The 121896-nt window shown below is 65.1% G+C and overlaps 3 protein-coding genes and 1 long non-coding RNA gene across 9 annotated transcripts; 3 read left to right on the forward strand and 1 right to left on the reverse strand.

The window, feature by feature from the left end:
* The first annotated feature begins 856 nt into the window (after nucleotides 1-856).
* Nucleotides 857-7893, forward strand: GPR20 (G protein-coupled receptor 20). 2 transcript variants are annotated; one of them, XM_079795784.1, is made up of 2 exons: nucleotides 857-951; nucleotides 6180-7893. In XM_079795784.1, exon 2 carries the CDS (start codon nucleotides 6208-6210, stop codon nucleotides 7270-7272), a length of 1065 nt encoding a protein of 354 aa, XP_079651910.1. In that variant the 5' UTR covers nucleotides 857-951; nucleotides 6180-6207; the 3' UTR covers nucleotides 7273-7893. The 2 variants fall into 2 exon arrangements, with proteins under 2 accessions (XP_079651910.1, XP_079651911.1); XM_079795785.1 differs by lacking the exon at nucleotides 857-951 and adding an exon at nucleotides 5170-5265.
* Nucleotides 7894-37286: 29393 nt separating this feature from the next.
* On the forward strand, nucleotides 37287-78311 carry SLC45A4 (solute carrier family 45 member 4). 3 transcript variants are annotated; one of them, XM_079796465.1, is made up of 9 exons: nucleotides 37287-37494; nucleotides 61314-61413; nucleotides 62372-62975; nucleotides 72952-73140; nucleotides 74062-74241; nucleotides 74688-75700; nucleotides 76249-76348; nucleotides 77185-77396; nucleotides 77601-78311. In XM_079796465.1, exons 3-9 carry the CDS (start codon nucleotides 62747-62749, stop codon nucleotides 77952-77954), a joined length of 2277 nt encoding a protein of 758 aa, XP_079652591.1. In that variant the 5' UTR covers nucleotides 37287-37494; nucleotides 61314-61413; nucleotides 62372-62746; the 3' UTR covers nucleotides 77955-78311. The 3 variants fall into 3 exon arrangements, with proteins under 3 accessions (XP_079652591.1, XP_079652593.1, XP_079652592.1); XM_079796466.1 differs by lacking the exon at nucleotides 37287-37494 and adding an exon at nucleotides 55398-55418; XM_079796467.1 differs by lacking the exon at nucleotides 61314-61413.
* A 5924-nt stretch (nucleotides 78312-84235) lies between these two features.
* DENND3 (DENN domain containing 3) lies at nucleotides 84236-111218 on the reverse strand. 3 transcript variants are annotated; one of them, XM_079796463.1, is made up of 23 exons: nucleotides 111015-111218; nucleotides 105493-105769; nucleotides 104562-104677; nucleotides 103904-104046; nucleotides 102400-102511; nucleotides 101210-101329; nucleotides 100196-100414; nucleotides 99325-99431; nucleotides 97732-97887; nucleotides 97147-97243; nucleotides 95764-95867; nucleotides 94925-95124; nucleotides 94057-94578; nucleotides 90931-91190; nucleotides 89422-89592; nucleotides 88616-88745; nucleotides 88108-88215; nucleotides 87431-87570; nucleotides 86489-86649; nucleotides 85791-85924; nucleotides 85284-85396; nucleotides 85065-85199; nucleotides 84236-84969 (listed from the first exon to the last, which is right to left on the reverse strand). In XM_079796463.1, the coding sequence occupies exons 1-23, from the start codon at nucleotides 111114-111116 to the stop codon at nucleotides 84769-84771; spliced, it is 3828 nt and encodes a 1275-aa protein (XP_079652589.1). In that variant the 5' UTR covers nucleotides 111117-111218; the 3' UTR covers nucleotides 84236-84768. The 3 variants fall into 3 exon arrangements, with proteins under 3 accessions (XP_079652589.1, XP_079652590.1, XP_079652588.1); XM_079796464.1 differs by having other exon boundaries at nucleotides 85069-85202; XM_079796462.1 differs by having other exon boundaries at nucleotides 85065-85202.
* LOC307114197 lies at nucleotides 98431-99314 on the forward strand. Its single transcript, XR_013814954.1, has 3 exons — nucleotides 98431-98719; nucleotides 98820-98843; nucleotides 98913-99314. It is a non-coding gene; the product is annotated as an uncharacterized lncRNA (long non-coding RNA).
* Nucleotides 111219-121896: the final 10678 nt, after the last annotated feature.

Below are 121896 nucleotides of genomic sequence, written 5' to 3' on the forward strand. Positions count from 1 at the left end.
GCACACACGGGCACACAGGGGCACACAGGCACACACAGGCACACACGGGCACACAGGAGCACACAGGGGCACACAGGAGCACACACAGGCACACACGGGCACACACGGGCACACAGGCACACACAGGCACACACACGGGCACACAGGGGCACACACGGGCACACAGGGGCACACACAGGCACACACGGGCACACAGGGGCACACACAGGCACACATGGGTACACACAGGCACACACGGGCACACAGGGGCACACACAGGCACACACGGGCACACAGGGGCACACACGGGCACACAGGAGCACACACACAGGGGCACACACAGGCACACACGGGCACACAGGGGCACACACAGGCACACAGGGTCACACAGGGGTACACACGGGCACACAAGGGCACACGCAGGGGCACACAGGGGCACACACAGGCCAGATGTACAGAACGCAGACCCCAGGGCAGTGCGGGCAGGCAGACAGACACCTGCCCCTCCCAGCGGAAAGCTGGGTCTGCGGTGCCCCCCTCAGCACCCAGGGCGCAGGCTGCGCTCTCCGGGGCCCTGCGCCCTCCCAGACAGGGCTGGGGTCAGGGAGCCCCGGCTGCAGCCCCAGGCCTCCCCTCTGCCCCTCCCCTCCTGGCCGGTGCCGCTTTGGCCCCACCCCTAGGTGCCTCAGTTTCCTCCTCTGCCCCGCGGGCCGTGGACTCTGCAGCCCCTAAGCTCCTCCCGCCAGGGCCCTGACCCGGCTCCTCCAGGGGCCGTGGGTGGGGGTGGGAGGAGGGTCTGCCCCGCCCCCGCCCGCCCCGCCCCCACCGCGGTTGCCTTTGCCCAAAAGGAGCCCCGGGCGCCAGTGACGTCAGGCCCCAGGAAGGCAGCGGCCCCTGACCGAGTGGCCACAGAGCTGCCCGGGGAGACGGAGCGGGGAGCCGGCGCTGCCTGGCCACCGGCTGTGGAGGGAGGTGAGTCCCGGGCTGGCCCGGCCCCCGCTCAGCCCGTGCTCACCCCAGCACAGCCCGGGCCGGAGGGGCTTCGGTCCGGCCGGAGGAGCCACTGTGCAGACGGGAACACTGAGCCCGGGAGGCGGGAGAGCGGCCAGGCTGGTGCCGAGGAGGGGGAGCTCCCCAGGGCTGGTGGGGCGTCCCTCCCGCCCAGCCTCACGGTGCTGCTGAGCCCCAAAGCCCTCTCCGGATTTCATTCATTCACTCACTGTTCCTCCAGCGGCTCTCGGATCCTCGCCGGATCTCCCACCTGCGGAGGCGCTAGAAGGGGGACCCCAGGGGCCCTTGATGGGCTGTGGGACCTCGGCCCCCACCTTCCTCCAGGCTGGGCAGGGCTGGGGGCTGAGGGGCTCGTGGGGACAGGCTCCGAGCAGGGCGCCCCCGTGGAGGGCCAGCCCAGCCACTCCCCAGCTGAGGCTCTCAGCTCCAGCCCACCCTTTCCAACCCGAATAGGGTGGGGAAACTGAGGCCCAGCGCACCGGCCGTCCGGCATGGGCCTGGGAGCTGGCTCTGCCCCGTCTGGCTCTGGCTGGCGGGGACTGCCCTGTGAGAAGGAGCCGGTCCCGCGGGGGGCGGGCAGGCAGGCTGGGAACTGGCCGGTGGCCAGGGTGGCGGGAGGGCAGACACGGAGCAGCTGTGCGGCTTCGGGATGGAAGGGCAGGCAGGATGGAAGGGAGGCGGCGCTCACAGCCTCCGGGCCGGCCGCCCCGCTGCCCACTGCCCACCATACCCTCCTGCCAGCACGTGGTCCCTCAGCCAGAGGGGCGCTCAGGTCCCCTCCCCTGCAGGGGCTCCGGTCCCCCTGCACAGGCCGTGTCCACTGTCGGAGGCACGGGGCAGAGGGCACACGCCGGCTCCTCGCCCCCGCTGGGTGACTCACGCCTGGGGCTGGTAACCCCCACTTGGGGGTATCTGGGGAGGGCTCCGTGAGCCCCTGGAAGGGGACACCTTGGAGACAACACCTGAATTGTGGGGTCACACTCTGCCCCGGGGAAGGGTGTCCAGGGCACCAGGAGGTCGGGGGCACAGGGACGGCGGTGTGGGGTGGGGACTGTGGGTGCAGGTGACACTGGCAGAGACACACGCCGGGCAGAGGGAACAGCATGTGCAAAGGCCGAGAGTACCAGGCCGGATCTGCTGGCAAAGGATGAGGCAGAGGCCAGACGGGGTGCCTGGAGCCCTGCCCCGCCGCCCCCAGAGAGGCTGCCTCGAGGGGTGAGCCGGGGCGGCAGGAGGCTGTCCGAGCACCCCAGGACCCCAGGAGCAGGGACTTGCATTTCATCGGGTGGGAGTGAGGCAGAGTCCGGCGGGCGGGGCGGGCCCAGGTGGCCTCTGCCATCCCCCCCCATGCCCACGAGTGGCCCCTCTCCCCGAGCCCAGGGGAGGGAGCCCTGGCCGGGAGGAGCCTAGATTCTGGCTGGCACCCCCTAGGACCTGCTGGGGGAGCCAGGGCCAGGGGGTCCCTCCTGGGGCCTCAGTAAGGGCCCAGCCGTCCCGGTAGAACCACAGGCGATATTCTCGAGCTGCTGCCATGAAACCAAGAATAACCGGAAAAACAAACAGGAGGACGGTTCCTCTAATATTGGCTATTTTGGCCCTGGAATGTCATCTCGTGGGGGCGTGGGCACACACGGCTGCTGCGTGCCCGAGAATCTCCTTGTGCCCAACAAACCTCAGGTCCAGAGGTGCCCACCCAGCCCGGCCCCCCCAGCCCGGCCCCCCTGCGTGGCCTGGGAGCAGGTGACCTGGCTGCGAGCCACCAGCTTCACGCTGTGTGGCCTCGGGCGCCTCACCCACCTCTCGGGGCCTCCGCTCCCTCGTCTGTGACGCCCAGGCCGGCTGTGGGGGCGCGTGGCCGCCCAGCACCTGGCCCAGCAGAGGCTCCGAGCACCCTGGCCAGGGAAGAGTGTGCGCCCACGGCGGAGGCGCGGCTTCCCTGCACCCCAGACGTGGCAGGTGGGAGGCACCCACAGAGAACACGCAGGGACAGGAGGGGGCAAGGGGGTTCGGAAGGACACACCCCTCCCTGCCAACGAGGGGAGGTCAGCACGGCCCCGACTCCCCCGTGGGGTCTCGGCCTCGTGTTGCTGGGCACAGAGCCGGGGTCCAGGGAGCTGAGCGGAGACAGCCCCCCATGCGTGGGTGTGGCCATCAGGCTGGACAGAGAGGAGCCCCAGGCGGGGACCGGGTCCGAGGACTCGGGAAGGTGCTCATCCTTCCTCTGTGGGCGGATCCCGGGTTCGAGCCTTCACCCAGGCTCTGAGAAGTCCCGCACTGGCACCTGGGAGGCCCATCAGGGCCCCGCTCAGGGGGAGCCCAGAGCCGCCCCCGCTGCTGTTGTCAGGACCGCGAGCCTGGTGTGGGGCGGCTGGCGTGTCCCACTCCCGCAGGCTCCTCCGGCCGCTGCCAGATTGCATTCATGGGTTTGCTCCCTTATTCATTCAACAAACCCGGTTCCCAGCTTCCCAGGTGAGACACCGGGCTCTGAGACCGGAACCAAACACGGTGAATGCCTGGTGGGGGCACACGCCTCCCCCCTGGCCGGCTGCCCTGGCCCAGCCTCCAGGCCACGCCCAGCTCTGTGCTGGGCACCACAGATACACATGGCCCCGCCCAGCTGGCCCAGCGTCAGGGTCTGCTCCACCTCGGCCAGGCCCCGGGCACCGGCCAGGAAGGGGGAGGGGACAGGCCGTGCCTCCCCTGGGAAACCCTAGTGACCCCACTTCCAGGTGAGGACCAGGCCTGCGGGGGGGGGGGGGGGGGGGGGGACAAGGATGGGGACGGCCACTCAGCAGAGAGGATGGAGAAGAGATGGTGGGAATGCAGAGTCAGAGGTGAGGGCCCAGGCTGAGGCCAGATCAGGGCTGAGTGTGACCAGGGTCAGGGCTGAGTGTGACCAGGGTCAGGGCTGAATATGACCAGGGTCAGGGCTCAGTGTGACCAGGGTCAGGGCTCAGTGTGACCAGGCTAAGTGTGACCAGGCTCAAGGCTCACCATGTGACCAGGGTCAGGGCTGAGTGTGACCTGGGTCAGGGCTCAGTGTGACCAGGGTCAGGGCTGAGTGTGACCTGGGTCAGGGCTCAGTGTGAGCAGGGTCAAGGCTGAGTGTGTCCTGGGTCAGGGCTGAGTGTGACCAGGGTCAGGGCTGAGTGTGACCAGGGTCAGGGCTGAGTGTGACCAGGGTCAGGGCTGAGTGTGACCAGGGTCAGGGCTCAGAATGTGACCAGGGTCAGAGCTGAGTGTGACCAGGGTCAGGGCTCAGAATGTGACCAGGATCAGGGCTGAGTGTGACCAGGGTCAGGGCTCAGTGTGAGCAGGGTCAAGGCTGAGTGTGTCCTGGGTCAGGGCTGAGTGTGACCTGGGTCAGGGCTGAGTGAGACCTGGGTCAGGGCTGAGTGTGACCAGGGTCAGGCTCAGTGTGACCTGGAGGACCCGTGAGCGGAGCCCCTGAGCTGGGGATGACTGGCGGGGCCGGGCACAGGCCTGGGCAGCACCTGACCCCTCGCAGCAGCGCAGGGGCCGAGGCAGGTGCTGACCCTGCGCCCAGGACGGGCAGCGCCTGCTCACCAGCCTCCCTGCAGGCCAGCTTGGAACTGAGCGCCGGCCAGTGAGGGCTCCTCTCCTGGGTGCACCCGCCGGGCGCGGCAGTGGGTTCCCCACCCCGGCAGGCAGGGCCGAGTTCTCGCTCCACAGGGTGGGCGCTGCCCGAGGGAGCCTGGAGCCAGGGACGTGGGCAGCGTCTGGCCCGTTCACGGCGGTCGACTTGCTCCCGGTCACTAGGAGAAAGGGGTCTCCCCTCCCCCTGCAGGGGGGGCCCCCTCGCCCCTGGCAGTCCTCACGCCGCCCCTCCCCCTGCTCTCTCCTTTCCCCTGGAAAAGCCAGAAATGCCCTTATTTGGAGGGCCGGCGGTGGGCAGGGGCCGTTAACCCTTCCTTTATAAATAGAGGGATAAATCCCAGCAAGTCAAACAGCTCGGTGGGAACATAAACAGAGGGGCTGCCCCAGCACAGCCCTCCGCCCCCACCAACGTGTCTGGGCCACCGGGGTTTACGTCACTCACACCACTCGGCCCTCCGCCCGGCTCCGGCTCCGGCTCCGGCTCCGGCCTGGTGAACCCGTGCCTGAGCCTCCACCACAACCAGGTGCCTGCCTCTCGGGGCTGGGAGGGAACAGGGCGCCCGAGGGGCTAGAACGTCCCTGCCCCTTGGGGGGTCCCCTAGGAGGACGCTCACCCAGGGCGTTGCCCTGGCGCCGCGTTGGAGGCGGCGAGAACAGGTGGGTGGGCTGAGGACAGGCCGGGCCTCAGGGCGAGGGTCAGCGGGCGGGTGAGCATGGGGGGGGGGGGGACACTGGTTCCCGGCCCCGACCACGTGCGGGCGCTGCTGTGCTTGGTTGGTTCCTCCTCCGCGGCCCTTCCTCCCCCCTGGGCGGGGCGGGACTCAGGCACAGAGCGGCTAAGTGACGCCCCCAAGTCGCCCAGCGTGAGGAGGAGGCGGGTGGGAGCTGGGTTCAAACACCACACACTGCCCGCCCTCTGAGCCGGGCCACCGGTCACCTTCGTCTCCGAGGGGCCTGGGCCCTGCAGGGAGGAGCAGGCTCCAAGCACCAGCTTCCTCCTTCTTCTTTTTAAATATATTTTTTTAAATATATTTTATTGATTTTTTACAGAGAGGAAGGGAAAGGGATAGAGAGAAACATTGGTCAGCTGCCTCCTGTACACTCCCTTCTGGGGATGTGCCCGCAACCAAGGTACATGCCCTTGACTGGAATCGAACCTGGGACCCTTCAGTCCGCAGGCCGATGCTCCATCCACTGAGCCCAACCGGTGAGGGCTTTAAATATATTTTTATTGATCTCAGAGAGGAAGGGGGAGAGAGAGAGAGCAGCATCAATGATGAGAGAGACTCCTTGATCGGATGCCTCCTGCACGCCCCACACTAGGGATCGAGCCCACAACCCAGGCACGTGCCCTTGACCGGAATTGAACCAGGGACCCTTCCATCCGCAGGCCGACGCTCTATCCACTGAGCCACACCGGCCGGGGCAGAGCACCAGTCTTCTGCCAAAGCTCCACACGGGCAACGGCAGGCCGGGGCGGCCGAGGCCGGAGGCAGAACGGCTGGGTGCTCGGTGAGCAGGCCAGCCGGGGCCCCCATGCCGCCAGGGTAACCCCATCTCTCTCCTCCCAGGCCCGGAGCGAGCGCTGGCGGCCGCGTCATGGCCTCTGAGTCTCCGGCGGGGCCCAATGCCACGGCGCCGGCGGCGGCGTGGGCCAACGTCAGCGCGCCCGAGGGGCCCCTGTTCCACGTGTTCGCGGCGCTGGACGAGGAGCTGCACCGCGCCTTCCCGGGCCTGTGGCTGGCGCTGCTGGCCGTGCACGGCATCGTCTTCCTCGCGGGGCTGGCGCTCAACGGGCTGGCGCTCTACGTGTTCTGCTGCCGCACGCGGGCCTCCACGCCCTCCGTCACCTACACCATCAACCTGGTGGTGACCGACCTGCTGGTGGACCTGTCGCTGCCCACGCGCTTCGCCGTCTTCTACGGCACGCGGGGCTGCCTGCGCTGCGCCTTCCCGCACATCTTCGGCTACTTCCTCAACATGCACTGCTCCATCCTCTTCCTCACCTGCATCTGCGTGGACCGCTACCTGGCCATCGTGCAGCCCGAGGGCTCCCGCCGCTGGCGCCAGCCGGCCTGCGCCCGGGCCGTGTGCGCCCTCGTGTGGCTGGTGGCCGGCGCCGTGACGCTGTCGGTGCTGGGCGTGGCGGCCGGCGGGCCCTGCTGCCGCGTGTTCGCGCTGACGGTGCTGGAGTTCCTGCTGCCGCTGCTGGTCATCAGCGTGTTCACCGGCCGCATCGTGTGCGCGCTGTCCCGGCCGGGCCTCCTGCGCCAGGGCCGCCAGCGCCGCGTGCGCGCCATGCAGCTGCTGCTCACCGTGCTCGTCATCTTCCTGGTCTGCTTCACGCCCTTCCACGCGCGCCAGGTGGCCGTGGCGCTGTGGCCCGGCATCCCCCGCCGCACCAGCCTCGTGGTCTACCACGTGGCCGTGACGCTCAGCAGCCTCAACAGCTGCATGGACCCCATCGTGTACTGCTTCGTCACCAGCGGCTTCCAGGCCACCGTCCGCGGCCTCTTCCGCCGGCACGCCGCCGCCGAGGGCGAGCCCGGAGCCGGCGCCGAGGTCGGCCTGCGCAAGAGCTCCCGGGGCTCGGGCCGCCGCCACATCCTCGGCGCCGGCCCCTGTGCCCTCACCCAGGCCCTGGCTAACGGGCCCGAGGCGTGATGGGCAGGACCCCGCCAGGAGGCCAGAGGTCAGGGCTGGGCAGGGTTTGCCAGGTCAGGACCAGCTCTGCCCGGGCAAGTCGGGTTCACCCTGACCCGTGGGCGACGTCTGGGCGGGGCACCGCCGGGATCCCGGGGCCGCTGCGCCTGCTCGGCTCCAGGCCGGGGGGCGCTGACCTACAGCCGCCCCTGGGGTATGGAGGTGCCCGGGACGCGGGGCGGCAGGAGCGCCTTCTCGCTGGGGGTTCTGTCCCCAGAGGGGTCTCCAGCCAAAGGGACAAAGGCTTTTAGAAGCTGGGGCTCCGAGGAGAGTGAGACACTCAGCCCGAAGCCGGGCCCGCGGCTCAGTGGTTAGACTGTTGGCCACGCACTGAAGGGTCTCGGGTTGGACTCCTGGTTCGGGGCACGGACCTGGGTGGCAGGTTCCATCCCCCCTGCCCCGTCAGGGTGCATTTTGGAGGCAACCAACGGATGTGTCCCTCTCGCATCGATGTTTCTCTCTCCCCGCCCTCCCTCCTTTCCACTCTTTCAATAGAAAAAATACATCCTCTGGTGAGGATTAAAACAATAATAGTCAACCCTCCCCCTCCCCATCCCCCTTCTCCATCCCTCCCCCCTTCTCCATCCCTCCCCCCTTCTCTATCCCTCCCCCTCCCCCTCCCCCCTTCTCCATCCCTCCCCTCCTCTCTATCCCTCCCCCTCCCCCCTCCTCCATCCCTCCACCTCCCCTCCCCATCCCCCTTCTCCATCCCTCCCCCCTTCTCTATCCCTCCCTTTCCCAATCCCCCTTCTCCACCCCTCTCCCTCCCCTTCCCCCTTCTCCATCCCTCCTCCTCCCCCTTCTCTATCCCTTCCCTCCCCTCCCCCTCCCCTTTCTCCATCCCTCCCCCTCCCCTCCCCCATCCCTCTCCCTCCCCCTCCCCTTCCCTCCCCCTCCCCCATGGAGATAGAAGAACAAGCACAGAAAGGAAATGGCCGGGGACACAGATTTGCTTACGGGAGTGATGTCTGTGGGACCCCCACCCCAGGCGCCCGGGGGCGCGAGCTCTGAGCCGGCACTTGGGAGTCCGGGTGGGCCTGAGCCTGCCGCCACCCGGCAGAGCAGGGCTAGCTCTGGCCCCTGTGGTGCGGGAGGGCCACCCAACAAGAGCGGTGCCGCGCTGGGAGAGGCCGGGTCCCACTCAAACCCAGTCCTGCCTCCTCCAACCCCCGTGCCGGGAGGCCGCTCAGGTCTCCCCAAAGCCCCAGCCCAGGAGTGGCTCGGAGGCCTGCCTGCTGTCCCGGGAGGACGTGGGCTCTGGCCCCATCCTGCGGATGAGGAAACCCAGAGCAAAGACACACAGGACCCGGACGCAGGCTCCGGCCGCCTCCCCGCACGGCCTCCTGCACGCCCCAGCCAGCGGGGGCTGACCAGCTGCCCGCCCGGCTCCCCCCGGCACCCCCCCCCCCCGGCTCCCGCTCTTTCTGGGGAGGGAGACTTTCTCGGGCTTGAGCTTTTTTAAAATACCGTATTTTCTGGCATATAAGACGACTGGGCGTATAGATTTTCCTGGGTTAAAAAGTCGTCTTATACTCCGGAAAATACAGTGTTTTTATTGCTTTCAGAGAGGAAGGGAGAGGGAGAGAGAGAGAAACATCCGTGGTGAGAGAGAATCAATCTCTGATCGGCTGCCTCCTGCACACCGCACACTGGGGACCGAGCCCGCCACCCGGGCATGGGTCCTGACCGGAAATCGAACCGTGACCTCCTGGGTCATAGGTTGATGCTGAACCCCTGAGCCACGCTGGCCGGGCTCTGGCTTGAGCTTCTGACCGCCTCCTCCCGCCTGGCCTCCAGGATTGCCTCCATGTGCCTCTGGCCCCCAGGTCTGCAATCCCTCCGTCCAACCTGGTTCCTCGGGGACTGCAAGGACCTTGGGGAACCGCCACCATTCGACCTTGAGAGGTGGCCACCTGCCTCCGGGGGCCAGGGCGGGAGTGGGGCCCGCCTCATGCCTTTGCGAAGCCCGCCCAACAGCCCCGGAGAGCCCTCGCCAGACGGACCAGTCTCCCATCTCCGCTCCTCTTCAGGGCCTGGCCACCAGAGGGGGAGGGGCTGGGGGCCGGGCCCCCACATCCACCGAGGCTCGCTCCCTCCTGAGCCTCGGAGGCCAGCCTGTGGGGGGAGGGATGCGGCGGGGAGGTCTCTGCATCGCCCTGCCCTCCTCGCGGCCTCCCTTCCGGATTTTCCGAGAGCCCGAGTGACGCGGATGGCATGTGTATTTATATCTGATGTAAACAGTCTCCTCGACGAGAAGTCTTCGTCCCAAATTAAACCTGTTTATTCCCTCCGTGCCCGGACTCCCTGGTGGGCAGGGGTCCCGGGGGCTGAGCGGGGCGGCCTACGCACCAGCCCTGCACCCACGGCCCGGGCACAGGCGGCTCCGGGAGAGACCGGGCCGGCCGTGGCTTCTTGGTGCTGCCTCCCTGGCCTCGGTGAGGGGCGGGGGTGGAGGGGCTGCGGGGGCAGACTGGTGGGCAGGGTGCGGGCAGTCATTGGTGTGGGGACACAGATGGGCAGAAGGACGAGTGTCCCGGGAGGAGAGGTGGACATGGACAGGGCGGCCAGAAGGCCCGAGTGCCTTATCACCAAAGGCACGTCCTGCAGGGAGAGGGAGGGGTGGGCCCGCCAGCTGACCCCGGGAGAGGGAGGGGCTTGCACAGTGGCACCCTGTCCCCCCTTCCTCTGAAGCGCCCCATAAGCCTGGGAGGTCAGGACTGTCACCCCCATTTCACAAATGGGGAAACTGAGGCTCCGGGCGTGCGGCTCCCCGTTCCTGCGGCACACAGCGGGTCTGGGTCTGCGTCCTGGGCCAGCGAAGCGCGGGGAGGGGGAGCGTGGAGGGGGCGGGGGGGGGCGTAGGACAGGCCCATCGCTCTGGCTGTCTGGCACCCTCCGCGCCGGAGGCGGCGGGTAAATATTAGGGCCTGTTTGGATTAGGCTCCATTAATAGCAGGAAATGTCACGGTGGCGCCCGCCCGGCTTCCTGCAGGCCGGGGCCTGGGGCAGGAGTCGGCGCCCGTGGAGATGGATGTCCCCGCTGCGTCCTGGTTTAGACCCCACACTTGCAGCACGGCCCCCAACACCCGCCTCCCACACCCCTCCGCACACCCCTCCTCCAGGAGGCACAGGCCAGGGCACCCAGGAGGCGTGTGAGCTGAGAAGACACCCTGGGTCAGTCACGCCACATCCTCACGCCCTCTGGGGGGGGGGGGGTGTCCCCACGCCCCGAGGGGTCTGTGTCCCCAGTTCTCAGAGGGGAACAGCGAGGCTCCAAGGCCATCTAATGTCACCTGCAAAGGAGCTAGGGTTCCCACGCAGACCTGCCCGACCCCGGCCACGGCCAGACCACTCCTTAAAGGAGCCAGGAAGGCTGTGGGCTGGGGGGTTCGGACCAGTGGCTGGTGTGGCAGAGGGGAGGGCCCCAGTGCAGGGAGCAGGGGAGGGAGAGGACAGGCCGGGAGAGGACAGCTGGCGGGCCCACCCCTCCCTCTCCCTGCAGGACGTGCCTTTGGTGATAAGACTCTTGGGCCTTCTGGCCGCCCTGCCCATGTCCACCTCTCCTCCCTGGACACTGAGGAAAGCGGGGGACAGGCCCCCTGCAGCCAGGCCTAGGCCCCTGTTCTTTCTCTGCGTCCCCCCACTTCCACATGACCCCCTCCCTGCCCCTCGGAGCCTCCCCTGCCCCGACCAGCAGTCAGCCCTCTGCTGGCAGCCCCTCCCCGGCCCTGCCCTCAGGGCTCCCACACTTCGGGCGGGGGGGGGGGGGTCCATTCCAGTGTGTGGCTTGGTCTTCGTGGTCCCCCCCCCCGACCCCGCCACCAGGCTGCAGCTGAGCAGCTGACCTGGGGCCTCCCAGCTCCACCATCTGCAAGTGGGAGGGAGCCTTGGGCCCCGAGGGCAGGAGCCCCGCTCGGACCCCCTCTCAGCCACCCTTTGCACGTCTGTAATGAGGGCTGAGAACACATGACCCCCCAGCCTGGGGGGGGGGGCGGGGGGCTGGCCTGCTCCCTCCGCCCACCCAGTGGGGCTGCACGCCCCCTCCCTCCGGGCCCAGCTCGGACTTGCTTCTTTCTTTTTTATTAAATGGGTTGGGGTGACGTTGGTTAATAGGATCACCGGTTTCGGGGGTGGGTTTCTGTGTTGTAGGATCTGTGTGGCACCGCGTGCCCACCACCCACAGTCCCACCTTCTCCCGCGGACCCCCCTCAACCCTCCCCTCTGGCAGCCCCCGCCCGCAGCCAGGACGAAGGGAGGGGCTCTGTGCCCCCACACCAGCCGCCCGCCTCCCCTGCCCGTCACTCCCACGGCTCAGCTGGGGAGGGGGTCCTGGACAGAGAGGTGGCCTCACACAGTGTGGGGTCCCCAGTCACACCCCAAGCCAGGGAGGCCTTCCCGGGGTGCCACCTGACAGAGTGGGGCTCCAGGGGGGTAGGGGCGGGCATGAACTCGGTGGGAGGAGCGGCCAGGGGCACAGCCAGCCATCGGCCCCACTGTGGCCCGGGGAGAGTCCGGGAGATGGCAGCGCTCCCCTCACCTCCCGTGTCTCCCAGGGTCCCGGGACCCCAGACCGTCACACCCAGGCCCCGGATGAGGCACCCTGACCCCTGGGAGCCCCACTGGAGGCTTTGGGACCCGTTCCTGGGGGTCCTGGGCCGCCTATGGGCCTGCGGGGGGAGAATCCAGCTGAAGTGCATGGGGTGCGGCCCAGGGGTCTGAACCCCCCTCTGTCCTGCCCCGGGCGAGGGCTGCGGCAGCGCCTGGGACCCGAACCCCAGAGGCTCACGGAGAGGGCGCCACGGCCCCGCCCGGTGGGCGCCACGGGAACAGCACGCCCCTGGGCCACACCAGCCTCTCCGTCTGGAGGGAGGCACGTGCCATCCGGAGCCTCCGTTTCCCCTTCGGTCAGGGAGGTAATCGGCCCCTTCTACCCCGAGGTGGGGCTGTGCGCATGAAACACGTGTGTGTGTGTTGTGTGTGCGAATGTGTATATGTTGTATTGTGAGTGCATGTTTGTGTGTGTGTGTTTATGTGTGCATGTTTACCTGTGTGTGGGTACACACATGGAGCTCAGCACCTCAGCATCAGTGACTGACCTGAGCTAACGGGGAAACAGGGCTGCCCCGAAGGACCCCGCACATCCTTCATTTCCTCTCACTCCTTCCCAGCCTGGCTCACCTTCCCGTGCAGGAGGCCTCCCCGCAGGCCCTCTGCTCCCAGCGCACATGCACACGCATGCACATATGCACACGCATGCACACATACACACATGCATGCACACGGACACACACACACACACGCACACGGGGACTGAGACGCCCCCTTTCTGGAGCACCCCTCTGGGTTAAGCCCTCTCTCCGAGCTTCCCCTGGAGCCTGCACGCACCTGGCAGGGCAGAGCAAGGGGCGCATTCCAGGCCTGGGCTCGGGCACAGGACCGGGGTTCTCAGAGCAGCCCTGACGAGGGCCAGCCCCGCCCACTGATGGGCTGGACGCGCCCGTTGGACACAGGTGTCTGGAGGCCTGAGGCCACCAGGTGGCGCTGCTGGCCTGGGAGAGGCGGCCAGCGTCCCGGCTGGGAGTGACCTCCTGGTGGCCTCCACCACCGACCCGGGGGTCAGCAGTTGGGTGGCCCGGGGGTCAGCAGTCCCGGGCAGGTGCCTGGGGGGTGAGGAGCAGTTTCCTGGCCTACCCAGGAGAGGTGACACTGAGGAGGGAAAGCCAGGCCCCTCCCACGGGAACCTTCCAGGCCTCTCCTCCCACCGGCCAGAGAGGCGGGGAGAGGCCACAGTGACGGGAGGTCAAATGGTGAGCCGCTCCTCCTGTGGAACGAGACCTGACATCACCTCACTCACCACCTTGGGAGCCCAGAGAGGGTCAGACACCTGCCTTGCGTCACACAGCCTGGCGGCGAGCAGGAGAAACCCGCCTGAGGGCTGGGATGTCTGACCAGCAGCATCGGCACTTGCCCCAAACCCAGGTGGCGAGGAAGCAGGAGGCAGACAGACGGGCGGACAACAGGGGAGAAACTGGCCGGGCCATGAGCCACTCGGTGGTCCCGGGCCTCTCTGGTCCGGCGGAAGGGACAGGCCGTGCTTGTGGGGATGGAGAGAGGGGTAGGGCCTGTCGCCTCCAGAAAGACCCAAGCTGTGGGACTGGGTTCACATCCCAGGTCCGACCCTGAGTTGCTGTGTGGTTTTGGGCGAGGGAGCCCGCCTCTCTGAGCCCCCGGTACGTGGCCTCGCTAACACCAGCTCCTCGTGTTGGGATGAAAATGCGGGGAAGGGACAGGCATGCAACTTGGCGCCGCTCACAGGCTCCACTGATCAGACTCAACAAGCACCTACTGCGCTCCTGGGCATGGAATCGGCGGGGGGCGGGGGGGGGGTGCAGCAAGGGACGCGGCACAATCCCCACCTCGAGGGGCTCCCAGCTCTCGTTCGGTCCCTGTGAGGGGCTGGCAGAGAGCCAGCCTAGGGCTCCCCTGCCTGCCACAGGGTTGGGGAAGGCTTCCCGGAGGACGTGGCTTTTAGTTGGGTTTTGAAGGGTGAGTAGGAGTTTGCCTCTGGGAGAGAAGCAGGCGAGGGCATGCCTACCGCAGGCGTGTGGGTGGAGCTCTCAGGCGTGGGCGCGCAGGCCGTGTCCGGGAAGCACGGGCTGAGGCCGGGCTGACGGGCAGAGGACCGGGCAGCGCACTGCCCGCTCTGGCCTCCGTTCCTCGTGTCTAAGGGATGAAGGCGTCACCTTCGCAATGAGGCGGAGGCGGAGGCCGAGGAAAGGGCCAGCGAATGCTAATGTGCCCATTTCATTTCCCACGCTCCCCTCGGGGGCCGGGCCGTTTCTGTCCACACTTGGCTACTCCCAGGCCCAGCGCGTCCTTTCCCACCGAGCACCCGGCTCCCGGCCGCGGTGGGGGGACAGGGGCTGGGGTGCGCCGCGCAGAATCAGAGTCTGTCTTCCGACCAGAGAGCCCGGGCCCCTGGATGGGGCAGAGCCCGGGCACTGTCACCAGGGGTCCCCCACCTCCCCACCCGAGAACCTCCAGGCCCTCGCGGGAGCGGGAGCGGGAGCGGGAGCCCGGGCTCTGTCACCAGGGGTCCCCCACCTCCCCACCCGAGAACCTCCAGGCCCTCGCGGGATCAGGAGCAGGAGCAGGAGCTGGAGCCCGGGCTCTGTCCCAGCTCCCACAGGCCTTGCCTCCTGTGGGGGTACAGGATGGGGTTGGCAGGAGAGAGCCAGGGCTGATGGGTGGGAGGGGCAGGAAGGGCCTGTGGGTGTGGAGGGGGGAGGAGGGGGGACCAGGAGGGCAGGAGGGGTTGGCTGAGGTGGGCAGCTTGCCCGAGGCGGGCCAGCTAAGTCCTGACGAGCCATGCCTGCCTTGGGGTGTGTGTGGGGGGCGGGGGGCGGGCACACACTGGAAGGTTGGAAGCTTAGTGGTGGAGACTCCTCAGACCCAGGGCCTGAGCCCCCCTCGCAGGCAGGACGTGTGGAACCTGCAGCCTCGTCTCCCCCGCGCTCAGGCAGCGGGAGGGCAGGGCAGCCCCTGGGGCGCAGCAGCCACCAGGTCAAGGCCCAGGCCCGAGGGGTGGGCAGGCTCAGCAGTGAGGGGTGGGGAGAGCACAGGGGTCCCCACCCGGAGGAGTGCAAGCCCCGCCCCCCCATGGTCCTGGGCTGGGGCGGCCCCTCCCCCATCGGCTTGGGTCATTCACAGCAGCCAACAGGAGGACAGCGCGAACCCCATCGGCAGGTGGACGGTTCGACCGCCACTGGAATATTCCTCAGCCATGGAAAGGAGGAGGCACCGAGACACACACACACGCACACACACACACGCACGCACACATACGCACGCACACACACATATACACATACACACACGCACACACGTGCGCACATATGCACACACATGCACGCACGCACACACATGCAGTGAATAGGCCCCCAAAACATCGGCTGTGTGAAAGGAGCCAGCACGAGAGCCGCGAGGATGGCACGTGTCCTGCTAGGCCAGGGCAGGCAGGTCCCCAGGAACCCAGGCCGGGGGGAGAGGGGGCGGTGACTGCCCGGGCCCAGGGCCGGCCTGCGGAGCCGGGAGACTCGGGGACTCGGCAGAGGGGGGCTGGCAGCACCGCCCTCCACCAGAGGCACCGGGCGTCCCGCTCTGACTGTGAATTTCACCTCCAGGAAGACGCCTATGGAAAAGCCCTGTCTGAAGGGCAGGGGTCAGGACAGCGCACAGGGCCGGCGAAGCGACCCCCCAACACGCGACGTGTCTACTGGGCGAGGGGGGGCGCGGGGGGGAGAGGGGCGGCACCGGCTCGTCTCCCGCCAAGCCCAGCTCCCCGAAGGCCGGGCTGGCCGGCTCTGGAAGTTTCCAGGGAGAAGGTATCCTAGAGACTGGCCAGGGGGCCCATCAACTTCCACATCACCCCCCACACCTGCCCCTCCAGGAGGGACCCCAAGGCCACGCGTGGGACTGGGGAGGGGAGGGCCGAGGCAGCCTGCGCCCGCCCATCGCTGTGGGCACGCCTGTGGCCGGAGGGCTCCTAGTGGCACCACTGGGGTCCTGGGACAGGCCCCACCCCCCTGCTCTGTGAAGGATGGCGGCGGACGGGGCTCGGCTGGCCTCTGGGCCCACAAAGCCGTTACACAATCGCCCGACTCAGTGGCTTCCGACCACAGTGACTCTCTGACCTTCCCCACGGCCAGGAGTCCTCAGGTCCAGGGGCAGCCTGCTGGCTCCCTCGGGGCTCCAGGGAGATCCCTCGCCTCCCCTCCCCCAGCTCCTCGCACCCGGGCCATGTTGTGCCTCTGCCCCCCCCCCTCACCCAGCGCCCAGGCAGGCCCCACCAACCCTGCCCACCCGCCAGGCCCCACCGTGCCAGGCACACTCCCTCCCCTGCCACCCGGCCAGAGCAGCATCCCTCGGGCAGTCCACGGAGCTGGCACCCGCCTGGGGCCCAGCAGACGGAGGGACAGCGACCAGGTGGCGGAGCGGCGAACAGGCCTCCCGGGCGCCTTCCCACCCCCACCCGGCGCCCTCGGCCCAACCTTGGCCAAGACTCCTCACCTTCCCAGCCCTGGGCCGCGCCAGCCACTCCGAGAAATGAATGTTCCCGTCCGCTGACTCACAGCTGAGAGCACGCCGAGGCCCTGCCAATGGCCACCCGGCCCGGGAGCAGCCTGCGTCGTGGGGACACTGCCCGGAGCAGCCGCCGCTGTCTCGTGGGGGCGGGGGGAGGGGGGGCTCGGCGCCCTGGGCCCTCTGCAAGCTTGTTCGCGCCCCACGAGGAGGCAGGAACCCCATCTCATCTGACAGGAAACTGAGGCTGCAGGGGGAGGAGCCTGTGGTCCAAGTTCCCTCCCAGGTCAGAGGTGAACTGGCTACTCACCCGGAGCCTGCTTCCGGCAGGGACTGGTGCCTAGGCCTGCCCTCTGCCCCCTCCCCCCAGCCCAGCCCTTCCCCCGCCTCTCCCCCTCCTCGGAGGGAGACTTCAGATCCGACTTCTGAGCCTGGGGCACCTGGGACCAGCTGCGCGTGGCTCCTCCCCGTGAACAGCTCAGAGGTGAGCCGGCCCCAGCCCCCAGCCCAGGGGGCCTCAGGGACCCCATCGCCCGAGACTGACACCACCCCAGGGATGGGAAAGACTCCCCAGCCTGGACACCCCACCCCCGTGGCCCCCTGCCCGGAGGGGCCTTGCTGATGGGCGGGCTGGGTCTGCAGCCCTCCCTGGGCGGGGAGGTGAGCGTGGTGACAGGGTCAGCGTGGTCCCAGGCACAGAGGGACCCAGCTGTGCCCAGAGCGAGGTTTGCTGGGTCTCAGGGGGAGTCTGGGGATGCTGGGAGCCGCACTGCTTTGGGCCTGGGTGGAGAGCACCCTGAGCCTCAGTCTCTCCCTCCATGAAATGGGTGGAATCAGACCTCCACACAGGGCTCAGAGGGGCAGGTAAGAGACAGACTCCACTGCCGAGCTGGGGCCTGACCCCTCCCTCAGCTGGTTAGCTCCCAGCATGTGATGCAGGGACTAGAACCCAGCCTGGCTCACCCCAGAGCCCACCCTGAGGCGGAGGTGGGAGAAAGGTCACTCTGCCCAGGCCACCCACCAGAGCCCAGGCACCGGGGTCTTTCAGGATATTGTGTAGACTGTTAACCAGATTTTTTAAAAAAAATTCATATTCAAATCTGGCTAGTGTAGGTCAGTGACCGAGTGTCGATTCCCGGTCGGGGCACATGCCCGGTTGCCGTCTCGATCCCCAGTGTGGGGCGTGCAGGAGGCAGTCGATCCATGATTCTCTCTCATCATGGATGCTTCTGTCTCTCTCCCTCTCCCTTCCTCTCTGAAATCAATAAAAATATATTTAAAAATTCGTATTCCATGAAAACCTATTAGGGCGCGCTCTCATTTGCAGTAAGTATTTAAGATCGGCACTAGCACTCCGTGTGGGGGTCCTCGACAAGGTTCTTTTCAGCAAACATTCTGTAGCGTCACCTTGGAATGGGGGTCAAGTACATGGGGCGGGGAGGGGCCTGGGCTTCGGGCCCTGAGCACACAGTGGGTGTACAGGTGCCACACTATGAAGCTGTACACCTGGAGCTTATGTAAGGTTACGGCCAACGCTACCTCCATACGTTTCATTTACAGATTTTAAAAAGCTTCTGATCCAGGCGCAGGGAAGGTGGGACTCGGACCAGAGAGGCAGGGAGGGGAATGTTGCTCCTCACCCAGGTGTGGCTGGGGCCACAGCATCATTTACCAGCAGCACGGTGGGCCGGTGGGCTGGGAGACGGAGATGCAGAGATGTTATCGCTGCTGCTGAATGTTAATTACAGGCCTCGCCATTGTTCCCGGGTCCCAGGTGCTGTCTCCAATCCTCACCTCCTGGCCCAGGCAGGCCTCCCGGGGCAGGCCCGGGGCAGGGCGTTTTCCGGTTCCGGAGAGTCAACAGGGGCGAGTACACAGAGGCCTCGGGCAAGCCCGCCGAGGCCCAGGCGGGAAGTCTGGGAGTGCCTACGCTGGGTTAAGCATTGCTCTCTGTTTAAAACTTAGAACAGACCCCCGACACCCTGGGGATGTCCAAGAGGGGTCGGGCTGCGGCCCCGGGCAAAGGACTTCCTTAGCTGCTGCGGCCACAGTGGCGAGGCCAGGCGCTGCCTCTTTGCATCTCTCCCGCCTTCCTCTGCTGTGTGGTGCAGGGTGCCCAGGCACCTCTCTGGGCTCAGCTTGCTCCCTGCAGAACGGGGGTGGGTCTCAGGGGCCACGTGCAGCCGGACTCGGCCCTCCTCCTCTCCCCGGGGTCAGCCCGGGGTAGGGGGAGGCTGCCTGCCCGCACCCAGGCGCCCAGGTGCACATGCCCCTGGTTTCCCGCCTCCAGCTGCTCTGCCCCTTCCCCTCCATCTCAGGGGCGTCCAAGCTCCCCGTGACTCAGTGCCACCTGCGGGCAGGCCCGCCCTTCCCACTGGGCATGCGCAGAGGGCACGCCACCTGTGGGGCTGAGCATGCGCAGAGGGCGCACCGCCTGCGGGTGGGGCTCCTGGGTTGAGCATGCGCACGGCCTCCTCCCAGACCCACCAATCAGAGCCGGGGGAGGGGCGGGCGGCCTCCACGTGCACCAAGTCCCGGGACCGGTGGGAGCGCCTCCACGGACCCACGGCAGCCCCGAGGCCAGCCCGTCGGAGGACCCGGGGGCGCTTGCCTCCTGCACGCAGACACCCCCTCCCTCTCCTACCCCTCTGGCCCCTGGCCCCGTCGAGGTCGGAACCCACCGCCCCAGCTCAGTCCCCTTCCCGACGGCCACTGCCCTGGATTGAGATGAACAGCACCCCGCTCCCCCCCACCCCAGCCCCCAGGCCTGGCCAGGCCCTGCCGGGCCCCCAGCCCCACCCACAGCGGCCGCCCGGCAGCGGAGCACCTGCCACAAGACGTTTGGATCCCGGATCCCACCGCTTCCTACGCTCCGTTCGGTTCTCATAGCTGCTGCCCTGGCCCCGATCCCTCTGCGATTCGCCCTCCAGCCAAGCATCTCTCCACAGGCCACAGTCACAGCGCTCACTCACTGTCCTTTACAAGATTAGCGTCTGCCCAGCTGCGCTCCAGAGGGCAGGCTGTCCCTTTCGCTCCCAGCTAGGTCCCCGGGGCCTAGCGTAGCACCTGCCACACAGTAGGTGGTCAGTACATATGTAGGGGGCAGGAATGCACACCCCGAGGCTGGGCGCCGGGCCCAGGTGGAGGACCCAAGGACTCATTCTGAAGGAAGGTGAATGATGAGCGGGAGGCAGGCTTTCTACCCCGGAGCAGAGCTCAGTCCGGGGAGAGAGGCCACACCCAGAAAGGGCGATCCGGGCGGCCTTCCTGGCAAGGCCCCAGACAGCGCTGGGTGGGGACCCACCACGCACACAGAGCACGTGGAGGCCGCCCCGTGGCCGATGACAGGGGTCACGGAGTAGCAATGTGAGGCCCCCCGCCCAGGCCACCAGCTAGACGCGCTCCCAGCCCAGTTCTCTGTGTGCAGAGTCCTGGGGCGGGGCGGGGAGGGGGTAGGAGGACCCGGCCTGCTAGCCTGCTCCCTCAGGGCTCTGGGGGTCTGTGGGGACACCCCCTGCACCCCAGGAGCCACGGGGAGGCCCTCATGCTGGTGCTGGCCCTTTCTTCCCCCAGGCCCTCGGCTCCGGCCCTGCCGGGGGCCGCCCTGGCCCCGTGCCCACCGGGGTGTGAAGTGCTTCCTGAGGGTGTCCCCGGGGGAGCCCCCGCCGGCCGCCTGCTGTGGAGTCCATCAAGGAGGCCTTCCTTCCGGCCTCCAGCCGCCGGGGCCACAGGGGTCAGGCCTTGGGTCACCCTGCAGCTGGGACAGGAAGCCGCACATTAGTCTGGAGCGGGGGTAGCCTGGGCCCGGGAGGCTGACCCCTGGGCTGGGGACACCAGCTGTCTGGGCTGACACTGACCGGGGCAGGCCTGCTGCTCTGCGGCCGCGCACTGGACGCTGGACAGAGCCCAGACGCCGACTGCTCTCTGTGCCGCCCGGGCCAGGGCCCCGAGTCCGTCGGATGGGCCCCACCTGGGCCGGCATCTGAGCGGGGAGTCCGGGCCCTCCCACCAGCCTCCCTGCCTCCAGCGCCCAGGGCTGCCTGCGGAACGGAGCGACAGCAGCGAGCCTCACCCTCCAAGATGGAACTATTGGCTGACCCCTGCCTGGGGTGGTCTTCGCAGTCCCCTGGATAGGTGCTGTGAGCCAGTGGGGAAACTGAGGCACGGGGGGGCGGAGTAGGCCATTGGGTCCACAGTGGGCCCCACCCGGCCTCAGAGGTGCCCGGCAGCCCGGCGGTTCCCAGCTGCACCATCGGGGCTCAGCGGCTGTTTTTGTTTGTGGAGGGCGTGATGTGCTTCTAAATATTCATGAGTCGCCCACACTGATTGGAGGCCAGACCTTGTACTCAGCACTTAACACAGTCATGGGAACGATCTTAACAACCTCCCTGCGCTCCTCAGCTCGGCTGCCGTGACCCACCCCACGGACGGGGCGGCTGGGACGGGGCGGCTGGGCCTCACGGATCAGGGGCTGGGAGTCCGGGGTCAGGCGGCCGCAGGGTTGGCCCCCGAGGCCCCTGGTCCGGCCCGGACCTTGGTCCCCACGTTCGCTCTCCCTGCGTCCCTGGGCCCAAGCGTCCGCCTCTCCTAAGGACGCCAGTCAGACAGGGTCCGGGCCCACCCTAGGGACCCGCTATGGCGGGGTCACCTCTGTGAGGGCCCCTCAACAAGGAAGTCCCCTCCGGGCCCTGCGGGTCGGGACTCAGACATAGGAAACTGGCCGGGCCCATGTGGCTCAGTGGTTGAGCATCAACCCACGAACCAGGAGGTCACGGTTCGATTCCCAGTCAGGGCACAGGCCCGGGTTGTGGGCTCGATCCCCAGTGGGGGGCGTGCAGGAGGCAGCCGATCCATGATTGTCTCTCATCATGGATATTTCTCTCTCCCTCTCCCTTCCTCTCTCTGAAATCAATATTTTTTGATTCAAGAAAAGAAAAGAGAAATCCAGGTGGCACAAGTCAGCCCGTAACACCCCAGAAGGGAAGACTCACCACCCGGTTTCACGGCAGAGGGAGGCCCGGCGGTGAGAAGAGGACCAGGACCCCGCCCACCCAGAGGGCTGCGGGGTCACCTGGAGCGGAGGCTGGAGAAGGGGGCCCGGCCTGTGGGTGAATGAGGCTCACCAGGGCGCTGTCACGGTCACATTTCAACATCTGGATCCTTGCAACAGCCTCCTCCTCCTCCTCCTCCTCCTCCTCCTCCTCCTCCTCCTCCTCCTCCTCCTGGCTAAGTGGCTGTGGGCGCCGGTGAGCCCTGGTTCTTCTCCAGGGCCCGGTGCGTTCCCACAGATGGGGTGGGTCCTGCCCTGCCCGGGGAGCAGCCCAGCGTGGCACCTTCCCTCCCGGCCACCCCACCCCGGGGCCAGGACGCCGCTGTCCCCCGCTGAGCCTCTGTGTGCACATCTGTAAGGCAGGAGGACTGGGTGCCTGGCCACACCCAGGACAGGAAACCCACAGCAGCACCCACGGAGCTTTGCGGGAGGGCGTCGCTGGGAACCCCACCGAGGACAGTCATGTCTCTAATGCTCAGAAAGCCCTGCAGGGCCCGGCCGGTGTGGCTCAGGGGTTGAGCGTCGACCTAGGAACCAGGAGGTCACGGTTCGATTCCCGGTCAAGGCACATGCCCGGGCTGTGGGCTTGGTCCCCAGTGCGGGGCGTGCAGGAGGCAGCCGATGCATGATTCTCTCCCATCATTGATGTTTCTATCTCCCTTCCTCTCTGAAATCAGTAATAAGATGTATATTTTTAAAAAGAAAGCCCGCAGCGGCCTGACCAGCTCTGGTGGGGATGAGAGGCTTGCGGGGGGGGGGGGGGGGGGGGGCAGAGAAAGGCGGGCTGGACCGCCCCTCGGCTTCTCTCAGGCCCTTGCCTGCTCTGGCGTCAGCGCCCGGAAGGCTCTCGCTGTGCATTTGAGCCGGTCCACGCGGCTGTCTCCCTCCCACGCCTCCGTGGCGACGGGAACGCTTTGGGGGCGACGCTGCATTTGGGGTCAGCTTGGGCGGGTGGGGAGCGTGCGCCGGGCGGGCGGCGTGCTGGCAGAAGGAGCAGCCGGTGGGGCGCGTGGCCGGCCACTGGCAGCAGCCCCTCTGGGCACCTCGTAGTGCAGGTGGGGAGCCTCCCGCAGCCCCCGCCCCCCCTCCGGCCCAGCCCTCCCAGGGGCCGCCTGGCTGTGAGCAGATCTCAGGCCTCGGTCCTTTGCAGGTGCTGTTCCTTCGGCAGGAACAGGTTCCCCACCTTGTTTGTGAGTAGAGACCAGCCCCCCGACCACCTGACTCAACGCCACTCACCCAGGAGGACCCCTGAGCGCACCCGGGAGCCCCGGCTGCAACTTGCCTTCCCTGCGACGCTGGCTCTTTCCGAGAGGAGGAAACTGAGGCACGGGGCCCTGGGTGCAGGTGACAGGACATGGGCTGCCATCGGCCGCTGTGCGGGGTCCATGGGTGGAGAATGCTGGGGGTGACCTCGGCCGTGGGGACCCCGCTGGGGCCCAGGTGGCAGCGGTAAGGAGGGGTCTCGGCCAGTGACTGCTGGTGCCTCGTTTCCTGAAGCTGCCCAAACCCTCGGGCCCAAGGCCGACCCTCAGGGGACAGCAGCTCAGAAGCAGGGGTCCGAGGCACGAGGCAGGCGGCAGACAGCAAAGCCGGGGCCTGAGCCAGCTCTGGGTGTGCCTGGGCGCCCGCCAGGGGGTCCGAGGGCCTGCGGGGCGAGGCAGGGGCGAGCGTGTCTGTGTGCGGTGGGAGGTGTGCGGCGCTCCCCGGGGGCGTGGCTGTGGGCACGTGGAGGTGAGTGTGCAGGCCAGGTGTGGCGTGGCACGTCCGTGCATGCACGTGTGTGAGTGGGTTCACCTGCAGGTCTGCGGGCACAGCGTGTGCGTGCGGGCACAGGTCCCCAGCCCGTGGCAGGGGCCCCCCGTGGGTGGGCCACAAGGCTCTCTCCGGAGGCATCAGAGACTCGCATGCCCCCGGCCACCCCTGCCAGTGCCGGGTGGCACTCGGGGAAACCGAGGCAAGGAGCAGGCTGTGTGACTCACAGCTGGCAGAGGGCCGAGGGACTGGAGCATCTGCCTCTGACTCCAGCCCATGCCCTTTGACCCCGTGGAACGAGGAGGCTGAGCTGGTGGGCCGGGCGCTGGGCGCCACTCGGAGCCGTCACTCCAGAGACCGCTGCCCGGGCTCCTGAAAGGGGTGTTCGTTGCCTCAAGTTGCAGATGGGAAAACTAAGGCCCAACCAGCGACTTGACCTGTCCCTGTCACAGGGGGGCTGTCTGTGTCCGGAGCGGCTTCCCGGCACACCGCCTCTGGGCCCGGGCGGGCCTGGCACCTGAGCTCACCGTGAGGCTGGTGGGCTTGCCAGGGGGTCTGAGGGCCTGCGTGAGCGAGGCAGGGAGGCGAGCGGGCGCGTCCCGGGGGCGTGGCTGTGGGCACGTGGAGGTGAGTGTGCAGGCCAGGTGTGCCCGGCTCCTCAAACCCGAAGCTCTCCAGAGACTCAGGAGGGACCCCGAGGTCCACACCCCCGTGGCCACAGCCGACTCTAAAACTCCCTGCTCAGCCCTGGCCGGTTTGGCTCAGTGGACAGAGCGTCAGCCCGCGGACTGAAGGGTCCTGGGTTTGATTTGGGTCAAGGGCACATGCCCGGGTTGGGGCTCGATCCCCAATAGGGGGCGTGCAGAAGGCAGCCGATCAATGCTTCTCTCATCACTGATGTTTCTCTATCTCTCTCCCTCTCCCTTCCTCTCTGAAATCAATAAAAACATATAAAAATAAATAAATAAATGAAAGTCCCGGCTCGGAGAGAATGCTGGTGGGGAAGGCGGCGCAAGCCGGATCCCCAGGCACGGGGCGCGGGCAGGGCCGAACCAACCCGGCAGGTCGGGCGGGAACTGGGTGGCCTGGTTCCATCCCAGCACCCGCCCTGCAGGACGAGGGTGACCTTACTCCTGGCCCGAGGACAGCCTGGGGTGAAGGACAGAGGGTTCAGAGCCGGCTGTCACTCGGCGGGGCCGGGCCAGCACGCAGCTCTCCACCTTGTCCCGGGTGCAGGGTGAGGCGCCGCCGAGAGGGAGGGGAAGGGCTGGGCTCGCCACGGAGTGAACGCTCCGGCAATGCCAGCCGCCGCCGCGTGAATTCAGGCCCACACCGTGTGCCCGACGTCTGCGACCTCGAGCAGGAGTGGGGGCGGCAGGCAGGGCGCTGGGGGGCCTGGGAGATGCTGGGGCGGGGCCCACCAGCACCCCGAGTGCCCAGTGGCCTCTGCACCCTACAGGGGCACCCCCGCTCGGGCCCTCTGCACGCTCCCGCTTCCTGGCTGCTGCTGGTTTCTCTTGCTGGTTTTTTTGTGGTTCGGGAGCTTTATTTACTCTCAGCAACCAGCCTCCATTCCCGCCGGTGCCGGCAGCTCTGGGGGCCTGTCTGGAGCCCAGCCCGGTTCTGCCCGATGCCTGGTGACTTTGGATGCATCCCTGAGCTGCTCTGGGCCTCAGTTTCCTCATCTGAGCAAAGGGAGTGACGGTGGCACCTGGTCCAATGAAGCAGGCTCGGCACTGGCGCTCTGTAGCCCCAGCCCAGAGTCCCCCCTGCTGTGGGGCCTCAGTTTCCCCTCCCCTCAGCCTGACTGGAGGCAGCCCTGCCCCTCTGACAGCCCTGCAGTCACCCCAGAGCCTGGCCTCAGCCCAGCGGCTGCCCTCAGGTGGGGCGGGGGCAGGGGCAGGGGCGGCTGAGCCAGGCTGTGGCCACGCCTGCAGGAGCCGGTGGCCTGGTCCCGGGCCTGGTGCAGGACAGTGGACCTGCTTCCAGTGTTTGGAAAAGGTAACTATTCGGCTCTGTGAAGGCTGTGGAGAGCGGCCACAGCGTTTGGACAGGTTCAAGCCTGGGACTAATGGGAGGGCACGATCCTCTCGTGGCAAAGCCACGTGCAAGTCCCAGCACAATTACAGCCAAACGCTATGGTGTAAGCTTGACCTTATGGTCCGAACCTGTGGCCCCACGTTGGGCACCATATGTGCCGCGCCGGCACAGCCAGGTTCGGTGAGCCTGAGAGGGGGCGGTGAAGGATTGAGAAAAGACAGACAAGAGAAGAAAGCTGGGTCTGGGTGGGACGCTGTCCTCTCTGATGGAGAGCGAGCGACAGCGCCACAGCCTGCAAGCCGAGTCCTTATTTTCTAGCAGATTCCACAAGGCAAAGTGAGGGCGTGGTCACAACCTTCTCACGGGCTTCGAATCCACTCAATTACAGGCACCTGATCAAGCTTTGTTTACTTGCTGCATCTCCCGCAGCCGTATCACTCAGCCACGTGGGGCCACAGGTTCGGACCATAAGGTCAATCTTACAACCACAGCCTTTGGCTGTAACTGTGCTGGGACTTGCACGTGGCTTTGCCACGAGAGGATCGTGCCCTCCCATTAGTCCCAGGCTTGAACCTGTCCAAACGCTGTAGCCGCTCTCCACAAAGGTGGGTGTGCAGTGGGCCAGGCCCAGGCCAAGGCCAAGGCCACGGTCTGGGGAAGGCAGGAGGCCTGGGCCCAGCAGGCCAGGCCCCGCCCCCCCTCAGGCCTGCACACTCCCGCACAGTCGGGAGAGCAGCAGGCGGGAGGTCCCCTGGGCACAAATGCTTGAGCTGGGAAGGGGAGCCCGCAAGGCTACGAGGACTTGGGCAATTGGACAAGCACGCAGAGACGGCGCCCAGATGTCCCAGCGTGTCCCAGGCCCCCCTGCGTGTCCCAGGCCCCACCCCGTGTGTCCCAGAACCCCACTGCGTGTCCCAGGCCCCCCTGTGTGTCCCAGAACCCCACTGCGTGTCCCAGGCCCCCCTGTGTGTCCCAGAACCCCACTGCGTGTCCCAGGCCCCCCTGTGTGTCCCAGAACCCCCTGCGTGTCCCTGGCTGATAGTGGTCCTCCCGGGGCGGTCCCTGGCCTCCACCCGGCCGCCCCTTCCCACCGCCATGCTTGTCTGCGTCACCCCCTCGCATTCCTTCCCATCGTCTCTCTTCAGACCCACCCGAGCAGGGAGGAAGCCGCCTGAAACCTCCAGGAAGCCCGAGGCCCCGGGTGGGAATGGGCCCTGGTTCCTCCCGGGTCTGGAAGGGTCTTATGCGGTGGAGACTTGACTGAGCCACCGGGGGCGGGGGGGGGGGGGGGGGAGCTGCTTTAGGGCTGGGACCCTGGATTCTGAAACACCGTGCCCGGCAATGAGCAGATGATCCTTAAGAGAGAGAGAGAGGGAGAGAGAGAGGGAGGGAGATGAAGGGGCTGAACCGAGCGGGGAGAGGAGACGCGCGTCCGCCGTGGGCTTGTGACTGCCTCCCGTCTGTGTGAGCGCCAGCCCCTCACGGATTCCCGCTGTCGGAGTCCCGATGCCACTCAGAGACCAGTCCCCATCCTCATCAGAGACGGAGACCTGAGCCACCCTGAACTCCGGGTCCTAGTGACACCCTGAGCGCTGACCCCAGTGAACTCCGACCTTGCTCACGGGCGGGGGCTTGGCACCTGCCACTGTCTGAGCCCTGCCCCTGGTCACACCCGGAGCCCTGCCCCCGGTCACACTGAGCCCTGCTCCCTGTCACACTGAGCCCTGCTCCCGGTCACACTGAGCCCTGGTCTTGTTCACACCCGGAGCGCTGACCTTGCTCAGACACTGAACCCCGACACCGATTATACATTAAGCCCTGATCCTGCGCAACTTATCGCTGGCGCTGCTTTACGGGCTGAACCCTGACCCTGTGCGCTCCCCGCCTGGGCAAGTCCCGACTCCTGGGCACCCGCTCGGCCCCTCCCTAGCAGCAAGGGGTCTCCCCTGGCCCCAGCTCTGAGCCCCAATCAGGGGAGGGTCTGGGTGGCTTCCCGGGACTGCAGAATAAGGAGGGGCCGAGCCTCCCCTTTCCTCTCTGCCCGCTGCGCCCCCTGCCCAGCGCCCCCTCCCGCCTCCTGTGGGGAGGAGGACCCTGGGAGCAGAGGAGCTCGCTGGGCAAACACACTGCACGGTCTCCTGGCACCGCCGTCCGGGAACCGGGTCAGCCCGCCGCACCGGCCCTTCTTGGCTCTGGACCCGTCGCCCCCAGCAACCTCTCCTGAGCGGCCGGGCCTCACGGTCAGACAAGTGGCCCTGCGGCAGGCAGCCAGCTCCGGGCGCCCACCCCTGGCCCATTGGCCTTCAGCCCCATTATCATTGGCCCTTCATTCCACCTCACCGCCTTTCCCCGCCTGTTTTTTTAAAAAACAAGAAACCACTTGCCAGGCGGGGCTCAGTGGTGAGCCTGGACCTATGAACAGGAGGTCACAGTTCAATTCCCGGTCAGGGCACAGGCCCAGGCTGCCGGCTGGATCCCCAGTGGGGGACGTGCAGGAGGCAGCCGATCCGTGATTCTCTCTCATCGTTGATGTTTTTATCACTCTTCCTCTCTGAAATCAATAAAACATATTTTTTAAAAGAAACAAAAACAAGAAACCACTCTGTAAAGCACTTGTCACCGCCCTAGACCAGTGCCCAGCTTCAGCCGCCTCAGCGAGGCTGGCTCCACGCCCACACTTCCCAGAGCCTGGGCGGTGAGGTCCCAGCACCCATTCTACAGGTGAGAACACTGAGGCTGAAAGAGGCTCAGACAAGCCCTCTCCCGCGTCCCTCGGCCCATCCGCAGACCCTCGGGGCCTCAGTGTTGATGCGGAGTCCGCCTCCGCTCCCTCCTGCCGCGCCCCCCGCACCCCCCCCCACCCCCCACCCCGCTGCCCAGCGGTCACGGAGGCGCCAGGTGCCGACTCAGCCTTCAGTCCCTCTCCAGGCCCCTCCCCAAAGACCCTGCAAAACCGGAAGCTCGCGTGTCCCTCCTGGGCCCAGGCCCTCCGGACCCCGCGCCCACGGGAGGCCTCCCGGCACCTGCGTGGACAGCAGCCCTCTCCCAGCCTCCGCCCTCGGTTCTTCTCTTCTCGGGGTGCCTATCACCCGGGGCTCCTATCATTGCTTCGCCGCTCTGTGCCCCCTAGAATGAAGCTCCTGGAGGGCAAGGACTTGGTCCGTCTGTGCCAGGCAGGCTCAGGGAGCCCCCGCACCTCGGAGGTGATCGTAGGACTTCGCGTTCATGAATGAACACGGGGGGGGGGGGGGCGGCGGGGGGAGGGCAGCGGAGCCAGGACGCCCCCGATTCGGCTAGTTTCTAAGCGGGGGCTGTTTCCTCTGTGATCTGGCCAAGGCGAAGGGGGCCACCTCCCCTCACTTACTGGGTTACTTGTCTCCCCACGAGGGTGCGCATTCCCGAGGAGGGGAAGGCACGGGTCTGTTTTCGTGGCTGGTTCCCCAGCACCGGTGACAGCGCCGGCACAGCGTGGGTGCTCTGTCCGCAGTGACGGAGGGGACGCACGAAGGGATGCCTGAGGGGATGCGGGGATGGACGCGGGGATGGATGCAGGAATGGACGCGGGGATGGATGCGGGGATGGAAGTCCCGTAGGCCAGACACGGGTGCCCAGGGAGGCTCAGGAAGGGGTAGCCATGTGCAATCATCCCCCCACATGAGCGCAGGCTCCTTCCTCACCTCTTAGGTCTCCACCTGCAAAATGGGGACAAGAACCATCTGGCCCCTAGGGTTCCCAGGAGGCCCCAGTGAGCCTGGGCAGGAGAAGGGCCTGTGACGTGTGGATGGCTCTGTAAGTGGTGACTCAGGACACAATCACGGCCCAGCTTTCTTATTGCCAGGTACTGGGGAAGCAGAGACTGCCGGGCACTGGGGTGGTCTGGGAGGGCTTCCTGGAGGAGGTGCACAGGGCCCAGCCAGCAGACCTGAGGAGGAGGAGGGAGGGGACTGCTGGCAGGAGAAACCGTGAGCAAAGGCAGGAGAGAGCGTCAACCCCGAGGGCTGAGAGGCTGCGGGGTGGGGTTGGAAGTCTGGGGCTGGGTGACTGGCTGGGGACCATGTCCTGGCCAGAGTACCCCACAGGCCCACCCTGCCTTTGTCGACGTCAGCAGGTGGGGCCTGCACCAGGAGCCCTGGTTGGGGTGTCCCCGCCCATCACCTGCCTTCACCCTTCATGCTGAGAGGCTCTGCCCAATGCCCCACCCTGTCACCTGCCGTGGGCGGCTGGCTCCCACTCCTGTCCCAGTCACCCTGGTCATTGGGTTCCCGGCTGAGCCGAAGGACCCGATCCTCCCTCCCTCACTGTCCCGGAGATGCCCAGGGGACACGGCTGCTTCCCGCTCGGCCAGTCTGGGAGCTTCTTGCAAGCCCCGTGACCTTGGGCAGAGGGCACCAGGACGCGGAGCCAGGCGGCCTGGGTTCCAATCCCAGCCCTCCATGTACCCACTGCAGGACGTGGGCCTGCCCCTTCCCTCCTGAGCCTCCATTTCTCCCGGCCCACAGTCCCTAACCCACCGAGCACAGGCTGCGGGGGACGTGAGGTGACCCTGGTCAGCGGGACCCCGAGCTGGCACTCAGCTCCTCACGGCAACCGTCCCTCATCATCTGTGGGCTCTCCGTCCACCCCCGGCAGCGTGGGCTCTGACCCGTGCACTCATTCTATTTTATTTTTAAATATATTGTTATTGATTTGGGAGAGGAGGAGAGAGATAGAAGCATCCATGATGAGAGAGCATCATGGACCGGTTGGCTCCTGCTTGCCCCCCACTGGGGATGGAGCCCACAACCCGGGCATGTGCCCTGACCGGGAATCGAACCGTAACCTCGGTTCATAGGTCGACGCTCAACCACTGAGCCCCGCCGGCCGGGCCGCCGCTCATTTGATAGCGGAGACTGTGCACAGCCAGGACTGGGCGTGGGGCGGGCGCCCAGGGAGGGAGTCTGGCGCTCAGGGCCCCTGCAGCGACAGCTTCCATGAGGGTTCAGGCAGGAGGAAACCCGGGCACCATCATTCTTGCAGCCCAGGTCAGGAAGGCAGTGAGGGGCGGCGTTCCGCGCAGGGTGTGCCCGCTGTGAGGCTGCTGGGACCCTCAGCAGGGCTCCACCGAGGCGAGTAAGCATCCCTGGGACCAGGCCACTGAGCCCTCATCCGCCACGGATTCCTTGGGGGGTGAGCATTGCCACGCTTTAAGAAGCCATCATCCAGCCGAAAACCGGTTTGGCTCAGTGGATAGAGCGTCCGCCTGCGGACTGTAAGGGTCCCAGGTTCGATTCCGGACAAGGGCATGTACCTTGGTTGTGGGCACATCCCCAGTAGGGGGCGTGCAAGAGGCAGCTGATCGATGTTTCTCTCTCTCCGATGTTTCTAACTCTCTATCCCTTTCCCTTCCTCTCTGTAAAAAATCAATAAAATATATATTTTAAAATAAAATTTAAAAAAAAGAAGCCATCACCTGAGGGAGAAGGGGAGAGGGACAGGCAGACATCTGTTGGGGACGCGGAGAGGGCTGGGGGCAGGGGAGGAGGCAGGACCCACGCAGTCTGTCGGGTTACAGGAGGGCAGCCCCGTCACCTGCACGCAGTGTCAGGCCTGCGGCGTGCAGTCAGTCACGCACCTGCTTCCTGGCCTCCTCCCCCACCACTGCCCCCACCCCCTCACCAGTGCGGGAACCCCCACTGCCTCCCGGGCACCCCCATCGGCCTGTAAAGACCTGAGGGCTCCCTCGCCCTCAGGCATGCGGCGATTCCCTGGCCGGCACCCCAGGCCTCTCCATTCTGGCCGGAGCCAGTGTCGTATTTCACGGTTTTGTTTATTTGTTCTACGTGTTTAATTGTGGGACATAAAACAGCGCCAGAAGGAGGCCGGGCAGGGGACACAGGCATCGCCGCCCGCCCATCCCGGGTGGGGCCTGGTGCCCCCTGCAGGTCACCTCCGCACGCATGGCCCGTCCCCGCCCTGACCCCGCGCGTCTCGCCCCAAACAGGTGTATTCTGGGTTCAGCCTTTGCCCGGGCCGCGCCCAGGCCGGGAGGCCGCCCCTTCCAGGTGAGAAGCCTGCACAGTTCCCCCCGGGAGCCTCTGGGTCTGCCCAGGCCGCGCCCAGGCCGGGAGGCCGCCCCCTCCAGGTGAGAAGCCTGCACAGCTCCCCCCGGGGAGCCTCTGGGTCTGCCCAGGCCCGCGGGCGAGTGCTGTGCCCTCGGCGGCTCTGTGCCCGTGGGCCCTGGGCAGCCTCCCCCAGGTCTCGCCCCCGCTCTAGACACAGCGCTCCGGCCACTCACAGGCCAGGAGCCAAGGCTCAGCAGGACGAGAGGACGTGGAATGGCCCGGAAGGAGCCCCGACTTCCAACGAGACACACACCTGTGACCCCAGGTGTCCATCTGACCCTGTAGCGGTGCCAACCCAAGGGGCCATATGACCCTGGGTCACCCGATGACCAGGTAGCCATGTGACTGCTGGCAATCGTCTGCCTCCAGGGACCACGTGACCCCAAGCAGACATATGAGCCTCCATGTGGCCATATGACCTGGGAGGACTTAGATCCCAGGAAGCTGTATGACCCCCAGGGACTGGTGGCCCCTGGACGCTGCAGGACCTCGGGGGAGCCTGCTGCTCTCTTGGCCACTTGAGCACCCGGCAGTCCCCTGTGGCTCCGTCCCCCAGGCCTTCCGGGCAGGCATTGTCCTCTCAGGCTGCAGGTTCTGCCATGGGCATTGGGGGGCTTGGCTTTGCTTGCCACCTGGAACCTGAGGGCGTGGCCCACTGGAGCTCACAGACGTCAGGTATTTCCCCGAGGGCGCCCAGCGGGAAGTGGCGGAGCTGGAATTCTGCCCGTGCCCTCTGCTCTCTCCACCTGAGATGGGCTCACCGGGGAGTGGGGGAGGGGAGGGAGCACAGCTGTCAGGGAGGCAGCTGGATCCGCACCCTGAGAACGTGTGTGTGTGTGTGTGTGTGTGTGTGTGTGTATGTGTGTGTGTGTGGCCTGCCTGGTTCAGAGCAGGGGCTCAGACCTATCTGGGAATCAGTGAGCATGCTAATGGAGAGGCTGGGGATTTGCCAAAGTTTGTTTTAAAAAGTATTTGTTGCTTCAAAAACAAAGGAGAGCTTTGCAGACGAGCAGAGGAGTGTCCTAAAGGGAGGGTCCAGCTGGGACACTGTCTCAGCCTGGGCTCCCCGTCCCCCTTTCCCGGGCTCCTAGAGGCCAGGCCAGGCACGGAGGGCCCAGGGAGAGGGGTTTATTGGTTTAATCACAGTGAAACCCCAGCTGTCCCAGTTGATCGAGCTCCTGGTACATCAATGGCTTGCAGTTGGGTATACAGTAGCCCCGCCTTATCCACGGGGTACATTCCAAGACCCCCAGTGGCTGCCTGACACAGGGACAGCACCAAGCCCCATATACTGTTTCCCTCTAACACACACCTCCATTGGAGTGTGATTTATGCATCAGCAATAGATTAACAGCAGTCACTAATAATCAAGTGATCAATTATAAGTTCCTTGATAAGGATATAGTGAGGGCGACTTGAACACACTGAGCACCGTCGGCCTGATGACCGAAAAGGCTGCTGGGTGGCTACCGGGCGGGGAGCGGCGACAGGTGGATGCGCTGGTCAAAGGGATGCCTTACGTCCCCCGGGGGCCGGAGGGGGCCGGGCGGGATCTCATCTCGCTCCTCCGAAGGGCCTGCAATCGGAAACCTACGAATTGCTTGTTTCTGGAATTTTCCAGCTCATATTTGCAGACGTTTTTTGACTTCAGGTAACTGAACCCATGAAAGCGAAACCACGGAGCAGGGGGCACGGCTGTACGAACTCACCCGCTCCTCACACCGCCGCCGGGCAGGGACTGTCCCCTTCCCTCGGGGAAGCTCGGGGAACCGGCCGGCCGGGCTAAGCGACCGGACAAGGTCAGAGCGCTGGCCAGTGCAGGGCGGGGCTCAGCCCCAGAAGGCGACTCCGTGTCTGTGCTCCCGAGCCAGGGCCACTCCCTCCGCTCCCTCCGATTCACAGGCAGGTTCATTTACAGTGAGGTCAAAGTTCAAGCCCAGGCCCTATAACCCCAACTCTGTCTGCTGGTTGCCCCTCCACTTCCCAAACCCCTACGAGCCCCGATCCTGCTCCTCCCTCTCCCCTCTCCCAGACCAGCGCGCCCACCTGTCCCTGCCTCCTGGCCCCAGGGTCAGAGGTGCTAAAGGTCGCAGGGGCCCTGAACCCAGTGGGCCACAGGCAAAGATGGAAGCTCTTGACCCCTGCAGGCCCGTGACCGTAGGAAACTCCTAGGGGGCTGGGGCGGGCCCTCAGCGAGTGCCCGTCGAAGTCGGCTCATGTTGTTTGAGGGGTGCGTGGACCCCCAGAGTCTCTCCATGGGCCCTCGATCGGAAAGCCCTTTATTCTCTCTTCCTCTGTCTCTCTCTCCATGCAGACATGCCTGCAGCCCTACAGGGGCAGGTTCTGGGCTGCAGCAGTGACCCGGACCTGGGACCAGCCCCTCGGACAGGGCTCGAGACCACTAGGGAGACAGACAATGCCCCGTTACAGTGCGGACGAGGGGTCTGAGCACTGACCCGTGGAAGGAGGGGTGCCTCAGAGCTCATGGGAGTAAGCCACTGATCCTCTGAGGCAGGACACCCAGGAGGGCTTCTTGGAGGAGGTGATTCCTGGCAGACCTCCAGAAATAGTCACGGTGACAGTCTGACCAGTTCTCAGGCCATGGGAGTCCAAGGGTGAAAGGGACACTGCCCTGCTCCAAGGGTCCACAGGTTTGGAGGGGGGGAAGCAAGGCTGCCCAGCAGTGATTAATTAAGACATTGTCACGTCCAGGCTCCCCACAAGCACTCTGGGAGGTCGACGTACGTACAAAAGAGCATATAGGATCAGCTCCAGAATTTGTGGGGCCCATGTTGAAAATGTGAAGAAATTAAAAATGGTGACAGCAGCCCAGATGTGGAGGTCTTCTGAGCACGGGGCCTTGAGACTGCCCAGGTGGCACACCTGTGACAGGTAAGTGCCCGGCAGGCCCTGCTCTGGGGCCAGGCCAGAATCTAGGTCTTTCTAACTCGGGGCAAGAGGGCTCCCCACAGCTCAAGTACTCTCCGCATAGGACCCGGAGCCTAGCCCTTCAAATATGGATCAAGGAAAAGCTGTGTGTGTGTGTGTGGGGGGGGTCCCTGTGGGCCCCGTTCCCAGGCTGCCCTGGCGGCTGGACAGTGGGGCTATGGGCCACAGATACCGCGCACCCTTTGTGGCCGTGGGCTGAGGCTGCTACGACAGAATACCAGACTGGGCAGCTCAAACAGCCAACACTCATTTCTCCCGGTTCTGGAGGCTGGCAGGCCCGAAACCAGGGTGCCAACACGGTCAGGTTCCGGGGGCCTCCTCCTGGTTATGTTCTCACGGGGCCTTCCGTGGGGCGTGTGCGCAGGGAAGGAAGTTCACTCCCATCTCTTCTTATAAGGGCACTAATCCCATCCCGGGGGCCCCACCTTCCTGACCTGACTACCTTCCAAAGGCCCCACCTTCCAACCATCCCTTGGAGGTTAGGGCTTCCACATGGATTCTGGAGGGGCCCCAGCATGCAGTCCACGACACCCTTCTTGTGGTGGCGGGTGGAGAGAGCGTGGTGGAGTGGCCCTGCCCCGGGTCTTCATGCACACGTGCACGCAGATACGTGTGCACATACAAACACGCAGCGTTCAGGCACATGCACACTGGGGCCATGTTTTCCCTAACTTTGCTCTCTGTCCAATCTCTGCGTCAAACTTCAGGTCACGTAAGGAAATTAATCTGATGTTTCCACATCTCTGGCTTAGAACCCGCCTTCCAGCGTTCATTCACATGGAAGCGTGTGCACACACTTTCACGTACGCATTCAGTTATCCTTCCAGAGGGCTGATGGGGCACCTGCTGTGAGTCCGATCCTATGCTGGCTCCGTGGCCGGGATGGCTCGTGGTCCTCCCCTTCTCTGTATGCATTTCCCCTTCTACCGTGGGATCCTTAAGGAGAGCGCGGACCTTGTTGCCAGCGCTAGTCAAAGCACCTGGCGTGGTACGTGGCACACAGCAGGCACTCCGTAGTTGGTTGCTGACTGAATAAAAATGAAGACGAGGCTATAAATACAAGCATGGACTGTTCTGCAAATAATTAAACAAAACGATGAAGTCTGTACTGTATCAAGTTTCTTCTAAAAACGTGATTCCATCCTCCGGACAACGCGTGAGCTGGGTGTTATTAGAAGCTCCTTGTTTTAAGTCAGGTGCCCAAGGCCCGGCAGCTGGCACACAGCACAGCTGGATTCGCCTCTGGCCTTGGGAGCAAAAACCCAGCAGGGGAGGTGGGTAGGCAGCAAGGAGCCCCGGGGAGGGCCAGGTGCCACTGTGGCCTTTTACGTGTACACCACTGATGTTCTTACTCATCCCTCATGGAAGCATCACACTCACACCCCTGTAACCAGCACCCAGATCAAGACACTGAACCTCACCAGCACCCTAGACCCTTCCTTCCCATCCCCGTCCTGTCCTGGCCCTGGCCCCCTCCCTCCACCGTTCACCACGCTCCTGACGTGCACCACCGTCTAGAGAGTTCTACCACTTTCTACCCATGCCATCCGACATGCCGTGGGGTCTGGCTTCTTTCCTTCCTCAGAATCATTTGTGAGAGTCAGCCGTATTCTCGTGTGTGGGTGCAGATTATTCATGGCCATTGTTGTCATTCTATTGCGTGACTGTAACCCAATTTATGTATGTATCTGTTCTATCATTGATAGGCATTTTGGGTAGTTTCCCGTTTTTGTTTATTACAAATGTGCTGCTATGAACACAAATATGATCAGATAAGAGAGGCACCTGGGACGGAATTGCTGGGTCAAAGGGTTTGCGCACGGTTCCCAGGCGGCTGCATCCTTTGGCATCCCCACCTGCACCGTCTGAGAGTTCCGGTTGCTCCACTTTGGCGTCAGCACTTGCTATTGTCAGGTTTTCCCATTCTAACTGCTTGGAGGTGGTGCCACGCCCTTTATGGCTCAATCAGGTCAGCAACCCGATGGTCCCTGGGGGCCCCACGAGGGCACACAGGCTCCGACAGGGGAGGTCATGTGTCCCGTCAGGGTGTAGGGCTGTCTGACCTCAGCCCATGCTATCACCTGTTTCTCTGTCTGTCAAGCTGCCTCCTCTGACCTTGGCCCCAGGGGTTCCCAGCAGCCCCATCCTGGGAATTATAGACAATCTGCTCGCAGGGTGACACTGGATGGGAGTTCCTGGCATGGGTCAGGCTGCGAGTGGGAGGCTCCATCTGGGGTCCTGCAGCTCTCCAGGGAGTTCTGGGGTGGGAGGAGAGTGGGGAGGGAAGGTGGCCCTTAGGGAGACAGGGGGAGGGAAGGATTTGTCCCGGATGGGGAGGCCAGGAGTGTTTGCCGCTGCACCTGGGGAGAGGTGTGTGCGAGTGCGTGCGTGCGTATGCGTATGCGTGTGCATGTGTGCGAGTGCATGTGCGTGTGTGAGCATGTGTGCGTGTGTGTGTGTGTGTGCGAGTGCGTGTGTGCGTGTGTGTGTGTGCGTGTGTGTGTGTGGTGGTGGTGCTGGTGGTGGTGATGGTGATGGAGGGAAGGTGTCTGCAGAGGGGCCTGGCTGGTGAGGCTCCCTGGGTCCCTCTGGGAGGGGGACGTTTGGGGACAGGCAGGCATCGAGGTGAGCAGGGGAGGGGCGGGGGCTGCGGGTTCTCCCTCCCTCGCTCCCTTCCTCCCGCAGCCACGGAGCGGGATGGGCGGGATTCTAGGCCAGGGCTCGTCGGGAGGGCGGGGCTCAGGCCTTGAGGAGCCCGGGTTGGGGGCGCGCGGGACTCAGCTCCGGGGAGGAGGGAGGTGGGATGCGGCAGGGGCGGGGCCTCGGGGCCGGGGCGGGGCCGCGAGGTGGGCGGGGAGACAGGCGGCCAATGGGCACGCGCAGCTCAGGCCCCGCCCCCGCCTCCCGCGGCGGCTGCTGCATAGTCATGAGCGCAGGCCGCGCTGCGTCAGCGGAAGCGGCGCGCGGCGGCTGTTTCCGACCCGATAAAGCGGCGTTGTCCCGGCGCGCCGGCCGCATTCTCGCAGCGCTCCCTCCGCGCCCGCGTCGCCCGCAGCCAGCCTGCCCGGCCGGCCCGCCCGCCGAGGAGCCGCCGCCGCGGTCCCGCCTCAGCCGCCGCTCCCGAGCGCCCGGGGCCCCGCGCCCCCGCCGCCCCCAGCGCCGCCCGGCCCGGCCGCCCCGCCGCCCCGCGGCCCCGGCCGTAGGAGACAGGTGAGCGGCCGCCGCCGGACCAGGCCCCGCACCTGGGCGCCCTGCACCTGGGCGCCCGGCACCTGCCGCTCCCCCACCCCCACCCCCGCGCGGCTGCGGCCTCGAACTCGCCCGCTCCCGGCATCTCTTCCTCGGGGAGGACACCCCACGCCCCGCCCGGACGTCGCCTCCCGCTCCCGCCGGGACACCCGCCCGCACCCTTGACCCCTCCCTCCTCTCTCCGGGCTGCACCTGCCCCTCCTCGTCCCCGTCCCCGCAGCCTCCGGGGCATTCCGGGCCCCGCTCCGAGGTGTACACCTTCCCGGGACCCTGCCCCGCGTCGCACCCCTCCCCGCAGCATCCCCTCCCGGCTTCTCGGGTTTCTCTACTCCCGGAGAAGCCCGGCTGCTCGCCCCCGTGGCCACGACCTTGCCCTGCCTTCCCGACCCGACACCTCCAACTTCTGAGAGTTGCGCCTCTGCCCCCTCGGCCGGGAGCCCGCCCCGCCCCGCCCCGCACGCGGGCCCCCGCGCCCCCAGCCGGTGCCGCACGCACGCCCCGCGCCGCCCCCTGCGCTGCGGGTCTGTCTCACCTGCGCCGAGGCCGGCAGCACCTCTGTCCTGGGGCCCAGCGCGTCCCTCAGGAGGGGAGCCGGCGCGCCCTGCACCAGTCCCTTCCGCCCGTGGGCTCGCCTGCATCCCAGCACCGGTTCCCCTTTCCCGAGCCGCCGACCGCCTAGAGCTTAACCCGTTCCTCTCCGGGCGGGTGGCTCTGCATTGGGTCCCAGGGAGCACCTCCAGCCGCAGCTGCTCCCGGAGCACATGTGGGGGGGCGGGGGGGGAGAGCACAGCCCCCTGGTTCCCTATTTGCAATGTTTCTAGAAGGTTGCGGGGGGGGGGGGGGGTCCTAGGGAGTGTTTTTTTCCTTTGATGCCTCAGCTGACTCGAGCTAAAGGGGCCTGTAGTTTCTGGTTATCGGGGTGCCTCCCACCCTAGGGCCTGGGGAGCAGGGGAGAGTTTGAGTGACTGAAGCCATCGTGGGGCCAAGTGTTTGTCAGAACTAAGCCCGTTTCTACGGGAAAACCCGACTGGCTCTTCCCCGGGTTCTGGGCGCGTGCCCTCACCTTCCCTCCCTGCAGGGTGGGCAGCCAGGTAGGTGCAGGCCAGGCTTCCTTCTGTTTTGTGCTTGACGGAAAAAAAGCAAGAAAAAGCTGGGGGCATGGTCTGCTGATGAAGAAGTGTGACACGCGGCGGGGGATCCGAGACAGTAGCCCCTCACCTCCTTTCCAAGGTGGGGGTGATTTTCTGCTAAACCTGAAGGAGGTGGTGAAGAGTCCGAGGCTACTGAATGCCTGGGAGGGATGTTGCAGAATCTGCTGGAAGGTGGGAAGGGGCAGGGCTGGGGCAGGGCAGGGCCCAGGCCCCAGCTGGAGTGACCAGGCCAGAGGAGGAGGGGGGTGGGGGCGGGGAGATAGGTTGCCTTCACAGTCAGGAATTTCAGCCTGTCCAGGCTGATTGTTTTTAGGGGCAGCAGCTGGAAAGGAAAGAAGTGGCTCGTTTGCGATGCGTTTGAAATGCATGTTGGCGATTTAGTGGTGGAGGGTGTGGAGGGTGCCCCCTGGGGAGGCCGCCCGCTGCTTCTAGCTCCCCGGGGGGCATTCCTGGCCCCTTGAGGCAGTGCTGCAGCCGCGCCCCCTGTCGTGCCCCCTGTCGCATCGTGAAAGCTGAGCGGAGGTTGGACTGGGTGAGCTCCGGGGTGGTTTTCGGCTTTTACCATCCTGGGCTCCCTCTGCCCTCCAGCTTTGCTTCCTGGAGAGGAGGGGAGGTGGGAAGGGGTGAAGGAGTCTGGGAACGGGTCCCAGGCCCTCCAGGTCTGCCCGCGAGGGGGGCTGCGGCAGCCGTGGCTCCCCGGCTCCCGTGGAGGAAAGCGGCCAGCGTCCCGGCTGCTGGGTGTTGGGTTGGTCTCAGGGCCGCGGGGTTGGCGGGAGGAGCAGTGGGCCGAGCTGGGGTCCGGGCCACGCTGTTATTTTCTAATTGGGGTGCCTGTTGTGCCTGTCACGCCTTGTCCCCAAGCCCGAAGCCCAGCCCCGTGTAGCCGGAGGGGTGGTTTGTGACTCAGCCTCACGGGCTGGCACTGAGTGAGGGCGACTGGCGAGCGCTGTAGGTGGCAGACAACCCCAAATTACTAGTGCCCTCTTCGGAAACACCCCTGGCAGAGCCCAGCCTGTAATTTGTGGGGCTGGAATGTGCTGGAAGCCGTGTTCCTACTGCGGACAGGGAGGATGCTGCCCCACGCCGGCCTGGTCCGGTTCCCGGGTTTCTGTGATCACAACAGCACCTCGCTGCTGAAGGCGCTCTCAGCAGAACCCGTTAGGTGGGCTGCCTGGACGCCAAGCCAGGAAACCAGGCATCTAGCTTTGCCAAGCAGAGATCTGACCAGAGAGAAGGAAGAGCCCCCCCCACCCCCCCCAGGAGAAGAGCAGCCGCAGGGAAAGGGAAGGGGTGGGAGAGGACCCTGGAGCTAGGCTCCTGCTGTGCAGGGGGCTCCAGGCCAGGCCGGCCGCCCCTCCCCCGCCGCGCCCAGACAAGGTCCCCTTGTTTAGATTAGCTTAATTACCCTCCCCAAATCAATGAACAAGGGTCTTTTTAGATGTGGAACTTTCAAAGTGCTTGGCCTTTTTCTTTTTTTTAAGGTATCAAATGCTAAGCCTTTGTGAAATCGGGCACCTTCAGGGACCTGGGAGGTGGTGGGCCTTTTAAATGGGACAGAAGGCGTCCCGGTCCCTGCCTGAAATCGAGGGCCTGCTGCCCTCCGGGTGGGAACTGGGGGATGCTGGTGGGGTGCGGGGGCCTAGCAGTGGGAATGAACCTGCTTTCTTGTAAGTGACTCTTAGAGGAGGCATTTTAAGAAGATTAACACTCCACAGACCTGGAGGGCAACAGCAGAACCCACATTCTGCTTTCCTTTTGAGGTTGCATTCCCCCAGGCCCCCCAGCACAGCGCATCGCAGCATCGCAGACCTGAGCCGATGCCCAGGGCTGGGGCCGGTGCCCGGGCTGGGGCAGCAGACGTGGCGCCTGTTGAGTGTGCTCACCTCGGTTCAGCCATCCCAGGCAGGCCTCGGGGTCCTGGGTTCCCTGGCAGACATCGCTTTAAGGCCGGCCAGCCGGCCTGCAGGGGGAGCGGCTGCGTCCTCGGAGCGCAGTAAGCCGCTCTGCCTGCACTCGCTTTCGGAGGTTGTGGGACATGAACCAGCGCCCGAAGGTACAGGGAAAGGCTGAGGCTGTGTGGCTGGTTTGGAACCTCAGGTGAGACAGGGGTCACGCAGAGTCTGGCCACCCCCCACCCCCAGGGGTACACATGGTGCTGGGCATTTGGCCCCCGGGTCCCCAGCAGGTCCTCCCGCAGCTGACGGGATTTGCAGAGCCTCTCGGTCCCCCGAGCCTGGCCACCTGCCCGCCCACCTCTACCTGGCCTGCAGCCCAGGTGAGGGAGCCTGCTTCAGCCCTAAGTCCTTGGTGTTTCCATCCTCCCAAACCTGTTGGAGGATTTTGCTGGCAGCGCGGGGAGCTGCATTCCTGAGCCGGTGCCCGAGAGGCTGCTGGCTGCGTGCAGGAGGGACCTTCCACTGGGGCGTGCGGGCGCTGCAGGCCCGAGGTTTGCCTGGGAGCCCTGGAGCCAGTTGGCTTGGTCAGCGACCAGATTCTGCCCATTTTGAAGAAAGGACACTCGTGCGTGTAAAATACGCAGCAGCTCTTACAACAGGTGCCGGGGAGGGGGCGCGCGCGCTGGTCTGTCCAGATGCGGCCGCTGCGCTCGCACACAGATGCTGCTGCACACGCCGAGCGGCCCCGGGCGGCGCAAGGCCGGCAAACAGTAAACCGGCTCCTCGCTGCCAGCAGTTGAGTCATCGTCTTAGGAAAATATATTTATCCCGAAGAGGACGGCTTTTGGTTTGGAGTGGGAAAGGAATCGTTTCCCCCGAGTTACTCTGAAGGCGGGGGCTCGGCCGCTCCAGGCAGGAGGCGGCCGGGGGCACCCAGCCAGTGGGGAGCAGCGCTTCCTGGCACGGACGCTGCCTGCGCAGCCGCTTCACCGATAGTCGGAGTCGCTGTGGGGTGACTGGAAAACGGGGGGCTGTTAAGTTGACATCTAAACTCTTCCGTGCTGATCTCAAGCAGCTGTAAGAGGCGGTTTCTAGAATATTGTAAATACAGGCATCTAAATGCATCTCACACGTCTCCGCCGTGAAGGGCTCGGGCGGGGCCCCCAGCACCCTTAGAACCTGCTGGAATGCGGATGTGTTTCCCTCTTCTTCCTGAACTTGCGTGTTTGCTCCGCCTCCTCGTGGAGTTTGTTCTGATGGCACGTGCTTTCCTACTGGAGTTGAATGACCACCCTCCTTCTCCGTGACAGAAGGACTGTGACTGCAGCTCAGAACGCTGCTGGGTGGGGAGGTGTGACCCCCCCCCCCCGGGTCCAGAGAGTCTTCTGCGTAGTTGTTACCAGCACAGACTCGATGGCGGAGGAGGGTGTGAAATAGGCGGACCTCGCGTTGCTGCCCTCAGCCTGTGCTCTTAGGAGGTGAAGGCGGGACCCCAGCGGAGGCCGCGCGCTTCCTGGCCGCTCGCCCGCGGCGGCAGCCGTCGGCCCCTGACCCGCAGCCCCCTGTAGCCGGCAGGGGGTTTGTGACCACAGCCGCTCGGGCAGTAAGGACCTCTGGCCCTCAGGACCTCGCCCAGGTCCGCAGGGAGCTGCCCGCACCTTGGAGGAGGCCGGGCTGCCGAGGCCCCGGGGCTCCCGGAGTTTGTGGCCTCGCTGACCCCGAGACACACCTGTCACTAGTTACCACACCACCGAACAGACAGACCGCGGGTGGGGGCCACTGAAGGGGCCTCAATTACAATGAAAGGGATCGTCGACCTGCCCTGGGTGCCAGCGCCGCCCTGTTGCTGGAACATTCCAGGAGAGGAGTGCCTTCTGCTGGCGGGGAGGAAGGGAGTGTGCAGTGGCCGTGGGTGGGGCCCTCGGGGCAGGACTGTGCGTGGAGGTTCGTGGGGACACGGTCTGAGTTCCCACACCTGAGGCTCGAGGCAGCCCCTGCGTGAAGTGCTTCCACGCGCTGTTTCCCCGAGCCCGGGGGCGGGGCGAGGGCCACGTGCTTAATGGGGACCTCGTGCCGCTCATTTGTCTGATGAACTGCCTGTTCGCCCAGGTGGGCGCTGACGGACAGGGAATGGCCCTTCGTAAACGCAGGTGTTTCCCGTGGTCGGGTTAATGGAAGCCTGAGCAGTGTCTGCAGCTCCAGTTTAATTTGTCAGAAAGGCGTGCTGGAAGCGGGCAAGGTCTGGGGGTGTGGGGGCCGGGTTTGGGCGGGGACAGGTTCTCCCTGCGGGTCCCCCGGGGTGTGGGGGGCCGGGTTTGGGCTGGGACAGGTTCTCCCTGCGGGTCCCCCCGGGGTGTGGGGGGCCGGGTTTGGGCGGGGACAGGTTCTCCCTGCGGGTCCCCCCGGGGTGTGGGGGGCCGGGTTTGGGCTGGGACAGGTTCTCCCTGCGGAGTCCAGGAGCCATGCTGCGGGGGTGTGGGGGGCCGGGTTTGAATTGGGACAGGTTCTCCCTGCGGGTCCCCCCGGGGTGTGGGGGGCCGGGTTTGGGCGGGGACAGGTTCTCCCTGCGGGCCCCCCCGGGGTGTGGGGGGCCGGGTTTGGGCGGGGACAGGTTCTCCCTGCGGAGTCCAGGAGCCTGTGCTGCGGGTCCCCCCTGCGCGGAGCACAGTTCTGGGAGGGGTCTGCTCATCCCGGGGAGAGCCACTGGGGGGTGAGAGGGCCCAGGGGTTCCCCAAGGCGGGGCCTCTCCCGAAACCTCCCTGGGCCCCCTCAGTGCGGCAGGAAGCAGGCTGCCGCCCAGCGCTGAGGCTGCTCGTGGGCGGCTGGAAGTGGGACCGGCCTCCTGTTCGCAGCGGCCGGGAAGAACCTGTCGCCGCGGAAGTGGAGTGCGTTTGGGGACAAGACCTGTCCTCAGACTGAGGAGCCCTTTGCTCCCAGGGGTCAGGGATGCTAGGAGCTGCCCCCGATGGCCGTCAGGGTTTGTGGTTCTGACGGCGCAGGAGACACGGGCAGGCAGCGCGCCCCTCGCCCACTCTGGGCACGTGGGTGGAGGAGCCTAAAGGTGCCGCCTCCATTGTCCTGCTTACACCCTCTTGGCGTCTCGGACCTTGACACTGAGTCAGGTTCTTAACCAGAGGCTTGGGAAGGCCGGGGCTGCTGAAGGGGACCCGGGCCTCGGTGACGGCACAGCACGCCGCTTGTCCTAGACTCTCCCCACCTCCCACCCGGGTGCTGCCTGAAACGGGCCCTGGGAAGGCGGGCTGTGGAAATCCGCCGCACCACACCGTGGGAGTCAGCCCCTCAGGCCTGCCCACTGCTACCCTCTGCTGGATGGAGCCAGACCTTCCGGGCCGGCCAGGGCCAGCGCTGCTTCCCGTCCTCCTGCGCCCCGTCCTCCGCCCCGTCCTGCACCCCTCCTGCCCCCGTGCCCCATGCGAAGGCAGCTCTGATTTGGGAGTGGGTGCTGGGTGGCTGTGGAGCCGAGCTGTCTGCTCTCTGATTTGCCAGCTCAGGCTCACGAGCCCAGGGGGACAGGGAAGGGAAGCGCCCCGGAGTTATTCGGGTGGCTAAGTGCTTCCGCTCCTAAGGGGGTACAGAGGCCGGCGCCCCTGTGCTTCAGCTGCGGCGGTCCGGGCCCGGCCTGTGCAGGGAGCGTGGGCGCCCTGGCGGGGCCATCCCTGGCCTCGTGTCCTTGGCCCAGAAGCCGCCCGCTGATCCAAGCTCCAGCTTCTGGGTTGTAACCAGGGAGCGTGATGAGGATTTGTTCCTGGCACTCAGCGGGCCTGGAGAAATAACGCTGAGGGCCGGCCTCCCTCTCTCTGCGGGACGGGACCCGGCCAGGGCTGAGCTGTGTTACCAGGAGCTCCACTCAGCAGGGAGAACAGGAGGCAGAGAGGTTAAGTAACTTGCCCAAAGCCACACAGTAAGTGGCTGAGCTGGGGGTGAACCTTGGAGTGTTGGGTCTTTGCTAACACCGAGCGGGTGTGGGGGCTGCGGGCTGCCCCCACCCCCCGGAAAAGCTGGGTCCTGCACGTGCACCGAGAACGTGTGTGCGCCGTTTGGGACGTCACGTCTTCTTCCTTCCACACTGAGCGAGCAGCGGTGGTAACTCTCCGTAAAGGAGTGCGGTTAGCACGAGTCCGATGCCCGTGGAACTGGGACCCTGTGTCCGAGGACCCACAAGGAGCCGGTGGCAGTGACAGGAGTTCAAAACCCTGTGAGAGATGGAGGCCGGACGGTGTCGGAGCCAGGCGAGCGGACGCGGCCCGGGGCCGGCCCTCGTGGCATTGTCACCAGCTGTTATCGGCCTGTCCTTGGTCCGTCCGGCGGTTGGCGCAGCGGCGGCGAGGCTGCGGGCAGATAAGAGCCTGCGCGTGTGTCCGTTGTGGTTGTGCGGCTCAGATAGGCCTGTGGGCCTGTGGGAGAGCCTGGAAGCCGGGCCAGTGCGGCCGTGGTTGCTGCTGCTCATGATACGGTTTGGGGAAATAGTTCTCAACCATCTTCCTGTGGATTTCCTCAGGATCCCTCAGAACCGGTCCATCTGGGGATGGTTCTGCCCACACAGTCCTGCCTGGGCGGGGAGCCCTCGCGTGGCCAGGACCCGGGGCCTCTCCCCACGGCGCTGCCTTCTGGCCACGCAGTGGCTGCTCGGCTGTGGGGACGTGCTTACCACTCTGCGAAGTCACGGGCACAGGTGACTTAGTCGCCCAGCGGAGGGGCAGGGCCACCAAGTGGGCTGTAGACCGCTTCTGACCTCCTTACTGCCGTCGCGGCGAGCTGAGCACGTTCCTGGTAGTGTGTGCTGAACTTGGGGGCCACTGCTGATTCGTTCTAATGGACCGAGTCACCCTGAGAACCCGGCCGCAGGGTGCTTTGCGGGGTGGTGTGCCCGGCTGTCGGCTCTCCTTCCCGAGTGTTTCCGGGGCCTGCGCAGCCCTGCAGGAGGCCCAGGCGCCCGCGTCTCTGGCAGACACTCAGCGCCGAGGCCACCGTGGGGACCGAGGGAGTGCCAGGCCTCGCTGTCCCTGGGGCATCTGCGTCTCCTGCACCCTGACCTGTGCCCCTGGACCAGCCGGGGCTTCTCTCCTGGACTCGTCCCCCCGGGGGCCAGCTCTCTGCCAACATAAGACCTCGAAACATGGCGGTGCCTGAAGCCCACGGGAAAGACAGTGCGAGCCTGGCAGACCCGGGCCTGCTCTGCGGGACCCCACTCGCCTTCCCGCCTGCCAGCCGAGGCAGCTGGGTGTGGCCCGGGGGGTATCCGCAGACGCTGTTGGCTTTCTGGGCGGAGTGTGTCTCAGCCAGGCGGGCCCTCCTGGTGGGCCCGGGGGAGGGTGGGGGGAGGGCCACCACACGGGAGCCTGGCCTGCGGCTCAGGGTCCTCCGGGCTGAGGGGGGCTGGCCTGGTTCTTTTAGCCACAGCTGGTCTTAAGCCCCAAACCAGGATTTCTCAACTTTTCAACCCATGCTTTCTCCCTTTTATTTATTTTTTGGGGGGGCTGATTTTTAACCCTGGGAAGATCTTGTCTAGATTTACATTTTTTTAAAAAAGTTGCAAGACAGTTTTATGCATGCAGTATTCACTTCCAGCCTGAGCCACAGGTGCCACGCTGTGCTGGCTGCCGTGGGCGTGGTCCCGCGTGTGCCCGTGGAGTGCCCTGCGTGTCCCCCTTCCCCGTGGGGGTAATGTCAGCAGGCCGCCGTCTTGGCAGGGAATTGTTGAGTTCTGACGGTTCTCGTGTGGCTTGTCCCTCGGGGCACCCGGGCCGTGTCTGAGGGACCTGCCTCCAGGCTGCATCTGATAACCAGAGGACCAAGGACTGGGAGCTTCTTTTTTAAGTTTTCACCCGAGGATGTTTATTGATTTCAGGGAGCGAGAGAGAGAGAAACACGGACGTGAGAGAAACATCGACCGCTCGCCTCCTGTGTGTGCCCCACCGGGAGTTGAACCGGCCTCTTTGGAGTAGGGGACGACGCTCCAACCAGTGAGCACCGGCCGGCGACCAGGAGCTTCTCCATCAGCCCCTCCCAGCTGTGGAGCTGGCAGTGCTCATCGCTCACCGCTCCAGCGCCCCGTGCACCTGGCGTGGGGTCGCTGTCACAAGCTGTGGCGGCCTTCTATTGCCAGGAAGTAGGTGGCCTCCGCATGTAGCTGGGGCGGGGGGGTGGCGGGGGGGGTTCGGCCAGGGCCGCCCGGGAGGTGGGCAGCGGCACCGAGGCCCTGGCCGCACAGCCCGCGGCTCGGGCCTGTGGCCAGCAGGTGGGCCCACGGAGCAGAGGCCAGGGGACAGGGTGGCCGTCAGGCCTTCACGGTGCCTCCTCCACTCGGCCGCCCTGCGCGGCCAGGCTGTGCCTGTATGAGGGACCAGCCTCGGCCTTCGGGCCGCCTGGCGTGGTTTCCTGTTTGGCGAGAGCTGGTGGCCATGGTCCGTGGCGCCTGGGCCTCGAGGAGGTGGCAGAGGAAGGAGCTGCGTTGGCCCCGGCGCGGCGGGTGCTTGGCGCCGCTGTCACGGAGCTCGGCGTGGTCACGTCGCATGTGCACGGCCACTTCCTCCTTCCGGGCTCCCGCTGGCTCGGGCAGTCCGAGCCCGGCCGAGGTGCGGGGCAGGAGCCCAGGGAGGGCCGGAGGAGGGCAGCCTCGCCAGCTCAGCCTGAACCCCACCCCCGTGCAGCCAGGCGGGCAGCCCTGCAGGCCACACGGTCCCTGCGCCGGTGCGAGGCCCGCCCGCCCGCGTCACGCACTGCAGCTGCACCAGGTGCGCCTGGAGGGGCTCCGGCCTCTGAGACGGGAGGCCGTGTGCTGCCGGCCTGGTTTCTTCCTCACTCGGTCTTTCCTCCGCTCGATCTGGGCTGGGCCACTTCAAATGAACGGGCTAGCCCTGTACACGGAGCCTCCGCACAGGCCCCCGCCCCGCCAGCCGCGTGGCCAGCCCAGGGGAGCCTCGTCCGCCGCCTGCCGCCGCCCGGCTTCTCCGACGGGGTGCCAGCCCCTCGCCTCTGCGTGCTCAGGTCAGGTCCAGACGAGCGCTTGGTCTCGCGTTTCTGGTGTGACTGTCTCGTGAGGCCCAGAGCACCGTCCGCTCTGCAATGGCCTGGGCGGCCCTCCTCGCTTTCTTAAGCTCAGAACCCACCTACCTTTCTTTCTTTTTTACCTGCTTTTTTTCTGTATGAAACTAAATTGCTCAATCCGTTCTAAAGGAAACTACAGAAGGGAGGACTGACTGAAAAGTTATGAAAAGGTTGTGTAATGACCATCTCGGGGCAAGAATTCCTGTACCCATCGAGGGGCCCTGTTCCCGCCCCTCCCCCACTCTAGCTGGGTGGTTTCTAACCTGGTTGGGGTCATGGATTCCTTTGAAAATGTGGTGAAGGCTGTGGGCCACTTCCCACAAAAACACACGACCCCATTTTCTTAGGGAGGGAGTGCTCACGGGTCTTCGGCTCTCCCGGCCGCGGAGCCCTGTCCTGGAGCTGCCGCCTGGCTGCACTGGGCCCTGCGAGACGGGAACTTGGCTGCCAGTCTGAGTGGGGGATGGGGATGGGGGTGCTCAGTGCTCCAGAAACAGGTGGACGGGCTGGCGCTGGCGTGGGCACGCTGGCCCCTGAGGAGTGGCTGGAGAGGACCCGGAGGGGGTGGTGGCTGTGGTTCCTCGTTGTGACCGTGGTTAGCAGCGACTACCCGCAGGACGGGTGGGGGAGGGAGGGGCACGTGCCTCGGAGGCAGCCTGCGGCGGGTGCCGTGCGGGTGCCCGTTCCTGTTGTGGGAGAATGTAGGGTGGTTAAAATTAGCAGCGAGAGCCACAGCGCAAAGGCTGTCCAGCAGCATTGAGCAATGTGGCGCCCAGATAAGGCTTGGGAGCGGGTGGAATTCCTGGGCCCGAGCCTGCGGGCTCCTGATCCGTGGAGCGGGGGTTCCGTGAGGGGCCCACTCTGCCTGAGGCCGGGCCACCCGCTTGCCCAGCCTTGACCGTCAGTTCCCTGGAGGCCCCCTCAGAGGTCACGCGCACAGGCCCACGGGTCTCTGGCACGTGGCCACTTAGTTCCTCTCAAGTCAGGCCAGTGACCCTCCAGCCCGGCCTCTCGGGCGTCAGCAGAGGCTTGGGCGGCCCAGCTGCGCTCCGAGCCCGGACAGCCGGGTCCCACTCGTGTGCAGTCACCCCCTGCACCCTTCCAGCTGTCAGGGGAGCGGCTCCGGTCCTTGCAGCCTGTGCCCAGCCTGATGGGGAGTCCGCTGACGCCCCGGGCACCTGTGCTATGCTCTCAGGCCGCCCCTGCAGTGGACGGGAGGCGGGAGAGAGGCCTGTTTTGAACTAAGATGTTTGATCTGAGTCTTCCTTAAGGAGCAGGCACCGCCTTCACCACGTGTGCGCTCGCCGCCACCCGGCAGCCCGGACCCTGTGTCCCTCTGCCAGCCTGCCTCTCCCACAGGCAGGCAGGACCCCCGCACCCTGCAGTGCTGCGGGGGCTCCCGGAATCCCTTCCTGCCCAGCCGCAGGCGCACACCACGCGGAGCCGAAGGGCCAGTCTCCGCGGGGAGGGCCGGCGGTGCCGGAGGCTGGCGGGCCTGGCGCAGCCGCTGCTGTGGAAGCGGGCGCCGTGGTGACAGGTGGCAATCACCTTGATGGCCTGTTGTTTCTTTATTCTACAGAGAGAGGAGGGAGGGGGAAGAAACACGGATGTGAGCGCAAAACATGGACCTGCCCGACCCCTACCGGGATCGAGCTCGCAACCCGGCACGTGCCCTGGCCGGGAACCTCACCAGCACCTTTCAACCTTTCAGTGCACGGACGCCGCCAGCCGGCCGGGCCTGCATCGTTTTCTTGGTGGACTCACCCGCCGCCCAGAAGAAGGATCTCTGTAACCAAGCGCATACTTTCCATATTTGTACGTGACCGTCTCTAATTGGTTCAGCCATCTAGGCCGGAGGCGGCATCCTGGTCCCGGGGCTGTTCTTGGAAGGGACCGGGCTGGAGGGGGGGCGTCCTGCGGGGGAGGTGGTCCGGAAAGGGCACACCGCTGCCCTGGCCCTGCCTGAGGCCGTCACGCCCAGGTGACCTCACCTGCCAGGCCGCGGCAGCTGAGTCACGATGCTGCAGATTGCACCCGCGGGAAAGGCTGGCTCTGTGCGCTGCGGTCATGTCTTCTCCCTGTGAACACGGGTCTGAGGAAAGAGCAAGGTGTGTGCGCTTACGGTGTCTCCTACAGGCTCCCTGCCGCCCTGCAGGCCTTTCTCCTGTGCTGCGCGGCCCTGGGTGTGCACGTCAGGGTGGGACTAAGGCTCGTGGAGGCCCAGGCGCTCGCTCCCCCAGCCTCTGGGCTGTGCCCTGGGGTCGCGCGGTGGCCTGGGCCCTGCTGTGCTGCCCGCGCCTTTCTGACTGACGGAGAGCCTGCGCGTGCTGTGGCGGGAGCCGTGCTCTCCACGGGATCGAGAGAGGCATTTCCCGGGCCGCGCACGGGAGGTTGGGGTGTGGCCGGCGTGCTCGGGTGGACATAGGAGGCTGCCCTTTTGTGTCCCATCTCCACCCGTCCTGCGAGGAAGAAGTCCAACCTTATCTTCAAGGCCAAAGCCAAGGCCGTGTCCAGAGCTTCTGTCTCATGTTAAAGCTTAGCATGTGGGGCCCGAGCGGTCTGCCGCAGGCCCACGGCTGCAGACCACGTGGTTGCGTGTGTTCTGGGCGAGAGCTCTCTGTTCCCTGGGGTTCCATTATCTCCGGCGTGGGAACGGCTGGGAGCTTTCTGTGTGAGAGAGTGTGATTGTTAAAACCTCACCAAGGATGTGTGTGCTGTTGTTTTCTAGTTGATCTTAGAGAGGAAGGGAGAGGGGAAACAGTGATGTGAGAGAAACATCGATTGGTTGCCTCCTGTGCACACCCCTCCTAGGGATCGAACCCAAAACCTAGGTTTGTGCCCGGACCGGTACCGGAACCCACGGCCAGCTGCCCCCGGCGACCAGGGCCTAAGCTTTTTCAAAGTAACCACCTTCCCAGCTCCTGTGGGCTTGCGCTGCTCCGGCCTTCCAGCCGGCCTGCACCTCCCCCGGCTAGACCGCGGGCCCCTCTGCTCAGACGCCGCCCCTGCTCCCTGTAGGTGGGGGGGGGGGGTGCTGATCCTTGGCGGGCAATGCCGCGGTCCCCTGGAGTGTGCAGGGTAACTTCCTGGTGCAGCAAGCCCGCCCCGGCTCCCAGGGGTTATCCTTGGCTCCGTCCGCTCCCTCTGCTCCCCCTCAGCGACATCTAGCTCCCGACGCTGCCCCTCTTGCCGGGCAGGTGGCGTGGCAGTGTCCCTTTAACCTGCTGGTGCCAGCGTTTGGAAGAGCAGCTTCTGCCTTCCTCACCGCCTCAGACCCACTGGGTGGGGGAGGGCTGCTGACGCCTGGACAGACCGGGGTCTCCTGGCACGCCCCGCAGGAGGGCAGCGCGGCGTCGCAGGCCACTGTCTCGGTGCCTCCAGGGGAAACCACTCACTCTGCGGGCGCCCTGTTCTGGGAGGGACACAGGAGGTCTGAGGAGAGAACGTGCTGGAAGGTACAGACAGGTGCGGTCTGTTTGCAGGGTGCGTGCTGCCCTCCTGGTGAGAGACCGAGATGGGGTGCACCTCAGGCTGTAAGCTTCCTGGAGGCGCAGAGGGAGGGGCCCCAGTGAAGACTGGCCGTCTGCCTGGGCCCAAACCACCTCTTCGTTCCAAACCCGTCCCTAGAGGGGAGGCTTGCACTCACCCTCCCGGCGCAGCTGCTCCCCGAGGGCTGGCGGCCGGCGCGCTCGTGCCTTTTCGGGCAGCGGGGGTGGGGGTGATTGGGGCTTCCCAGGGGGTAGCATCTTCCCCAGGGCCCCCTGCCTCTGTGCATGGGACAGCCCCCCTCTTTCAGGCTGGTAGGCAGTTGCATCCTGAAAAGCATGTCTCTGGGACACCCCGCTTGACTGACATGGCGAGTTCTGTAAGCCCTGGGGGCACCCCCTCTGAGTCGCCACTCAAGCCCATTCTTGGGCGGCTTCGGGGTCTCTGGGGAAGACGCAGACCTCACGTTTGCCGACGTGCTGGCCCTCGGAGCTGCGGCCCCAGGAGGAGCCCCGGATCCCGCGTGGCTGCTGCTGTGCGTGTCTGTCCGCACCGACCTACCGACCTCCCGACCTCCGCCGCGTCTCTCCTCACCTGTCCCGCCCTCCAGCTGTCTGCTGCTCCATGCTTTCCCTCCTGGGTCCGTCTGCATCTCAGGAAACGGCTTCGGTGGCCCGGCTGGGACCGAGGGCCGGCCCCCCAGGAGTTTAAGGGCGAATCTGTTCAGGAACTGGGGGGCCCTGTCTCCCCCGCGGGCCCTTCTCCAGAAGAGCAGGCCACGCCGAGGCCTGTGCCCCTGCACGGGACACAGCGATGGGTGTGAAGGTTGAGCGACGTGTGCAGTGGGAAAAAGTGGGGCGCCGCCTGTGTGCAGGGCAGCCGTGCGCCCGGCTGGGTGTTAAGTGGAAGCCTGGGAGGTGACGTGAGCTGTGGGAGGCCGGTGGGGGAGGGAGGACGTCAGCTGTGGCGGGTCCCGTGGCTGCCAGTACCCACGACGTCAGGCCCGGAACCACGTGGTGCAGCAGGAGCGCCCTGGGCCGCGGGCGTGGGAGGTGTGAGGTCGTGGGGGGCCTCTGGTTCTGCACTGGCACCTGCTCTCCCCGCGGGGCCTCGCTGGGGCCTGCACTGCACAGAGGCCCACATGGCTCCTGGGCGGGGAGGACATCCCCGGAGCACCCGCTGAGGGAGCAGCCCGCATCCCCCTCTCCCGGCTCGGACGGACGGACGGGTGTCGGGTCGGGTTTCGGCCCCTCCCAGAGCTCAGCTCTAAGCAAACAGCTCCCGGGCCTCTGGCCAGACGAGAAATATTTTGGATCTGGTGACCTTTTTCTTGGGGTCTCCATTCACTGTGCGAGGTTGTGACCTGGATTCTGTTTCAGAACGGGAGGCAGCTAGTTTTCAGAGCGGCAAATAAGGGAAAGAATGAGGGATCTGGGCGTCTGTCTCCGAAGGCTCCCCTGGGAGGGACGTTTTTATAGGCGCCAGACGTCCTCCCAGCTCCGGCCAACTTTCCGTCCGAGGTGGGGGGTGCCCGAGCCGGCCCCCCTCTCACAGGGCCTGGGAGCCAGGCCTGGGCCCCGTGCAGCACACCTGCCCGCTGCGGCCCAGGCACTGTGGCCCCGGCGCTTCACCCTGCAGGTCACTGGCTCGCGGAATGGCAGGGCAGCGTGCGTGCCGTTGAACCCCGAGAAGGAGACGTTGCTCAGCAGGTCCGGCGTGGAGCAGAGCCGTCCACAGCCTTTGTCAGCTGGTGAGGGGCGTGTTCCCGGGAGCACCTGCTGAGAGGACAGCGGGGTCTGCGCTGCTAGATCCCGCCAGCCGGCCTGCACCCTGGCCGCTGCGGTGCGTGTGAGACGTGGCACGTGGGCTGTCCTGCTCCCCACCCACCGCACCCTGCCGTGGACCCTGCACCCACCACACCGCGCGTCCGGCCTGGCTCGGCACCGCACAGGCCTGGGCTGTCTGCCTGGCCGCCGGCCCTGTGCCTCCCCGCGGGGCAGTGGCTGCGGGAAAGCCCCGGAAGCTTTGTGCTTGGGTCGTGGAAGCTGGTTGACTGCAGGCCCTTTGCTGCCTGTGGCCTGCGGGCCCCGGAACCGCCCCAAAGTCAAGGCTGAGATGGGTGCGATGGCGATGCCTGGAGTAACCGGCGAAGCCGAGACATTCCGGGCAGCCGTGCTGGGAGCGTTCAGTTCGGCCTCCATTCCGCCTTGCACCCCGCCTCCTGACCAGCTCTGGCTGGAGCTGAACCTGGGCTCAGGGCGGGCGTCGTCTGGGTTGGTTGTGGGGACAGTCGCGAGGCTTATGGCAAGTGTGGGTGCAGCAGCAGCAAGATGGCAGGCGTTCTAGGCGGTCGGCTGGTTTGTGGAGCCTCTGGACTGCGGCCTTGGCCAGAAACACCTTCTGGCCACCGGGACCGGGCCTGGGGGAGCCGCCGGGAGAGGGCTCGGGGTCCCACCCGGCCGCTGGACGCGGAGGCCCAGACCCGGCCCTGCCTCCTGATCCCATCGCGCCCAGGGAGACACCGCCTCGGAGGCGCAGGAGGAAAGGAAACGGCCCCGGCCTGTGGCCACTTGTCCCGGCTCCAGGGCGACACAGCGGCGTGCGACCTGGCCGAGGCTGCCTCGCGGGAGGGGCGGCTTCTCGGAAGCTGGCTGAGGTTTGTCACCTTGGACGACGACTAGGACACGCTTGCTGTTTGGGAGGCCAGGGAGCCCGAGCAGGAGGGGCGCGCTGAGCACGGTCCTGAGTGCCCCTCGCACCTGTGCAGTGACCTCATGGTGCAGTGACCTCACGCGGGGACAGAGAAAGGCCTGCTGGTGGCGGGACTCGAGCGGAGGCGGGACCGCTGGAGGGAGGAATGGATTCCGCGTGGCCGTGGCGGGGCCGCCTTTCTGCTCCAGTTTGAGGACTCAGGGCAGCGGCCCCCAGGGAGGACCTGCTCTTCCAGGCACCGTGAGCATCACCTGCGTCACCCAGCCCTCAGGGCGGTCGTTGGGTGCTGTCCCCTCACCGATGGGACAGGGTGAGCGTGGGGTCACGGCTGTCGTCAGAGACTTGCGTTTGCGATTCAGACTTGGCACTGTCCTCGGTACCACTTCCTGCCCTCAGGCCGGGCTCTGAGCTGGTTCCAGGGTGGGGCGGGGGCAGGAGCGTGCGGCGCTCCCTTGTTTCAGGGGGGCCTGCCTGTTTCAGGGGGCCTGCCTGTTTCACAAGGGGTCTGTGCTGGGCTGGTCAGACAGGGACATAGGAGTGAGGTCCTTGGGCTGGTCTGTGGGGCCCTGGCTGACCGGCTGCCCCCCCTCAGTGACCCTGGAGGCTGCTCTGGGTCTCACTGAGCTGGTCACTTGCTGGGGAAGCCATCACGTCGCTCGGGCCATGCCTGGCTGTATTCCGAGTTGGCCTCCAGGTCCTGTGGAGGCTCACGCCGTGGTATTGAGTGTGAAAAGCTCCCCGGTGACGCGGGTGAGTGATGGCGAGTCTGGTGCGAAGGGCCGCCTCGGCCCCCGCTGCACGCCACCTGGGGGGGGGGGTGGGTTGGGGGCTGCCAGTGGCAGGGCTGTGTCCGTTGCCTCTGGTCACCCAGGCTGTGTAACTGTCTTTCAGGAAATTAAGTTAAACGGAACCGAAGCTGTACTGCTCCTGTCCTTGAGATCTCCCCTTTTCACCGACTCCTCTTCCCAGGGCTTGGTCTTGCGGTGGCTCCTTGGGGCCCAGCACTGCCCTCCGCGGGGCGCCGGGCGGGCCCCGGGCGAGGGCGGAGGGAGCGGCTGGGCCCTGCCCTCGCCAGCCTGGCTCTTCTCCTTTTCTTTTGGATCGGCTTCTCCGGCAGCTTCCACTTCTCTCGTAGGCGAGCCCAGCTAATATTTATCCTCAAAGTATCTTAACGATGCCGGAGGCCGCGTCTGCAGGGACTCCTCTCTGAAAGGGAGCTATTGTTGCCGATAAACTGAGGCACTGTGCACAATGGCCGGGTTGTGTTTGAACTTGCAACCTTTAATCCAACAGTTGGTTTTTGTGAACAGATAGACTTGTTCGCAGTTCCTGAAGAGGGCTTTATCTTTGTGGCATTTGTTTGTTTCTGGCGAGCCTTGGGCTGGGCTGGGGGAGGGGAGAGCTGGTGGGAACTGGTCTGTAATACTTCCAGGTGCTGCTGGGGTTAGGCTTGGCCGGCTTTTTAGGAATGCGACCTTTGCACTAGAGCCCTGCCTTTCTACGAACTGTTCCTTTAAAGCTGGAGACGCCTCGTCCAGAGGGAACGCTGGCCTCACACGGAAGGAACGGGGATGTGAGTACAAGACGGGGTGGGTGGGTGGTGGTGTCCACGTGTGGTCAGATTCCGGCGTCAAGGAACCCAGCTGATGGTGAACGTACCCCTGAACAGCACGCAGCGCGCCCCGTCCTGAGGAGGCCGCTTCTCAGTGAACGGAGCCCCATTCTGGGTCAGTCCGCTGTCCCTCCCGGCAGCCTCCTGCCGACAGGCGGTGCGGACAGCCGGCTCCCACGTTCATTAGCCCCAGGGCGGTAGAGGGTCCAAGTGAACCGCCCTCGTCAAATGGGGCAGAGTGGCCCCTGCCCGGCCGCGGGCCCCAGCAAGGCCGGCCCAGCACGCGGCGCCTGTGGAGTCTGTTCTGTGGGACCTTAGACCTTAGTCCGGCCCAGCACGCCCTCCGGGTCAGCTGACTCATCATCCTGCTGACTTCCACTCCCGTCTTCCTGCTGTTTGTCTGTCTCCCTCCCTCCTGACTCATCCCGAGCGGGCGTGTGGTCAGCGCGCTGGGCTGCGGGCGGCCACTGGTGGCCCAGCACGCCTGGGAGGCGGCGTCCCCGCCTTCCTGCTGTCCCCACATGCACACAGGCCCGTCCCTGCCCTTGGCCCGCGTCCTCTGGGTTTCAGAGTCGTGCTTAAATGATTGTGGGTTTGCTGAATGGTGGTGGGGCCCTGGGTTCCTACAGGGGAAACCCCACTGTCTCACTAGCTTGGCCTTCCAGGCCATTCCCAGCGGTGCCCTCACGCTGCGTTGCTTACTGGACGCCGTGATGAGATGTGCCTGTCAGAAACGACGCTGTTACAGGGCGCAGCTCTGGCCACTGAAAGTGCGCCCCAGTGTCGTGCAGCCATCACGCCGTCCGTGCCCGGGACGCATCTTCCCAGCGGAAACTCGCCCGCCCTCCTTGGACACTCACGGGAACTGCGTGCTGTGTTCACAGGTTGAACGTGTGGCCCAAGGACGGCAGGGACCTGAGGGCCCTCCTCCCCCACCCCCGGCAGAGCCCGCCCACGGTGCCAGGTGCGCCAGGGCCACATCCTGACTCCGGGTGGGGTGCGGGACGGGTCACCCCGTCTCCATAGGAGGAGAGGGGGCCTGTTTAAGGCCTTTCCTCTCGGCTCATTCAGATCCTGTCACGTGAGTTCACTGCACGCGTGTGTGTGATGTGCTTGGGCCCGCTCTGCCCAGGCGGCCCGGCTTTCGTTCCCAGGAACCCAGCGTTCATGCTCACGGAGGTCTGTCCGCTCAGCGCAGGGCGGCTCTTCGGGGAAGTCAGGGTCCTTCTTGCACTGTGGCCTTCCCGTGCCCCTGACCACACTCCACCTCCATCGTTGTTTGACGGCACGGGAGCTGGCTGGTCTCAGACGGTGTCGGAGTGGCGAGTGGTGCCGGCTGAGTGTGGACCCACACCCTCGGCGCGGGGGGAGGGATCATTCTGTAGAAGGCGGCGTGGGTACGTCTAAGGTGCTGGGAACCGCTCGCCCTCCCACGCTCACCAGGACAGCAGGTGCCGGGACCGCTGGCCTCTTGCCTCTGCTCGCTTTCCTGGCGCTGCTGGGGGCTCATTCTTCGCTGCTCAAGGACAGCACTCGGAGCCGGGCAGGCACTGCGCAGGCCCGAACGGCAGCGCCCACAGGTTAGTTGGGAGGGTGCCTATCAGCTGATGTTTTCGGCTGAGAAACCCAAGTGGGCCTCTGGCCGAAGGCGGGGAGGGTGCGGCCCATCAGCCAGACGCGGAGCAGAGCTCCCGCACTCCGCCGGCCTCGCTGAGGGCTGCTGCTTGTCCCTCGGCCTGGAGAGGGGGGGGGAGAGGGCTGAGTCCTTTCGCCTCAGTGGCCACCGAGCCTAGCAGTCCAGGCCAACCACGCGTTAGCCTGGTACAGTGCATTGTGGGAGAATCTGGGATGAACAAAGCAGGTGGGGTGTGCCTAGGGGGTGGTGCTTGACTTCAGTCCAGTGGGGAGAAGGCTGAATAAAGCAGAGTGAGATCTGAGCTGCCAGCGGGTGGGGCTGTTGAATGAAAAGTCCTGTCATGTGACTGAGGCCTGTGGTGGTCATGTGACAGACCTGGAGTGGATGCGGAGGGAGCAGGCCTGGGCCTACCTGCGTGGCTGGTCTCTGGGCACCACAGCACGGGAGGGTCCCAGCCCTGGCCCAGTGCTGGTCGGACTGGGAAGCTTCTGGATGCACCACGTGCACCTGCAGGAGCTCCTGGGTCCAAAGGGGCTGTCAGACCTGCCCTGCCCCCCCCCCCCCCCCCCGCACCCCTCCAGGGGGGCCGGGCTGCTGGCCTCTGTCTCGCTGTCTAGGCCTCTGCGAGTCAGCGCCACCACTCCTGGGTGTCTCTCCACATGGCAGGACCCTGTGGTGTTGGATAGGCCGGTCAGAAAGTTACTTTGAAAGGTAGTTCATTGTCTTATTAAAAATAAATTTTAGGTTTTATGGGAACAGAAGGAATATGATTGTAAGTCACCCAGCGATTGCACCTTTTCTTCTGCATCCGTCCTTGAAGAGAACTCGGCGTGCCACGTGAGCTGGTCTAGCCCCTGCTCTCTGCACTTCCTGTTAGCTGTCAGCTCCGGGCACTGTGGGCTTTGTTTACCAGGCCTGGTTAGGACACTCAGGGTTACTCTCCCGCTTCCCAGAAGCACCTCATTAATACAGAGACCCCCCTGTCTCCCCACCCCTGGCTCATGCTCCCCGCCCTGGAATTTCCTAGGTGTGTGTGTGTGTGTGTGTGGAGGGGCGAGGGGGGGGGGATGAAGGTGTCTTTGTTACGTTAATGAGGTGGCTTTTGGAAAGCGCTGGAGGGTGGGGGCGGCTGCCAGGAGCCCCGGCCTGGTGATCAGAGGGCTGGAACTCTGCCCCCCAACCCCCACCCCAACTCTGGGGGGGGCTGGAGGGGGAGCTCAGTGGCCGGTGGTGATGAGCCTCATAAACACCCGAGGGCGGCTCCTGGCCTTGGAGCCAGACCACCTCCGCGTGCCACGCGCTGGGCAGGCTCCGGGACAGAGCCGCTTTGTTCGCCTGCCTGCGCATCTTCATCTGGCTGCCGCCTCGCATCCTTAAGATCCTTTGGAAGAAATCCATGACCTAATGAGTAAGCGGGTTTCCCTGAGTTCTGTGAGCCTTTCTGGCCAGTTATTTGAGCCAGGGAAGGGTCCTGGCCCCCCTCTGACTCACCGCCGGCTGGTCAGGCCACAGGCAGCGGCTCTGGAGCGGAGGGCGGCCTCGCGGACAGAGCCCCCTGTGGAGCCGGGTCTCCGGTGGAGAGGATCCGGGCAGAGCTGGATTCCGGGAGCCCTGCCGGGGTCGGGGGGTTGCTGTGGAGCGGGGAAGCCTCCACACGTGTGGGAACGCGCATTTCCAGGCGTCTGATCCGTGTTGGAAGGACTGGTTTCTAAGAAGGCGTCTTGGACGGCGCCTGGACTGTGCGCCTTCCCTCCAGAGGTGACAGTGGGAGAGGAGGTCTCGTCCTCACAGAAAACGGGGCCTCTGGTTACGGGGTCTCCTCTCAGGAGGTTCTGTGGGTTGGTCTCATTTACACGGTAAAGGAGCTCAGGGCAGGCCGCCCCGCCCTCGCCTCCCGGGGGGGCTGGCTCTCCAGCTCCCGGCCACGCCCCTGCGCTGAGCCGGACAGGAGAGGGAGGGCCTGACACCTAGGAGGGGTTATGAGACCAGGGACTTCACACGATGCTGAGGGGCGGCCTTGGACCAGTGTGGGGCTCAGCAGAGCCGTGGTCCTGGGTGGGGGGCAGACCTGACTCCTCCTCGCTGCGCCGCTGACTGGCAACCCCAGCCCAGGGGGACACGGAGTCGGAGGGGCGGCTTTGTGGTTCGTTATGGCTCTGAGGGAAGAAGAGGTGTGACCAGGCCAAGGTCCCCGCCGGCTCTCTTCATCCATCAGAGATTCACCTTTAAAGCCCGTTTTGATTTTGACAACTTCGAGTGTATTTCATACTTCCCCTTTAAGAACACGGGCGGTTTGGGTTTGCCTGACATGTGGACCACGGTGCCAGCCGCTCCCGGTGTGGACCGTCGCTCCGGTTTCCCTGTGCGTGGCGTCCTCTGGAGGGCAGACCCCGAATCGGGAGCCGCTCTGACTGCTGTGACGTCTGCGCACGGCGCAGTACGGGGTTCCCTCCTCAGCCCGTCTCCAAGGTCAGTGGGATTTTCAGACTCTCGTCGCTGGTTGTCATGAGTGTCCCTGGGCAGCCTGGGACCTGCGTGCCCTCCTGTTGAGGGACGGAGGCCGAGCAGACGGGCACCTGCCCGGGCGTCGGCGGGAGTGATCGGACGCCGCAGGCTGCTCACCTGGCCTTGCAGGTGGGCCCTGAGGCTTCCTCTCCCCGGCGATGGCACCGGAGCCGTGCAGTGGAAAGCGGGCTGCCTGTTGCCATGGCAGCCACAGCCTCATTCCTGCTGGAGCTTGTCCTCCGGATCAGGGCTGGGATGTGGAGAGGGGAGAAATCCTTGACTTTTAATTGAAAAACAAGAAGCCGCCTCCTCAGCCCATGTGCAAACCAAGGACACGTGAAGGGCGGAGGCAGAGGGCGTGAGCGCGTCTGTGTTCGGGGCCGGCGACTGGGGCAGCGCGTGTCTGCTGGGGGCAGTTCGCCCGTTTCCGGGTCATTCCCCCTCAGTGGCCTCTGGCCGGGAAGCCGCCTGGGCCCCCAGCGGGATTCGTTAGCAATTTTAGGAAATGACGTGCCCGCAGGTTCGCCTGATGCTCTCCTTCATCCTCGGCGCGGGCCCTGGGAACTCGCTGGGCTCGACGTTACGTCTCTGTGGTCTCGGTCCACGCTGGTCTTCCTCATCGCCTGCTGCCGTGGGTCTGCTCCCCGGCTTCTGTGTCCATGGCGCCCGGAGAGCCCGCGCAGGAGAGGCCGGGGCCAGGACACATCCGACGGGGTCGCTAGTTAATGTCTTTAACAGTTAACGGCTGGCGCCGCTTCAGAAGCGTGGTCGCGGGCAGGGCCTGTGTTAAATGGCGGGTGCGCAAAACAAACAGCTGTGCCACACCCCAGCCACCATGGCACTGGCCGGAGGCCGCCTGCCCGGGCCGTGCGTGCGCGCCTGTGTCACGTGTGCAGGCGTGCTTCAGCCACACTGCGAGCATGCGTGACCTCCTGACCACCTGCGGAGGGGTTGGTCACTGAAGGTGGCCATCGCGTCACGTCGAGTGTGGGACTCCGGGCAGAGGCTCAGGCCCGACCCGAGCGCGGGAGCCGGTCAGGATGGCCCTGCCGTCGGCGTCTCCCCCAGCAAATGATCGGAAGTCACGTGTTTTGGCATCACTTGCCCGTCAGTGAGAAACAGGACAATAGAGGAAGTCGTTGTCGGAGCCATTGTCGCCATTGTCGTTTCACTTATCTGAGTGCATCTGCACAGCACGGCCCTGCTGTCGGCGGGCGGCGTCCCTGGGCGAGGAGCTGTCTCAGGAGCGCTCTGGGCTTGAGTGGAAGGTCCCGGGATAGGTCACAGCGTCCACTTCTGCCGCTTTTCAGCAGCTGAGGAGGCTCTGGTCCAGAGCCCCCGCTTTCGGGGGGAGCAGGCAGCCCCCGAGCTGCTGTCTTGCTCAGCGGGGGCTCTGAACGGGCTCCGCAGAGGGCACACTGCAGCGCCCATGCAGAGCAGCTTCCTGGCAGCCTCCAGGGAGCCCGTTCCTGGGCAGCAGACCTGGCTTAATGGTGTCTGACGGTCCCCCCGAATGTGATGGCCACCCGCCACCCAGGCTTGGCTGACGGGAGGCCGTGGAAAGCTTGGCTTGCTTTTGGCAGTTTTGCTGAGTGTGTGGTGCTCCCGCGCTCAGCTCACCGGGGAGTGAGCTCCCAGAGCTGTGGCCGCGGGAGGCTGTGCACGTGCCCACCGCTGACAGGATGCTAACGGTGTTTGTCGTTTCCGTCATGTAGATGACAGTGACGCTACCTGGGTAACTGCCCTGGGCCGCTGCGTGTGCACTGCCTGACAGAGGGAGCCGCCGCGTTAATGCCTAGACTCCTTGACTAACAGGTAACCCGCCACGCCCTCGCGGTGCATGGGACCCTCCGGGAGCGGCCGCCCCTTCCCCCGCGTCCACTTCCTCCAGCAGCTGGCCGGGCAGCTGTCCTCTTGTTCCCTCCACGGCCTCCTGGGCTCCCGCCGTGCAGCCAGGCTCGGGGGATGGAACGGATGGCGCTGGCTGAGGGGCTCTCCCAGGCGCGCGCCCTGGCCCGGGGGCTGCGTCCCCAAGGACAGGAGCCGTGAGGGCCTGTGCCGGGAAAGGGGGCCGTGGGCAGTGCCGCCGGGCGGGCTGGCCCTTGAGAAGAGACTGCAGGGACTCGGTGGCGGAGTGCAGGCGGGAGGGGTGAGGAACACGGAGGGCAGCAGGTGCCTGCCTGAGCGCGGGTCCTTCGGTCCTCTGCCCCACAGCGCCAGGGCAGGCTCCCCCGAGGTGGCCACGTGTGGCCAGGGTTAAAGTGGGACCTGGGCCATCAGAGGGACTCAGCGGGACTCAGGCTGGGAGCCCTGCAGCCGGCCCGGTGGTTGTGACCAGCTGCGTGGGGCCGGCAGCCCTGACCGCGAGGCCGGCGACAGGTGGTTGGACACTCACCCTCCAGCCGAGCACAGGCCGTCCCTGCTGCTCCCTCCTCCTCAGCCTGTGTTCCCAGGGCGTTAGACATTGGCTAGGAGCCCCCAGCCCTGGTGTCTAACCCCGGGTGGTAACTGGGTCAGGTGACTGTCACCGCGTGGCTTCCCTCCGCGGCTGTCCAGGCAAAGTGGGGACGTCGCTCGGGACTCGGCTGAGTCCGCAGACCTGTCGGCGGGGTCGCTGAGCCTGTGGCCGCTGTGCGCTGGGCGGTCTCAGCCCCTCAGCGAGCCCTGCTCTTCCTCTTGTTGAGAGTAAGCCGCCAAGAACAGCCACTGCTGTGGGCCTCCTCCCTCGTTCTCGGGGCGTGGCCTGACCGCGGGGTCCTTTCCTCTCTTGCAGATTAGCCGGTCGCTCGATGGGGAGCAACGGTGGAGCCCCTTCCCGTGTCAGCGCCCCGCCTCTCCGCAGCCACAGAGACCACGTCTGCACCTCCTCGGTCATAATGATGAAACTGGTATTAACTGAATGGCCATTATGGATTTGTAACTCGCACTCACAGTAATCCACAGCCACATGCTCAGAATCCCGCCAGAAGGCGCTCTGCTGGCTGCGCGCCGTGTCCGAGTGGGCAGTTGTACCGAGAGGAACAGAAGGATTACTCGCCGGGGAACGCCACGGAAGCAGAGAGAGGCGACGTCTTAACTTACCCTCACAGATACACGGTAGTGCTATTTAATAGGTGGAGTAAGTGAGCACAGAGCTGTCCCGGTGGTGATGAGAATGGCCCCGCAGAATGCCGACTCGGAGTCTCTGCCCGTGGCCCTGCCCGAGCTGCGGAAGCCTGCGGGCGCCGGCCCCGAGCCGCGCGACGAGACCGTCAGCGAGGGCTCCATCGACCGCATCCCCGTGCGCCTGTGGGTGATGCACGGGGCCGTGATGTTCGGCAGGGAGTTCTGCTACGCCATGGAGACGGCCCTGGTCACGCCCATCCTGCTGCAGATCGGTGAGTGCCGCCTGCCGGCCCTTCGCTCGCTCGGCACGCGGAGCAGAACGAGGGCTGGGCGTGGGCTCGGGGACCCTGGGGCCCAAGGCCTGGTCTCCTCCCTTCAGCCTCTCCTCTGACCCCTCTGCTCCTGCCTGAACCAGGGCAGGGGAGGGGACGGTCTCCTGATGTTGGGGTGCAATCAGGTTTGGGGGTTTGAACAAGTGCAGTTGGCGTTGACCTGTCCCAACGGGGAGTGCGACCAGCCCGTGGAGGCAAGAGGTGAGCCCTTGCGGGACACCTGGTGGGAGAAGACGCTGAGCAACGTTATCAAAGCCCTGTTGTCGGGGTCGCTGTCACCGCAGTCTGAGTGGAGTGTGGGCCTCGGTGGCGAGGGACCGGGTTGTCGCAAGTCCTGGAGTCCGCGGTCCCCGGGGGCCAGCGTTGCGAGCTGCTGTCCCTTCCACATCACGCGAGGTGTTCCCTCCCCTGTTGTCCAAGGAAGCTTAACGATCTGTAATTTTCCAACCTGGAAGAGATTTGAGGCAGGGACCAAGCCATTTAAAAGCATAGTTTCATTCTAGAGTTTCCCGTGTGCGTGGTAAAGGATCTAAAATCGACGCATTTGGGTTTGGGAACGTCCCTTTCTCCCGATCGGCCCCACTGTGCGGTCCGCCCTGAGAGTCGGGATCTGGAAACGCGAGTTTTCTGCGTGGGCCCGCGGGGTGGGGCAGCGGGCCGTCTGGAAATGCCGCCTGGGCCCGAGACGCCTTTCACCACACAGCGCTGCTCAGAGGGCGTCGGGGACAGAGCCGGTGTTTCTCAGGCTCCGAGGGCGCACAGCGGTCCCGGCCTGCATGAGCCCGTTTCCCAGCAGGGGGCCTGCCCAGCCCAGCGCACTGCCCGCGGCGGGCTGCGTGTGTTCATTGCCGACACCTCCCGCGGGCTTCCTGGGCCTCCCATGGGCTCAGGTGAAGGGTGTGCGGGTTTTCTGCTGGCGTCTCACTGGGGCTTGTCCCATGCGGGCAGTTCTTGTCCATTCCTCTTGGAAGTCCTCGATCACATCCATGTTGCTGTGTTTTTGGCAGGCACCAGCCGTTAACTATCCATGTTGCCCGTGTTGCCCTGTCACTATCTTAGTAGTATCTTGAAATCAGAAGTTTTAAATGGAGATGAGAACTGGCATGCCAGTTTTTTTCTCTTATTGTTCTTTTTTGTTTGAACTAGAACCCTGGCCTGACCCGGTCCCAGTGAGGTCCTACGTTCTGTAGTTCTAGCTCCACGGTCGGGGCTGTGCCCGCCCCGAGTCAGTGTGTACGTGGAAGAAGAGCTGAAGGGTCTGTGCTCACGTCATCTGGGAGGGGCTGGAGGGCAGGGTCCTGGGCCCTCCTCACCTGACCTGGAGCTGACCCTCCCTGCCCACCTGCTCTTGCTGCTGTCCTTCGTGTAGGAACCCCGGAAGGAGAATTCTCAGGCCCCAGGCTCACGTCTTTTACAAGGGAGAGCAGAGCAGAGGGGAGGGCGTGGCAGGGGCCGGACCCCCCTGTCGGCCCAGCATCCGGGCAGAGGAGGCTCCCGCAGACCCAGCCCACTGCACAGGCAGGAGGTGAGGTGCCGGCCTCTTCACGTGCCGCAGCCCGTGAATGGGGGTGAGGGGGCGTCTCCGAGTTAGAATCCAGTGGGAGTGGGGGTCAGTCTTGGGAAACTCGGAACAGCCTGCCCAGCCCCTCCGGGGCCTGTCGCCCACTGGACGTCTGTTCCCACAGCCTTTCCCGGCCACACACCCTCATTGTTTTCTTCTGGGTCCGGAAGCGCCGAGGGAAAGGCAAGTCCTGAAGAAAGGCCGTCTCCTGCCCGGGGTCTGACTAACGAGCGGGCAGGCTGAGGCTCCTGCCGGCCCTGCCGGGAGCCCTGACCGGGAGTCCGGACCCGGCATCCCAGCCAGCGGGGGCGGGGCCACACCCCTGGAGCTGGCAAGGCTCAGGGCACTTTGTTCAGGGCACTTTGTTCGTCCGTCTGTCTGTCTGTCAAAAAGCCAGGCTCTTCCTTCTCCGTTGTAGCCTCAGGAGAAGCAGGGCCCCTGGGGTTTGATTTGGGAGAACGGGGTGTCCCCCTCTCCCTCCTGTGAGAGCACAGAAGGGCCGGTGCCCCCACTCTTCTCCACTCCGGGATCGGGCAAAGGGCCTGGAGGCCGGCGAGGCAGGTGCGAGGTGACTCTGAGTCACCCATACAGCCCCCCCCCCCCGAGCCCCGTGCACCCAGCCCCCCCTCCCAGAGCCGGTGAGGGGGGCCGGGAGCGGTGGGGGGGGGGCAGCTTCAGTTGGAAGGTGACTGTCCTGGAGGAGGATGGGTGGGGTGGCGCACGTAGCGCCGAGCTGCCCGCTTAGCGGTGGATCTGAGTGCGGGTGGGGAACCTTTTCCTGCCAAGGCCCACGTGGGTATTGACAGCATCGTTCGAGGGCCACACAGACCAACCAGGGAGGAAGGGACTGCTCTGTTGGCCACTCACGCACTCACCGCCCCCCGGGCCTGGGCAGCCCCAGACCAAATGGCTGCCCCGTTCCCGGTCTGAACGGTAAAGCTTACACTGGACGTTTTGCTACAATGTTAAAGTGCGGGAAAAGCCTTGGAGGCCCATAGGCTGTCCGGAGGCTGCCTTCCTGCTGCCTGGCGGCTGCGGGAACCCGGGGGCACACGGCCCAGGCTGCCCGGCAGGCTGCCCACCTCGCCCCGGGGACGTGGGCACGCCGTCCTTGCTGGTCCTGATGCGCGAGCCCCGTGTCAGGGCCCCAGGGCGCCTCCGACACGCAGTCAGACCTGCCCGGGAGGCACGCCCCCACGGGGCGGCGTGGGTTCGGGTGGGCCTTGCGGAAGCTCCCGCCTCTGGACCAGAGCGACTGCAGGCCGGAGCGTCGTGGTGTTGTGTTTGGCGGGGAAGTCGGGGTTTCCGTGTGTTTCAGATCATTGTGTTCAGAAACAATGACCTGTCAGCGGTAGTCATTTTTCCCAAGGAGTCGGCCTGTTCTTCCATCAGCCTGAGCCGTACCTGCGGGCCAGGCCAGCGGCTGGAGGGGACGGGACGGGGCGGGGCCAGCAGAGGAGGAAGGCGGCTGGGAGGGATTGCTGTGCGGCCCGGTCCCGGGGCGCAGGGGCTGCAGGTCGGGAGGCTGTCAGGAGGCGGTGCCTGGCGTGGGCGCTCCGCTGGCCTGGGCAAAGGCTGTGACGTGTGGTCTGAGAAGCAAGAGGAGGCACAGTGAGAATGCCGGCCACTGCCCGAGCATGGGGGACAGCAGGAAAGGGCAGCTAGCGCCAACCGGGTGCAGTGAGAGGGGCAGGAAGTGGGAGGCTGCGTTGAGGTGGTGTGAGAGATCTGGGCCCTGGTAGGCAGGGGTCCGGTACAGGGGGCCTCATTCGCCACTCCAAGGAGGTGATTACAGAAGCTCTGGGCCGTTCTGCCCTCTTCCCGGGTTGCACACATTAGCACTAGTAAAGAGCAGCGGTGTTAGGCCGTCCTAATAGGGCTGTATGGTATTACAGCAGCTTTCAAACTTGCTGCATCATGATAATCTCCCAGAATTACAGTAATGACAGAACATGAACCATGTATGTACACAGGGGGACTAAAATTGACAGGAAAAAATGTATCAGAACAACCAGTACAGTATGTGTCCACCACAAAGTACGTCCCAGGTGGCGGTGGTTTTGTCCTGAAAAGTCCTTCACCGACACGAGCCGCCTAAGTGGGAGGGGCGCACCTGGCGGGGAGTAGGTGAGTAGGTGACTAGGTGGGTGAGTAGGTGGGCAGGTGGGTGAGGAGGTGAGGAGGTGGGTGAGGAGGTGACTAGATGAGTAGGTGGGTGAGTGGGTGAGGAGGTGAGTAGGTGGGCAGGTGGGTGAGGAGGTGGGTGAGTAGGTAGGTGGGTGGGCAGGTAGGTGAGAAGGTGAGTAGGTGAGCAGGTGGGTGAGTAGGTGACTAGATGAGTAGGTGGGTGAGGAGGTGACTAGATGAGTAGGTAGGTGAGTGGGTGGGCAGGTGGGTGAGTAGGTGAGGAGGTGGGTGAGGAGGTGAGTAGGTGAGTAGATGAGTAGGTGGTTGAGTAGGTGACTAGGTGGGTGAGTGGGTGGGCAGGTGGGTGAGTAAGGGAGTAGGTAGGCAGGTGGGTGAGGAGGTGGGTGAGGAGGTGACTAGATGAGTAGGTGGGTGAGTGGGTGGGCAGGTGGGTGAGTAGGTGAGTAGAGGAGTAGGTGGGCAGGTGGGTGAGTAGGTGAGGAGGTGGGTGAGTAGGTGAGTAGATGAGTAGGTGGTTGAGTAGGTGACTAGAGTAGGTGGGTGAGTGGGTGGGCAGGTGGGTGAGGAGGTGGGTGAGGAGGTGTGGGTGCCCGGGGCTTGCACAGTTCGGGGGCCTCTCTGAAAGGCACGGTGGTGAGAAGCTCCGCCTCGGTGGGGGACTGGAAGCCACGTGGGAAAGGACTGCTCTGCAGGTCACGATGAGGCCGATCACGAGCTGGGAACCTGGGGGTCGGGGCTGCGCGAGGGTGAACCGATGTGAAGGCAGAAAGTCAGCGGAGCCCAGGGCGGGAGGGCCGGCGCGGAGCCTGGGGCAGGTTCCTGCCGAGTCATCAGTTTCAAGCCGGTTCTGTGTGACCTTGATTCCGCTCCGCTCCCACACACTTCCACTTGCTGTCACTGTAGCTGTGACGCGGGCGGGGGGGAGGGGGGGGGCCTCCCACACCCTTTGCCGGCCCCGGAGGCCCGCGCTACCACGACCGGAGTTCTCAGGCCTCCTAGACCCCGTTCGTGTCCTAGAGCCACAGCCTCCGGAACCGGCCCGTCCTCGGTCCTCACGGCTCTCCTGCTGGACGGTGCCAGCACAGCCCACTCGGCCACACCGCCTGCAGTCCGCGTGGCTGCCGCCCCGGGCGCCCGCATCTGACCCTCGGCTCTCTAACGGCCCACGTGCCTCCCCTGCACCCTGAGGGTTCCCTGGATGCAGGGCCGCGCCTGCGAGCAGAGGAGGCCCTCACAGCTCACTTCCTGTGGGTGCCGGCCACTGGGGTCAGGGCTGCTGCAGTGAAGCTGGGGCCGGGGACCCGCCCAGCCCTCTCCTCCTGCGGCTCAGTGCGCCTGCTTCTCCGGCCCCTCCGTTCCCCTTCCCCGGGAAGTGGGGTGTCAGGCCCTGGAGCTCCAGAAAGTGACCCAGCTCCTGTCCTCAGGGCAGACCAGCACTGGGGGCGGGGGGCACGTTAGCCATCCCACGGTCAGCGGGCAGGACAGCCTCGCAGCAGCTGGGGGAGGACCAGGCCTGAGCTGCAGTGACCTGGCCAGGAGCGTGGCCTCCATGTCCCTGGGTCTCAGCCCTGCAGGGGGGCGGTGTGAGGAGGGCCTGCAGGGGGGACGGTGTGAGGAGGGCCTGCAGGGGGGACGGTGTGAGGAGGGCCTGCGGGGGGAGGGGACGGTGTGAGGAGGGCCTGCGGGGGGAGGGGACGGTGTGAGGAGGGCCTGCAGGGGGAGGGGACGGTGTGAGGAGGGCCTGCGGGGTGACTGACTGTGTGGCCTCTGGTCCAGGTGTTCATCCCCGGGAACTGGCCTGGCCGCTCCCCTGGCCCTGTGCTTGGCACTTGGATCTTGTCCCCCTTCCCAGACCCAGACCTCGGGCCTCTCCGGCCAGGGCCACGCCTGCCCGTGGCCACTGCTGTTCCGGCCGTGGCCGTGGCACTTCTTCAGCCCCCTCCGCCCCGCACTGTCCCGATGACCCTGCGAGGCCTCTTCCGGTGCCTTCGGCCTAGAAACCTGAGCGAGCGCTGTCCCTCGGGAAGGCGGGCAGCGGGCCGGGAGGCGGGCGCTCAGGGGCGGACGCGGCTGCGGGATGAGCGAGGGGCTGGGCGCTGCGTGCCCGTGACTGCTCCTCGGGGAGCCTTGTGCCGGCAGCAGCAGGCGGGCTCGGGGGCCAGGCGCCGGGAGCAGGAGACCATCCCCTGCTTTCCGCGGGTCGGGGTCCCCCGCTTTCCGCGGGTCGGGGTCCCACTTGATTCTGGCCAGTGGGCCCACTGGGTGTTTGAGGCGCCCTCTTGTTTAAAGTAGGACCAGCCCCCTCGCCCAGTGTGGGAGCCAGTGATGCCCTGGAAACCATGCCCGGCCTCGGCCCCGTCGGGCTGGAGAGGGCTCTGCTACCAGGAGGACCATCGGCGCCACCGGGCTGGGTGCAGCTCCCGAGCCCGCGGAGGCCTGGCCGTGCCGCTTCCAAACGGGCCTCCGCCCAGAGCAGCTCGGCTCCACCCGCGTCCCCGGCAGGAGTGCCCCCCCCCCGCCCCCGTGGGCTCGGCGGTTCCCAGGGCTTCCTGCTCGCCACCGATGCCACCGTGTCCCCGAGGTCCAGGGGGCCTGCCCCACCCCCACCCCCCAGGCGGAGGCCTGAGGACCAGGCCTCCATTGTCTGCTCCTTGTCCCTGGGATGAGCGCTGACTTCCAGGGAGCACGGCTGGCTGTCATTCCTCCACTCCCAGGCCAGCAGGCTCAGGCCCAGGCCCAGGCGCGGCCCCGGCCACAGGTCCTCCCGTCCCGCCTCAGGGTGCTGTTCAAGGGGCCTCGGAAAACGCATCCGAGTGTACGTCCTTTCTCTCCATCCCTCCCTCCTCCGTCGGGTGGCTCTGGGATTCTGGAATATTCCTGCAGCTCTGGGGCCCTGGCTCCAGCTGGAGGTGTCGTCTGCCCCCTCGGCTGGGCAGGCAGACCCTGGCTCGGGGGGAGGGGGGCCGCCATGGGCCCGTGCGTGGCCAGAGGCAGGGACGGCGGCTTTTCACGGCTTCCTTCGCGGCCGGCGGAGGTTTCGCAGCTTCATTGCCTTGATCCTGCGGTCCCCGAGGCTGCGAGCGTTTCCCACCCAGAGCCGGTTCCTGGTTCCCAGGAGTGACCCGGGGAAGACGCCTATCTTGATGGGCAGCCTGTCCGCGGAGGGGCGCCTTTCCCATGGCAGGCCTTTGTTACCGCTGCGGCCGCTTTCCGCCCGCCCCTCCCCCGGCGCTTATCAGGAGAGCCGCCGAACGGAGCCCTGCGCGTGACCGAGCGCGGCTGCCGTCACCGTGACCTCACACAGCCTGCGGGCGAGGGTGACACACTGAGCGTTTCCTGTGAGCGCGGGGCCTTCCTGGTCCCACCATTGTTGTTCGGCTGGAAGAAAACAGAAATCATTGACGGCGGCCGCCTTGTTTGTTCAGAGCCGGGCTGGGAAAGGCCGCGGCCGCTGCGTCCCAGCGCCCCGGGCCGGGGCCGGGCCTGTTCCCACCGCCGCGGGGGCGTCCGGACGGGCTCGCTCACAGCGCAGGGCGGCGTGGGGCACGTGAGGGAAGTGGTTACTTTTCTTGCCAATGTTTGGGCGTAAACAGTGTCACCCAGTGTCCTGTGCCATTCCCAGCCGGGTGCCCCGTGGGCCGGGCCGCTGCCCAGCAAGTCCCATCCCCGCGCCCACTAGCTCGGTCAGCCGCCCCGGAAGCCGCCGCTCCTGCCTAGAATGTGCTCCAGGAGAGCGGGCCGCAGGGGGCAGCTGCGCGGACTTCCTAACGCGCTCCGAAGGTCGGGGTTGAAGTTGTGTGACTTCAGAAAGCCACAAGTCCCTCGTCTGTCTGTGAACCCGTCCTGGGGGCCACACCCTCCTCGCATTGCCCTGGGGGGCAGGCACAGTCCCAGCCCAGCGTGCCCCCTGCTGCTCAGGAAGGCCACGGCCACGCACTGGAAGCAGCCCGTGGCGGGGCCGTGCCTGGCTGTGCTGAGGGCTCGGTGGGTCCCAGAGTGAGGCTGCCCTGGGTGCTGCCCTGGACCGGGGCCCCGGGGGAGGGGAGGGAGGGAGGGCGGGCTCTCACCTGTGGCCCGTCTCCCTGCGGCCTGAGCACGGCCGGAGCTCGGGGCCCAGCGTGTGGCCCCAGAAACACAAGCACCGCGTCCCGCGTCCCCCGTCCCGCAGCCTCGGGCGCCTGTGAAGAGGCAGCGCCACCCGAGCGTCACCGCCAGGCACCTCCGGGCGCCCTGCCTCCCGCCCCCGCGGTCCCTCACGGGCGGAAAAGCCGCCTTCCAGGGTCGCCATGAGCTGGTCCGTGTGTGTCCACGTCCGAGCGTGTCCTGGAGAAGAGCACGGGCTTCGCGTGGGCCAGACCCTGTGCACCCGTGTTCGGTTGGCGGGGGCGGCCGGGTCGATGACAGTGGACGCTGCGGACAGCGGGTGGCAGTTTGCATCTGAGCTGTGTCAGGCTCAGCCGCTCCTGGTGCAGCCCTGAGCCCTACACGCCGTCAGGAGCTTGGCGCAGGGGAGCGGGGACGCGCTCCGCCCCAGGCCCCGGCGCCTCCCAGGCCCGGCCACCGCCCCGAGGAGGGGGCAGCACGGCGGCGGTGCCTGCGCACGTGTCTCTGCGAGGGGCCACCTGTCACTCGGCTGGGCAGCGTTTGTTGGTAAAATGGTGACGTTTAAAAATCCCAACGGAAGTGAGAGTCCCCCGGCCAGCATGGCTCGGTGGTTGAGCGTGGGGATCCCCGGCGTCCTGGGAGCCAGGAGGTCACGGTCGGATTTCCGGTCAGGCACATGCCCCTGTTTGGGCGTGACCCCCCGTGAGGGGCGTGCAGGAGGAGGCTTCCTCTCGTCACGGCTGCTTGCCCCTCTCTTCCTCTCTCTCTCTGGAATCCATGGAAATGTATTTTTAAAGAGTGCCCCGTTCTTCGGTTCTTCGGGGAGTTTGCGCAGTCGTTTGTGAGAAACGTGGTGCTGGACAGCGTGTCTTGGGGGACGTGGGCAGTGTCGGCGTGGCCACCGCGGCCGCTGTCCTCACGGCCTGACGGGTGGTGAGAGGCAGGGACCAGGGCCTGGGACCAGGGCTCGTCAGCGGGACACACTCCGCGAGCTCGCGCTTCGCTTCCTGAAACGCGGTGCGCGGCCGGGGGCCGGGGCTCCTCGGGTCCGAGACGGAGTGAGGGCGCTGGTGCTCACATCCACGTCCGTGACGGCACGGCGCCTCCCCTCCTGAAGGCGCCGTCCTCCGCCCAGCGGGCTCCTCGCGCGGTGCCCGGGGTGGGGAACGACCCATCGACGTGCAACGGGCGGGAGGCGCGGGGTCCACTCTGGCTGGGTTGTCCCCAGCGACCCCCGCCCAGGTCAAGACGCGGAGCCCAAACCCCCGGCTCCCGCCAGCAGAGACCCTTTACCGCATACACACGGAGTCCCGGCGGATGCTCTTCTGCGCCCAACGTGGGTGACGCTGTGGCTTGTTCCTCCCGGCGCTGTGTGGTGCTCGTCTGCGGATGAAGGCGCGAGACTCATTGCCCGTCCCCCGTGGGCACTGGGTTTGGGTGGTAGGACGCCAGCGTGGGGGTCAGTGTGGCATAGACCTTGGAATTGGGCAGCCCTGGGTTTAAGCCCTAGGGCTCCCGGCTTCTCACTGTGTGACCCAGGCAGAGTGCCTAACCTCTGAGCGTCAGCTTCCTCATCTGTAAAATGGGCACAAGGGCTTCGATTGGTTTTAATCACACAGCCCCACAGGTAGGACCTTCTGCCCTGACAAGTCTCTAACCGTCCGGGGTGTGTATGTGCAACCTCGTGTGTGTGTCTGTGTGTGTGTGTCTGTGTGTCTGTGTCTGTGTGTGTCTGTGTGTGTGTGTGCCCAGCGGCACCCTGTCGCCAGGCTTCCTGAGCAGTGGCAGCAGACTGGGCTGACGAGCCTGCGAGTGTCTGTGTGCCCACATGTGTGTGCGCGCCCACATGTATGATGGTTGAGTGTGTGTTTACATGCCTATGCATGTGACGGCACACATGTGACGGCCACCCGTCTGTGTGTGTGTGCCTTCCCGTGTGATGGCACATGTCTGCGCGTGTGCGTGCCTGTGTGTGGTGGCACATCTCTGCGCGTGTGCGTGCCTGTGTGTGTGATGGCACATGTCTGTGCATGTGCATGCCTGTGTGTGATGGCACGTCTGTGCGTGTGCGTGCCTGCCGTGTGACAGCGGTGTCTGTTGCAGGCCTCCCGGAGCAGTACTACAGCCTCACCTGGTTCCTGAGCCCCATCCTCGGCCTCATCTTCACGCCTCTCATCGGCTCCGCGAGTGACCGCTGCACCCTGAGCTGGGGCCGGCGGCGGCCCTTCATCCTCGCCCTGTGCGTGGGCGTGCTCTTCGGGGTGGCGCTCTTCCTCAACGGCTCTGCCCTCGGTGAGTGCCCGCCGCCCGGGCCCCGAGCGGGCCGCCTTCCCGCCGTGCAGCCGCTCAGCGGCGGCCGGGCTGTGGGAAAGCGCCGGGAGCCCGTTCACAGGGAGGCGCTTCCTGGGGGGCTGTTTGCTCGGCGCCGATCGGATCCGACCACGTCCTGTTTGCAGCGGGAGTTATCTTTTCCTTTCCCGCCTCGGGGCTGAAAATGCCAGGCCCGCTCGAGGCTCCCGTGTGGTTTCGTGTCCTCGCAGTTGCTGCTTTTTGTTGTTTGTTTTGTCTTTACCTGAAGCAGCTCCAGGAGGGACACGGTGTTTGCCCGCGGGCGCCCGTTAGACTCCGGAGAACAGCACGTTGTTTTCTGCCAGTGGCTTTTCTTTTGCTGTTAAGGGTGATAAAATATTCTTTTTATTGTTTAAAGTATTACACACGTCTCCTTTTTCCCCCATTGCCCCCCCCCCCGCCCGCCCTGTCAGTGACTTTTTAAGACGGGAGCTTGCCCCAGGTCTGTCCACTCGAGTGGCAGCCGGTGGTGCCGGTCATGATGCCAGACACGGAGGAGGAGGCCCCGCTCAGCTTCTCGGAGGCTGCACGGCCGGGCTGGGGCAGGAGGCGCTGCCTGAACCCCACCCCTTGAGGGGCAGCCCCTGCAGCACCGTGTCCCGATAGAAGCCCCGCGTGTCACTCCCGTCCCCGTGCACTCCGCACCATGGACGTCCCTGCAGGCCCACCGTGCAGGCGGGTGGGAAGGACCCTCCCTGTTGGTCGTGGCGCACACAGTGAGGCGCTCTGCGCCCGCGGCCCGTTAGCGTGAGCAGGAGGGAAAGCAGCCCGCGGCGGCAGGAAGGAGGCCGGGCGCGGAGCCCCCTTTCCAGCTGGGCTGGGGCGGCGCCTGGAGCTGAGGCCTGCCCGCTGTGTGCCCGCCAGGCCTGGTCCTCGGGGACGTGCCTGGCCAGCAGCCCATCGGCATCGTGCTCACCGTGCTGGGCGTGGTGGTCCTGGACTTCAGCGCCGACGCGACCGAGGGGCCCATCCGCGCCTACCTGCTGGACGTGGTGGACAGCGAGGAGCAGGACATGGCCCTCAACATCCACGCCTTCTCTGCCGGTGAGCGCCCCGCCCCGCCCTCATCCCGGCCCGCGCTCGGGGGCGGCTGCTCCTGGGGCCGCACCCACATCAGGGCCAGCTGAGCAGGGCCCCGTCCCCGGGCCCAGGGACTGGTGCTGACGGGTGACGTGCTGGCCGCTGGCCCTGCCCGAGGCCCACCACTGCTGCAGCTTGCACCTCCGATGGGAGTGCCCGCTTCCAAGGCCGGGGTGGGGGTGGGGCTGCGGGGTCCCGGGGCTCTGCTCCCGCCTGGCAGTCTGTCCTAGTTTATGAAGCAGGAAGCTGTGGGGTCAGAATTGCAGACCCAGAGTCGGCCGGAGGGGCCTGTGCCGCCTCCCCGCCCGCCCCTCCTTCCCTCCCGAGCCCGCGGGCCCGTCGCAGACCCGGGCTGGCCTGTCTGCTCGGGCCCCGGCCCCGCTCCTCACTGGCTGTCCTTCCGCCGCCAGGCCTCGGCGGGGCCATCGGCTACGTGCTGGGGGGGCTGGACTGGACACAGACCTTCTTGGGCTCCTGGTTCCGGACGCAGAACCAGGTGCTGTTCTTCTTCGCGGCCGTGGTGTTCACGGCGTCGGTGGCCCTGCACCTGTTCAGCATCGAGGAGGAGCAGTACTGCCCCCAGCAGGAGCGTGCCGAGCCCGCCCCGCCCGCCCCGCCCGGCCTCCTGGACGGCGGCCTGTTCCCCGACGAGGTGCAGTCGGAGCAGGAGCTGGCGCTGGACTGCCTGGGCGCGGAGCTGGTGCGGAGCAAGAGCGACTCGGTGCTGCACGTGCCGGACGCGGCGCTGGACCTGGAGCCCGAGCTGCTGTTCCTCCGCGGCATCGAGCCCTCCATCTTCCACGACGCCTCGGGCCCCGGCACGCCCCACAGCGCCAGCCAGGACCTGGGCCCCGCCCCGCCCCGCCTGTCCTCGCCGCTCGGGGACACCACCAAAGAGGACGCCGTGCTGCTGGAGCACCACGTGCCCGAGGCCCACGTCCCCAACGGCAGCGGCTCTCCCCCGAGGGACGGCCCCCCCGGCTACGGCGCCGTGGACCCGAAGCCCTCGGCCGTGTCCAGCGCCCTACGGCGGCGCAGGCACGGCTTCCGCCGCCAGGCCTCCAGCACCTTCTCCTACTACGGCAAGATCGGCTCCCACCGCTACCGCTACCGGCGGGCCAACGCCGTGGTGCTGATCAAGCCCTCGCGCAGCATGAGCGACCTGTACGACCTGCAGAAGCGGCAGCGGCAGCGCAGCCGGCACCGCAACCAGAGCGGGGCCACCACCTCGAGCGGCGACACGGAGAGCGAGGAGGGCGAGGGCGAGACCACCGTGCGGCTGCTGTGGCTGTCCATGCTGAAGATGCCGCGCGAGCTGCTGCGGCTCTGCCTCTGCCACCTGCTCACCTGGTTCTCCGTCATCGCCGAGGCCGTCTTCTACACCGACTTCATGGGCCAGGTCATCTTCGAGGGGGACCCCAAGGTGAGCGGGAGGGGTGCACGGCGGCCGTGAGGGCTCAACAAGGGGCCCGTGCACCGAGCTCAGCAGGGAGGCCGCTCCCCAGGCTGCCGCCTGGAGCCCCAGCGCCGCGGGGTGCGGGTGGGTGGCTCTCCGTGGGCAGCGGCCAGGGTGCTCCAGGGGACGTGGCAGGGCCATCGGGGGAACTTGTCCGCGGCCAGCTGTCAGGATGGCGGGGCACTGAGAACCGTGGGCCAGACCCTCAGCGTCTGACAGTGGCCGTCTGTCCACGCGTGGGCGAGGCCAGCGGCCACAGCGTCTGCCCACGTGTCGCCTGGCTCACACGCGTGGCCGTGTCTCCTGGGACCCAGCTGGGCCTGTGGAGCTGCTCCGTGGGCCGAGGCCGGGCTGCCAGTTGGGTGAGCCCGGACCGGGGAGGAGCGAGGCTGCGGGGAAGCGGACCGCTCAGCGCTGAGCGGGTGGAGGCTGCTGTGCCGGCTGCGCCGAGAGGTGAAGCAGCGCCGGTGCCGGGTGTGGCGCGTGGCCCGAGCCCAGTCTTGTCTCTGGAACAGGCTCCCTCCAACTCCACCGCCTGGCAGGCCTACAACGCCGGCGTGAAGATGGGCTGCTGGGGGCTGGTCATCTACGCGGCCACCGGGGCCATCTGCTCGGGTGAGTGGTTCCCGGGCGCCGCCTCACGGAGGGGGCGCTGCCTCAGAGGAAGCAGGGCTGCCTGCCCCTCCTCCCCGCCCCCCACCCCGGGCAGGGGCACGGGAACACGGCTCCTGTCTCGGCGAAAGGCCGCGGTGTCCTGAGCTCCGCTGCGGCGGGCCTGGGGGTTAACCCTGAGGAACCCTCACAGGGGGCTGTGCCCCTGAGCCCGGGAGGCGCCATGGCCCTCAGCCAGGACAGGGAGTAGGGGTGTGGGCATGGGACCCGGCGAGGCAGTCAGGGTGGCTGCAGGGGCACCTGCCGTGCAGGGGGGCCTTCCCCAGAGACAGCTGTGCCCGGGGGGCGGGGTCGGTGACAGGCTCAGTCCTGGGAGCCCTGTGCCCGGTAGGGGTTCCCTGCCCGTTCTTCACCCACATCCTGGGGAGGCGGTGGCTTCGCCCCAGCCTGGCCTGGACTCGGGCAGCCGAGATCAATGCCGCCCAGCAGCCGGCGCCAGCGTGGCGGTCACAGCGCTGTCCGAGCCTGGACAGTTCTCAGGATGGCGTCCATGATGCCTCCGGAGGAGTGACATCTAGCTGCCGGTCAGGAAGGGGGCCAAGGGGTGCCCGTGAGCAAACCCGCAGCCGCTCGAGTTCCCCGGCAGGACTGGGCACAGCGCTGGAGGCCGCTGAATGGGCTGGGCTGGCGGGCAGAGGCCCAGGGAGCGGCGGGACGGGGCCGATTGCAGAGCCTGGACTGAGGGCTGGAGCCCTGGACAGGGAGTGGGCGCTGCAGTGGGCAGCGGGTGGAGGGAGGCGGGGAGGGGGCGGGGCCGTGAGCACCTGCTCTCCCGGCAGCTCTGCTCCAGAAGTACCTGGACAACTACGACCTGAGCATCCGGGTCATCTACGTGCTGGGGACGCTGGGCTTCTCCGTGGGCACCGCCGTGATGGCCATGTTCGCCAACGTCTACGTGGCCATGATCATGATCAGCACCATGGGCGTCGTGTCCATGAGCATCTCCTACTGCCCCTACGCCCTGCTGGGCCAGTACCACGACATCAAGGAGGTGCGTCCGCGGCCTCGGGGTGCCGCACACTGGCTCCCGCGCCCACGCTCGCTCCCTCGTGCCCAGATCGCTCTGCACTTATCCCGGATGTTCGGGCCACAGCCGGTCCCGGCTCTGTGCTCTGTGCTCTGAAACGGCCACAGGGCGCCGAGGGCGGGTCCCGCCGAGCCGGCTGTGCCTAGCCCTCCCGCTCCTCTCTTGCAGTACATCCACCACAGCCCCGGCAACTCCAAGCGCGGCTTCGGCATCGACTGCGCCATCCTCTCCTGCCAGGTCTACATCTCCCAGATCCTGGTGGCGTCGGCCCTCGGGGGCGTGGTGGACGCCGTGGGCACCGTGCGTGTCATCCCCATGGTGGCCTCCGTGGGCTCCTTCCTCGGCTTCCTGTCCGCCACGTTCCTGGTGATCTACCCCGAGGTGTCGGAGGAGGCCAAGGACGAGCAGAAAGGCCTGTCCGCCCCGCCGCCCGGCGAGGACAGCGGCGAGAAGCCCACGGTTCTGCGGCTGTCGCGGAAGGAGGGCCCGCAGGGGCCCGTGGAGACGGAGTCCATGGTCTGAGGGGCTCCGGTGCGCACACGCCCGTGGGGACAGAGCATGGGCGCCCGCGAGCAGGCCGGCAGCTGCTTCCGCGGCCGCGCCAGCCCAGGCGCCTGCCCGGGCGGAGGGGAGGCTCTGCTGTCGCGTAGGCAGAGCCACGAGGCAGATGCCACAGGATTCACTTTCTCCACGATTAAAAACCATTTGAAATCTTTTTTTTTTAATTGAGAAAGATCTTTTAATTTCACTCTGTCTTTGGCCCGCAGGCACCCTGTGCTGCACGTTTGCATTGCGAGCCAGGCTTACAGTGCGACCGTGAGCCGCTCCGAGACGGGAGGGCCGCGGCCGGGCGCAGTGGGGACCGGAGGCCGGCTCCTCGCCGCGCCTTCTCTGAGCGCTTTAGGTCCCGGTCGCCTGGCGTTTTCACCAGACGTGTTCTCTGTGGTATTGGGACGTGTCCGATCTCGCCACGTCGGTGCTGCAGCTCGCTGCGGGAGAGTATTTTTGTTTCCGATTATTTTAGGAAAAGAATTGTTTTCCAAAACCTGTTTAGACGGCATCTCCTCCGCCTCGGAGAGTTTGACACGTGTGCCCGCTCCTCCTGGGCAGCGGGCATGTGGCAGCCACACACCAAAGCCGGGAGGGCAGGGCCCTGCCCCCGGGGTGGCGCGAGCGTCTGCGGGGTCACTCCTGGCTCCGCCCACGGGGACAAGCGGGCGGCATTGGAGCGGCAGGTTTGCCCCGCAGCGCGTCCCTGCCCAGGTCCCGGCGAGTCGCCGACTCTCATTGCACTTTGTCTTTCAACCGTCTGCCGGGCCCGCCCAGCCCCACCGCGGGGTGCGGGACACGGCCGCCGGCCACGTGCTGGACACTGCTGAACCTCTGACCTCGTCGCCTGGTCCCTCGCTTGACGCTGGAGTCCCCACGGCCACTCGTGAGGAGAGAACCGTCGCCAGGGCCGTTGCTGCCGTCTGCGCCGGCGTGGGCACGCGCTCGGGCCGCAGACTCAGGGGAGGCCCGCGCCCGGATGGAGCACCAGTTGTAAAACTTCTGCCTCAAGTTGATGTTTTTTAAATAAAGGACTTTAAACTGCATGAGAATCATGCTGCAATATGATCCTTCTAGAGCAAATATATATTTCAAGATGAAACTAAGCAGTTTTGAAATAAATTACTTGAATTTCTGTGTATGTAAAGGATGACTGTGCTGTGTACTTGACTGGCCACTGGCCTCACCCAGGTTTTGGGCGTCCGCCCACCTCAGGTGCCCTCCCCGGGCTCCCTCCCGTGTAGGCCAGGACCCCAGAGGCCCGCCCGGCAGACGAGGGGCCCGTGTGTGAGGCCTGGGAGGCCGAGAGCCTCTGGGACGGGCAGGGCCTCCCGAGCGGCCAGGTGCCATCTTCTCACTGCCCTTGAGCTCCCCTGGTTCCAGACACGGGTGCCCCGAGCCCCTGCACCGCCAGGCGGGACGGGCGCCCAGTGTCCCCGGGGCGGGGCAGGACAGCACGCCCCACGGAGTCAGGGCTCCGTAGTCTCGGGTGTTTGCTGAGTCAGCAGCGTATGGAGAAATAGGTCTGACCGCCCCCCTCGCCCCCTGAGGTGTGGGCTGCGGGGGCAGGAGTGGGCGCTAGGACGAGGGCGGTTCCTCCCCGCCCCCAGGTGCAGGCCCCCGAGGCCGGGGTGTGCGTGGCCTGCTCGGTCCGCTCAGAAGTGCCGGCCTTCCTCCTTGGCGGCAGCTCCCGCAGCAGCGCCGGGCCTGGCCCAGACGGGTCCAAGCCAAACCCCTCCACGGAGCGGCCAGGCCCCCCCACAGGCCGCCCCGGCTGCTGGGCTCCTGCGGCCACCAGGACCCAGTTGAGGACCCGGTGGGGCCGGGCCTCCTGCAAGGCGGGGCTGGGACCCTGCCAGCTGCCCCTCCCCCGTTTGCCCCCCCCCCCCCACCGGGCCCCCGAGCCCAGCCTTTCAACGGGCCCGGCGCCACCTTGACCCGTTCCTAAGCTGGAGGTGCCAGCTCCCGCCGTCCCAGCAGTGACACCTGGTGGGAGGACACGTCGTGAAGAATGTCCATGTTCCTTACTCTCCATTGGGTGGGAGTGGGCTGGAGGCGGGCACGGGCTTAGGCCTTGCTGTTCCCTGTGGTGGACGTGGGGTTCGGCCCTGCACCCGCTCTGTGTACCCCGTTCTGTCTGTGGGGTTCGGCCCTGCACCTGCGCTGTGTACCCCGTGTGTGCTTGTACCGCCCCTTGCAGACAGCGTGGGGCCGGGCCTCCTGTTGACTTTGGGGGTTGAATCTGGTAACCTCCCACCAGGTGCCGTGCGTCTGTCCCTTCCTCCTGGCCGGCGTGGCCTCCGTCTGGTGCGAGTGGCCTGTCCCCGAAGGCCTCGCTCACACGGGGCCGTGTCTGAGCCTCACAGGCCCCTCCAGCCCCAGCTCCGGGGCGGCGCCCGCCAGCTGTGGGAGGGGGGGTCACCTGCTCTGGGGGCTCAGGCTGAGCGGCTGGGGAGACCACCCTCCCACCAGCGTGGCTGAGCTGGGGACTCAGGCCCGGGGGGGGGGGGTCCTGGCCACCTGGAGAGCGAGCATGTGCGGCTGGGGGCTTGGGAACGGCCGCCGCCCAGGTGGCCGCGGAGGAAGAGGGGCTGGGACTCCCCCAGGTCACCACGGGCGAGCCCTGAACCCGGGACCGTTCTGTTTGTTAAAAGGCTCCTCTGACTGGTGGGAGGGGGCGCTGAGGGGCCGGCCAGGTGGGGTGGGTGGAGGCGGGAAGGAGAAGGGTCTCCCAAACGCAGGATGGGGTGGGCGTCAGGAGACAGCGGCCTGAACCCCCGATGCCCCCTGTTGTGGGGTCACGGGGGGTAGGGGGACGGCGCTCCCTGCTGGGCACGGGACCGTGGCTTCCTCAGCTAGCACTGGCTCACAGCGCCCCCTGCTGTCCACTCGGCCCCCACGCACGCAAGGGGCCCTTTGGCCCCGGGATGCCCCTCCAGGCCCTCCCAGTGGCTCCCCAGGGCAGCGGGCAGCCCCTCAGCCCCGCCTTCGCGGCCCCCCTCGAGGCTGAGGGCGAACGGGTTTCTGAACTCACCGGAAGCTGCGGCGCCGGCTGCTCTCCGCTCAGCAGCATCTGCTCCTCCTTCCTGAGAGTGTGTGTGTGTGTGTGTGTGTGTGTGTGTGTGTGTGTGTGTGAGTGTGTGTGAGTGTGTGTGTGAGGGAGAGAGGGCTCCTGATTTGAGTTTTTGGGCTTTTTATTAGAAAAAACATCTTGTTCAAATCCACTGTCTGTGGTGCTGACGGGTGAGCCTGCGGGGGCGGTGACGGCTTAGGAAAGAGACGAGAAGAAAGCTGGGCCTCGGCGGGACGCTGCTCCCGGATGGAGAGACAGCGCCGAGTCTTCATGTTATAGCCAGGTCCCCGGGGCACAGTGAGGGCGGGTCACGATGTTTACGACATCCTCGTGGGTTTCGATCCCTCTCAACTACATGCACCTGAACTCGATCAAGCCCACGGCACTCGCACGTGGGGCCACGTGTTCGGACCATCGGTTCAAGCTCACAACCACAGCCTCTGGCTATAACGGTGCTGGGAGGCTGTGCCCTCCACGCTGGGACTTGCACGTGGCTTTGCCACGAGAGGACCGTGCCCTCTCATCAGTCCGAGCTGGACCCTGTCCAGACACTGTGGCCGCACTCCAGCCCGTCTCTACCTGTCGGTCTGGGTCTCGTTTACTCTGAACATTCCGCGCCCGCAGGTGTCTCTGGGTGAGACTAGGAGGTCCCGGGGGCCCGGGCGGCACTGGTGGGCACACGTAAGACGAGCAGAGAATCGGGAAGTTCGGTCTCAGTGAGAAGCCCACTGGCTGTGGACTCGCCCGGGGCGCCCGCGCTCCCTGCCCGCCACGTGCGCGGGTTTTCAGTTTGCTTTTTGTTCATCCTCACGAGGACATTTTCCCATTGCTTTTCAGAGAGAGTGGAAGAGGGGGAGAGAGAAACATCCATCGGTTGCCTCCTGAACCCACCCTGACTGGGCCCGGGGATCGAACCTACGACCCAGGTACATGCCCTTGACTGGGAATCAAACCTGTGACCCTTCGGTGCTTGGGCCGGCGCTCTAACCACTGAGCCACCAGCCAGGCCGCAGGTGGGAGGTTTTCACGCCATCACCTGACTTGGCTTCTCCCACACTGGAGAGGAGACCATTTTTTAGACCAGGACTCTGAGCTCTGAGAGGTGCAGAAAGGGGCACGGACACAGGGTCTCTTCCAGGCCCTTAGAGATGATCGAAAACACACTCACACTCACACTCAAACACACACTCACACTCACACACACTGACACACACACACTCAGTCACACACACACTCTCATACACACACACACATACTCACAGTCACTCAAACACACACTCACAGTCACACACTCTCACACTCACACTGACACACAGTCACACACTCATACACACACACTCACACTCACATTCACACACACAGTCACACACACACAGACACACTCTCACACTCACACTGACACACACACACTCTCACACTGACACACACACAGATACACACACAGTCACACACACACACAGTCACACACACACATTCACTCACACACACACTCATACACACTCACTCTCATACACACAGTCACACACTCACTCATACACACACACTCACACTCACATTCACACACACAGTCACACACACACAGACACACACACACTGATACACACACACTCACACACACACAGTCACACACACACATTCACTCACACACACACACACTCACACACACAGTCACACACACACATTCACTCACACTCACATTCACTCACACACACACACAGTCACACACACACACATTCACTCTCACACACACTCTCACACTCACACAAACTCACTCTCACACACACTCACTCACACACACACTCACACACACACACTCTCACACACACACTCACAGTCACACACACACACACAGTGACAGGCCAGAGTGAGGCCTCTCCCAGGGACCACCAACAGGACTTCCGGCAGCTGGAGGCGGACGGGACGGGACGGAGGGAGCGCCCTCTGTGCTGGGAGTGCCCGGGGGCCGGAGAGGCGCGTGGAGGGCGCGGAGGCAGTGGCCCTGCCCGGCCCAGCTCTGGCACCGGCGCCCGGGAGGTCAGCTCCAATGCGTCCGCACAGCTGAGCGAGCAGGTCCGGGTCCCGCGTGAGAGCCGCCCTGTGCGTACCCTTTGGGCCAGTCCCGGCCCCACCGAGCAGGGCCTGTCCGGGTAGATCTGGCTCCTCGGGGCTCCCGAGACGGGTCCCTCATCACGGGCTCTCCCAGCCCAGAGGAGCCAAGGCCTGAAGTGCCCTTTCCACCCCCGTGACTCAGTGGAGCCCACGCGTGCTGCAGCCCGTGCCCGGCCTCCGACCGTGAGGGGCCGTCTGCTCAGAGCCTCCGGGGTGCCGGCACTCGCTGACTTTTCAATGTGTCTCCACTGGTGTCAGAGGGAGGGACAGACATCCAGGAGGAGAATCACTGACCGGCTGCCTCCTGCACGCACGCCCCCCACTGGGATGGAGCCCACAACCCAGGCATGTGCCCAACCGGGAATCGAACCGTGACCTCCTGAGCCCCGCCGGCCGGGCAGTTGTCAATGCAGTGACTGGCAAACAGGATCTGGGAAAGTCTCGCCAAGAGGGGAGGGAGTGGAGAGCCTGCGGGAGTCGCGTGACGGGCTCGGGTGCATCTCGAGCTAATCCTGCGGCCCTGCCCCCCGCAGGGTCTCTGCCGCGGGTCCCGGAGGGGAAGGAGAGGACGGCAGAGCCGAGTGGACGGCAGAGCCGAGTGGACAGTTCACTACCTGGGAGGCGAGGCCTGGTGTTCAACAGTCTGCTCAGTTCTCAGACTTTCAAGGGAACGTGTCACGTGTTTATAAAAGCAGAATTACACACACACACACACACGCACACGCACACACACACACGCACACACACACGCACACACACACACACACACACACTCCGCTGCTGGCCGAACCGTCCTAGGTGCTGGGAACACGAGCCCCTGGTGAGCAGACTGGGGGAGCCTCCCAAGAGACCCCCAGATGCCGCCACCACTCCGGACCTTCCTAAAGGCCAGAGGCCCGGGCGGGCATCCATCCCGAGGCCGTGGCCTGGGGTCCGACACGCACCTCCCGACCTCTCAGGCGAGCGCGGGCTGCGGGGCCTCCGAGTCCCCAAACCCCACACCTCGGAGCCGGCGACCACACGACCCGTCCCTCCTGGGCTGCAGGGAATGAGACGGCAGCACCACGGGGATCGTGTGCAAAAGGCTTCTTCGCAAACACTGGGTTAGTGACAGTGGGACCACCTTCCGTTAGACGGCGCGGGCGGCGCGAGGGAGGGGCCTGTGCTCCGGTGGACGGGAGGCTGGGGGCTTCTTCGTTATAAAGGCTCCGCGTCCGTTAGGAAGAGCCCCGAGCTGGCCTTCGCTGCCCGCGTCCACAGCCTGTCCCGTCCCTCCCTGGCGGCCTCGCCGGCTCTAGGGCAGCGGGCCTGGAGGCAGGAGCCACGGCGCCCGGGGCTCGGGCGTGAAGGGGGCCAGCAGAGGCGTGCAGCCCGCTCGGCTGAGACCGGCTCCGGGCGGCGTGGGCTCCGGAACCTTCCAAGCCGCGCCCGGGACAGCAGGGCAGCGTCTGGGCAGAGGTTCTCGCCGGGTGGAGCCCGCTGCCCGCCCGGGAGCCGTGGTTTCATCAGGAGCACCGGGAGAGAAGGCCGTCCTCGGAGGGGCAGGCGCGCGGGCAAGCGGGCAGGAGGGCGGCGTTCCCAGGCAGCTCCGCCCCGCACGCACCCTCACTCCACGGTCCAGATGGCGATCTTGCCCTCCTCCGGGCCGGACCCGCTCAGCACGTATCTGTCCTCGGCCGAGCACAGCGTCCTCACGGCGTCCGCGTGCGCCACCAGCTCCTTCTCCACCGTCCTCCTCTCGGCGTCGATCACGTAGATCTTCCCCCGGAACTTGCCCTGAGACAGCCCCGTGCCGCCCACCCACACCTGCCGGACACGGGCGTCAGCACCGGGCAGGAGGGCCCCCGCGGGCGGGTGCAGGGCTGGCCCACGCCCACGCCCACGCCCCGGCGGCCCCTCACCTGCCTCTTCACCCGGATCATGCAGGTGACCTGGGCACAGTCGGGCAGGTGCACCCTCCCGGGCGGCCGGGCCAGGTCCTTCAGGCCCCAGACGTACAGGTCGTCATACCCCGCGCACGCGGCCCACAGCTGCTCCTGCTGAGGCAGAAAGGGCCATGCGGGTGCTGGCGGGTGCTGGCGGGTGCTGGCGCCGGGCGGGGCCCCAGGGCGGGTGGGTACCTCGGGGAGCAGCTGGAAGGCCACGAAGGTGGTGCTGGGCTCCTGGAAGGTCTCGTCGATCCTCAGCTCCTGGCGGACACTGCTGTTCACCGCCACGATGCTGCCCCAGGTGCCTGCGGGAGGGGCGCGTGAGGATGCAGAGCACGCGGGGCCTCCCACCCAACAGCGGAGGGGCTGCGGGCTTCCGAGCTTCTCAGGAATGCAGAACACGCCGCAGGCACAGCGCAAAGCTGGGGTCCCGCCCCCACAGAGGCTGGCTCAGCCCGCAGCCCTCCGCCTGCTCTGCTGGGGTGCAGGGGCACGGCACCCCCGGCTGCTCACAGCGACTCCTGGGAGCGCGCGGCTGTGCCCACGCCACCGGCGGGCAGAGGGGAGAGGCTGTGGAGCTGCCCGCCCAGGGGAGGCAGGGAGAAGGGGCCAGGAAGACTGGGCTTGGACGTGACCGCTGGACGGCGGGAAGCGAGCGGGCCTTCGGCGCGGGTGCTCTGGTGACGGCGGGGGACTCACAGCACCAGAGGCAGCCGGCGTGCAGCTGGATGGACGAAAGGCCGCTGCTGGGCAGCTGGAGCCTGCGGGTCACCTGCAGCGTGCTCACGTCCCACGCCAGGACCGCCCCGTCCACGCTGCACGAATACACCTGGCTGGAGGCACAAACGCGTCTCGTTTTGCCTCTGAAACACACGCTGTGCATTTTAATCCAGAAACGGCAACGCTGCCACGAAAGCTCGCCACCCGCCACCCGCCACCCGCCACCCGCCACCCGGGTAGAATGACAGGCACACACTGGCGCGGTGAGGACAGGCCTTGGCTACGACGTAGCCGACCAGCAGGACGAGGGGGTGTGAGCTGAGCCGCAGCAGGACCACAGGCACCGCGTGGCCCCGAGGCAGGCTGGAGAGCCACGCGCCCCCGGCTCCACCTGAACGGGGCCTCACTGGGGACGGGGAGCCGCGCTGACACTGAGTCAGGGAGCCGGGGGGAGGTGGCCGGGGGGAGGTGGCCGGAGGGAGGTGGCCGGGGGGAGGTGGCGGAGAAGCCTGGGGCCGCTCCCACAGGAGACGGCTGCTCTGCCCCAGAACCAGCAGCAAACAGAACGCCACCGGCGTCTCCTTCCAGACCCGGTCACTGGCCAGGCCTGGCCCTGCGGTGGCTGCTCACACGGTGTCCACAGGGGGCAGGGGGCAGCGCCTCCGGGGAGCCAGTACCTGGGCGCGTCGGGCCCGTCCTGCACCACGAAGCCGGTGACGCTGGCGCGGTGCTCGGTGAGCTGCTTGTTGCAGGACATGCTGTGCACGCTGATGATGTAGATGACGGAGTCCTCCGAGCCCACCCACACCTGGCCCTGCGCCACCATCGCCATGCAGTTCTGCGGGAGGAGGGCGGCCGCGTGAACCGTCCCGGAGCCCGCGAGGACTGAGCCGGCGCTCCTGGGGAGCTCCGACCCAGCGACACGGCGTACTTCATGTGAACTGCTGACTCGTCACCGCGAGCCCACGGCCAACGTCACGGGAGGCGCGTCTGAGCGCGGCCGACCTCACACACCACCTGGGCCAGGCAGGGCACGCCTGCTCGCGCTTCGGGACACCAGCCAGCACGCCGCTGCTCACTGGGGGCCGGCTCACAGCAGAGCCACCCAGGAAAGGCACAGAAACGGGCCCGGCCGGCGAGGCTCGGGGGTGAGCGTGGACCCAGGAACCAGGAGGTCACGGTCAGGGCACATGCCCGGGTTGTGGGCTCCATCCAGTGCGGGGCGCGCAGGAGGCAGCTAATCCATGATTCTCTCTCATCATTGATGTTTCTCTCTCTCCCTCCCTCCCTCCCTCTCTGAAGTCAATAAACACATTTTAAAAAGACAGCCCCGCGTGCCGCATTAGGTGAGCAGAGGACTCCGGCGGAGCCCAGGTGCTGAGGGCCAGGTTAGGTTCGGGGCGAGGGCGCTCAGCCACCACCTGCTCGTTTAAAAAGAACATTTCAGAAAAGCTGGGACCAGCTTACGTTTGACTTAAAAACTGGAAGCAGAAGCGAGAGCCCCGATTCCAGAGCGGAGGGCGCTGCGGGCCCCGTCCGCGGCCTGACTGTCCCCTTCCCTCCGTCGCCGCGTGACCTGGCAGCTTCCCGAGGCGCCCGCCCTCCCGCGAGGGACGCACCAGCGCGGAGGAGCCCACGCGGACGCAGTGCTGGTGGAGGCTCCAGGACGACGCGTCGAACACCACCACTCTGCCCGCCTGCAGGGCGCACCACAGCTTGGGGCGCGCGTCCCCCGCCCTCTCCGCCGGGTCCAGGTGCCCTGAAGCGAAAAGCAACCGGGAGGGGGTCACGGAAAACCCTTCGCTGCGGCAGGCGGGGCCGCGCCACGGCCCAGACTCCTGCGAGGCGCCAGGTGAGCGCCACGGGGACCCCCGTCCCCCTCGGAGCCGCCGGGGGCTCTGCCCGGCGGGGCCTGGAGGGTCGCTGAGTCTCGGACCGTGGGCTTGGGGCTGAGGGGACGGAGCAGCAGGGCTGTGGGCACCAGGGGCGGCGGGAGAGGGGAGACGGCCAGCAGCCGGCCGGTGCCGCCCAGGGGGACTCCTCACTTTGTAACCATGACAACAGGACCAGGTTCACTGGGAGAGGCCCCGTGCACCTGCCCTGCCCCCCCCCTCGGGCTCCTCGGGCTCCTCAGCTCCGGCCTCCACGTGGTGGCGGCCACAGAGGGTCACAGAGCAGCTGCCGGGGTTTTCCCCGCGAAGAGCAGGACCCCCAGTCCCCCCCCCGCACGGCCACCTGCTGACCCTGGACGTGAGCCTGAGCCTGCCGACGCTGCCCCGGCACAGCGAGGCGGTACCTGGCGTGTACAGCAGCACGTCCACGGCTTGCGGGAAGGTCTCCCCGGCCGAAGGGTTGATCTTGTGCTTCAGCGTCTCCGCCGTCGTCTTAGGAACGGCCACGGGCACTGAAACACACGGGCACGGTGAAAGCAGACACGGATCACGGCCACGGCCACGGCCCCCATGCCACGTGCTCCCGGGATTCGTCAGGAGAGGGGAGGGTCAGAACAGTGACAGCGACATAATTCAAAGGCGGAGCCCGGCTGCGTGGCTCAGGGGCTGAGCCTCAACCTGGGAACCAGGAGGTCAGAGTTCGATTCCCGGTCAGGGCACAGGCCGGGTCGTGGGCTCGGTCCCCAGTGCGGGGCGTGCAGGAGGCAGCCGATCCGTGATTCTCTCATATCACGGATGTTTCTCTCTCTCCCTCTCCCGTCCGCTCTGACATCAATAAAATGAACAAAGGCATCAGAGCCTGGGCTGGGACTCCAGCGTCAGCCGCCCCCAGACGGAGCCCCAGGCCCTTACTTTCGCTCCTCATCTTGTCGAAGTAGGACAGCTTGGAGGCCGCGTAGATGGCCCCGGGCGTCTGCAGCGCGCCCACCACGGCGTCCATCAGCAGGGCGTGCGTCAGCGCCTGCTGCACGAACTGCGGGTCCTGCGGGGACACGGCGCTGAGGCCTCTCGCGCCCGGGGGAGCGGGCATCTGGGCTGCCCTCGCGGCTCCGTCCCTCCCAGGTAAGCCCGGAGGGGAGCCTCCGTCTGCGGCCACACGATCGCCACCCCCTTCGCTCCCCGAACGAGACGCTCACTCCGCACCGTGGCCGGAGCCCCTCCCGTGACGGGGACACCCCTCCCCAACGACGGCCCCCACCCCACCACAGTTCCAACCGAGGCCTGCACCGCGCTGGGAGCCGCCGCCTGGGGGATGGGCGGGCGCTCCCCGTGGGAGCCCTGCTCAGGCTGCGGGCCGTTTTGTGAGGTTTCCTGTCTCTGCCCCGGTGACCACACGCTCCCCCACGTCCTCCATCCCGGCACGGTGCCTGCTCTCCGGGATGTGACGTAACAGAGCCACCACCGCGGCCGAAGTAAATGCAGGGGCAGAGCCCCGGCGCACGGGCTGACACGGGGAGGAACGGGGCGCCCGGCACCCACCGGCCCTGCCAGGCCAGCCCCATCCTCCTCCCGGAGCCACCGGACGGCGACGGGGGACAGGGAGTGGCCGCCCACAGGCCCCTGACAGACCGCAGCCTCTTCGCCGCCTCCTGGCCAGGCCTCACCCCGACCCAGCGTCTTCCCAGGGACACGCGACCCGCCCCGGCCGCGTGCCTGACCTTGTGGTCGTCTGCCAGCGCCTTCCCCGCCCACATCTCCTTCACCATCAGGTGCCACAGGTCGCACTCCGCCTTCAGGTTCGCCTCGAAGACGTCCTTCTTGGCCACCGACTTGATCTTCAGCGTCGGGATGCGGAGCAGCAGGAAGGCCACGGTGGTGCTCCTGACCTCCTGCGGGGGGCGGCGGTGAGTGCGGCCCTGCGGCCGGGGCGGGGTGAGGGGGCGGGGTGAGGGGTCGGCAATGAGGGGTGGCGGCACCTAGAGACCACGCAGTGCCCGGCCTGGGGGGGGGGGGGTGTGCTCGGCTGGTTGGGCATCACCTCCTGCCCAGAAGGTCAGAGGTCGATTCCCTCTCGGGCACATACCTAGCTCAGGGGCTTGATCCCCAGTGGGCGTGCGTGCAGGAGGCAGCCAATCTGTGTGTCTCTCTCACACTGATGTTTCTCTCTCTCCCTTCCTCTCCCTAAAAAAATCAATTTAAAAAAACATGTCCTCGAGTGAGGATTTAAAAAAAAGGCAAAACACAAAACTTAAAAACCATGCTGTCCCCCGGCCAACGTGGCTCAGTGGTTGAGCGTCGACCTATGAACCAGGAGGTCACGGTTCGAATCCCGGTCAGGGCACATGCCTGGGTTGTGGGCTCGATCCCCAGCCCAGTAGGGGGTGTGCAGGAGGCAGCCGATCCACAGTTCTCTCTCATCATGGATGTTTCTCTCCCTCTCCTTCTCCCTCCCTCTCTGAAATAAATAAAAATACTTTTTAAAAAATAGTAATAAAAATAAGACCATGCTGTCCCCGTCCACACTCGCTGAGGGACCTGCCAGGGCCCTGACTCACAGCAGCGTGGGGGGTGGGGGGGCACACCCAGAGAGCACAGAGCCTGGGGGCTTGGCCCAGAGCTGGGCTGACGGGGGCTGTGGGAGGGGGGTCCCCGCAGGACAGAGAAGGCCCTGAAATGACCCTGGTCCCCGGAGGGAGGAGGGAGGAGGGAGGAGGAAGAGGGAGGAGGGAGGAGGGAGGAGGAGAGAGGAGGGAGGAGGGAGGAGGGAGGAGGGAGGAGGGAGGAGGGAGAGGGAGGAGGGAGGAGGAGGAGGGAGGAGGGAGGAGGAGGAGGAGGAGGGAGGAGGGAGGAGGGAGGAGGAGGAGGAGGAGGGAGGAGGAGGAGGGAGGAGGGAGGAGGGAGGAGGAGGAGGGAGGAGGGAGGAGGGAGGAGGGAGGAGGAGGAGGGAGGAGGGAGGAGGGGGAGGGAGGGTCTCAGACAGGGAGAAACCCAGCCGGTGGCTGTCCCGGGCTCAGTGTCCTCCTGGGGGTGCCGGCAGCTCCGTCGGCCTCGTGCCCAGCATCTAAATTAAAGGGGTTCCTCTCGCCCCGACTCTCGGGGGGAGGCGGGCACAGCCGTGGGGAGACGAAGGGAAAGCACGAGGGGCCGCGGTCCAGCCGCCGCCAGAGCAGTGAGCGTGTCTCCGAACGCGGGCACGTGGGGAAGGGACAGGTACCGCGGCCGCCCACCTCGATGTTGCGGAAGGTGGAGATCTCCACGTAGCCGGGCCGGCCCTCCGTCAGCAGGAACAGCCGCTTCTGGGTCATGGCGATCTTGCCCACGCCGCGGCTCGTCTTCACGGAGCCGGACAGCTTGTACACGCACTCGTTCTTGTCCAGGTGCTCCGCCACGGCCGCCGGCAGGCTGACCTCCTGCGCCTGGGCCTCCGTCTCCTTCCAGCAGGCGTAGAACTCTCTGAACGTCTCGGGGTCGATCAGCTTCTGCTGCCCTGAGTGGGACGAAGGAGAGAGAGGAGTCTGAGCCCCCTACAGGCCGGGGCACCCCCGCTTGTGCACTCCCTGAGGCAGCGGCGCATTACCCGACCAGGGCAGCAGGTGGCGCCAGGACTCGCCACCTGGAGGGGAAACACCTGGGAGCGAGTCCCCGCTCCCTTCCCTGCAGCCCCAGGCGACCAGGGGTGGGGATCGCTGGGTGAGCGAGGCCAGGCAGTCACAGTGCCTGAGGACGTCGGGGGAACACGGGGACAAGAGCACTCCACGGCGGCAGAGATCCGTGAGAACCCTCACCGGTGGCAGCCGCCCCGGGGCCATGCGGGAGCGAGTCCTCGGGTGAAGCGAGCACTGAAGAGTCCAGACCCTTGATGACCCTCCCACGCCCCTGGATCAAGCCGTGCCTGAGCCAGGCATTTCAGCACTTCTGGGTTATGTGAGCAAATACATTACTTCGATTATCTGTAGCCAAGATGATCTTAATTGCTGCGGTAACCTTTACAAATGTCCAATGCAGCCCGGCCGGCGTGGCTCAGGGGTTGAGCATCGACCTATGAACCAGGAGGTCAGGGTTCGATTCCTGGTCAGGGCACAGGCCCGGGTTTCAGGCTCGATCCCCAGTGTGGGGCGTGCAGGAGGCAGCCTATGGATGATTCTCTCTCAGCATTGATGTTTCTATCTCCCTCTCCCTTCCTCTCTGAAACCAATATAAATATTTTTTTTAAAAAAGGAACATTAAGAACTAGCGTCCTGTGTGCAGGCCCAGCTTGGCGCCCGTTCGCAGTGTGGCTGCAGGCAGCTGTGCGAGGGGCCGCCCTGGGCCTGTAAGTGGAGGTGGCCTGCCCCTCCCCCGCACCCCGCCGAGGGAGTCCGGCCTTCCACCTCCCGCCGGGGCTCTGTTCTGCCTCCGCGCCGGGCCCACCCGTCTGTCCCCCGCCTGCCCCGTCGCACAGCAGCCGCGTTTGTCCGCGCAGGACGCAGCTCCTGAGGCCCTGCCCCGGCTCCCAGCGGCCCCACGCCCACAACGGCGTTTCTAAGATGCCAGTCGGGGCTCCACCCGCCGCTCCAACACTCAGGGCTCCTCGGCCACACCAGGCCCCACACTCCGCCCTCCACACCCCGTTCCGGCACCAGCCTGTTGTCAGGGCCCCTGCACGCGCCTGGCCCCGGGAGCTCCTGCCCGTCCTTCAGACCGGAGAGCATCCGCAGCCTCCCGGACCAGCAGTCTCCTGGCCCCGTGGGGCTAACGGCGCTCCCTGCACCCCCACTACACAGGCCCGTGGGACCCTCCCAACTGCTGCAGGAGGCACCACTACCAGGTTCGTTCACAGATGGGGAAACCGAGGCACGGGCGGGCAAGCCCTTCCTGGCAGTAAGGGTGCAGCGGGGCCTGGGGCCGGGCAGGCAGCCCGCTGCTCTGTGCTCCCGGGTCTGCCTTCCCGCTGGCGCCCTGTCCCAGCCTGGCGTGCGGCCACATCCCCGCTCGGGTTCCGTCACAGTGTCGGGGGACGGGTGCCCGGGGAATTTGATGTCACGGCCACAGCTGAGTTTGGCCCAACTCGGCGGCACAGCAGCTGTCTTCGGGGTGGCCATGTCCTGGGGCGGGGGTGGGGGGGCGGTGAGGAGTAAGAATTGCGGGGACTGTCAGAATTGGGACCTGGAAGTCAGCCCCAGGTGCAGGACCAGACTGTTTGGGAGACTCTCCACCAGGGGGCGCTCACCCGCACTCACGGGCCTGCAGAGCATGGCTGGGGCACATGCATTTTTTTAAAATATATTTTTATTCATTTCAGAGAGGAAGGGAGAGGGAGACAGAGAAAGAAACATCACCGACGAGAGAGAATCGTCGATCGGCTGCCTCCTGCACGCCCCCGACTGGTAAGTAAGCCCGCAACCCGGGCACGTGCCCTTGACCAGAATCGAACCGGGACCCTTCCGTCCGCAGGCCGACGCTCTGAGCCAAACCAGCCAGGGCGCATGAGTTTTTTAAATAAAATCTTGGATGTATTCTTACACACACCAGTTCATTCCAAGACGGCGATACTCAGGCCTGGCCGGTGTGGCTCAGTAGGCAGAGCATCGGCCTGCGGCCCAAAGGGTCCTGGATTTAATTCCGGTCAAGGCCACATACCTACCTTGGTTGCAGGCTCCTCCCCGGCCCGGGCCCTGCTTGGGGCGTGTGCAGGGGGCAACCAATCCATGTGTTTGTCTCACATCGATGTTCCTCTCCGCCTCTCCCTCTAACTCTCTCTAAAAACCACGGGAAAGACCTGGGTGAGGCCCAAACGCCCATCGGTGCCAGCTCACGGCTCCCGTGTCCCAGTCCAGCCACACACTGACTGACGTGAGAGGAGCCACAGCCACAGCGGGCTGTGTGGCTCAGTGGCTGGAGCACCCCCACCCCCTGCCCGCCCCGAGCGAGGGGTGCGCGATGCCCTGGCTGTGGGAACACACCCCACACTTTACGCCCCTATTTCAGGCCTTGCTACTGAACTGGCCGGGCACCTGCGTCCCACAGAGGGAGGGCAGGGCCTGTCCTGACGGGCGCCTGCCCATCGGCACAGCTCACTGTCCCCCACTGCCCTGCCCAGGGCAGCTCCTGGGGGTGTCCACCCGCCCCCAGAGCCCCGGTGACACCAGTCCCCACGGCGGTGCCCTTTCCTCGCGGCATCTCCAGAGCGCGGCCCGCGAGTGGCCAGGGAGCGCCGGGCCGGCTGCGCCTGGAGGAAGACGGTGCGTGTGTGTGCGGCGCGCCCCTCGCTGCGGAGGCACTGCCCCCTTCCTCCCCGCAGGCGCCCGGCAGGGGCACAGCCCTCCCCCCGCAGCCGCCGGTCTCCCCTCCCCGTCCCGGCAGGAGCCTCTCACCGACGGTCAGGGCCTCGAACAGGCGCCCGATGAGGCCGGCGTCCTTCACGATGCCCGACTCCTGCACCCGCTGCACGAAGTCGCCCAGCGGCAGGTGCCGGCTCGGCAGCTCGAAGTGCTTCACGCGGTCGTCGGCCTTGGGGGCCTCGCCCGGCTTGTCCAGGACCCGGCTGATGAGCATGCGCAGCTCGGGCGTGCGCTCGGCCTGGGCGCGCTCGGGGCCCGGCAGGGCCTGCACGGCGCTGCGCACCAGGTCGGCGGGGAAGACGCTGAGGTCGGTCTTGTAGAGGCTCTGGAAGTCCAGCAGGGCGTCCAGCCGCTGGCCCTGCGCCAGGCGCATCAGGCCCCGCAGGTACAGGTACCGCGCCAGCAGCGCCGAGTTGTCGGGGGCCACGCAGCTCATGGCCTTGGTCAGCAGGGACACGCAGTCCGCGTAGTAGGCCTGCACGCACTGGCGCACGCGGGGAAAGTGCACCTCGGGGATCTTGAACGTGTACGCGGGCTTGGGGCTCACGTCCGGAGCTGGAGCGAAGGGGAGGAGCAGGTGGTCAACAGGATCCGCAGACACGCCCCACCCCCCATGGGGCCCCCGAAACATCCACCTCCTGCGGCACAGAGCAAGACCCCGGGGCTGCCCGGCCGGGGGGCTCAGGGGTTGAGCGTCGGCCTAGGAACCAGGAGGTCAGGGCACAGGCCCGCGTGGCAGGCTCGATCCCCAGGGTGGGGTGTGCAAGAGGCAGCCGATCGATGATTCTCTCTCATCAAGGATGATTCTCTCTCTCCGTTTCTCCTTGAAATCCATTAAAAATGTAAAAACAAGAAAAGCATCATGAACACAGCCTGCAACACCAACACTGAGCAGCGTCACCTGGGCTGGGGCAGCTGCAGTCCTCGGCCTCCACCTTCCGCAGCGACGCGTTCCTGGGCGGCAGCTCGGGGCCCGCGATGTCCTGCAGGTTGGGCATGCTGACCACCATGCGCCGGCGGGCGGCGCGCCCGGGCGACGGTTTGTGAGGCGCCTTTTTCTCGACGGTCGGTCTCCTTGGGCCCAGGAGCATCCCGTTCATTCTGAAAGAAGCAATGTTTTACAGACACAAAGACGACTGCCCACGCCGGGTGGCTCAGTGGGTAGAGCGTCAGCCTGCGGACTGAAGGGTCCTGGGTTCGATTCCAGTCAAGGGCACATGTCCTGATTGCGGGCTCCTGGGCCTGGCCCGGAGCATGTGGGAGGCAACCCATCCATGTCTCTCACATCGGTGTTTCTGTCTGTCTCCCCGCTCCCTGCCACGCTCTCTAAAAATCAATGGGAGAATATCCGGGTGAGGATTAACAAAAAGCGACTGACGAGCGAGCCTAGGCTCCGCGGGTCCCCAGGGCGGTGGCCGGTGCCCTGTCCTCGCACTCGAGGGGGAGGCTGAGCGGGGCAGTGGAGGCGGGGAGAGGCCTCAGGAAAAGGTGGGGGGAGAGCCAGAAGGAAGATGGGAGCGAACGGCCCGCACACAGACCCAGAGGTGCAAACACGGGGGGGGGGGGTGCCGGTGTGGGGGTTCAGAGGGACCCCAAATAAATACTCCGAGAGGAGCCAGCCACGCAGCTCATCACGCAGTGCGGCACGTGGGCCCTGCGGCGGATCGACCGTTTATCTGGGCAACTACACGGCACCGCGCGAGGCCCGGGGCCCAGAGCCGCCCACACCCCGCAGCGCACCTGTCCTCCTCCGACTGCGTGCTGAGCTCCATCTGAGCAAAGGCGTCCATCCTCCGGCTGAGCCGGGCTTTAAGGAAGGAGTGAAACATGTAGGTGTCCAGGACCTGAGGGAGACCACGGGTGACCCGCCGCACGCCTGTCTCCTCCGTGCCGCCCGCCCCCGGCCAGCGGCCTCCGCACGGCAGAGGGCACAGGTTCCCAGTCTCTAACGCATCACAGCCGCTAGCACTCCCCCGCCTCACCGCGAGGGGGACATATGCGCCCCTTCGTGATTTAAAACCACCCGCAAGTGCAAAAGCCCCGGCCACGGCCCCCACCCACAGCAGCGAGGCCCAGTCCCCAAGGCCTGTCACCCATCCCGGGAGGGACTGAGGCTCCCCTGCACCCTCCGGCCTCAGGCAGCCGCCCTGCCTGCTCCCCCGCCCTCCCCTCCTCGTCAGCTCGGGACGCCTGCCCTGAGCTCCCTCGACCCAACGGTGAGCCTCCCGCAGCCACAGCCCAGCTGTTTCCACGGTGACCTGCTCTCCGCTGCCCCGGGCGTGGCAGGGGGTGGGGGGCATGCAGGAGGATTGGGGCTCAGAGAGGAGGGGGCTGGCAAACCCCATGTTCAGCAGGAGGATGAAGGGCGGGCGGGGCCATGGAGCCGCCCACAAGGAGGGGGACACACAGGGGCTCAGCCTCCCCTGAAAGTAAGACCTGCCTGGGGCTGAGCCGCCAGAGAAACCCCAAACTCCTTTGCCCAACAGACAAGAACGGAGGCAGCCAGACGCTCCTCAACAGGAGACAGAGGAAGGGCGGGGCCTGGCCCGGGGATTCTGCTGGGGAAGAGGGAGGACCCCTGGGCACAGGCGGTAACCTCACCCAGTGAACCCACGGTGACCTCGTGGCCCCGGGGAACCCGGGGCGGGGAGACTGTTTGGGATGATGGGGAGGTCTCCATCCAGACCGAGGGGGGGTCACCCAGGTGGGCACATTTGTCAAAAGTCTTCACACTCGGCCCGGCCGGCGTGGCTCTGTGGTTGAGTGTTAACCTATGAACCAGGAGGTCACAGTTCGATTCCCGGGCAGGGCACATGCCCGGGTTGTGGGCTCGATCCCCAGTGGGGGGCGTGCAGGAGGCAGCCGACCAGTGATTCTCTCTCATCATGGATGTTTCTCTCTCTCTCCCTCTCCCTTCCTCTCTGAAGTCAATAAAAAATATTGTAAAAAATAATTTTAAAACCCATCACACTCCACACTTAAAATGGGTGTGTTTTGTTCAGTCGCACTCCGAGGCTGGCGGCGAGCCGGCGGGAATAGCGTCGGGGATGACGCACTGGCGGGGCGTGAGCAGGTGCTGGGGACGCGGAGGGCTGCCCGCGGGAGGCCCCGCCGGCCTCTCACCTGCCTGTAGAAGCGCTGGTCGCCGGGGGCGCGGGTTTTGAGGAACTCCTCGCTGTTGAACACTCGGTGCTCATAGTTCAGGTGGTTCTTCACCTCCCTGGCGCGACACGGGGACGCACGTCAGGAGAAGCGGGTCTTCAGAGGCCTCCTGGCGCCCGGGACGAGCGGTTCGGGGCAGAACCACTTCTAGCACAGCTTTCCCTCGACCAGGGTGGCCCAGGCCCCGCCCCTCCCAGAGAGGTCGATGCAAAACCAATCGTGCTTCACGCAAAAGCAGCTGAGTCCAGCCCGACCGGCTGGCTCAGGGGCTGAGCATCGACCTCTGAACCAGGAGATCAGGGTTCGATTCCCGGTCAGAGCACATGCCCAGGTTGCAGGCTCGGTCCCCAGTGTGGGGCGTGCAGGAGGCAGCGGCTGGATGATTCTCTCTCGTTCGTTATTGATGTTTCTCTCTCTCCCCCTCTCCCTTCCTCTCTGGAGTCGATATATTTTAAGAAGAAAAAAAATTAAAGTGTTAAAAAACAGAGTTCCGGGTGGTGAGCCCGTGGGCAGGCTCTGCTCTGAACCCCGGGGGAAGGGCGGTACCTGAAGATGCTGACGAGCAGCTGCAGGGCGAGCTGCTGGATCTGGCCGTTGAGCCTCTGCTGCCAGGCCCACCTGCGGGCTCGGCCCTCGTTCACGTCGGTGCTGGCGCCCAGGTGGGCGAGGTCCAGGTCGTAGTGCAGCTGGAGGCTCTGGACCCTGGAGGGCAGGGCCGTGTCACCTGTGCCCCACTGGGCGGGGGAAGGCTCCGGGAGGCCGGGGCTCAGGGCTCCCAATAACCGGGGCGGGGGGCACGCTACACATACACCCCCCATAAGTTAGTCCCCTCCCCCAGCCAGACACTCAGTGCAGAACTCAGGGCCTGACTGCCTGCACCACATGTTGATCCAGGAATCATTCCGTTCCCCGTGCTCTGCCCAGCGAGGCACATACTCCCACCGCAGGACAGCCAGGCCTCCAGCGCAGGGCCTGACCGCACGCCTGCCTGGTACGCTCAGACGCACCAAACCTCCCGTGTCACCCCCTGGCCCGGAGGGGACGGCCACGGACTCGGCCTGAGTCCCCAAGGACAGGTGGATGGATGGATGGACAGATGGATGGAGGGGTGATGGACAGATGGATGGAGGGGTGATTGACGGATGGAGGGATGGATGGATGGATGGATGGACAGGTAGATGGAGGGATGGAGGGATGGATGGACAGGTAGATGGAGGGATGGATGGACAAGTAGATGGAGGGATGGATGGATGGATGGATGGATGGACAGGTAGATGGAGGGATGGATGGATGGATGGATGGATGGATGGATGGATGGATGGATGGACAGGTGGATGGAGGGATGGATGGACAGGTGAATGGAGGGGTGGATGGACAGGTGGATGGAGGGGTGGATGGACAGGTGGATGGAAGGATGGATGGAAAGGTGGATGGAGGGATGGATGGACAGGTGAATGGAGGGGTGGATGGACAGGTGGATGGAGGGATGGATGGACGGATGGATGGACAGATGGATGGAGGGATGGATGGACAGGTGGATGGAGGGGTGGATGGAGGGATGGATGGATGGATGGATGGATGGATGGATGGATGGATGGACAGGTGGATGGAGGGAATGATGGATGGATGGACAGGTGGATAGAGGGGTGATGGGACAGGTGGATGGAGGGGTGATGGACAGGTGGATGGAGGGGTGATGGACAGGTGGATGGAGGGGTGATGGACAGGTGGATGGAGGGGTGATGGACAGAAGGAACTGCAAAGGTCACGGGCACAGGCTCCTGGGCAAGAAGAGGTACTATTCTGGGAGCCATGACCATCCCGATTCCTCAGGCCATAACTGATACGTGGGGTAGATCAGAATAAAGACAAATGAATTTATTTTTAAAAACTCACAAATAATTTCAAGCTATAAACACATGAACTATCTATAATAATAAAAGCACAATATGCAAATCGACCGAGTGGCCTAACAGCGGAACGACCGTCTGGACGCCCTTCCGGACGGAGCCGGGCTGCGAGGGCCTGCTCTTGCACGAATGTCATGCCTCGGGCCTCTAGTCTGTCAATAACCTAAGACTGAAAAGGAACTCAGAACGGGCCGGTGAGAGTGCTCGCACATGCAGCTCCCACGGTTACCTCTGAATGAAGGTCTGCGCCGCCAGCAGGGGGATGTCGGGGACCTCGCAGCCCGAGCAGGTGACGCTCCCGCTGTCGATGTTGATCAGAACCAAACCGTCGGCTTCCTGGGGAACAGGCGTCGAGGCCGAGGTGAGACTCTGCCTGTGGCTTTGGGGCACAGAATGCACGTGCACACACGGAGGTGGGTCCTCCTTAAACGACCCGGCTCAGCCCGCCGGCGGGGCTCAGTGGGTGAGCATCGACCTCTGAACCAGGAGGTCACGGTTTGATTCCCGGTCAGGGCACAGGCCCGGGTTGCGGGCTCCATCCTCAGTGTGGGGTGCGCAGGAGGCAGCCGATCCATGGTTCTCTCTCATCCCTGGTGTTTCTCTTTCTCCCTCTCCCTTCCTCTCTGACATCAATAAAAATACGCATTTTTAAAAATTACCCAGCCTCATGTGGGCACAGAGCCTTCTGTGACCTCGACCAAAAGTGGGTCAACACCATGAGTGATGTCGACAAGCCAAAGGCCGGTGTCTGATCGAGACCTCAGTGCACATCGAGGGCTTCCGCCTGCCCCGGTACAGACACTGCAGCGCTACTTCGAGGAGCCTGGAGAGAACATTCCAGAACGCCAGCGAAGCATCACCAACATTCCACGCCCGACGTGTCCCTCCGGCTGCCCCGCCAGCTCTGCGCCTCCAAGAACCCGGCCTGGGCAGGGCCGCGGCTCGGTGACCGCACACACTTGGGATTTTTAAAATACGCGCACGGCCTCCTTGTGAAGTCTTATCTGCGACAGAATACACACTGCCCCACCCGCGGCCTCGCCCGCCTGGCGCCACGGCGGCCGCCCTCCGGGGAATGCGGGGCGGACCGGCGGCCTGACCTTGCTGACTTCGTCCAGGTGGCGGAGGTGGCAGCCCATGAGGAAGGCGGTGGGCGCCATGAGGAAGTCCAGCATCTGCCCCGGCAGGATGGGCACCAGCGTGTGCTGCCAGCGCAGCGGGTGCAGGTAGGCCAGGAAGCACGCGGCCACCAGCGGCAGCAGCGCCCAGCTCGCCGAGAAGAGGACTAGCCGCTGCTCCGTCAGCAGGCACGTCAGGATCTGCGGGGACAGACGGACTGCAGGCATGCTCCCGCCCGCACGGCCACCAGGACGCCCTGAACCCCCAACACAGCCAGAGCCTGGGGTGCAGGTTCTGCCCGGGTTTCCCTGCTCCGTTTGCCAAAACAAAAGCCACCTGGACCCCCCCCCCCCACAAAAAAAGTTGCAATTTGTAAATAGTGTGCACAGGAGTGAACGCTAAGTTTTTTTTAAACAAAAAAATTAACATTTACCCGGCCGGGTGTGGCTCAGCGGTTGAGCATTGACCCAGGAACCAAGGGGTCACCAGTTGGATTCCCAATCAGGGCACAGGCCCGGGTTGCGGGCTCCATCCCCAAGAGAGGACATGCAGGAGGCAGCTCGTCAATGATTCTCTCTCATCACTGATGTTTCCATCTCTCTCTTCCTCTCCCTTCCTCTCTGAAATCAATAAAAATATATTTTTTTAAAATGTTAACATTCTGAGCCTTGGCCAGTGTGCTCAGCGGTTAGAGCGTCAGTCCGCGCACCAAAGGGTGGCGGGTTCAACTCCTGGTCAAGGGCACGTACCTGGGCTGCAGACCCCGGCCCCGGCCCCGGTCAGGGCCAGTGCGGGAGGTAACCAACCAATGTGTCTCTCTCGCATCGATGTTTCTCTCTCTCTCCTCCCCGCTCCCCTCTCCCTTCCACTCTCGCTAAAAAAGGGAATGAACACTCGGAGGACAGGGGCCTTGTGCTGTGGGAGACACTTGCGCTGGAGTCATCCCGGATGCCCATGAGGCCGGTGGCAGGCGCCCGGCGTGGGAGGGTGCGCACCTGCAGCACCTTCTCGGGCCGGAAGCACAGCAGCGGCAGGTGGAGGTCCAGGTCGATGACCGGGCTCTCGGGGTCCGCTCGCGAGGGGAACACAATCTGCAGCGGCTTCATGTTGAACATCTGCGGAGACGCGTTTCCGTGGTGAGCCAGGCCCCCGGCAGAGGCGCGAACGCACCTGCGCCCACGGCTTGGGCTCAGAGAGCGGCGGGATTCGATGGTCCCTGCGCGCTTCTAGCGCTTATTTAACGGACCTGGGGTTCGGGGTTTGGTTTTGTTTTTTAAAAAGGAAGCATCGCACAGCTCCATCGGCCTGAACACCGCTGAGTCACACAGGTTGCATCACAGGCAGTCTGAGCTGTTACTCAACAAAGGCAGAATGTGGCCTGCCCGTCCCGACCCCTCCCCCTGAACCCTGAAATCCCCGTCAGGAAACAGCCAAAAACAGCGGGGAGGGGGTGGCGGGGGGGGGGGGGGGGGGAGGGTTCCCACGGAACCCGGTTTGGGAAATGGTTGTTCATTAACTAAATAAGTATATACATATCATTAATCACACCAGACAGGAGAAAACATTAACTAGTTAAATATATTGCCTGATATTCTAGAGAAACAAGTGGGAAATTCGTAATTTAAGTAAATGCTACGTGTTTTCTGCAAAGGGAATAATGGCCTAGCGCAGTGGTCGGCAAACTGCGGCTCTCGAGCCACATGCGGCTCTTTGGCCCCTTGAGTTTTTAGCAAAGGCCAGCTTAGGAGTAACCCTAATTAAGTTAATAACAATGTACCTACCTATATAGTTTGAGTTTTAAAAATTTGGCTCTCCAAAGAAATTTCAATCGTCGTACTGTTGATGTTTGGCTCTGCTGACTGATGGGTTTGCCGACCACGGCACTAGAGGGTTAATGCCTCAAGGGGCCGGTTACCAGCTCCACAGCACTTACCGGGAGCCAATCAGCGGAACTTGAGGCCTACCTACTGGGTGCAAGAACAAAGCGTCATTGCTACACTTTTGGAAAATGAATTTCTAGTTTTGGTTCTTTTGACCTTTAGGGATAGCGTGTAAAAGGCTTGTCAGGAACTTGAGAACCGAAGCAGGAACCCAGCGAGCCCTGAAGACATTGTTCAGGAAACACTGAGGCATCTTCATCCTGTTACCGTTTCTATTGGCAAAGAGACACGCGGGCGACGATTACCAGATGCAGCGGTCCCGGCGGGGGGCTGGGGATCAGAGAGAGTTTTGCAGCAAAATCTTTGATGTGATTGTCAACTTCGAAATCTTTACAGAGCTTCAGATGCGTCAGCAAACTGAAATTGAAAAAGAATCAGTCAGCCCTGGCCAGTGTCGCTCAGTGGATAGAACGTCAGGCTGCGGATGGAAGGGTCCCAGGTTCGATTCCTGGCCAAGGGCACATGCCCGGGTTGCAGGCTCCATCCCCAGTAGGGGGCGTGCAGGAGGCAGCCAATCTATGATCCTCTCTCATCACTGATGTTTCTATCTCTCTCTACCTCTTCCTTCCTCTCTGAAATCAATAAAGAAATATATTTTTTTAAAAGAATCAGCCGAAACCGGTGTGGCTCAGTGGATAGAGCGTCGGCCTGCGGACTGAAGGGTCCCAGGTTCGATTCCGGTCACGGGCATGTGCCTTGGTTGTGGGCACATCCCCAGTAGGGGGTGTGCAGGAGGCAGCTGATTGATGTTTCTCTCTCATCGATGTTTCTAACTCTCTATCCCTCTCCCTTCCTCTCTGTAAAAAATCAATCAAATATATTTTAAAAAGAAAAGAAAGAATCAGTCAGCTCTCTGTTCTTCCACATGTGACGCCCGTGGCCATAAGTGCAGGCTGGACCCCAACTGTGTCGGGAGACGGGCCACAGCTGACAAACTGCAATGGGGGTGCTGGGCCTTGAAGTGCGGGCACGGCTCGTTGGCCGGAGAGGGTGCGGGCTCAGCCCCTGATCCGGGGAGTCCCAGTGGACGGTCCTCCAGCGGAACCAGCAGGACTCGGGACCTGCACACATGGCTCTCGGCGTCAGGACCCGAGGCAACCGCTGCCCACGCCTTTCACGCCGTCTGCGATCAGCACTCCAACCCAAGAGCAGAGCTCGGGCCACACCCCACGAGGGCGGTGGGTCCGGGCACTGCATGCCCTCCTGGCTCCCAGGCCTGCTCCGCTTCCCACTCAGCTTCCGCGTGGAGTCAGTTCTTCTCCCGCACAGGGAGACTGACAACGTGCCGCAGCCCGCCGGCGGCTCAGCGGGTGAGCGGCGACCTATGAACCAGGTCAGGGTTCGATTCCTGGTCCGGGCACAGGCCCGGGTTGCGGGGGCGAGCAGGAGGCAGCGATCCATGATTCTCCCTCATCATGGATGTCTCCCTCTCTCTCCCTCTCCCTTCCTCTCTGAAATCAATAAAAATATATTTTTTTAAAATAAATGAAAATAAAATGCAAACAAAAATCAGAACTGACAGCAGCCGCTGACTTTCTCAGCTGGCCAGGGAAAGCGTTTTTCCTGATTCATGTCCCTTTCTTAAACCCAGGGAAAACCCTCCGTATTAATTACTTCCGACCTCCCTCCCCTCCCTGTCCCTCGGTCCCTCCCTCCCTCCCTGTCCCTCGGTCCCCAGGTCAGCATGGCCCAAGGTCCGGGTCAGGGTTTTAGGAGGTGCCCGCGGCCGAGGGCGCGGTGGCGGCTCACCAGGACAGGCAGTCCCTGAGGGCGTTGTAGTAGGGGAACCGCGAGATCACGCACACGGCGAAGGGCACGAAGCAGCCGCCGGCGCCCACACTCAGCCGCGACGCCTCCCAGTGGGGCCTGCCGCCGTAGAAGCAGTGTTCGTCCTGGGAGAGGGCGAGCGGAGGGGCGTCACCTCCCGCCCGGCGTCCCCGTGTGCACTCTCCACAGCGCCCGCGTCTCCGGACAGAGACGGGCCTGCAGGGCCGGACCCAGTCCTCCCCTCGCACCCCGTTTCCCTGCCAGGTCCGGCGAGGACCGGCCTCTCGGTCACGGTGACGCCCCACCCCCCAGTCAAGTTCAGTTCCTGTCCGGGCACAGGCTCGGTCGCGGGCTCCACCCCCAGTGGTGTTTATGGTGCTTTCAAAGCATTTTCCGCCAAGTCCCATCATCCTCAGGGGCCCGGCAGAGGGAGGGCCCTGGAGCCCTCGGCCACGTCGCCTGCCTGCCCACCACCGTTCAGTGAGTGCACACTCTTGAGGGTCGTTCTGCTCAAGTTCAAATCCTGGCCGCTGTGTGACCTCAGGCAAGTCACTTGACCTCTCTGTGCCACCATCTTCTCATCTGTAAAATGGGACGGTCCCGAGAACCCAGTCAGAGGGAAGGCGCGGGCGTCACCTACGTGCAGCGGCCGGTAGTACTGGGCCACCGCGCCGTACGTCCTGTTCCCGCAGACGTCCGTCAGCACCAGGAAGTGGACAGAGTCCTCCTTCGGTTCCGAGGCCACACACAGGCCCCCTGCAGGCGGGAAGAAGAAAGAATGTGTGCGGCCAGAGTGGCCACGGCCGCCTGAGCACGGGGACCCCTGGTGTACGGTCCCCGGAACGAGGCAGCAGCAGCGGCTTCCCGCGGAAACAGCCGGACGGGCGCCGTGTCCAGTCCTCGGCCTCTGTGCCGTCTCCGGCGGCCAGCTGGAAAGCCAGGCCCGCACGCATCCTGCTGGCTGCGGACCCGGCCAGTGTCGGGGGAAAACAGTCTGTGCATCTGGCCCGAGACCCAGAAAACGGGTGGGAGGGGCCGGGCTGCTCCCCGGACATCACAGGCCCCTGAGGACGAAGATGCTTTAAAAGCATCATAAACACCACGCGACCCTGCCAGGACTCAACTCTCAAAGGTGCCAGGGCTGTGCTAAATGCCCGCTGCCTTTTAGGATTGAAACCCCAAGATCAAGACAGCTCAGTCCCACCCGGCCGGCGGGGCTCAGGGGTTGAGTGTCGACCTGTGAACCAGGAGGTCACAGTTCAATTCCTGGTTGGGGCACAGGCCCGGGTTGTGGGCTCCATCCCCAGTGCGGGACGTGGGACGTGCAGGAGGCAGCCGATCCATGGTTCTCTCTCCTCATTGATGTTTCTCTCTCTCTCCCACTCCCTTCCTCTCTGAAATCAATAAAAATATATTTAAAAAAGAGAAAAGAAGACAGCTCAGTCCTGGGACAGGACGCAGGGCCGAGGCGTGGCCAGCGCCCCTCCGGCTGCACTCTCCCAAGGCGGAGCCTTCCGGACGCGGCCCCGGTGCGGCCTCAGGCACCTCCATCCTGGGTGCGGGGCGGGTACCTGGGAAGCACAGCTGAGGCAGGGCCAGCAGGTCCACGCCGTCGGGGACACTGACGTCCTCGATGTCCGTCTCTCGGGGCCCCGAGGGGCCCTTGGCGGGGTCCGCTCTGGGCTTCTCTCTCTTCTTCCGGAAGGAGCGCCGCTTGGTTTTGCCGAGGGTCCCGCAGCTGGCGCCGGCTGTCTGTCCGTCCTCCTTGCTGACGAAGGGCGGCGCGAAGATGGACAGCACCTCGGGGTCGAGGGCAGGAAGATGTTGGACCCCCCTTTTCTGGGCAACCTGGAGGCAGAAGGAAGGGTTACTGCGATGGCGTCCGCCCTCGTCCCGGCCGCCCCTCCGGCCCACGAACGCACCGCGGGCAGCGGCACTGCCGTGGGGGCGGCGTCTCCCGCCAGCGGCTGTGACAGTGAGGACCTCGGAGGCCGCCCGATGTCCGGGCAAGGGGACGCCGCCGGGGCCTGGGCTGCAGCTCTGACCCGGACGCAGCAGCCAAACAAAGCCCAGTCCCGCGGTGGGCAGACCGGGGTCCGATGCCCTCCGTCTCCCCGGTTGGCCCGTTAGCGCCTCAGCCTTGGGCTTCCCTGCCCGGGGGGAGGGGGAGGCGGGAAGTAAAGGGGACGCCCCAGGCCACGGGCTCAGCCTCTGTGGGTCCCCTCACGGGCTGGGGGGAGGGCAGCGCCATGACGGCTCTGTGCACAGCCCTAGAAATGGCCCCAGGAGGACGTGGCCGTGGCCGGCAGGAAGCAAACAGCCGACATCACATCTCGGTAAGGAGCGGCGCCAGCCGGGGACGCCACACCTCGTGGGCTGGCACGGTGGCTGACAGCGTCTTCGGTCACTAAGTGCCTGCTAGCGTGCTGCCTGCCCAGGGAGGCAGTTGGTTAGAGCGTCGTCCCGACGACCGGGTTATGGGTTCGATCCCGGGTCAGGGCACGTGGCGATGGAAAAAACCAAGAATCAACCCCGTCCCTCCTCACTGCCCTCATCCACCCGCAGGGGGCAGCGCCCGGAGCCCACGCCCGCTCAGACCGCCTCCCACGCCCAGGCTGTCCTCAGGTGCCTCTGACCGGCCTGCACCTGCGCGGGTCCCTTACACCTACAGCTTCAAAAATTAAGCTCCGATCGCCCTCCCATCACCTCCCAGACACCCGCCCCCCCCCCCATCCTCCCTCCAGAGCGCAGCTGCCCCGGCCTGGGCACCGCACCACCTTGGCGCTGCGGGTGGGCGAGGCAGGGACCGCCCTGTTTCCTCTGGGTGTCCCACCCCCAGCACAGACGTGGCTCCCTCCGTCCACCCCCCTCGGCACGCGTCCGTCCCCACCCCCCTCGGCACGCGTCCACCCCCACCCCCCTTGGCACGCGTCCACCCCCCCCGGCACGCATCGTCCCCCCGGCACGAGTCCGTCCCCACCCCCCTCGGCACGCGTCCACCCCCCTCGGCACGCGTCCGTCCCCCTCGGCACGCGTCCGTCCCCCTCGGCACGCGTCCGTCCCCACCCCCCTCGGCACGCGTCCGTCCCCCTCGGCACGCGTCCGTCCCCACCCCCCTCGGCACGCATCCGCCCCCCTCGGCACGCGTCCGTCCCCCTCGGCACGCGTCCGTCCCCACCCCCCTCGGCACGCATCTGCCCCCCTCGGCACGCGTCCGTCCCCCTCGGCACGCGTCCGTCCCCCTCGGCACGCGTCCGTCCCCCTCGGCACGCGTCCGCCCCCCTCGGCATGCGTCCGTCCCCCTCGGCACGCGTCCGTCCCCACCCCCCTCGGCACGCGTCCACCCCCCTCAGCACGCATCTGTCTCCCTCGGCACGCGTCCACCCCCCTCGGCACGCGTCCACCCCCCTCGGCACGCGTCCGCCCCCCTCGGCACGCGTCCGCCCCCCTCGGCACGCGTCCACCCCCATCGGCACGCGTCCACCCCCCTCTGCACGCGGCGACCCGAGGCCCGCTGATCTGGGTTGAATGCAGTCGTCACACTGAGGCCCATGAGCTCCTGGCTTTCCCTCTTTCCGCTTCGGTCACTGAAGAGTGACGTGGCCAACCCCGCCAGCTGGCGGTCAGCGCGCTGCTTCCCAAGTGGGAGCCGGCCTCCTGGTCTGGCTCCGTGGCTAGAGCGCCGGCCTGTGGACCACGGGGTCAGGAGCTCCGTCCCGGTCAAGGACATGGGCCTCGGCTGCAGGAGGCGACCATCGCTGTGCTTCTCTCTCAGCTTCTCTCTGTCTCTCCCTCTCTCTTCCCCTCTCTCCGAAAATCAATGGGAAAGTATCCCTGGGTGAGAATTAAAAAAAAAAGTGGGAACCATTTCCGCCGTTGCCTCTTCTGACCCGACGAGCAATACAGACGCATCTAAAAACAGCTTCCCCGGTGCCCTGACTCACAGGGCGCACGCAGCACAGCGGGCGACCTCCTCGCTTCGTATGGATCTTAAATAGCGTTTCCTCATAAACAGACCATCCCAGTCACAGGGTCCCCGCAGCCGTGGGCTTGTTCCCCCGTAACCTCACACTGCGCTGGCGCCCCCGTTCACACTGCGCAGTGTCACATCCTGCGATGAGGCTGTGATGTGTGCCCCCGTGTCTTCCTGCGGACACCCTGACCGGGACGGCCCGGAAGAGCGTCACTGACACATCAGTGCACGTGCGAGGACGCCTCCATCAGTCAGTCCCGGAAGAACAGCCCTGAACCCTGCGTTACACGTCCCGCTGCCCGCACCCAGGGCGGCCAGTTCCATCTCCACAGACGCTGCCCGAGGGGTCTCCAGCTCCTGTCCCGCAGGCCGGGACTTAATAAGCCCCTTCTCCCCCAAGAAAAACATCATTTGCATTTAAAAAAAATCTAATTCACAGGTAAGACCACAAGCATTCATTCACTTGAGTCACAGATTTTTTGTGAGTCACAGTGGCCCTGACCTTGGGGGGAGGCAGGGGGGGTCCGCCTCATCTGAGAAATAGAACAGGAATTAATCACTGTTTAACGGTCCGGAGCCGCTCTCCAGTGGCCTCCGTGGCCAGTGGCCGGCGTGCTGGGCAGCGCAGATGAAGAACAGCAGCTGTCACGGTCCAGACAGTCCTGCTGGGCGGTGCTGCTCTCGAAACCGAAACCAGGATGCTCTCCACCAAACTGCCAGCGCGACCCGAACTGCAGAGGCTCTGAGCACTTCCTTCCTTCCTCTCTGAGGGATTTGTGCCCCCTGCCTCACGCCCTGTGCGGGTCTCCATAGCAACCACGGAGTGGCGGGAAATGTCACCAACAGGTAACTCACCTGGGGATTGAACTGTACCCTCCAATTCCCTGTCACTGTCATCAGCACAACACACACCACCTCGTCTGAGAAACACATACACCCCGAAGCTAGGACACGACACCGTCCGACGCTTAAGCTGATGGCTGTCACCCCGCGAGGCTCACCAGAATGTCTGCGTCACAGAGAGATGGTGGAGTTTAAAAAAGCAAAATTAAACGTTATTAAACAGCCTTGGGCATTCACAATAGAACAGCTCTAAAAAAATCAAACTAAGTAAGCCTGACTGGCGTGGCTCAGTGGTCGAGCGTTGCCCTATGAACCAGGAGGTCACAGTTCGATTCCCGGTCAGGGCACATGCCCGGGTTGCGGGCTGGATCCCCAGTAGGGGATGTGCAGGAGGCAGCTGATCCATGATTCTCTTTCATCATTGATGTTTTTCTCTCTCCTTCTCCCTTCCTCCCTGAGATCAATAAAAATATATTTTTTTTAAAAAAATCAAACTAAGTAAATAAAATGTTTGGTTCAGCCCTGGCTGGTTTGGCTCAGTGGATAGAGCATCGGCCTGTGGACTGAAGAGTCCTGGGTTTGATTCCAGTCACGGGCACATGTCCAGGTTGCGGGCTCGATCCCCAGTGTGGGATCAGGCCTAAACCGGCAGTCGGACATCCCCTGAGGGGTCCTGGATTGGAGAGGCTGCAGGCTGGGCTGAGGGGACCCCCCCCCCTGCCCGTGCACAAATTTTGTGCACCAGGCCTCTAGTAAATAAATAAAACATTTGGTTCATTTTAACATTCATGTGAGTCATACAAGCAGGGCCACTCCAGGAAGTGTAACACGTGTCTTCACGCTCACTCCTTTTTCCTGCTCCTTCTAGTCTTCTCCCCGCCCTCCTCCAACCCTAACGGAATCCAGCCTAGAACAGAGGCAAAAGGTAGAAGGCAGAGCAGCAGGGCCCCGACCTGGGAGGATGCCGCAGCCTGTCTGGTTCAGGAAGTGGCGCTGTAATAGTTCAGTTCGCTCATCCTGCTCGCAAACACATCTCCCATTGAGGCAACTGACTGGTGTGTGGTAACCGCCCCGAAGCACGGGCGCCTGGCTGCCGGCCGACCCGGCTGAACCCGGCCATTTCCTATCCGGAGAAAAAGGAGGAACAGCCACTTGCCAACGGAGAGGCAGGGAGACAACCCAACCAACCCACAGAGGGTCAGAGGAGCCCGGTCAAAAGGGGGACACAGCCCTGGCTGGTGTGGCTCAGGGGACAGAACGTCGGCCTGCAGACTGAAGGGTCCCAGGTTCGATTCCCGGTCAGGGCACATGCCCGGTTGGATCCCCAGTGTGGGGGCGTGCAGGAGGCCGCCAACCAATGATTCTCTCTCATCACTGATGTTTCTGTCTCTCTCCTTCTCCCTTCCTCTCTGAAATCAATTCTTAAAAATACTTTTTTAAAAAGGGGACACAGACATTTGGGGGTTCAAGGAGAAAAGGGGGGGGGCAATGGCCAAGGAGCAGAGACCAGGAAAGCACGGGCAGGTGTAAATCGGTAAATTTCAGTAACATTGAGCTTCTCCCGGCCACGTCCATCAATCCTGCGGTCCCAACGCGCAAACGCCTCGCTCTGCTCTCATGGCCTCTCTGATGCGCTTGCCGGGGAGACTGGGGTAAAGGCGGGGCCTCTGAGCACACGGGGCATCGCTCTAACCCCGAAAAATGGCAGTGACGGCCACCCTCGGCCAAGAGAAGAAGAAGAGAGCGGGTCAGGACTGAGAAAAGGGAGAGCACACGGAAAAGCACGGAGGAGAAAGTCCGGAGCTGCCGCTCTCCGGGCAGCCGGTGGGGAGAGGGAACAGGGCGGTGGGGGCCGCCGCTGGGGTGACAAAAACAGCTGGTTTCACCGGAGGCGAAGCACCGAGAGCGCGGGCCGGGCCCAGGCTCTCCTCCCAGGAATCTCTGGAAGGACTCCAGCGGGTCCCCACCCCGGGGGTGCTGCGGGGGCGGGGGAGCCCCCAGGGGCAGCCAATCACACTCCGCCTCTGGGAAGAACAGCTGCGGTTCTCGGGCCCCGGCAGACGGGAGGCAGCCCGGCCCGGCAGGACCTCGGGCGCCGCGCCTCGTCCTGCGCGCACCCCGCAGACGTGCAGGGTCCCCGCCCGGGGGTGGGGGAGGCGCGGCGCGGACGAGGAGGTGGTGCGGGAGTCCTCAGGGACACTGACTCGGGGGGCGCCGGGTCCTGAACCCGCTCAGAACCGCCGCGCCGCCTGAGTTTCCCGCGGGGTGCTCGCTTACCAGCTCGGGGCCGCGGAGGCTGTCCCGGGGGGCCCCCAGCAGCACGCACAGCTCCAACAGCCCCGAGGGCAGCGCCAGGTGCTGCGGCGCCGCCTCCGCCATGGCTGCTATGCCGCCGCCGCCTGCGGGGCGCACCCGGGGGGCCCGATGCCGACCTCGCGCCCAGCAGCGCCCCGGAGCGCACTACCCGCCGCGGCCGGATCCCCGAAGAGCGCCGCCCGCGGGGCGGGGCCTGGACAGAGGCGGGGCCTGTGGGGGCGGGGCCTGTGGGCGGGGCCTGGAGGGGCGGGGCGGAGTCTGAGGGCTGGAGCGCGGCCTGGCGGGGCCTGTGGTGGGCGGGGCCTGGAGGGGGCGGGGCGGAGTCTGAGGGCTGGAGAGAGGCCTGGCGTGGGCGGGGCCTTGTGGGGCGGGGCGGGGCCTGGCGGGGCAGGGGCGGGGCCTGGCGGGGGCGGGGGCGGGGGCGGGGGCGGGGGCGGAGGGCTGGAGCGGAGCCGGCAGGAGAGGGGCGGGCGCAGGGCCCGGCTGGAGCAAGTCATTTCCGAACCGGACTGGCGGGTCCTGGCGCGCGGCCCCCTCCCCGGGGAATCAGAGAAGGAGTGGGCGGGGTCCCCAGATGGGGCCCGGTGACCCGGAGGGACTAAGGTCCCTCGGGCTCCCCCTCTCCCCCCGCCCAGCCGCCTCCTCCAGGAAGCCCTCTGGCCCTGGGCCTGGGAGTTGGCTGGGCGTGGACAGCAGGAAGGGCCGGCGCAGAAAGGGAGTGGAAAGCTCCATTCCTGGTTAGTAACTCGTGCCGGTTAACCCAAGACTGGCCATGTCCAGTAAGAGGTTGAGTAAAATTCAGCAGGAAAAAAGAATAAAATAAACTAAATTTCAGGAGGAAACGGGGTGGGGTGCGCGCTACTGGAATGGAGGCCTGGGAGCAGAGGGCTGGGAAGGGTCGGAGACAGAAGGCCCTGGCCCACCAGCTCCAGGCCTGGCCGGTCTCTGTGGACCGTGGGCCTCTCCCAGCCGTCAGGCCAGTGAAACGGGGCTATCGGCGACCTCCCGGTCCGGCTTTGGAGCCTGGTCATTGGACACAACGGAAGGGGCCGGAGTCCCAGCTGACCTTGGACAGAGCCCGGCTGGACCCTCGCATATGCATCTATAAAACGAAAAGGGAAATGATTCCAAAGAAACTTGTAGTTCTAATAATCTATGATTTAAAAGCCGGCAGTGCCCAATAATAACTTCAAAGTACAAAAGAACAATAACTGGGAGACAGTGGAAATGCCTGGGGTGGGGGTGGGGTGGGTGGGGGTGGGGCAGGCCTGGGCCCCGAGGTGAAGGATTCCTTCACCCCCTCCAGCCGGCCCCACAGCCTGACTCACGGCGGGTTTGTGTTCCACTTAGTAGTAAGTCACCTCAGGATCCTGAGTCACGCTCTGTCAGTCCGCAGGTGGCCGGGCAGCCAGGGCTCTCCCCCGCCTGCTGGCAAGCAGTTAGTCATTGCCTTCCAAAGGACAGATGTGGCCCTGGCTGGTGTGGCTCAGTGGATAGAGCGCCGGCCTGTGGACTGAAGGGTCCTGGGTTTGATTCCTTTCAAGGGCACATTCCCCGGGTTGCTGGCTCAATCCCCAACAGGGGGCGTGTAGGAGGCAGCCGATCCATGATTCTCTCTCATCATTGATGTTTCCATCTCTCGCTCCCTCTCCCTTCCTCTCTGAAATCAATAAAAATATATTTTTTAAAAAGGAGAGATTTGCCGGCCGGCACAGCTCGGTGGTTGAGCGTAGACCCATATATGAACCAGGAGGTCACGGTGCAATTCCGGGCCAAGGCACATGTCTGGGGAGAAAGCCAGACAAGTATGAGCAAAATCTATCCTTTAAAAAAATTTTTAAATTAATGTCAGGGAGAGAGGAGGGGGGAGGGAGAGAGACAGAAACATCAACGATGAGAGAGAAACATTGACGGCTGCCTCCTACATGCCCGAAACCCCAAACCCGAAACCCGGTGGGAAAGGACGGCAGAACCTTGAGAGACCAGAGGGCAGAGACACAGAGCATCCAGGCTGTGGGCCCGGCCTCAGGGACAAGCCCAGCACACGAGCCCCCGGGGAAGGGCATCTCGCCCAGCCAGCTGAAACCCATTGTGACAAGTTGTTTTCTCTTTTAAAAATAAATAAGAGGAAGTCACATGCTGGTAAGTGCTGCCCGCCAGGCTCCTGTGGAGACTGCAACCTCCGGCTTCGGGGTCTCCCGGCTCCTACCCGGGCAGGTCGGAATCCCTGGGGACGGTTCCAGGAAGCCCTCCGTGGCAGCCGGAGCCCACAGGCAGCCCAGCCAGCAGAGGACCGGCCAGGCTGCAAGACCACTGGGCGCAGGCTCTCCTGTGTCCGCGGTAAACGGAAGTCCTGGGCCTTCCCTCTCCCAAACACACACATTTCCTTCTGCTCAGCAAACACCTTCTGAGCGCCCACTATGCGCTGGCCACCGTCGTGCCTGACAGAGCTGGCGCGTAGTGGGGCTGACTATCTGCGGTGAATTACAATCTGACCCGGCCCAGTGCCCACAGGCTGGCTGACCCCGCCCTGGGCACGTGAGTTCCCAGCACACCCGGGCGCACACGAGTATTTGATGAAGAAGAGAATCCAGTGCCACTGCCCATCGGCGAGGGCCCATCGGTGCAGTGGGTGCCACTCCACAGCCGCTCAGCAACCTGAGGCCGAGGGAAAGGATCGGTCACAGGAAAACACACCGAGACGCCATTTCAGAGTCCGCGCTTGGGCAGAACACACATCCATAAAGAGGCTATTAAAGAAAGCGAGGGCCTGGCCGAAGCCGGTTTGACTCAGTGGATGGAGCTTCGGTCTGCGGACTGGAAGGTCCCAGGTTCGATCCCGGTCAAGGGCATGTACATTGGTTGCGGGCACATCCCCCAGTGGGGGGTGTGCAGGAGGCAGCTGGTCGATGTCTCTCTCTCATCGATGTTTCTAGCTCTCTATCCCTCTTCCTTCCTCTCTGTGAAAAATCAATAAAATATTTTTTTTTTTAAAAAAGAAAGAAAGCGAGGGCCTGGCCGGTGTGGCCCAGTGGTTGAGCGCTGACCCATGAACCAGGAGGTCACGGTTCGATTCCCGGTCAGGGCACATGCCTGGGTTGCAGGCTCCAGTGTGGGGCGAGCAGGAGGCAGCCGATCCATGATTCTCTCTCATCACGGATGTTTCTATCTCTCTCTCCCTCTCCCTTCCTCTCTGAAATCAATAAAAAATATATATATGCTTTTTTTTTAAAAGGACAGCAAGGGATGGCAACACAAGTTCAGGAGGGGAGGGGTCCGGGTGACGCTTCAGCGGGTGGGGCAGGGTGTCCATGTTGTAGTTGAACACGTTCTTTGTAAACACGAAAAACTTCCTCAGAGAAAAAGAGGCAACCCATGGTCTGGCCTATTTCCGGAACATTGTTGTAGTCAAACAATGTGGCTGCCGTGGGCTGCCCCGGGGTCCCCACGCTGGTGGCCGGGAGGGTGCCTCGGACCAAGGCTGTGTCCCACTCTCAGGGACCACACTCAGAGGGTCTCGCTTAGAGCGAATCCTAGGGCGGGAAGGATGACAGGCGGAGAGGCTGCAGGGCTGTGGGGCAGAGCCGCCGGGTCCCCCGCGGGGGGGGGGGGGGGGGGGCTGGCCACACTTGCCCTTTGCTGTGAAGAAAGACAGGAAGCTGCGGTCCAGCTGCGGTCCAGCTGCTGCTGTGCGCCAGGCATGGAGGAAGGGGACAGATGTGAGAACTCTCTTAACCCACCCAGACTGGGAATCAAGACGAATACCAACAGGCCGCTGACAGTAAGTGTGTGGGAAAGGGGAAGTCAGGTACCCACCGGCACTCGAGGGCCCGAGAGAGAAGGAAGCCCAAGGTTATTCGAGGTTATTTTCCTCTGCACCCGCTGGTCCTGCAGCCCTGAAATGTCCTTTTCCCTTTTCTGCCCAGACAGCGGGCTCTCCTTTCATTGGCTCAGATGCTGCCTCCTCCAGGAAGCCCTCTCTGCTTTGCCTACTCAGGTGGGAGTGGCCGCCCCCCTCCCCCATCCCATCACTCCTCCTGGGCCCTCATCATGGCCCTTTGACTACGAGCGCCACCTGGGCGGGTCCTGCCCTCTGTGCCTGCCCTGGGGCCTCCAACCGACTAACTGACCTGACCCCTCACTTGTTTCTGGCTCCAGAGCCTCAGTCTAGTCCCATCTCACCTGGCACTTCCTGGGAGACAGGGCAGCCCTGGACTCTCCCCTCTTTGGGACCCTCTGCAGGCTTGCAGGGTGTGGCCGGCGCAGACACACAAGGGGCAGGGGGGATGGCAATGATGCTGACTGCTCCCCTGATGGGCGCTGGGGAGTCTGTCAAGGGTGGATTTGTTGAAAACCAGCCCTGGCTTGGGGCCCAGGACGTTTTCACTACCTGAAATTCTAGGTGGTTCTTCAATTTGCTCCGCGGTGAGGAGTGGCCCTCCCCCAGCTGAATGCTAGCTTTCCAGGGATTGGGGCCTCTTGGCCCAACTCCCATCGACTCACACTCCCCGGGCCCTGCGAAAGGTCCCAGCTGCGTCCTCCCGGTCACCCCACAGCCCGTGGTCAGCACCCGCGGGGTGGGCGATCTGGCTCCGGCCCAGGGCTGGCTGGAGCGTGGAGGGCAGTCTTGGAGAGGAGAGCAGGGCTCAGGCCCCCAAGAGGTGCCCACGGCCAGACTGGAAGCACGGCCTCCCCGACACACCTCCCGGACAGAAGGCGCCTCCCTCAGGGCTCTCCCGGAGCCGGGAGGTCCGGCTGCACCCCCCACGGAGAAGGGCGCCGCCTCACACCCGCAGGGAGTGGCCGGGCCGCTGGCAGCTCAGCCTCCGCCACAAACCCCTCTGGGCCCCGGGGCTGCTCAGGCCCGGCCGCCGCCGGCTCTGCTGTCCGTCTCCGTCCCTCTTCAACTGCACGCCAGGCCTGGCTGCCCGGGCAAGGAGAGCAGAGGCCTGGGCCCAGCACATTGCTTCCCGTCCAGCCGGCCTCACCCACTGCCAGGTGCGTGCACGTGCGTGGGCATGTGTGTGAGCGTGTGAGTGAGTGTGAGTGTATGAGCATGTGTGAGTGTGTGAGCATGTGTGAATGTAAGCATGTGAGTGTGTGAGCGTGTGAGTGTGTGAGCATGTGTGAGCATGTGAGTATGAGTGTGTGAGCATGTGAGTGTGTGAGCGTGTGTGAATGTGAGCATGTGAGTGTGTGAGCATGTGAGTGAGTGTGTGAGTGTATGAGCATGTGTGAGTGTGTGAGCGTGTGTGAATGTAAGCATGTGAGTGTGTGAGCGTGTGAGCGTGAGCATGTGAGTGTGAGCGTGTGTGAGTATGAGCATGTGTGAGCATGTGAGTGTGAGTGTGTGAGCATGTGTGAGTGTGTGAGCGTGTGTGAATGTGAGCATGTGAGTGTGTGAGCGTGTGAGTGTGAGTGTGAGTGTATGAGCATGTGTGAGTGTGTGAGCGTGTGTGAATGTAAGCATGTGAGTGTGTGAGTGAGTGTATGAGCATGTGTGAGTGTGTGAGCGTGTGAGAATGTAAGCATGTGAATGTGTGAGCGTGTGAGTGTGAGCGTGTGAGTGAGTGTGAGTGTGTGTGAGCATGTGTGAGCATGTGCGTGTGTGAGCATGTGAGTGTGAGCATGTGCGTGTGTGAGTGTGAGCATGTGCATGTGTGAGTGTGTGAGCATGTGCGTGTGTGAGCGTGTGAGTGTGAGCATGTATGTGTGAGCATGTGTGTGTGTGAGTGTGTGAGTGTGAGCATGTGTGTGTGAGCACATGTGAGTGTGAGTGTGTGTGTCGGGTGGGGAAGGGACCTGAGAGCCGTCCTGTGGAGTGTGGTCCGGATGAAGGTGGTCCTGGAACCGGGTCGCCCCCCCCAGGTCCCCATTCGGCCTTGACCTGGAGACATTCCGTCCAGGCCGGGAGCCCCCGCAGCCCCGCAGGCAGCCGGGAAGGAAGGGTGCTCCCACTTCCCGGAAGGGCCCGGCCGGGCGCGGCCGCAGCAGAGTCCTGTCCCGCGGGGAGGTCTGGGGACCGGACGTCGCCTCAGATTCGTCCCATCAAAGCGACAGGAGGGCCGGCTGGGCGGGCAGCCAAGGCGCTGTCCCAACCGCACAGCCCTGGCCGCGGGGCTCGGGGCTCCTTCCCGCCCGGAGGTCAGGCCCTGCAGAGGGGGCGCTGCCGCCCGGGAGGGTGCCCTGCCCGCAGGCTGCTCCCCTGCCGCCACCCCAGGCCGGCCCCCCCTCGGCGGGGGCTGTGGGCAGCGGTGTCTACTGCTCCACGTACTGTGGGTCCGTCCCCCGCCCGGACAAGGGTCACAGGAACCTGCGGGGGGCTCGCAGCGCCCCCACACCTGCCCGCCCCGCGGCCACGCCCTGGCGGGGTCTGCTCGCGCCCAGCCCGCCTGCTCCGAATGGTTTGGAGGACTTAGCCGGGAGAAGGTAAACATCCTGTCACTAACTGCACAGCCATCACATGTTGAGGTGACACATATTAGACGTGCTGAGCTAAGAGAATGGGTATTTTTAGGTTTTTAGTTGGTTTTGAGAGAGAGGAAGGGAGAGGGCGAGAGAGAAACATCGGTTGGCTGCCTCCTGCACGTCCCCACCCGGCACGGAGACCACAAGCCAGGCCTGTGCCCTGCCTGGGAGTCCAACTGGCAGCCTTTCAGTGCCCGGGGCGACGCCCAACCAACGGAGCCACACCAGCCAGGGCAATGGAATGTCCTAGAAGACTCCATCGCGCTCCTTCCTTTCACTTCGTTAGCATGGCTGCTAAGGCTGCTCTGTGCTGACCTTCGACTGCTGGTCACCGCACAGCCAGTCCTGACAGGCCGCCTGGGCGAGAAGTCCACGGATGCCCCTACACTGACATTAACTGGGCGCTTACTAATGTCGGGGCGCAGGACACGTCAGCCAGGTGCCCGCCTCTGGACCTCGCAGAAGGCCAGGTTCCCTGCCCCAGGCCACGCGCCAAGGCGGTGGGGGGGGAGGGGGGTGCGGAGACCCAGGTCGGGGAGCCGCTCCAGGCCTAGGCCCCGAGCTGGCGGCTGGCCGCCCCACCCTGAGACGGTGGCTGGAGGCTCCGCCCAGCTGCTCCTTCTCCCGCCTGAGTGGCTGCCTCCTGTCACTGCTCCTCGGAGTCCAGCGGGGGTGGTCGAGGGGGACACTGAGCTGGGGGGCGGCACGCCCACACCGTGCCCAGCGCCCTCCCACCAGCACAGACCCGAGGCGGGAGGCGGAGGCCTGGCTCCGGACGCACTGCGCTGCGGGCTTCCGTACCCCGTGTTGCGCCTGCTTCTCTCAGCCGCTTCGAAAGGAGGGGACAGGAGAGGCTCAAGCAGCCGGAACCTGCTCCTCCCCTCGAGAACTCGCTCTTTACGATTTTAAAAATATATTCTTACTGATGTCAGAGAGGGAGGGAGAGGAGAGGGACGCTGCTGCGAGGCCGTGCTTCCTTGCTTGGTGCAGAACCTGCCCAGTGTGGCCCGCCCCCCCCCCCCCAGCACCCACTCCCACGCAGCCCTTGGCCAGCACCCCCAGGAACTAGGCAGAGGAGACAGTGCAGACTCTGGGGCCGCTGTCCCACCTCCTGGGGTCCCAGCGTCGGAGGCAGACAAAAAAACAGAAATAAAACTTTGGTCCAAAACTTGCAGGAAAAGAGAAACCCTGGAAGTTCAAGAGGGCTTGTCCCCCCAGACAGGCCAGGTGAGGCTGGGGCTTCTGACGGGCAGCTCCCCCCTGCCCCCCAAGCCTGTTCTAGGAGGGACCTGGCTCCCCAAGGCCCCCACGGGGTCTGCCCTGTACCGCCACTACCAGGAGGACACTTAGGTGCTGCTCCTGCTGTGTGAAAGGTACGTAAGGCCCGGCCCGCGTGGCTCCGTGGTAGAGCGTCGACCTCCGCACCAGGAGGTCACAGCACAGGCCCGGACTGCGGGCTCGATCCCCAGTGCCGGGCGTGCAGGAGGCAGCTGATCGGTGATCCTCTCTCATCATTGATGTTTCTCTCTCTCTCCCTCTTCCTTCCTCTCTGAAATAAAAAAATATACATTTTTATTGATTTCAGAGAGGAAGGGAGAGAGAGATAGAAACATCAATGATGAGAGAGAACCATCGATCGGCCGAGCCCGCAACCAAACCGGCAACCCAGGCATATGCCCCCGACCAGAATCAAACCCGTGACCCCTCAGTCCGCACGCCTACGCTCTATCCACTGAGCCAAGCTGGCTAGGGCAAAAATATTTTTTTAATAAAATAAAAAGATACGTAAAAGTATTTCTCTTGCCTACACATGGGAGACTAGGCGCTGGGTCGTCTGGAACCCTTGCTGGGCTCGGATGTTGGCCGCACATCGAGGCGCGCTGCAGAGGTGACGATGAAAACAGCGCGCCAGCTAAGGAAGGGCGGGGACTGGCCCTCGGGCTGGTTTGGGGAGCACCAAGCACTTGATTAAAGGGGTTGGGGTGCTGGCTGACCCTGCCACTCACAGCTTTCCGCCATGCCGGGCACATGACCCCACGTGGCGCCCTGGCAGGTGGAGGGCTCACCGGAGCCTGACCCTCCCTGCACGCACCTGCTTTGGGGGAGGGGGGGACCCCTCGTCCTCAGGTGCCTGCTCAGGCTGCTGGAGCATGCTGGTGCCCCTGTGGCTGTCCTGGCCGCAGGCCCACCGCTGCCCACTGTGTCCTAGGCAGCTGGAGTGACAGGAGCCGAGCAAGGGCGAGGGGCCGGCTACGGAGGCCACCACGGCGGAGAGCCAGGGGCAAAACCTGGAAAACAAGGACCTCACTCCCAGGTGACCTCTCCTCCCTGGCAGGTCGCTGGTCATACGATTTGGACCCCCTGACCTTTGCCCTCGGGAGATAACATCTGGGCCTCAGTTGTATTTCAGCTCCAGGCCCAGAAAGGCAGCCAAACCAGGCCAGGGACGCCACGGCTGCCTCAGGACAGCTGCCCGGGTGCTGGCCCTGCCCTGGAGCCGCCAGTCCGTCAGGAAGCCCCGGATGGGAGCACACACCTGGGGAGCGGCCGCACGTTCTGCTGACCCTCCTCGGAGACCTGCCCTGAGCGTCCCCGCTGCAGGAGAGAAATAAACGCCCTCAGGACCCAGGGCCCCCCGGGCGCTCTCCCTCTGGGGTGTGCTGGTGCCATCCCCTCCTCCCTCCCTCCTTCCCGCACGGCTGCATCTGCTAGACGCCCAGGGACCCGGCCAGACTTGTGACCAGGGCAGCCGCGGGCAGCGGCAGCTCGTCCCAGGCTCACCCCGGGGCCTGTCTCCAAGGCCCCCTTTTCTCGGACTCCCCAGGGGGCCAGAGCAGCGGCCGGCCGGCCGGGGCGCTCCTGTGGCTTCCTGAGCCCCTCCTGGTCTCACTGGCGTGGGTGTGGCTTGGCCGCGGCCGATACACTCCTGCCGATACACTCCTGCTCGCCTCGCTGCATTTTCTCTCTTGACTCAGTTCTTTCCTGCAAGAAGACCAGAACCCAGGGCTCATCGGCGTGCTGGCAACAGTTCCGTCCTTCCTTTCCTCTCACCTAAACTTAGATACCGGCCAGCCGGCCAGGCCCCGCGGGCAGAGATGCTGTGCTCAGCCGGAAGCCAGGCGGTGCCCCCGGGGACAGCTAGGCTGGGAGGCCCCAGGGTGCGGAGCCGGGGCCCAGCCCCTGTCACCTGCACACCACTCACTCACCCTGGCAGCTGGGCCTCGGCTCCAGACCAGATGTGGGGTGCAGCTGGATGGGCTTGCAGAGCAAACTCGCATGCCCCCCGCCCCCGCAGGCCATTTTGAGGTCCCCGTGTAGACATCCACACCATGACTTGTTGGGGGGAGGGGAGGTTGGATGGCAGAGCCTCAGGCACGGAGCTGGCCCAGCTCTGTAAATGCAGGTGTGTTTTATTCATTTCCCCACCCCAGGCCTAACCATGCCTGGCGCACAGTGGGTGCTCAATAAGTGGATGAGTAACAGACAAGGGGGTTAGACTGCCAGGCAGCAGGGGGGTTGCGGGGGGGGGGGGTGTTTTCTTAGTTTTAAATATTTTTTCTGTAATTAGATAGAATTCCTAATGTGAGGGGGAAACCCACTTATTTCAAAATCTGGTCACTGCACAGCCAATGTGGCCACAGGGAAACGAAGGGGCTTTTGGCCAAAAGCAGCCCGGGGGTCCCTTAGGGTCACCATGACCAACGTGACACGGGCACGTGGTGGCCCGATGTGGACAGGGCCTGGAAAGAACCAAGCAGTGGGGGCCTGGGGGCGGGGCGTTCCTCTCTGCGGGTCACGCTGCCGGGCAATCCATTAACTTCAGGAAGAAAGTCGCAGCTGGCCTCAGCGGTGTGGGCTGAGGGGGAGCCTTGCTTTTCCCAGCTGTGAAATGGGTGATGGCACAGCCCTCTGGCTCTTCTGAGAAGTGACTGGGGCCACCCCAGGCTTGGCAACCACTGTGTGCTCGGGGCGGCCTCACTTCCTTCCCCTTTCCATGCCCCGCTGCTCGCAGGGTCAGGCAAGACTTGGCCGGTGCTTGCTGACTGACTGTCTGCAAGGGCAGAGCCTGCGCCGCTGCCCAGGCCGGAGAAGGGCTGGCCCGAGCTGGGGGACGGGAGGGCGGCAGTGAGCCAGGGTCCTCGGCCTGGCTCCGCACCGCTCTGTAAAGTGGGCACAGCAGAGCCCACCCCTCAGAGCTTCTGATGGGTGGCTGTGCCCAGAGGACCCTCTGTGCCCAGCCCCTCCCGAGGGACCCACCGCTCGGCCTCCAGCCTCCGCTGCCCTTTCTCCCACCCGCTTTCTGCCAGGCCCTCAGCGAAGACGGGCCTCTAGTGCCCGTTTTATTTCGTAGCAATTTGGGAGACGAGGGGAAATA

Source organism: Cnephaeus nilssonii (genome assembly GCF_951640355.1).
Source record: "Cnephaeus nilssonii genome assembly, chromosome: 18".
NCBI classification, from domain to species: domain Eukaryota; kingdom Metazoa; phylum Chordata; class Mammalia; order Chiroptera; family Vespertilionidae; genus Cnephaeus; species Cnephaeus nilssonii.

Bases quoted from the DNA above. Each gene is read 5' to 3' on its own strand.
- GPR20 (XM_079795784.1), top strand. From the start codon at position 6,208: ATGGCCTCTGAGTCTCCGGCGGGGCCCAATGCCACGGCGCCGGCGGCG.
- SLC45A4 (XM_079796465.1), top strand. From the start codon at position 62,747: ATGAGAATGGCCCCGCAGAATGCCGACTCGGAGTCTCTGCCCGTGGCC. The intron at 74,242-74,687 runs GTGAGCGCCCCG...TTCCGCCGCCAG, and splicing joins CATCCACGCCTTCTCTGCCG to GCCTCGGCGGGGCCATCGGC. The intron at 77,397-77,600 runs GTGCGTCCGCGG...CCTCTCTTGCAG, and splicing joins AGTACCACGACATCAAGGAG to TACATCCACCACAGCCCCGG.
- DENND3 (XM_079796462.1), bottom strand. From the start codon at position 111,116: ATGGCGGAGGCGGCGCCGCAGCACCTGGCGCTGCCCTCGGGGCTGTTG. The intron at 97,244-97,731 runs GTACCGCCCTTC...GTGTCGCGCCAG, and splicing joins CTGCTCGTCAGCATCTTCAG to GGAGGTGAAGAACCACCTGA. The intron at 87,571-88,107 runs GTACCGCCTCGC...TTTTCGCTTCAG, and splicing joins CGTGCTGCTGTACACGCCAG to GGCACCTGGACCCGGCGGAG.